Consider the following 121,896-nt stretch of genomic DNA (forward strand, 5'->3'; position numbering starts at 1 on the left):
AAAATTTTAATTGAAACTTTACACTGTTAGGTGAGAAGAGATGTTAGTGGTAATTGAATCCCAGTCAATTCCCTGGCGCCGAGACCTGTAAACATAATTACCCCAGAGTCTCATAACGTGGACGAGACTCTCGACAACGAAACCAACACTAATTACTTGGTAATTGACAATGATAGTAAATGTGCCCTGGATATTAACTAAAATTGTGTCAAGAGAAATAGGTAGAGTAAACTATATTTTAAAAACGTAGTCGAGTTTTCATTGTTGTATATATGTGTATACATTAATTACTCTAATTGCATTTTACAATGGTGCAGTTTTAATAGATCTACGGCGTGAATCTAAATGGTAAGTAAAATTGAGTTTTAAGTATAACTCAATCACTCAATCACAACTTTATGTATTTTCAATCCAGGAAATGTTCATCGAAATATTAATGATTGAATGCTTATTATTGTATACAGTACTTTATTATAAACAAGAGGTCGTTCTGTGGTAAAACTCTCGACCAAAAATATTTAATGACACTCAACGCTGTAAATAAAACATGTGATCGTAATTTGTTTTGATTTTCTGTTTATCTTTAGTTGTTATTTCGTTACCCTTAAGGCCCATGAAAATTTTATTTTTATTTCAAATTTATTTTATTTTTTGACCCTATTTTTATTTATGAAGGGATTCTGAACATCTACAAGAAAATATCTTTCTAACAGTATGTGTAAATTTTCCCTGCGATGCACAAGAGCCGAGAAAAAAGGTTTTAAAGAAACATCCTTGCCTATTAATGTATAGATATGATTATATTATTAAGATATCGAAAACTACTCTATTTATGTCTTTGTTTAACAACCGGTTTATAAATGTCCGTTCTCGTGTTCAACAGCAAAATTGCTGTGGTAAAACCCTCAATGTGACAACTATTGAGACTGACTGTGGAGTAACAAATGGCAGCGATTTGTCTCACTGCATGTTACATTGGGACAATTTGGGGTTTTTGATAGAAATATTTTCATTGTCAAGAACTTCATTTGAACTGCACTAAAAACCTAATAGCTTTGTGCGAGTATAGAAAATCTTGGAAATATTACTGATCCTTCATAAAAATGAATTGACTTGTTCGCTAAGCCTAATCGTTCAATTAAAAGAACACAGTTATAACAAGTTAATCAACACATCGCATTATACACAATCGAATTTAGTATTTTTATTATTTACTACAGGTTGTTTTAGAAAATTGAATTGATAGTTTCGATGGTATATATATTACAACTGAAATCCCTTACACAGAGAAAGTCAAAGTTAACTTCATCATTATTATTTTCATATATTAATAAAATATCCTCGGTGGCCTCAACGGAGGGGTTTGCAGGCATGTTTTAAATACTTCGGAATTTTATTGGGACTCACAGTCAACTCAAAAGTTAATGGTAGCATATCCTGAAACACCCTGTGATATTTCGATAGTATCTTACCATAGTTCCATTATTATAATATAGTATTATATAGTTTTGTGTGTGCATATATTGCATTCGGTAAAATATAGTAAAATATCCAACAGTTTTTTTGTATTTTGTAAAAGTTTTAACATTCAATTTACACAAAGCGTGGACCTTAACACAAAGCCAGTTAATATTCATGTTCTACTTACCATCTCCGTCAATTACCAAGTAATTAGTGTTGGTTTCGTAGAGAGTCTCGTTCCACGTTAGGAGACTCTGGGGTAATTATGTTTACAGGACTTGGCACCCGAGAATAAACTTGGATTAACAGTAACAACTTTTAAAACTTAATAACGTAAAGTTTATGTGAGTATGTTATTAATTTTTTTATACACACTTTTGTTAGGAATTAATTTATTGCAACTTTTGGGGTTTTTAACTATAAAATATCATATTTACTTATACGGCTTATCCGTGATAACGGTTGTGGACAAGCTTATGGGAAAAATGTATTTGTTAGAATGCTGTTACCGTTTATTTAGTTTTTATTATTCTTTTTCGACCACTGGAACACCCTATAACCCAAATGCAATTTAATTAATTTTCTGGGATAGTCATTCCTCTATGGGTTGATGTGTCACCTGAATTGTAAAGCAACTTATATTTTCCGCAATGACTTACTAGTGACTAGTCATTCCCGGAAGTGTTATTTTTAGGACTGGGAACGTAATAACTCTACATAATTGTAGTCTAAGGGAATTATATAATTTGAAAACTCAGTTATACTAATATTTATGTGTATATACTATTTTACAAAGAACTTAAATTGCAAAAAAAAACCTCTTGCGCTAAAATTATTAAAACGAATATGGATTTTCCCTATGTATAAATAATTTATAAGACTACTTTATATCCTTAGACAGCTTAATTTAATACAAATTTAATTTATGTAATCTAAGAAAATAGTTTTGTTTAAATAAAAAGTGTGTGTTAAGCTACATTCCATTAAATGTTTGAGTACCTAAGTAGCTTTATAATTTTTAGAAAATTAAGAACCGAATCCATTTGATTCCTAACCATAATCACTCTAAGATTAAGAAAAAGAACTGAACCGATTCACACACATATCTTATGTTTATTGAAATTATTCGATCAATAAATGTTACCTCAAACTGGAATAAATTAAACTGATATCATTCTTAAAATATTTGTATCGAACATTAAATAATTAGCCTATTCAACATGAGCGTAAAATATTAATTACCTGAATATCCAAGTGATAATAACAGCGCTCCTATATGAATCTGATGGTTAATGGCTGTTAATGGTGCTAATTAATACAAAGCCGTCATAGATTTAAATAAGATAATTGCTTTGACCGTTCCCTTACAAAAAACCCCTTTATAATACCATCAGTTTTCGTTGATAAAACACAAAAATAATACTAAGAATTGGTGTAAATACCTGCATTTATGCGATCAAATGTATTGACATAATGCAACCGGATTCGATTCACATTATCGTCAGGCTGTGGCCGGTTGAAATTTAGCAACGAATTTTATCGCATAAATGCAGTTATTTACATAAATTCTTAGTATTTAAATGCGATAAGGAGGCTAAATCTCATAACATTACAAAAATAATAAAACAAGACATAAATTAAAATAGTCATTTAAGTCAATTTCGATTTGATTATGGGAGGAATTTGCTAACCCTCCAGAAACTTGGTGTATTTTTTAACACAAGACACGTTGAAAAAGTCCAACGTAATAATAGTAACAGTAAAAACTCGCAAGTTCTCACTTATATTCATATTGTTTTTATGATTAATTTTGTATCTGTCTTATGATTTTACTGCTAAAACCTGGTACTTGAACTGGTATTCAACTAAGATAGGTTCAAGGGTTGAAGGGCGCTTACAAACATTTATACTGTTATATCGAAACATATTTGTTGGTAGTTTTTAAAATAAAACTACCGCTCTCCAAAACGTCCCACTAAACTATTTCGGTTGAATTAATCCTATGTGGACAGATGAAAATAACGTAGCTCCTCGACATTTCAGCGAGCTATGTAAACAATGTAACGATACATTGCAATGTTGATGTTTCATGCATTGATGCCTCCACACTACAGTCCGATGTTTTACTTTATTTGCTACGTGGTTTACCGTGCCCTTTTTATATAATGGTAGCTATTTTACGTTGTTCAGTCGAGTCGTCTTTGTGTTTTTGTATTAATTTAACTCTCTTTGTTTCTAAACAACAGAATAGTCTATATGTAATTCCCATCTTATGATCATTAAACCTCCATTGTTGCTTTCATTAATCGCGAATCACCTTTCAAAAATCATATCATTAGTTTTTTTCGTAATACACCACTTTAATATCATAACCCTCGATTTTCCTCTCTTAAAATTACCTACACCACAAGTACGTTGTACCGACTCAGTAGGCCTAATCCTTTGACTATAATTTTGTATCATTGTCTCTAAATATATTTCTCGGATTAAACTTAAGTTAGATTGATTAGCCCCTATTTTATACAACTAAAAGTAGTTAGGTTTATACTAATAGTATGAATCTGATTCTAACTGTGGTATGAACGATAACGATAACGATTCGTATTAAATCCAACACAGATTTACCTAGCCATTCGTGTACTTAATGTTTAACAAACATGTAGGTTATAAACTTTAGATAAACTTGTACCCAACTAAAATCAAATGGACGGTCATTATATTATATTCACACTTAGATATTTATACAATATATGGGAAATTATAAGTTCTATATGTTTAAGTTGTTATTGTGTTCTGGTTACAAATCTTTTTTATGACGTTTTCATCTGTTATAAGTACGAGGCCTTATCAAACGCCTCTATGGTTAAAAGAGTGTTTATTCCATTACATATTTTTTATATCCAGTTTATACATTGAATTTGTATGCAGGTTATTACGGACTATTTCCACTGTAAATACCTCAGTTGGTTTTATTCAGTCCTAAAGCAAAGACGATTGACAGAAGACGCATAAGTGGGACCACGAAAATATTTCTGCTTACTAATAATAACATTGCAAATTAAATAAAATATTTTATAAATGGAATTTGGTGAGTGGTAAAATAATGGTTTCTATTAAGAGACATACTGTTGAGCTACGTTAATTCATGTATTGTCAGCAGATTTATTTTCATAAATACAATATTAACTAGTGTTTCTTGATGTTTCAGCTTATAATTTTCTGCACTTACCAGCCATCGTGTGAAGAACTAAGGCCCCTTGCAAGGTTTTAAATGTCAGACCAATGAAATTTGTATATAATAAGTCCATTGATTTTTTTTACAGTTTGCAGTGATGAAATATGTCAATTTGAGATCAATAAATCAACAAAAATCAATATTAATAAAGATTAATTATTTACTAATACTCTTCATGGAAGTACCACGCACAAAAATCAATTACGCTCCGATTTGATGTCATCCGTTCAAATTACAGACCTAATAATACAAATTGAAGTATATTGTATGTGTTAAACCTATCACGCAATATAAAAAATAGTATGTAAAATTAAGTTTTAACTATATCTCAATCACAAATATCGATATTTTTAACCCAGGAAATGTCCATCGAAATATTAATCATTGTATGCTTATTATTGTATACTTTATTATAAACAGGAGGTCGTCCTGTGGTAAAAAAACTCCACCAAAAATATATAATGTACAGATTACTCTATTTCCTCTCCCGCTGTCATTAATCATGTGATTGGAATTTCTTCAATTTGTTTTGATTTTCTGTTTATCTTTAGTTGTTATTTCGTTACCAGCATGGCAACCCTTAAGGCCCATGGCAATTTTATTTTTATTAGAAATTTATTTTTGTGCTTATTTTTTAGCCTATTTTAATTTATGATCGGATTCTGGACATCTACAAGAAAATATCTTTCTAACAGTATGCGTAGATTTTCCCTGCGATGCACAAGAGCTGAGAAAAAAGTTTTTAAAGAAACATGCTTGCCTATTAATATATAGATATGATTATATTATTAAGATATCGAAAACTACTCGATTTATGTCTTTGTTTAACAACCGGTTTATAAATGTCCGTTCTCGTGTTCAACAGCAAAATTGCGGTGGTAAAACCCCCAATGTGACAACTATTGAGACTGACTGTGGAGTAACAAATGGCAGCGATTTGTCTCACTGCATGTTACATTGGGACAATTTGGGGTTTTTGATAGAAATATTTTCATTGTCAAGAATTTCATTTAAACTGCACTAAAAACCTAATAGCTTTGTGCGAGTATAGAAAATCTTGGAAATATTACTGATCCTTTATAACAATAAATTTACCTACAATTTTCCTTTTTGCTAAGCCTAATTCGTACCACAGTTCACGAGCTGATCTAAAAATCACATTATTTATCTGAGTAGACAAACGAATTTAGTATGATCATAAATAGTGCTTAATATAATACGGGAATTGTCAGAATGGCAAGTTTCAATGGTATTTATTACAACTGAATAAAACTGAAAACCCTTACACAACGAAAGTCAATATAGGTTATTATTGTCAAGAAGATATACTTTTAATACTTTTCATTGGAAGGCGACCATACAAAGTAGGTATTTTAAGCCAAGTATAAATGGAGATGAGTGTTGGATGAATGGCGCCTTTGCATACCTTTGCAATAACTTTATCAAGTAACAGGTCTAGCAAAATGATTAATTTTGGAGTTGAGTGTTAATACTAGTCGAATATTACTTTGAAACTTACATACCACATCATCGTAAAGCCTTTACTGAGAAGCAAACTCAATATCTTATATATCAAAATATGAAACAGGATTAAAATCCTGATAAGTTTTTTTATAATTCCCTTTTCCTTCGAATATGTAATTCCTAAGGAACGAAAATACAACTATCACGTGCTTTGTACATTGAGATAAAATTAAGCTGCAAGACTATTTATGCTGTAACATCAAAGCGAATTTCAATCAGCTTATGACACGTGGCTGTTTCTTACGCTACGAGTTGTTTGAGTCATTGAATATTAGCTTGAATTGTTTTATGTCAGAAAAGAGGCAACTAAATGTTAGTGTTTCGGAAAATTATGAATACTCAGAGCTGGGTAAATAAAACACACTACATATATGTACATAGCTTTGTTTGTCCATGTAACTAGAAGCTTACACATGCTTCCATGAAGTCTATTAAATAAAATGTATCCCATTATAGATGGCTGACCTTAAAAGATATAAATTATCAATTATCGATTATCAATTATTTAAGATGGCAACGCCACTATGTGCGTATTTTAACCCAAATATGAGTGAAGGATGAGTGTAGGATAAGTGGCGTGATCTTGTAGTCTAGTTAGTGACTAAGGCCGACATGTTCCTTAGACACAGCTGTTAATTAATAGCCCATACAACTAATGGCAACTAAGGGACCTACAGTTTATGGTGGAATCCGAACCACATTATTTTCCTTGTAATTTAGGAATTTGTCTAATTATCAGGATAGTACTGCAGATAGTGTAGTACTCACTAGCGCGGACGTTAATCCACACCAGGGAGCATCGAATCCACAGTGCATCCCTATAAATATCCACAATTCGTGACCTCCTAGTAGCTGGATTACAGGACGACGCCACCCGTCCCAGTCTTAAGATAAAGGTTATTATATCTATTTTATATTTTTTTTTTATATTAATTGATGGATATTACTGTCCAACATCATATGTTTATAATTAATATTGCTTAATGTATGAAATCACATGTTAAAAACACTTTATTTACAATTGTTTGTTTTGTTTAGGTTTTGTATTAAAATAGACTTTATGATTCTGCTTTATTCTGAATTTACTAATTTCTTACATATTTAACAATGGCGACGAGGATAATAGAAACAATTGAACAAATAAAAGAGAAGAATGAGAGGATAATCAAGTACAAAAACCTCAGAAGATCCTTGAAAGCTCAGCTTACAAATATCACAAAACTTTTGAAAGAGCACAAAGTGTCTACAGATGCTTCAGTTAGACTACATCATTTAAATGAATTGCACACGAAATTTGGTATAATACAGGACCACATTGAATTAATGATTAATGAAGATGATATTGAAGATGAACTCGCTTACAGACAAGAATTTGAAAATACCACAATTGATACCAAGGTAATGTTACAAAACCTAATTGATACATCAGGTGTCGATTGTTCAAATGATCAGATTCAGCATGCTGCTACAACAAATGTGACAACCTCAAATCTAAACTTTGTGCCATACGATGAAAGGGAAAGTTTCCGAAATTTTACAAAACGTTTGGATACTTTTATGAAACTAAAATGTATAAAGGACCAAAATCAGAAAACATTGACATTCTTACATGCTCTCACACCATTAATTCATCAAAAGCTATACGACATTTGCTCACCAGATGATCCAAGTAACAAAACATACGAAGAACTAGTACATTTATTACAACAGTACTTAGATCCTCAAGCAAGTACACTAGCGTTACAACACAAATTTGTACTTAGAGAACAACAGAATGGAGAATCAGTAACAGATTTTTCAACAGACCTTAAAAGGTTATCTACAAACTGTGAGTTCAACTGTGCATGTGGAAAGTCTGTTTGTGATATATTTTTGCGATTACAGTTTGTCAGAGGACTAAATGACCCAGAAATAAGAACAAGACTCTTACAAGAACGTGAATTGAGAACATTTCCTGAGTTAGTTAGGACAGCAACCGGAATAGAGCTATAAAAAACAGAAAGTGCAATGATTACTGAGCAACATTTTGCTAGACATGTGAATCAAGTCAAATACAAAAGTCAGCAAGTACCAGTACCAACAAATAAAGATGTAAGAAATACAAGGTATTCCATGAAATCTACTGCGAAACTTGATAAAACTACCTTGAGTTTTGATTCTTTGAGAGGAAAGTGTTATCGTTGTGGTAATGAATCACATACGGCTAATAAATGTAAATTCAAAGAAGAAACATGTCATACTTGCAATAAAACTGGTCATATTGCTCGTGTATGCATGAGTAAAGGTAAGTTACAAAAATCAGTTCACTATGCTGAAGAAGAGGATGGAAACGACTTACATAACATACATTTACTTTCAAATTCAAAAGACAGAGGTAAATTCAATGCAAAATTATCAGTGGATGGCAAGGAGATGTTATTCGAATTAGACACAGGCGCAACATTGAGCTCCATTTCCCTAAAAGACTTTCAACACAATTTTCCGAACAAAAAGCTTCTATCAACTGCAGTTGAACTACGCACATACACAGGAGAAATAATAAAACCGTGTGGCGTAGCTTTTGTGAAATGCAACTACAAGGGACAAAGATTCATTGGAAAGCTATACGTAATAGATCACCAAGTTGATGCTATATTTGGACGTGAGTGGATGAGAGAGGTGAAACTTGATTGGGCAGACATGAGGGCAGTTGAAGAAACAAATGGATCTCAGCTGACATCCTTACTTGAAGAATATGAAGATATTTTCAAGACAGAGATTGGAGAGATTCCTGACTTCAAAGCTAAATTTCAGGTGATGGAAAACACTACACCTATTTACATAAAGCCTAGACAAGTACCGTACGCAATAAAAGGTAAGGTCGAGAGGGAGATTGAACGATTGGAACGTGAACACATCATTACTAAGGTAGAAAACTCTGCTTGGGGAACCCCTGTGGTTCCAGTAATAAAACCAAATGGCAATGTGAGATTATGTGCCGACTACAAGGTTACACTCAATAAAGTAATTGAAGAGGTAAACTATCCCATACCAAGAATAGAAGACATTTTCTCAAACATGAGTGGAGGGAAGTACTTTTGTACACTTGACATAAGTAATGCGTACTTACATATGGTAATGGACGATGAAAGTGCTAAAATGCAAACCTTAAGCACACACAAAGGACTTTTTAAGGTAAATCGCCTTATGTTTGGAGTGAAGGTCGCTCCATCTCTCTGGCAAAGATTCATGGACTCAACATTACAAGGTCTGGATGGAGTACAGTGTTTCTTTGACGACATACTCGTACAAGGATCTACGTTTGATGAAACTTTACAAAGATTAAAACAAGTACTGAATGTGTTACGTAGCAAGAATCTACGATTGAACAGAGAGAAATGCAAATTCTTCCAGAAGAGCATAAAATATTTGGGACACGTGATTGATAACAATGGTTTACACAAGAGTACTGAAAAAGTTGAAGCAATAACTAACGCAAAACGACCTTCGAACATCAATGAACTACGATCATTCCTGGGTTTGGTGACTTACTACAGTAAGTTTATTTCATGCTTCTCTGATATAGTTTATCCTTTGAACAATTTGCTAAAGAAGAACAAACCATTTAAGTGGACATCAGCTTGTGAACAAAGCTTCAAGAAAGTGAAAGAAGAAATTGCAAATGAACGGACATTAGCTCATTTTGATCCTTCGCTACCGTTGGTTCTTGCTACAGATGCTTCTCCAGTAGGACTAGGGGCTGTCCTATCACATAGAATGAAAGATGGCAGTGAAAGACCAATAGCTTTTGCCTCCCGAACATTGACAAGGAGTGAACAAAAATACAGCCAAATAGATAAGGAAGCAACTGCAATATACTGGGGATTGAAAAGATTCTTCTCTTACTGTTATGGTCGTAAGTTTCTACTGATTACAGATCACAAGCCTTTAGTATCTATTTTCGATCCACATAGAACTTTACCGACAATGACAGCTACAAGGATCTTTAACTATGCACACTTCCTTTCAGGATTTAACTACACTGTTGAATTTCGCAGAACACAAGACCATTCGAATGCTGATTTTCTTTCCCGATTTCCAGTTGAGAACACACCTGATGATTTCATGGATGATAATGCTGTGTTTCAATTAAGTCAGTTGGAAACAATGCCAGTCACTAAAGAAGAGATTGCAAGAGAATCTTACAATGACAGCACTACAAAAGAAATTATTAAATTACTTAAAGAAGGAAAGAGTATCAAAAGAATTGGTTTACATGATCATGAATTTACTCTACAGAATGATTGCTTGTTTAAAGGAAACAGAATAGTTATTCCAACTAGTTTGCAGAGTAAAGTCCTACAGGAACTTCACATTGGACATTTAGGCATTGTAAAGATGAAGGGGTTAGCTAGAAGTTATTGTTACTGGAAGGGCATAGATAACGACATAGAGAATTTGGCAAAAACATGCAAAGAGTGTTGTCAAAAACGGAATCGACCAAGCTTAGTGACTCTACACCCTTGGGAAAGTGCTGAACAGCCATGGCAGAGAATTCACATAGATTTTGCTGGACCATATGCTGGAAATCAATACTTTTTCATTATTGTTGATTCATTTTCTAAATGGGTTGAAGTTATTCCAACAAAGATAACAACCTCGGAATGGTGCATAAAGACACTTCGGAATTTGTTTTCGACTTTTGGTATTCCTCCCGTACTAGTATCTGACAATGGACCACAATTCACATCATTTACATTCAAAAGTTTCTTAAAGATAAACAGAGTCATCCACAAGACATGTGCTCCATTTAACCCTTCGTCAAATGGGCAAGCAGAAAGATTTGTTCAGACAATAAAGAAGGGCTTAAGTGCAATGAAAAGTGAGGGAGGAGACATAAGTACAAAACTACCAATGTTTCTAACGCAACTAAGAAAGTCTGTAAACTCAACGGGTAAAGATGCGTACTCCCTTATGTTCGGTCGAAATATAAGAACTCGTCTTGACTTCATGCTGGAAACAAACAAACTAGAAACAGCAAATGAGAATGAAACTTCAAATAAAAGATGTCGCAATTTTAACATAGGAGAAAGGGTTCAAGCTTTATGCTACAACCAAAAAGGGAAAAAGTGGAGTTTTGGAAGAGTAACAGCTAAAGAAGGAAAAGTGATGTATGTTTTGGGAATGGATGACGGCTGCAACTGGAGAAGACATGTCAACCAGATGCTACCTTGCCGATTAAAGGGGGAGGATTGATGGATATTACTGTCCAACATCATGTTTATAATTAATATTGCTTAATGTATGAAATCACATGTTAAAAACACGTTATTTACAATTGTTTGTTTTGTTTAGGTTTTGTATTAAAATAGACTTTATGATTCTGCTTTATTCTGAATTTACTAATTTCTTACATATTTAACATTAATTATATAGGTAATTATGTATAATTAACGATAACAAATATAATAGAAATCTGAAGCAAGGCATCAATTGAGTGTTTTATTGACATCAGTCGTTGTGCATCAGTGCAAAATTTTTAAAACTAATATTGTTTAGCTCAATATCTATATCACACAATAACCCTATTGTATTTTGTAATTTATAAATTTATATAAACTTTCCTGTATACGATATTATTGAAGAGTCTTAAAGATGTACATAGCTTTGTTTGTCCAGTACTGCTACTTCAAAAAAGCAAGCTCTTAGAAGTACGTTTGGAGGTTAGAAACCTCATATAAAATATATTTACTTAAAAATGGTTTTTTTTTTCTTAGGGAGAGGAGGGAAAATGCTTTTACGCACACAGGTAGCCAGCCTGTAGTGTGAGACTCCTGAAAATTATCAGACTACTCACTAAAAAACCCCCTCTACTCTGTTGGACACAGACCTGGAATTGTTTGTCACATTACTTCAAGTCAGGCCAACATGTGACCTAAGCCCTCAGGGCTCGCACCGTTTCTGGCATTTAGATACTTAATGACCTACACCGCATCCCGGTCAAGGTCGATCTTCTTGGCGCGGAGAATACCCTGGATATAATGTGACACACAGGTCCAATTGTCCTCACCCTCCGTCATAATCGGTATGACCGTGTCCACCGACAGCAGTCCTACTAACTGTTGAGCCTCCAGGCGGGGCCTTTCCCAGCGCTGGCAGTGGAAAAATGTATGTTCCACGTCATCGAGAATGCCTGGGCAGTATATGCAGTCGGGTGACACGGCTTTGCCCATCCCGAACAGGTACGACCGGAAAAAGCCGTGTCCCGTCAGAAATTGGGTGAGGTAGAAGTCCACCTCTCCGTGCCACCGATCCACCCAAGGTTGGACTTGCTGTATCAGTCGCCTGGTCCAGAGTCCCCGTGTCTCCTGTTCCCAGCCCTCCTGCCACAGCTGGTAGGTGCGGGTGCGTTCCTCTGTTCGTGCCTCGTCCTGCCCACGGCGCCGGTAAATTGCCTTTCTCTCCGCCGCCGAAAGTTTGACGGGGATGACTCCAGCAATCACCACGACGGCGGGCTCGGACACTGTTCGGTAGGCAGATGCTACCCTCAGTGCTGCCTGACGCTGCACTCGGGCGAGCCGCATCCTGTATGCCTCCTTATTTAGTGCGTCTGACTACACCTCCGCACCGTACAAGAGTACGGACTGGACCGAAGACATTAACAGCCTTCTATGACTGGACCGAGGCCCTCCGACATTGGCCATCAACCGGCTAAGAGAAGAAACCACCCTAGCGGCCTTGTCCGCTGTACGGAAGATCTGATCCCGCTAGCTAAGCTTTCTGTCTACCATGACCCCAAGATACTTGGCAGAACGAACAGTTTGAACCTCGACGGCTCCCACCCTCAACGGCACGATGGTGTCAATCCGTTTTTTTGTCAAAATTACGATCTCGGTTTTGCTCAGAGCAAGCGAGAGACCGTGGTCTGCCATCCATGCGTTTATGGTACGCATAACTCGGTTTAGCTTTAGCTGAGCCAGCTCAACGCTACGTGCAGCTATCAAAGCTGCAACGTCGTCTGCGTACCCAACCAAACCCGTTTCCTCAGGCATTTCAGACCTCAGAAGGCTGTCATAAGCGACGTTCCAGAGGTCTGGGCCGAGTATGAAACCTTGGGCAGCACCAGAAGTGACACTCGTCGTCCGCGGGCCCTCCGCAGTGTCATACGTTAGGAGGCGAAACCGGAGATAATCCTCTATGATGCGCATGAGGTATGCCGGCACGTGGAAGGTGTTCTCCAGAGCGTCCAGCATGTCGCACCACCTCGCAGAATTAAATGCATTTCGCACATCGAGCGTTACGAGCAGCACAACCCTGCGAGAGTAGTGGTTAAAATCCTCAGCTCTCGTCACGGCTTGCTTCACCTCCTCAATCGCATCAATCGTTGATCGCCCCATCCTGAATCCATACTGACGAGGGGAGTGGTCCCCCGCAGCGACAACGGCTGAATTTAGCCGGTAACGGATCAATTTCTCGAGGACTTTGCCAGCCGTATCCAACATACACAGAGGTCTGTAAGAGGATGGCAGATCTGGGTCTCCCTTGCCCTTCCCAACAAGCACAAGCCTAGCTGTCTTCCAGCACAAGGGGAAAACCCCTTCAACCAGGCAGGCGTTGTACATGCTCAAAAGGATCAAGGGGTTGGTAGTCAAAACCTTCTTGAGTACTTCACCGGGTACCCCATCGGGACCAGGAGCCTTGTTGTTCTTCAGGGATATGACGGCCGCCACCAGCTCTTCAGGGCTGAAAAGTAGGACGTCGTCCACCCTTCCAAAATCCCGCAGTGGGCGCAACGCGTGAGCCGGGAAAAGGGACTCGACCATCCTCTCCATAGTGACCCTGTCCATGACGGAAGGTTAAAATGGGTTAAAATAAAGTGTTACGTTAAAATTGAAATTAAAGTGAAAAATAGCAGTAGATAGAAGTTTTTTCAACCCATTTATGTTCAACACTGTCATTAAACAAAGGAACCTTATGATGAGGAGAGGTCAGTCCCCAGCAGGACAACTTTATCCCTTGTAAACGAGGGTTTAGTGGTTTACATGAATGTGTTCTTCTAGTCAGTAACAGCTGTTTTACGACAAATAATGACCAAACTTTTAAAAGGTTTTGGTTTTTAATGTTTTGTAGGTTAAACGACAAAGGCTCTTTCACTAATGCATTTTTCATACTTAAAACCCCGTTTTTACCGCCAGTGCTTCATCACATATATTATAGTTTTATGTTTTAATTTTTTAATATCAACTGAATGTTATTGGTTCTATAGTTTAGCCAAGTCAGTAGTCTCTACAGTAATACAGTAATACGCAGCTTGATTCAAGCCAGCTATATCTCGCTTTTGGTCCCAAGACGTGACTATTGAGCTATAATTGGTAGTTCAGTGTTAATTAGTAATTCGTTTAGTTAGGTTTAACAACCCAATTATATAGTTCGATGTTCATAATTGGTTTAAAACTAGCTATATATTTTATACAGTAAACGAGTATTGTTTAAAGTTTAGTGCTTTACACTAAAACAGCACGACCCTCGTAAAGCAAGGTGAGTACAATAGAGCTCACACAAGTTTCACCAGCACAAGGATATAAGTTTGAACTGTCTCGCACAACTACATGACGAAATCTGCTGTGCCATTGTGAAGCAAAGGTATTGTCTCACAAGCATATGTTTATGTACGATTATTTCAACACATAATTACATTTAAAACGTTCAGTCATGGTAAGTAGAATAAGGATAAACTGTTAGGCTAACACAAATTGAATTAGTTTTTTGTCAATATTACTAGTTCAAAGGTAAAAGTGAATTTTTGTCTGGCCGTATGGATTGCTTTGTATTTAAATAAATATGAATATAAGGGTTTTTGGTTTAATGTGCGTTTATTTATTATGAACATAGGTAGTGCCACGATTAGATATTGTGTGACCGGTGGCGTAACCGGGATCGAGTTAAATAATAAGAATACTTTAGTGAGAGGTAAAACCACTTTTAATCACTATTCAAATACCTATTGGCTTTGTTAACGAATTGAGTAACACGGCAATTAGAAATACAAAGAGTAATAAAATGAGATATAAAATGGATAAAACGGCAAAAACGTGATCTAAAGTGAATTATATTTTTGGTGTTTTCAAAGAAGGTTTTCGTATAAAAAAATGTATTCGTGTAAGGGTTGTGGTGTTTAAATTTATTACGACTAAGGTATAATAGGTAAAAGCAAAAAAATATGAGTTTTGAATGGAAACCAGAGCTATTAACCCATTAATCTAAAATCTTAAGGTCCTTGTTATTTTTTAATGTTTCTTTTCTGAATAAGCCTTTTGTAGTTGAATTTTTGATAATAATATAATAATAATAATAATAATAATATAATAATAATAAACCTTTTGATAATTTTTCAGCCAAAACTTTGCGTCAAGTATTGTGGTTACTTAAATGCCACACAGAAAAAAATCCTTTTTAATAACATGGACGAATTTTAATTTAATAAAAAAGAGCAAACCTGTACCTTTACGTGTTAAAAACTTACCACACTAGGAAAATGTAGCATGAAAACGGTATACAGTAGATTTATGTTTTCCACTTCATAAACGTTTCCGATAAAAGACACTTTAGGGTTTCCCAGGTTGATATCGAAGTGCAGCCACCAATAAATCATTTACGAATGAAAACACTTTAAAAAATATATTGGTCAATTGAAACAAAAAACTATGAATCCATTATAACAATATAGAGTGCACCCATAAATATGTATTTGTTCAATCACATGTTAACTTCGTATCAGTACAGTAGTTTTATAGCTGTTTATACTTCATTTATGTGTTTTGAGTAGAATTATTGAGATACAATTGTGTTAAAAATAGTTGTTTTATATAAATGAAATGTTTTCCTATATTCAAACCTTTTAGCTCTTCATTGTTATAAACCTTATATACTAACAAGTCGTAATTAAGTAATGATAAAAAATTGTTTTTCCTTGTAACTGTGACTTAAATTGAATGCTATTTAATATGGAATGTATTTATATCAATTTCGATAGTTCATACCTAAATTTGTTAATTTTCAAAGGTGAATGTTTTAAGCACTATGTTTGCATCAGCATTGCCAACAGCGTTGCGAACAGTTGTTCGGTATTTTCATTCGCCCATAGATTTATGCACTTCTTTGCGTTTTAAAAAAATAGCTTAATTATTTATTAAATATAAATTTGCTAATTAAAATACAAGTCTTGCTCAATTTTAGATATAAATCATAGTTACTCATGTACAACTGTAACTAACCACAAGCTTAAGATTCCCCAAGTTTGCACGTAATACTATTAACAATTGTCTCAGCTGGTAACAAATCTCCTGCACGTGAGCTAGACGTATAATTAGAAAGTTGATTAAGGAGAAAGTAAACTTATAATTTTAAATAAACTTAAAGTGTGAATGCTTAAATTGTCAAGAAACAAGTTGTGATAAGTAACATCGATAAAAAATCTGGCATCAATAAAATAAACAATATATATGAATTTTCAATAAAATAACGGATTTGTTTCTTAAAAATCTGAATAAATAAACGAACTTTTAGATAGGAGTTATATTACAAAAACAAACACTGATTCCAATTTACCGATCTTATTGCGTGAAAAAGAGCTATACTATTCCAACTAAGAATAAATTATTAATGTACAACGTAAACAAAATATATTACATCCAGATTATTTACCTTAAATACTACGGTTTACTGAATAATTTAATTTTCTGCTAAAGTAACACTAGAAGAACAAATATTGTTATATTGTGCGTTTGTTTTAGGTTAATATACAACAATGAATTTAAACAATTTCGCAGTTTTTTTATTCAATCAATTAGTTTAATTACCTAATCAGTGAAATTGTTTTTATCCAAAAGTCTTACGTCGTGGGTCTTTTTCCCCCATGATGGGTTAGCGATAGTTGCACAAATATCGTTCACATATAAAAGGATAATGCAATTTCTTTAGATGTATAAATCTGATCATAATCACTTTACACACAAAGTTAACCTTGACGCATATCTTATTTAGTTTATAACAAATTATCGTCTCCGTAAATTTGCAAGTAATTATTTGAATGTCTTCGTTTTTAAACTGTGGGTTTTTCTTGATCGTAGCCCAATCTTACTAAAAACTGTTATGCAAAAAAAAAAATAAAAACAGGGTCTTGTTCGTAATGCAATGCTATTGCTGGTTTCTGTAAGTCGTCTTGATAAGGACCATTTCCTTCTTCATTATTAATAAATGAGGAGGACAACGTAAATTGCTTTTATAAAATGGTTGTATATTTCTAGAAACAAACATCTAACGTGAGAAAAAGTTGTTACAGAAAATCATTACGGGTTCTATATATCTGTAAAGAAACATACCTAACATTTATCTTAAAACATCACATTAATTCATCACTAGCCATCCAAAAATATTATTATAAAAATATTTTCAATAGGGTAAAAAATAACCAATATATAAGTTAAGTTTAAGTGTCTGTTGTGATAAAAAAAATATTAGTTCATACTTTGATCAAACAAATTCGTTCTTCCTAATTTGTAAATCACACTAAACCATGACGCACAACGACAGAGCTTTGTCAAATGTTACAAACAAATGTAATAATACATAAATAATACATATCGAGCATTTAAATGTATTCATTTATAATTTTTCGCCGAAATTATAATTCAATAATATTTATTGAAAGTTTGCTACCAAGAGATCATTTTACTTTTACTGTTTTAACTGGTTCTGTAGACAAAGTCAAAAAACGTTATTGTAACTATATTCCTGTTTATGTTGCTACAAAATGGATACATAAATATATTAAAATTAGTTCATATTTGTTTACCTTTATATTCTTATTTTATCCTAGAAGTACTATGTACACTTTTTTCTTATCGATAATGGAATATATAGTCATTTCTTTCAGGTAATATAATACGTAGCGTATTTGAAAAATCCTACAAATAAGTAAGTTTTCGTAGGTACGATGAGACAGTTTCAGACACAACTTTGTAACTTCCCTGTCGAAACTTTCAACAAGTCTTAGTTGTAATCCCTGGCGAATCCTGTGCAGAAGTCGTGCTAGAAATTCAAATAAACCATTGTCTCCGTATATTACAGCATCGTGTTAATTTACCCTTTCAGCTGTTAAGTATTGTCGTATAGAGTTTGATAGCAGTCACTTGTATTCTTAAAAAAATACATTATTTAAAATAAATTAAGTAAAATAAAAGTTAAGTTCTTGGAGGTACATATAACCTCAAGGGATGTTTATTGGATTACACTGCATCACGATTTAAGAAAATATTTCAGTCACACTGCAGGGGAGAAATTCACTATAAGATAGTTTGTAATTACTTGAACCATTGACTAGTTAACTAAAAAAAACGTAAACAAAAAGCAATAGATTGTGTAGAAATGAATATTCATAGACACTCAGGTGAAAACTGTAATATATGATGACTCCACCAATATACTTACCATAATATATGATTCTAACCAGTAATACGGATGAAAGGAATGTGGTAAGGATGTGTCTTTAGATAAGACTAAGATAAAATCATAATTATCGGAAATATTATTTTTTGTGATTTTCCAATCTCCTTGGCATTGTAGGATTTATTTTAATTTAATATGTGTGTAAATGAGTGTATTTATAGCAGAACATTCCTATATGAATAATAATTAATATTTAGGTTCGTAATAAACATAAAGAAACACTACTTTGGATCTGTTAAATTAATTAGGCTGGATGGTTTTGCGATAGGGACCGGGTATGGACATGTTAAACGAGGAAGATTATAACGAATTTCCAATTAAAGAATGTAATGTTTACTCCGATATAAGTACTCTTAATTCTTGTTTTGATTTATCTCAAAGTAATTTCGGGTCAAGGTTTAGAATAATCCATCAGAATATAAGGAGCTACAATAAAAATTTAGACGAATTTTGTGCGTTTCTCCAAGGAATACAAACCCATTTTAATTGCATAGTACTAACAGAGGCATGGTTAAAAACAGATTCTATTTTAGAAAGTATTCCGGGTTATAATATTTTTAGTTCAAGCAACAATCTTAATCAAAGCGATGGTGTAGTTGTATATCTAGATAACTCTTTATCTGCAACCTGTAATCAGCTGTTGATCGGCGGCGTGGCCACTGCCTTATCTCTGACCTTCGACTGGGACGGTCAACCTTGTGAATTACTAGCCGTTTACAGGAGCCCTAATTCTAACCTTCAATTGTTTCTTGATGGTGTTTATAACTATTATAATTCCACTTCCCATTCAGAGTATGTTCGTATTTTCTCTGGTGATATAAATTTCAATATTTTAAACCCATCACTTAACTCAGCTGAAGAAAAATATGTTGACATCCTTAGTGATTTTGATTTAATACAATGCATTGACAAAGTAACTCGCCCTGAAAGTAACGCATGTCTTGACCACTTCTTTTTGAAATTAAAATCATTTCATTTAGCATATCCGGCGGTTATTGAAACTAACATAACGGACCACTATCCTATTGTTCTAGAAATTTCTAAACCTAGTAAACAACATCCAATCTCGAAAGATTCATTTAAAATAAAAATTGATTGGAATAAAATTGATGAAAAACTAAAAGAATCTGATTGGCAGAATATTACCAATTGTAGAGAAATTAATACCTGTAGTTCTAATCTAATTGAAACTATCCAAACTATTATTCATGATGCATCCAAGGAAGTCAAAGTAAACGCAAAAAGTAGAAAACTTAAACCTTGGATTACGGCAGGATTGCTGACATCAATAAGGAAACGGGATATGCTCTTTAATACAGTAAAAAAGAATCCATACAACAGGCAATTAAAAAATAGATATAACCAATATCGCAACATGCTGCATTCACTAATTAAACGCACCAAATTCAATTATTACAAGAATAAAATCGAGGAAGCAGCCGGAGATGCTAGGAAATTTTGGACAACTATCAAAGAGGTGTCAGGTAGACCACACATTCCCGCACCGTTCCCGGTGGAGGCCTTCTGTGACGGAAGCACTGCTACTCCTGACATAAAAAATATCAGCCAACAATTCAATGACTACTTTGCTAATGTAGGCTACAACCTAGCTAGCGCTATTAATCCGGTGGGGCCACCCGAGGTGGAGGACCATCACCATGCCTGTCATTCTGTATTTGAGCTGAAGCCGATCAATCAAGATCAACTAATAAATATAATTAATAGTATAAAAGGATGCTCTGCTCCAGGATGGGATAACATCCCTGCAAAACTTGTTAAGACCTTCTCAAATTATCTTGTTCAACCCCTTTTACATTTGATAAACCTAAGTATCCGTTCAGGAGAGTTTCCTGACCTATTCAAAATTGCAAAAGTCATCCCTATCTACAAATCTGGTGCCAAAGCTGAAATGAGTAATTTTAGACCAATATCTTTACTAACCACCATAGATAAAATTCTAGAAAAATGTGTAAAGATCCAATTAACTAATTAAGTTGAAACAAATACAATTTTATCTGAATCACAATATGGATTTAGGAAAGGGAAAAATACTTCCGATGTTTTATTTGACTTAACCAAATTAGTAAATGAGAAAATCAATGGAAAAAATAAAATCATTTTAACTTTCCTAGACTTAGCAAAGGCATTTGATTCTGTAAATAGATCAAAATTATTACAAAAACTTGAATTAATAGGGGCAAAAAATAACACACTAAACTGGTTTTCTTCCTATTTCAAAAATCTTAAACAATATATTTTTGTATTAAGGGAATAAATTGTGACCCAACGATTGTTGACTATGGCGTGGTTCAAGGAAGTACACTTGGACCTCTGCTATTTCTGGTATACATTAACAACATATCCAAATTAAATATAAATGGAAGCATATTTCTGTTTGCTGACGACACGGCTTTGGTATCATACGGAAGCACCTGGGATGAGGTTTACAATAAGGCATCCTCTGACCTCATCAAAATAAAAAACTGGTTTGATCACAATCTACTTTCTGTTAACGTACAAAAAACTAAAAGTTTGCCAATTATCCTTAGAGATAATTATGGTCCAGGACAAAGGATCCTAAGAATGCACTCTTGTGGCGATCCGGAGTCCGTCAACTGTGGATGCGAAATCATTGAAAAGGGTTTAACTTATAAATATCTAGGTGTAGTCATAAATCAAAAATTATCATGGGTGCCACACATACAGTACTTAAAACAAAAATTAAGAAAAATTATTTATGCTTTTGGGCAGTTGAGCCACGTGCTCACTCCGGATAACTGCAGGAGTGTGTACATCGCCTATGTGCAATCTATAATGCAATACGGGGTTCTGGCGTGGGGTGGTGCCTCCTCCGCCGTACTGGAGCCACTGGGGGTGACACAGCGCTCTATAATAAAAACCATTCTAAAAAAAGGACAAAGATATTCTACTGATCTGATATTCCACGATTTTCCTGTACTTAATATCAGACAATTATTTATTAAAACCCTTCTAATCTACATTAAAGACAACAAACACAAAATTTTCACACAGCCAACTCACACATATATAACAAGAAACCGATTAAACTTTGGATACACAATACCCAGAGTAGGTTACAGAATAGAGCTTTCTAATCCATTTTATATTGCACATCAATTATACCGAAATCTTCCAAATAATATCATTCAGGCAGAGAGTAGCAGTGCAGCCGTTTTCGGGAGAATAGTTGGAGAGTGGCTGTTACACGTCGGCCCCACGGCTGCTGAAAATTTAATTCATTCACCATACGTTTGAATAAAAAAAATAATAAAAAATCTATTAAATCTCCAACTTATCAGCCAAGTTGGGCTATATCAGGCATGGGCTATGTCAAAATTTTTAAACCGGATTGATTTTTGTTTTTAAATTGTAAGAATTATTTTATTTTATTTTGAGGGGTATCTTTAATTTTTTAAATTTTAATTTGCTTTAACTTAACAAGTGTTTGGAACTTATATTCTGATGGTTATATGTTGGCCAGGACTAAGATATTTTATTTTATTTTTAATTTTAATGAATAAGTTATATTATTGTTAACTAGAAAAGTTGTTTTATGTAAGTGTATATATTTTTTAAGAGTGACCAGCGAGTGCCATGGACTCTTCCTCACACACAGACGTGTAGTCTTGTGAGGAATATTTTTTCCTTTTATAAAATATGTCACTTTTTATTTATTGTACTTTATTGGAAAAAAAAATAATAAATACAAGCAAAGACGATGAGTTATAATTTAAAACGTTCGAGCAAAGCGTCCGTGTTATACTCTCACACCTTTAGTGTGAAGGAATTGAACCTCCCTTAGACTCTTGGTCCAACCACGAACAGGGTTTAGTTTTTTACCAGTAAATAAAGGAGACATCGTGCGGACTTTTAAGTATCATTACAGGAAATACAATACGAGTTCCAACATCAGCTTGAGGCAGACCCAATTACCCTTTGGTTAGATACCCCTGAGACATCTGACGTTAAAATTTTCCTCATTTAAATAACGAATTTTGTATGTATTATAAAAGAAATTCATTCAATTTAAAACCTACTGACAAACCTTACCAGTTGTCATTTTTATGTATAATTGGAAATTTGACAGCAGGCATTAAACAAATTGCGTTTAAAACTTTTGCCCCTGGGGACTTAGATCTTCTTTATATGAAGGTTACGATTAAAACTCCTTACATACTTCTTTATTCACGTGTCACTCTCAGTTATTTCACAGTTGACCATTGTATACACATTTACTTAGCTATGCATGCTACTTGTCAACGAATTGGGTCCGTCGCTCGTTGGAGGTGATACATTTGTACTTAGCATCAAAGAGTCGTTAGAATTCCTCCGTTGCATAGTGTTTGTTCATGAACCCTTTGCAAAAGAAATATGTTTAGTGGTTGAAAATAAATGCAAAGAGAAAATGTTTACGTATATTATAATTACTCAGAACCTAGTAAAAATTCTTATCCGATTACATCAATAAGTGTAAATGCTAGATACGCGTATTGCACTGGCTTAAGCAAGTGTATTTTTATGATAAGTCTTGGACGTTTTACTCAAACGTCCAACGTCCGTCTTATAGATATTGGGATGAAAATCTATAAAAAACATTTGGTCTTATCTCCTTTTCTTATGATGTGTATGGAATAATCTCCACAACGAGTTAAAACGCACGCCCTACATACTTATGCACTTTTATCAATCAAAGTTTACATTACAAAATTAAAAGTTACTAACAAATAAATTCTACATGAATATAAATGTTAGATAAAACAAATAATTCACATGTTACTTTATTAACTCATCATTACAATTATTGATGTGTTTCTGAACTTATGGTCTTTATTTTTAACTGAAAAAAGAACTTGAAATAAAAAAACTTTATGTATGAAGGTAAAATCTCAATTTAAAGTTTAAAAGGCATTCAGCGCTCATATATGTTTACGGCTACAATATTATGAATAGAGATGTTGCAGGGTGGCCCGAGGGATAAGGAATTATTAAAGTATTATGTTACCATGTTTACCGACCTCCCTTATGGATTGTTGGTTCTCATGTTATAACATTTTATGATGAGGAAATATTTTGAAAATATATCGGTTTTTAGGTTGGATGTAAATACTATACAAGCCGTCAAATAAATTTTCCCTCATTAAAAGCACAATATTCTGAAAACTAATTTCTTTTGTTTTATTTCCACATTAAAAATCTGTTTCACAACATTTCATATGCCAATAATTTTTAAAAAATCATTTTTCGCCCTTCCTTGAACATCTCATAATTTGTGCAAAGAAGGATGTAGGTCCAAATATTGACGCAAGGTTCATTAAATATCCAAATCTAAATTCTGAAGAAATTTCACCATGTTTCCGAATTTCACGAATTATTTGATTTATTATTAGGAATGGTTTATATATACAACATTCTTTTAACCTTAGTCAATAGTTTTGTTTTACTAATTCAAAGGGTTCATATCACTAATATGAATGTATATTATCAGATTTAGAAACCTTTCCTTTGTACATTTATCTATGTGAGTTTATCATGTATAAAACAGTTATATGAAAAGTCCAGAAAAGGTCAGCCAGTGTTCTCAGACTCCAAAATGCACTTCCCTAAGTATTCGCTTTTGACATTCTTTCTCAAAGCAGAGGTAAAACTTTTAAGAATTCTGGATAAAAACGACTCAGTCTCGTACATTCCTTTCCTGTTCACGAATTATTTGATTTATTATCTGGAATGGTTTATATATACAACATTCTTTTAACCTTAGTCAATAGTTTTGTTTTACTAATTCAAAGGGTTCATATCACTAATATAAATGTATATTATCAGATTTAGAAACCTTTCCTTTGTACATTTATCTAGGTGAGTTTATCATGTATAATACAGTTATATGAAAAGTTCAGGAAAGGTTAGCCAGTGTTCTCAGACTCCACAATGCACTTCCTTAAGTATTCGCTTTTAACATTCTTTCTCAAAGCAGAGGTAAAACTTTCAAGAATTCTGGATAAAAACGACTCAGTCTCGTACATTCCTTTGCTAACTTACTTCAAATATACCCTTTTACTACATTATTGATGTGCGTTGTTTTGCATATTGAGGTTAATTTCTAAAGTTAAAAAGGTTAAGGTACCAAAATGATTGATCGTAAATTGTAGTTTTAACAAATATCATTTTTATGTACAGAAATATCAGTTGATAGGGTAATGAGGAATAAATAAACAATTTCTAAAGGCATTACAGGTTCTGATGGTTAATATTTATCAAAATGCATTGCAAATGACTATTTTGATAATATATCAGTGGTTATATCATACTTTTAGCTAAAACCTAAATACCATTAACATATTTGGTGCAGTTAAGGACAAAACAGTTTATGGGGTTTTATGGATAAAACGCCCTCTAATAAAGCATCAACCATAATAAAACACCCTCCACAGCAAACCTGCAGAATAAGTGAATTTCCATTTGTTTATGCTATTCGAATAATAACTATACACCCATTAAAAACTCTTAGGGTTTTTCAAACAAAAACTAATGAAAATCTAAAAAAAAAATAGAAAAATTCTACTAAAACTAAGGAGGTGGTTGCAGTTGACAATCATAACTTCGACTTGCTTCCAGTGACGAGTTACTTTAAATTATGTGTTGTTTTGGTTTACATAATAATGAAAACCCAAGAGGTAACTTGCTTTATCATTGCAGATTTTGTCTTGCAGATTAAATAAATATAATTTATATTTTTATTTCAGACTCAAGCTGAATAAAACCATTATACAGAGAGCAAGTAATTAACCGTATTTCTACAAACAGTATCTTAAAGAGGATAAAACATTCATTAACTGGTATTTGATTTTGCAATCTTGAAAGTAATTAAAAATTAGTTAAAGAAACACAAGGAAAATTTGTTTAATTGCTCTTAAATGAGTATCGATGGTGATTACCTTTTAAAACAAGTTGTTGTAACAGCAGGGAAAATAATCTTATTCCATATTCCTTAAATCTTTAACCTCTGTTATTCCAAATTCTAAAATAATTTATAATATTATGTCGGCAAGGTATATACAAATACTAAGAAACACCGAACGTGTTTATGTTTTAATTGTTGTTATATACTAGATGTAGCAATAACAGTTTTGCGAAATACATTCATTTATTTAATGTGTTAATTTGACACTGTTGTATAGTTAAATAAACAAATTAACATTTCATATCCCCCTCTGAATTTTCAAGGACAAATATTTTATTTACGCTAATGTTACAATATTTCCGTCCATAAAGTTGATAACATTCATTGGATTAGTTCGTTTACACTGACTTTGGCTTCTGTAGTTATTTACTAAGTTGTTATGTCTTCAAACGTAAATAGTTTATGTCCTATAAACGATAGTTTTAATGAGTTTTTACCTGTACAATTTCCAAAGTTTAAACCTACAAGCATAAAAATAATGTTTAATGTTGTATAACTTCATCATTCTTTAACCATCTAATTTAACAGCAAGCCAATGTTACAACCGATGTGATTGATTTTTCAATGAATTAATTAAAAGGCAGAAAACTTCCCTCTTTAACATGATTCCACACGATCTTTGTATACATTTCATAAAATATCCAAAACGAAACAGTAAAAGAATCCTGGGAATCTCAGCTGCAGGTAATTAGATCTGTCTTCAAATCCTAATTAATCTTCTTTGTCCTCTGGATTGTGTTAAGCTGATCCTTCTCAGAAACTAGATCAGGTTAATGGGAATTGTGATCCATCCATCTGTAGCAAAGATGAGGTAACGAATTGTCTTGTTATGCAGTATTCGCATTCAGTGTAGGCCCTAATTAATTATTCTGGGTAAAAGTTAGATATTAATTTATATGGGTATTCTCAAAACACATGTGGTATCCAGGTTTTATTTAACTGTGTATGTTGAACGATATTTTGTATATCAAAAGAAAATATTTTCCTAAGTTGAAAATGCTGTGTAAAATACTTGCTCTTCGTAAATCACTTTGAATTGTAAATTATCCTCCAAACACAGAGTATAAAGTGTAGATTTAATAAAAACCATTATTTTAAAACAAACTATGTTTAAGGAGGGATGAATCAGGGTTTCGATCCTCAAGGATTTTTATCTCGTTTTGTTCTTCAAACACTTTGCTTTTATAAAATTATTTTAGTTTGTACTGTTATTGATACGTGAACTATCTAATAAACAATATAGACATTTTAATGAAATTAATATACATATAATTTAAAACTTGTAAAATAGTATGAGAGGTTTGAGACAGTATTGTGCTAAGCAGTTCTAAAGAACCTAATACGTCAATTTTGTTAAATCTTAAAAACTCTAACAAACAAATGTTCAATATAACACAAAGATAAGCAAATGGCAGAATAAAAAGCCATACCTTGCGTTGTTGGAATTAATTACAACACTAAATATTATTATGACTCATATCAGGCTCAGGAATCTAATATTTTTATGATATAACTATTTTTCAATTTGACAGGAAAAATAATCAACACAAAACAAACCACATCTTTGCATTTATTTTACCACTAGATTATAAAAATATTAACAGAATTTATAAATAATGTTAAATTGGTTTTCTTGATATTTCTATCATTACTTTTTTATTACTATACAGATATATACAATCCCCCAAAAACTTATGAACATTAGTTTTTACATTAAATACCAATAAAATATGTATTTTACATGTATTTTACCGTAATCGTCATTCGGGATGAAGTCTAATGTGCAACCTCAACCAAATATTTTTGTCTTTTGTTTATTTGGGATGTTTTTAAGAAGAGCAGTGAAATCTACTTTCCATAAGAAGCTTACCGAAGCACTCTAATTTATACGCCCAATTGGAAATCAAATTCAACCCTCCTAGCCTTTGTGGTATAATGTTTTATTCGATAAAACATCTGCATTATTTTTTTTTAATATTTAACTGTCCTGGGACTTTTTTACCACACTGTATAGGCCTAAGCTTTCTTATATACGATATTAATTAAGAGTCTTAAAAGATGTACATAGCTTTGTTCGTCAAATACAGCTATTTTAACAAAGCAAGCTCTTAGAAGTACATTTAGAGGGTAGAAACCTCATATAAAATATATTTACTTAAAAATGGGTTAAAAATGTTTTACGTTAAAATTAGAATTAAAGTGAAAAATAGAAGTAGGTAGATAGAAGTTTTTTCAACCAAGTTATGTTCAACACTGTCATTAAACAAAGGGACCCCATGATGAGGAGAGGTCAGTCCCCAGCAGGACAACTTTATCCCTTGTAAACGAGGGTTTAGTGGTTTACATGAATGTGTTCTTCTAGTCAGTAACACCTGTTTTACGACAAATAATGACCAAACTTTTAAAAGGTTTTGGTTTTTAATGTTTTGAAGGTTAAACGACAAAGGCTCTTTCACTAATGCATTTTTCATACTTTAAACCCCGTTTTTACTGCCAGTGCTTATCACAGAAATTATTATTTTATATTTTTTTCCTTTTTAATACTAACCGAAAGTTATTGGTGACCGCTTCGTTCTAAAGTGTATCCAAGTCAGTAATTTCTACAGTAATACAGTAATAAGCAGCTGGATTCAAGGCACCAATGTCTGGCTTTTCATCCCAACACGTAACTATTGAGTTATATTTAGTAGTTGAGTTGTAGTAAGTTTTTACAACCCAATTATATATAGTTCGTTGTTCATAATTGGTTCATAACTAGCTATATATTTTATACAGTAAACGAGTATTGTTTAAAGTTTAGTGCTTTACACTAAAACACCTCGACACTCGTAAAGCAAGGTGAGTACAATAGAGCTCACTCAAGTTTCACCAGCACAGGATATAAGTTTGAACTGTCTCGCACAAATGACGAAATCTGCTGTGCTGTTGTGAAGCAAAGGTATTGTCTCACAAGCACATGTTTATGTATTTTAACAATTATTTCAACACATAATTACAATTGAAATGTTCAGTAATGGTAAGTAGAATAAGGATAAACTGTTAGGCTAACACAAATTGAATTAGTTTTTTGTCAATATTACTAGTTCAAAGGTAAAAGTGAATTTTTGTCTGGCCGTATGGATTTCTTTGTATTTAAATAAATATGGATATAAGGGTTTTTGGTTTAATGTGCGTTTATTTATTATGAACATAGGTAGTGCCACGATTAGATATTGTGTGACCGGTGGCGTAACCGGGATCGAGTTAAATAATAAGAATACTTTAGTGAGAGGTAAAACCACTTTTAATCACTATTCAAATACCTATTGGCTTTGTTAACGAATTGAGTAACACGGCAATTAGAAATACAAAGAGTAATAAAATGAGATATAAAATGGATAAAACGGCAAAAACGTGATCTAAGGTGAATTATTTTTTTTTGTGTTTTCAAAGAATGTTTTCGTAATAAAAAATGTGTTTGCATAATGGTTGTGGTGTTTAACTTTACTTACGACTAAGGTATAATAGGTAAAAAGACAAAAAAAATAGTTTTGAAGGGAACCCAGAGCTATTAACCCATTAACCTAAAATCTTAAGGTTCTTGTTATTTTTAAAGTTTCGTTTCTGTATAAGCCTTTTGATAAGTTTTTCAGCCAAATCTTTGCGTTAAAGAATTTAGGTAACTTAAACGCTACACAGAAAACCCCCCTATTTACTAAGATGGATGAATCTACATTAAATAAAAAAAAAAACATAACTGTACCTTTACGTGTAAAAAAACTTACCAAACGAGGAAAATATAGCATAAAAACGCTACACAGTAGATTTATGTTTTCCACTTCATAAACGTTTCCGATAAAAGACACTGAAGGGTTTTCCAGGTTGATATCGAAGTGCAGCCAACGATAAATCATTTACGAATGAAAACACTTTAAAAAATATATTCTTCAATTGAACCCAAAAATTATGAATCAATTATAACAATATAGAGTGCACCCATAAATATGAATTTGGTCAACCACATGTTAACTTTGTAACAGTACAATAGTTTTATACCTGTTTATACATCATTTATGTGTTTTGAGCAGCATTATTGAGATACAATTGTTTTAAAAATAGTTTTTGTTCATATAAATGTATTTTTTTTCTATATTCAAACCTTTTAGCTCTTCATTGTTATAAACCCTATATACTAATACAAGTCATAATTAAGTTATGATAACAAACTATTTTTCCTTGTTATTGTGACTTTAATTAAATGCTACTTAATAAGGAATGTATTTATATCAATTTCGATTGGCAAACATACCTAAAATCTTTCATTTTCAAAAAGGTTAACGTTTTACGCATCAGCATTATCTTGTACAGATGTTCGGCATTTTAATGCACACATTTTGATTTATGCACTTCCTTGCGCTATAATTATTATAATAATTTTTACATAGCGCAAAAAAGTGCATAAATCATCAGAAATAAGTATTTCTTTCAAAAAAAATTTCACATTACAATTCAAGACATGGTTAATTTTAGATATAGCTCATAGTTAAATACTCATGTACAACTGTAACAAACCTCAAGATTCCCCACATTTGTATGTAATGTGATTAACTACATTCTCAACAGGTAGGTTGATTAAGGGGAAAGTAAACTGATTATTTTCAATAAACTTATATTATAGTTTGAATGCTTAAATTGTCAAGAAACAAGTTATGATAAGTCACATCAATTAAAATAAGTAAATATTTTACTTTAAGCCTTTTAAAATTATTTTTATTTATTTTATTACTTAGTGATTAAAACGGCTTATCTGACAACAACAAAAATTAACAAGCTAAATGAATTTCCAATGAAATCAGATTTGTTTTTTTAACAAATTTGAATAAATAAACAAACTTTGAGATAGGAGTTGTATTACAAAAACAAACACTGATTCCAATTTACCGATCTTATTGCGTGAATATGAGCTATACTTTTTCAACTAAGAATAAATTATTAATTTACAACGTAAACAAAATATATTACATCCAGATTATTTACCATAAAATACTACGGTTTACTGAATAATTTAATTTTCTGCTAAAGTAACACTCGAAGAACAAATATTGTTATATTGTGCGTTTGTTTTAGTTTAATATCCAACAATGTATTTAAACAATTTCACAGTTGTTTTTAACCAATCAATAAGTTTAATTTCCCAATCAATAAAATTGTTTTTATCCAAAAGTCTTACGTCATGTGTCTTTTTTCACCCCATGATGGGTTGGCGATGGTTGCACAAAAATCGTTGACATATAAAAAGATAATGCAATTTCTTTAAATGTATAAACCTTATCATAATCACTTAACACAAAATGTTAACCTTGACGCATATCTTATGTAGTATATAACAAATTATCATCTCCGTAAATTTGCAAGTAATTAATTTGAATGTCTTCGTTTTTAAACTGTGGGTTTTTCTTGATCGTAGGCCAATCTTACTAAAAACTGTTATGAAAAAAAAAAACAGGGTATTGTTCGTAATGCAATGCTATTGCTGGTTTCTGTAAGTCGTCTTGATAAGGACCATTTCCTTCTTCATAATTAATAAATAAGGCAAGACAACGTAAATTGCTTTTCTTAAATGGTTGTATATTTCTAGAAACAAACATCTAATGTGAGAAAAGGTTGTTACAGAAAACCATTACGGGTTCTTTCTATCTGTAAAGAAACATACCTAACATTTATCTTAAAACATCACATTAGTTCATCACTAGCCATCCAGAAATATTATTATCAAAATATTTTCAACAGGGTAAAAAATAGCCATTATATAAGTTAAGTTTAAGTGTCTGTTGTGATAACAAATATTAGTTTATACTTTGACGTTTATACATGACGCACAACGACATAGCTTTGTCAGATGCAAAAAAAATTAATAAAACATAAATATTACGTATCTAACATTCAAATGTATTCAATTGTTAAATTTTCGGTGATTTTCCTGAACCTATTCTGCGTAAACATAATTCATTAAAATTCTCGCATAATATTTATTGAAAAATTGCTCATAAGAGATGATTTTACTTTAATTTTTTTAGCTTGTTCTATAGGCAAAGTACAAAAAAAATATTCGTAACCCTACTCCTGTTTTAGTAGCTACAAAAAGTAACACAAATATCATTATTTAACATTATTTCATATTTGTTTTTCTTAATATACTTATTTTATCCTAGAAGTACTATGTAAACTTTTTTCTTATCAAAGATATAATATTTAAGTCATATCTTCCAGCTAAAATAATACATAGCGTATTTAAAATCCTACAAATAAGTAAGTTTTCTTAGGTACGATGAGACAGTTTCAGACACAACTTTGTAACTTCTCTGTCGAAACTTTCAACAAGTCTTAGTTGTAATCCCTGGCGAATCCTGTGCAGAAGTCGTGCTAGAAATTCAAATAAACCATTGTCTCCGTATATTACAACATCGTGTAATTTACCCTTTCAGCTGTTAAGTATTGTCGTATAGAGTTTGTTAACAGTCACTTGTATTCTTAAAAAAATACACAACTTTAAATAAATTAAGTAAAATAAAACTTAAGTTCTTGGTGGTACATATAACCTCAAGGGATGGTTATTGGATTACCCTGCGTCAAAATTTAAAAAAACCTGTCAGTCACAGTGCAGGGAAAATTAATGAAAAAATAGTTTGTTAATAAATGAACCATTGACGAGTTGAACATTAAAAATGTAAACAAAAATCGTTAGATTGTGTAGAAGTAAATCTTAATGATTACATTTCCTAGTATTCCCTTTTAGACATCGAGGTGTAAATTGGGATATATAATTACTCCACATACGTTAAAAATTAATACAAAAATATATTTTTATTATATATTCTGTTAGGTTTCAAAATATATTTCAAGTGATTTTAAAAGGCTCAGTACTTATATATTATGTGAAGAAAATGTATCAATAATACAAGCAAAGACGATGATTTATAATCTGAAACATTCGAGCAAAGTGTCCACGTTATACCCTCACACCTTCGCTGCGAAGGAACTGGACCTCTCTTGGACACCTAAAGGTCCAACCGCGAACAGGGTTTAGCTTTTTACCAGTAAATAAAGGAGACATAGTGTGAATTTTTAAGGATCATTACAGGAAATACAATACGAGCTCCAACATCAGCTTGAGGCAGACCCAATTACCCTTTGGTTAGATGCCCCTGAGACATCTGACGTTACAATTTTCCTCATTTTAATAACAGTACCTGGGGACCGAGCTTTGCTCGGGAAAAATCATTAGTTCACTCTGAAAGCAGTCTTAGTATTGGAGCTACATAAATCCATTCCCAAACTCCACACGGCTCGCCTTTACTACGTACTACAACATTTCCTACGTCATCGACCTGTTTCCCTCCGTTCCCATAACACTTTAGGATTGTAGATACCTTAATCTAATCGTTATTAACAGTTCCCACACCCCGGACAGCTCGCATTGACTACTTCCTTCACCACTTCCAACTTAGCGGACCTGTTTTCCTCCCTTCCCATAGCATTTTAAGATTGCAGATACCTTAATAGAATCCTCATAGACAGTTCCCACACTCCGGACGACTTGCCTTGACTACTTCCTTCACCACTTCCTACATCGAAAACCTGTTTCCCTCCTTTCCCATTGCATTTAAAGATTGCAGATACCTTAATCCTATTGTCATAAACAGATCCCAGACTTCGCACTGCTACCCTTGACTACAATGTATTGAGTAATCTTCAGTATAATCTTTGCTAGATATTAACAAGTGATGTTTTTACTTTTGTACTGTATTTGTAATTTGCTAGTATACTGTGGGTAGTTGGCTTATTATGAACACATGCTACAACTTCAACTCTGATGTTTACTTTTTCCTTGTTATTTAATTCAGCCAACATGGTTACCTAGCAACCCATAAGACTAATGTAAAAAAAAATGTGATTTTCAGTTTCATTTTTCTATGTAATTAGATTTTTGTTGGCAGTTCTAACTGCAGTAAACTCGTTTTTAGGCCAGAAATAAACTATTTACAACATTTGAAGAAAATCGTCGGAGCCGTTTTCGAGATCTTGGTGCAAGCATACATACATACATACATACAAGCAAACTTTGCTCGTATTAGAGTATAGGATATTTTGTATGTATTATAAAAGAAATTCACTCAATTTAAAATCTACTGACAAACCTTACCAGTTGTCAATTTTATGTATAATTGGAAATTTGACAGCAGGCATTAAACAAATTGCGTTTAAAACTTTTTCCCCTGGGGTCATAGATCTTCTTTTTATGAAGGTTACGATTAAAACTCCTTACATACTTCATTATTTACGTGTCACTCTCAGTTATTTCACAGGTGACCATTGTATACACATTTACTTAGCTACGTATGCTGCTTGTTGACTAATTGGGTTTGTCGCTCGTTGGAGGTGATGAATTCGTATTTAGCATCAAAGAGTCGTTAGAATTCTTCCGTTGCATAGAGTGTTTGTTCATGAACCCTTTGCAAAATAAATATGTTTAGTTGTTGAAATATAAACAAATATGTACGTATATAATTACTCAGAACCAATTAAACATGGTAATCCAGTGACATCAAAAAGTGTTAATGCTAGATAAACGCGCTTATGCAAGTGTATTATTATGGAAAATCTTGGACGTTTTACTAATATTTGGGATGACAATCTAAAAAATATGTCTCATCTCTTTTGTTGCGATATGTATGGAATAATCTCCACAACGAGTTAAAACGTACGCCCTACATACTTGTGCACTTTTAACAATCAAAGTTTACATTTAAAAATTTAAAGTTACTGACAAATAAATTCTACACCAATATAAATGTTAGATAAAACAAAGAATTCACATGTTACTTTATTAACTCATCATTACAATTATTGATGTGTTTCAATACTAGTATGGACAAAATCAGTAAACAAATTCTTTTAACTCTTTTATTATATTAACTTTTTTAAGAACTTTCAACTTCTGGTCTTTATTCTTAACTAAAAGGGATCTTGAAATAAAAAACTTTATGTATGAAGGGAAAATGTCAATTTAAAACTTAAAAGGCATTCAGCGCTCATATATGTTTACGGCTACAATATTATGAATAGAGATGTTGACTTTAGAGGGTCAGGGTGGCCCAAGGGAAAACGAATTATTAAAGTATTATGTTACCGTGTTTACCGACCTCCCTTATGGATTGTTGTTTCTCATGTTATAACATTTTATGATGAGGAAATATTTTGAAAATATATCGGTTTTTAGGTTGGATGTAAATACTATACAAGCCGTCAAATAAATTTTCCCTCATTAAAAGCACAATATTCTGAAAACTAATTTATTTTGTTAATTTCCACATGAAAAATCTGTGTCACAACATTTCATATGCCAATAATTTAAAAAAAATCATTTTCGCCCTTCCTTGAACATCTCATAATTTGTGCAAAGAAGGATGTAGGTCCAAATATTGACGCAAGGTTCATTAATATCCAAATCTAAATTCTGAAGAGATTTCACCATGTTTCCAAATTTCACGAATTATTTTATTTATTATCTGGAATGGTTTATATATACAACATTATTTTAACCTTAGTCAATAGTTTTGTTTTACTAATTCAAAGGGTTCATATCTCTAATATGAATGTATATTATCAGATTCATAAACCTTTCCTTATACATTTATCTAGGTGAGTTTATAATGTATTATACAGTTGTACGAAAAGTTCAGGAAAGGTTAGCCAGTGTTCTTAGACTCCACAATGCACTTCCTCAAGTATTCGCTTTTAACATTCTTTCTAAAAGCAGAGGTAAAACTTTCAAGAATTCTAGGTAAAAACGACTCAGTCTCGTACATTCCTTTGCTAACTTACTTCAAATATTCCCTTTTGCTACATTATTTATGTGCGTAGTTTCGCATATTGAAGGTAATTTCTAAAGTTAAAAAGGTTAAGATTCTAAAATGTGTTATTGTACATTGTAGTTTTAACAAATATCATCTTTATGTGCAGAATCATCAGTTGATAGGATAACGAGGAAGAAATTAACAATTTACCTGAAGGCATAACAGGTTCTGGTGGTTAATATTTAGTAAAATGCATTGCAAATGACTATTTTGATAATATATAAGTGGTTATAACATACTTTTAGCTAAAACCTAAATCCCATTATCATATTTGGTGTAGTTAAAGGCAAAACAGTTAAAGGGGGTTTATGGATAAAACGCCCTCTAATAAAGCATCAACCATAAAAAAACACCCTCCACAGCAAACCTGCAGAATAAGAGAATTTCAATTTTTGTATGCTATGCGAACAATAACTATACACCCATTAAAAACTCTTAGGGGGTTTACAAACAAAAACCAATGAAAATTCAAAAAATATAAAAATTCTACTAAAACAAAGGAGGTTGTTGCAGTTGACAATCATAACTTCGACTTGCTTCCAGTGACGAGTTACTTTAAATTATGTGTTGTTTTGGTTAAAATAATAATGAAAACCCAAGAGGTAACTTGCTTTATCATTGCAGATTTTGTCTTGCAGATTAAATAAATATATTTAATATTTTTATTTCAGACTCAAGTTACAGAGTTATACAGGTTACTTGGTTACAGTTACTAAAGGTTATACAGAGAGCAAGTAATTAACCGTATTTCTACAAACAGTATCTTAAAAAGGATAAAACATTCATTAACTGGTATTTGATTTTACAATCTTGAAAGTAATTAAAAATTAGTTAAAGAAACACAAGGTAAATGTGTTTAATTGCTCTTTAATGAGTATCGATCGTGATTACCTTTTTAAAAGAACTAGTTGTAACGGAGGAAAGATTATCTGAATTTGCCAATTATTACTTTAGTAAAATTTATTATTTTAAATCTTTAAACAATTTTAAATATTATGCTGGCAACCTATATAAAAATACTAAGAAACACTAAACGTCTTTATGTTTTAATTGTTGTAATATACTAGATGTAGCAATAACAGTTTTTCTAAATAAATTACATAATTTATTGTGTTAAATTGACACTGCTTACAGTTAAACAGTTAAACAAACAAATTAACATTTCATATCCCCCCCTCTACATTTTCATGGATAAATATTTTATTCATGCTGATGTTACAATGTTTCTGTTCATAAAGTTGTTAATATTCATTCGATCATTTCGTTGAACCTGACTGTTTGCTTTTGTAGTTATTTACTAAATTGTTATGTCGTCAAACTTAAATGGTTTATGTCCCATACGATAGTTTTATTGAATAATATTGATTATTGATTATACGAGTAGTTTTGCCTGAACAATTTTTAAATGTTCAACATATTAACATAAACATAATGTGTAATGTTGTATAACTATAATTCATCGGTTGATTATGTAGCGTTATTTTTATTACATGACTCATTTTAAATCACAAATTACTCAATAAATATATTTATAGAGGCAGTTTTTTACTAGAATTAAAGTAACTCATTTAAAAGAAAGATGAATTACGTTACGAATTAAATATTGAGATAAGGACACCACCTGGATGGGTTTTAAACATGCAACACGTCAAAAAGTACATTTTTAAAGCAGTTCTGTTTCTTCATCTTAGATTGATTATGGTTAGGAATCAAATGGATTCGGTCCTCAATTTTCTAAAAATTATAAAGCTACTTAGGTACTCAAACATTAATTGGAATGTAGTTTATCACACACACTTTTTATTTAAACAAAACTATTTTCTTAGATTACATAAATTAAATTTGTATTAAATTAGGCTGTCTAAGGATATAAATTAGTCTTATAAATTATTTATACATAGGGAAAATCCATATTCGTTTTAATAATTTAAGCGCAAGAGGGTTTTTTTGCAATATATTAAGTTCTTTGTAAAATAGTATATACACATAAATATTAGTATAACTGAGTTTTTCAAATTATATAATTCCCTTAGGCTACAATTATGTAGAGTTATTACGTTCCCAGTCCTAAAATAACAGTACCGATAATGACTAGTCATTAATAAGTCATTACTGAAAATATAAGTTGCTTTACAATTCAGTTGACACATCAACCCATAGAGGAATAATCATCCCAGAAAATGAATTATACTGCATTTGGATTATTGGGTGTTCCAGTGGTCAAAAAGAATAATAAAAACTTAAAAATGAATTTCAGAGAAAAATGCCAATGAAGGATAGGTTCCAGTCATAATTCTCCTTTATCGAGTACGAAATGCCTTACAGAAGTGTGTAGAAAAAGCTTAATAACATACTCATATAAACTTTACGTTATTAAGTTTTAAGAGTTGTTACTGTTAATCCAAGTTTATTCTCGGGTGCCAAGTCCTGTAAACATAATTACCCCAGAGTCTCCTAACGTGGAACGAGACTCTCTAGAACGAAACCACCACTAATTACTTGGTAATTGACGGAGATGGTAAGTAGAACATGAATATTAACTGGCGTTGTATTAAGGTCCACGCTTTGTGTAAATTTCACGTTAAAACTTTTACAAAACAAAGGAATATGTTGTATATTTAACGATTTTGTCACGTATACAATATATGCACACACAAAATTGCACAATTTTATATTATAATGTTGTAATAATAGTAAGATACTATCGAAATATCACAGGGTGTTCCAGGATATGCTACCAGTACGTTTTGAGCAGTCTGTGAGTCCCAAGAAAATACCGATGTATTTAAGACATTCCTGCAAACCCCTCCGTTGAGGCCACCGAAGATATTTTATTAATATTTATGAAAGAATGATGGTCTTATCTTCGACTTTCGTTGTGTAAGGGTTTTCAGTTTTATTCAGTTGTAATATATACAATTGAAACTTGCCATTCTGACAATTCCCGTATTATATTAAGCACTATTTATAATCATACTAAATTCTTTTGTCTACTCAGATAAATAATGTTATTTTTGGATCAGCTCGTGAACTGTGGAACGAATTAGGCTTAGCAAAAAGAAAAATTCTAGGTAAATTTATTGTTATAAAGGATCAGTAATATTTCCAAGATTTTCTATACTCGCACAAAGCTATTAGGTTTTTAGTGCAGTTCAAATGAAATTCTTGACAATGAAAATATTTCTATCAAAAACCCCAAATTGTCCCAATGTAACATTCAGGGAGACAAATCGCTGCCATTTGTTACTCCATAGTCAGTCTCAATAGTTGTCACATTGGGGGTTTTACCACCGCAATTTTGCTGTTAAACACGAGAACGGACATTTATAAACCGGTTGTTAAACAAAGATATAAATAGAGTAGTTTTATATAGTTTTAAATTTTAATAATATAATCATATCTATATATTAATAGGCAAGCATGTTTCTTAAAATCCTTTTTCTCAACTCTTGTGCATCGCAGGGAAAACCTACGCATACTGTTAGAAAGATTTTTTCTTGTAGATTTCCAGAATCCCATCATAAATTACAATACGCTAAAAAATAAGCACAAGAATAAATTTTAAATAAAAATAGAATTTACATTGGCCTTAAGGGTTGCCATTCTGGTGACAAAATATTAACGAAATATAAAAAAAAAAAAAAAAAAAAAATATGAAACTTCACTCCCACGATTAATGACAGCGTAAGGTAAAAATAGAGAATTCTGTACATTACATATTTTTGGTGGAGTTTTTACCACAGGACGACCTCTTGTTTATAATAAAGTATAAAATAATAAGCATACAATCATTAATATTTCGATGAACATTTCCTGGATTGAAAATATCGTTATTTGTGATTGAGTTATACTTAAAACTTAATTTTACATACCATTTAGATGCACCCCGTAGATCTATCAAAACTGCACCATTGTAAAATGCAATTAGAGTAATTAATGTATTGTAAAATGCAATTAGAGTAATTAATGTATGCACATATATACAACAATAAAAACTCGACAACGTTTTTCAAATGGATTTTGCTCAACCTGTTTCTCTTGACACAATTATAGTTAATATCCAGGGCACATTTACTATCATTGTCAATTACCAAGTAATTAGTGTTGGTTTCGTAGTCGAGAGTCTCGTCCACGTTATGAGACTCTGGGGTAATTATGTTTACAGGTCTCGGCGCCGGGGAATTGACTGGGATTCAATTACCACTAACATCTCTTCTCACCTAACAGTGTAAAGTTTCAATTAAAATTTTTATTGATTTTAGGCATACTGTTTACGAATGTATTATATTTAATATTACTTAAAAATAATTAACTTAATAACACTTATTAAAAATAATGTTTAAAAAAATATATATTTTTTCAATGTTACCATCCTAAGAATAAAAAATACCTATGTTTATACTTAAATGTATATTTTTATTCTAAAATAAGCATTGATATTGCACATGATGATAAAACTCGAGGTGAGATCTTTGAACTGCCTTGTGTCTAACTAAATTAACGATTTCAATAAATATATACATGCTATAAATCTATCTTACCATATATTTAATAATAAATAATATAACAAAAAGATGTATACAAAAGTATAAATACCCATACATTACAAAATTATTGGTATAGAAATAAACTATTAAATGATACTCATAAAATAAGTGTACAAGTGTTTGACCTTATCCGGAAACTTACATTTAGTTCTAATTAAATCTGAAAGTACAAATTAAATATAAAATACGCTTTCGATGATTGAAAAAACCTATTTATTTTATTGCAACGTAGGAATCAAAAATTTGATTTGAACCATTTGAACATAACGGAAGGTTACAGTAATGTTTCGTTTATATTAACTTTTCTTTTATCTCATTAAAACAACTGTACCAACTAAATTTGTATTTTCTTTCCAAACGGTTTACTTGCTATGTAATAAATCTTGACATAAAATATGAAACCGTTTAAAATTACAGTGCCTCGTAACGCCTCGTTATTGTTGGGTTCTGTAATTTGTTTTGCACAAGAATTCATTTTCCGCCTCATAAATAATGTATGAGGCATGATTGTGCAAAATTCATTTCACACATAGTTATGCATTTCTAAAAGGATTTGTGTTTAATATTTTTATCGTAACCTTGATATTTCTATATACAATGAGCAATGTATGTACTTAGGTTTTAATAGTAAGAGTGGTACAATTCATATACAGGTATTTAAGAAAAATATATATTTCTGTCTAAACAACGTAAATGATTTGTAAAAATAATATAAAGAGTGTTTCGTGTATCTTTTTCAACCTTATAAATGATAATTTCTGAGGTCATGCCGAATTCAAATATCACATTGGAGTCAATGATTACTCACACTGGCATTTTATATTTTTCAAAATTGATTGACTGCGACAGGTGGCGTCGTCCTGTAATCCAGCTACTAGGAGGTCACGAATTGTGGATATTTATAGGGATGCACTGTGGATGCGATGCTCCCTGGTGTAGATTAACGTCCGCACTAGGGAGTACTACGACTATCCGCAGTACTATCCTGATAATTATATCAATTCGTAAATTACGAGGAAGAAATGTGGTTCGGATTCCACTATAAACTGTAGGTCCCTTGGTTGCCATTAGCTGTAAGGGCTATTAATTAACAGCTGTGTCTAAGGGACATGTCGACCTTTGTCACTAAACAAGACTACAAGATCGTGCCACTCATCCTACACTCATCCTTCACTCATATTTGGGTTAAAATACGCACATAGTGGCGTCCCCATCTTAAATAATTGATGATTGATAATTGATAATTGATTTTCTCCTCGATAACCAAACACTTAGAACTTTTAAATTTTACATAAATCTTAAAACTGTTGTCGATAACTTACGTAATGTGACCATTTTATTTTTTTATATAAACCCAGGATCTTATGAAAACACTCTCGAATTTAATTTATTGTAAATCTTAAGAAAGACAAAATGTCATCTCAATACTGAGATTCCAATAACAAATAACCAAAAGATGAAATTTGTTAAGGTACACGTCTATTTTGTAAAACATATTAAATTTGTTAGGTAGTTGTTACGTAGTTGCAAACGATGAGTCCGCGTTCAAAGATTAAAAAAAAAATATGTGCGCACCATCAATAAGTTTATCTTTTTTTTGATGAATTTTCAACGTTTGGGTCTCCTTAAGTTTGTCTAAACATTTCAAATAAAATGGGACTTTTTGTGTTGTAAACAAATTCTTGGCGTTACAGTTATCTGTGTTAACAAAATTAAAATGGTCATTATTTTACATTTTTACATTAGAAGATTTTAATATTTTCACTGGAGTTAGTGTCTTTAGTATTAATATTCATGAAACATTTAAACTCCTAAGTATCACTGTAAGAAAGCACAATTCTTACACAATGTTCTTCCAAGTGGGACTTTGAATTATCGTTTTCGATTATGGTAAATATTTTTGCTAGTGTTTACAGATTTTGGGATACAACTTTTGGAATGTAACTAGAGTTACGATTAATCCTCGTTGTACCAACAGTAAATTCCGCAATAAAACAATAACAACGTAAACATTAAGTATGGTATTGTTCATTGACACATGTTATCAAAAATAGTAGTTAAATTCGAATGATCATGCTTGTTATATAATTGAATAACTTTATATTCTAAATACTTAATATAGAATATTTGCTGAAAGTTGGTGCATTTACAGTTGTGTATTTCTAGGCTAACACCACCGTTGCAAACGTAATGTTAGTTTATTTCTTAGCTTTATTGTCAGCTTCCTTCATATTCGTGGCAATATGGGTTCTTAAACGACATCATGAACTACGAGAATTGTGTTGGTCTAGAATATGTTTACATTTTTGCTGCGATATTTTGCTTCATTATTAAACTAGTATTATTAAATTACGGACATTATTTCCAGAGATATTTATTTTTAACTTTATTAAATTCAGCTAACATTATTACATATTTCTTAATAGGATGCCATATTGTACAAATATTTTTACCATTAGTACATAGTGATTATACACCATTGTAATTATAACGGGTCGATATAATCTTTAAATTTAGTGTAATATTTGTTAGTTTGTTTTTGTATATGTTTAAGAGTCTGCAATAACCGCTACCTAATATATTAAGGTAGACCATACATTATCATTGAGTACATTAGAAAACAATAATTTTAAGGTAATAATTTTGTATTATTCCAACTCAGCTTTAACCAACCACAAACTCAAGATTATCCAAGTTTGCACGTAATGTAATTAACAATGTTCTCAGCTGGCTACAAATCTTCACTTCGTGAGATGAAGGTTTAGTTAGCAAGTGATCAATGGTGGGTAAATTGAATAATACTAATGAACTTAACAATTTAAACTTCTTTCACTGAAGGAAAAATAGGTGTAAAGAATAAAACATTACAAATGCTGTACTTATAGTTTGCTATAAGTGGCTTTAAACACATTAGAATAATGGTATATTTGTATATCATATAACTTTATTATATTCAGTACCTCATTACAGGAATGGCGTTAAGAAGTATTTAATAAAAATAAAATAATCATAATTATCATGCACGACGTAACATACCATTAACAATAATAGCTTTCCAACTCAAATGAAATAAATCATACAGTGCAATATCAATATTTATACATAAAAATACAAAAAATAATTATAAATCAATTATTTTAAAACCAAATATACAAAATATTTCGTAAGCTAGTTAGGCTTTTCATAGCACAAGGGCCAATTACCTTATCAATGTATATATATAAATACAGGTGATGAATAATGATATCCACACACCAATTCGTTAAAATAAAATCTTTAAAAACAAATAATCAATATAAATATCAATTGACTCTGTATTATAGTGTAATTTTATATTAAAAAAATTTAGCTTCATGCAAACTTACTTAAGGTCAGACATCGCCATAAAGAATAAATATTTTTAAATAATCAAATATTTTATACACATTCTTTAGCTGCTCATTGTTTACTGTAAAAATTTAATTACCGACAATGGAATCATGTCTATAAAAACAGTAAGTTTTTAACAATAAATTGAGAATAATCGCTGCAATTTGTCTCTTCTCAGTCATTCCCAATTGTTGTCACATTAAAGGTCATACCCACCACAACTTGTAACCAAGACGATATACAGTCATAAACCTATTGTAAATTTGAGTATTAACGAGAGCTCTGCCCGTGGTCGAAAAATTGACCAAAAGGATGTATTGTGCAGAATTCTCTACTTTCACCCCATGCTGTAAATAAAACTTGTGATTGGAATTTCTTTCTTTTGTTTTGATTTTCCGTTTGTATTTTGTTGTTATTTCGTTACCAACCATAAGATTTATATAATAATTTTTTATTTGAAATTTCTTTTTGTGCTTATTTTTGAGCCTATTCAAATGTATTATTAGATTCTGCACATCTAAATAAAACATCTTTCAATTGGTACCAACCGCGGGTAATTCGGACCAGTAGTTAAATTTTTACAGAAAATTATGGTCAGGCTAGCTGTCAAATGTTTGCAAAAGTTTTTTAGTATATAAGATATATCTATAATTTTAGTAGGAATTAAAATTTAAACTCGATGTAAAATACCTCTCTGTTTACTTATATACACATTTTATTCTGACTCGCTCTGTTGATTAATGTATTGATTCTAATACTTATTTAATTAAATACTTAATTAAATAATTAAATTTAATTAATTAATTTAATTAATTAAATTTAATTAAATAAGTATTTAATTCTTATTAATTCTTCTCAAGGTTAAAATACAGTAGAACCTCGATAAGAAGACCCTCGATAACAAGTCTTTTTTTGTGATCCCTGTGAGAGTCTTGTTATCAAGGTTCTACTGTAGTTATCATTGGGAACATTCGATGAACCAATAGATAAAGTATAATTCTTAAAATATACTTATAAAAAAGGTGGGGGGATAGGGAGTATATGAACCATGCAATTTGTATATCTAATACTTGAAATGTGTTAGACTGGGAAATTATGGCTCCCTTAGCTTGTATAATCCCACTGATAACTCCCTGTCTGTAAAATAAAAAAAATAAATATATGTATATGTATATATATATACTTTACTAATGATGATCATTTATTACGTTGACATTATTGTTTTCAAAACTATTTGTTGGTTTTCAGTTGGATTTTATTATATTTTGCTGTTTTAAAGGATAAGAATGATGTTTAAGTTTAACATAAATAATTGTTAATCTTACTAAAAGACTTTGTTATTTTTCGTATAAAAAAGATATGTATGTATTTATTAAATATTAAAAAGATTAGATTATGAATTAGATAAAATATTTTTCAAGCCTACTGACAAGTTTTATATTGACACTACCATATGACAAAATAAAAAAAAACACACTTTTCATGTGTCTATTAACGAAACAACCAGCTAGATATTTTTAATACTGACAAAACTTTGGAAATAAGACTTTACTTTGGACTCAAATAAAATATAAAATGTTGAAGTTGGTTAGGAATTTACAAAAAGCAAGCTCAGGTATTCGGAATAGCATTCCTACAAATGTGTGTAAAAGCGCATATAAATTTAACATTTATATACATTGAAGCGCATAACGTAAAGCTGAATCTTATGAAAAATAATACCATAACTGCACGAGCACGTGTTGTTATAACGCTATTAAACTCATAGAGTAACATTAGTGATAAAATGTTAACAATAATCTCTGACAGCGTGAATATAAAAGCCGAGAACGCTATTGAAACATCAGTGATGAGTGTAAAACATCACACACAAATAAAACACCCTCGGGTCAGGGACTACATCAACACTTTCATGTTTTATTTTCTATTTTTGTTCCAGGAGTTTTTACTGACGAATAACATAGCGGAACTGGTTTTATGCTAGTTGTTATCAGGTTAGAAACAAGTTAGTTTTATCAATCTTGGATAAAAAAAACTATTTGTAAGAAAGGAAATAGCTTAGATTTCACGGCATATGCAGTTTATTGTAATAGCTTGTTTTACCTAAAAATGTACTGAGAATGTTTGAAACAGCAAAGAATTATTACGAAAAAATCATACTAAGAAATTAGAAAACAGATTTCGGAATTTCTATCTCATAATATTTGTTGTCACAGAAACTAAAACTCAGTTTTAGTTAAAGTTAACAGAGTTAACCTATTTTTTCTTTTTCATTTTTATCCATGTGTGCCTCCTGGATTGAATAATAATAATAATAATAGGATAAATACCTTGTTTACGTCCGTTTTAAAAGACGGCTTGGATTGAGGATGTAAACTCATATTTAAAGTTATACGGAATTCTTGTGTGAGGAAGTGCGTGACTTAGTTAAAAGACTTTTAGAATTATGTTTCACTTCTTAATAAAGCCAAAGTACACGTATTACACTAAATTATACTTTTAAAAACGTTGCACTAAAATTTACCTTTATTCATTTACTTTATAAATAATCCTGATATATTCAGCAATATTCATCAGATAAACATTCCTGAAACACAATTTGTAACTACAATTTCAAGACACTACAACACTTAATATTTAATATTTCACGAGGGAGGTGTGAAAAGCAGTTAAAACTTCAATAACATCTCGGCCATAAACTATGCTGAAGGACTCTTGGACACAATTAGTTGGCGTTGATGCTACGATTCCATATACATTTATGAAACACGTAACGTCTCTTTAAGATTAAGATTAAGATTAAGAGTCACTGTGAACTTAAAGAATCGCAAATAATTACTTGGTAAAATATAATATTATTTTATACCACGACATAATCCATTTTATATCAATTGGTACTTTAAATTTATTACGTGCCTCACCAAATATGATAATAACCTATTGAGAACATCAAAAACCAGCGGTAGTTTTATCTTTAACAAATTAATTTTTTTGTCAAATACAATCTTCTGAGATTTCTTCTCAGACTAATGTTTACTTTCATTAGTTATTTAGGTTAATTAGGAATATAATTAAATTATAAGGCTGAAAGTTTCTTGATTATGACGTTACATCTAATCTTAAGAGTTTTGTGAATGTAATTACTGAATGTTTCATCCCTGATTAATGAGCATTAAATATCCTTATTCTGATTCCTTCGTTCGATTGATGCAATAAACCAATACGCAGTTCCATTTATTTCAAAACCACGTCCTGTGCCCTTTTCCTTACGCAAAGCTGTGGAAGACGAACTGCAGCGGTTAGTTGAAAACCAAGTCTTGGCGCCAGTGAATACGAGTGAGGAGCCTGTTACATGGTCTTCACCTATAGTGATTGTTGTAAAACCTTCTGGAGCAATACGCATATGTGCTGACTTTAAAAACACGATCAACCAGTATATGATTTCAGACAACTATCCTATGCCCAGATTTGAAGAAATTACAGTGAAACTTACTGGAGGACAAGAGTTCACAGTCATCGATCTCAAGGATGCTTACTTACAGATGGAAGTTGACACTTGCGTACAAAAATATTTAATTTTTTCCACACACAAAGGGTTTTTCAGATATTCCCATCTTCCTTTTAGGATTAAAATCGCTTCAGGGGCATTTCAGTGTAAAATGGATCAAGTACTGGCGGACATGGAAGGAGTTGCATATCTTCTCGACGATGTAATAATCACAGCTCCCACACGAGAGGAATATATACGTCGAGTTAGAGAGGTGCTAACACGTTCTACAGATATGGGTATCCGCGCACAAATGTCAAAATGCAGATGGTTACAGAATTCAGTCAAATACTTGGGTCACATGATTGACAAAACTGGCATACATCCCACAAATGAGCACTTAGAAGGGATGAAAAACATGCCGTCCCCTAAAAATGTCAAAGAATTGAGATCGTTTCTGGGGTCAATCAACTACTATGGTAAATTTGTTCCACATTTGCAGTCATTGTGTGTTCCCTTACATGGTCTATTAAAGAAAGGAGAGAAATGGCAATGGACAGATAAACGCGAGAAAATAGCAACAAAACTGAAACACTTGACTGAACACTATGACGAATCGTTACCGCTGATACTAGCCACTGACGCAAGCGAGGTTGGTCTGGGTGCTGCTCTCTTCCACAGATATTCGGACGGGACTGAGAGGCCGGTGATGTTCGCTTCAAAGACGACTCGACTCTCCTGAAACCCGTTATTTGTGATAGAAAAAGAAGCTCTAGGATTAGTTTTTGGAGTAACACGTTTTGAGCAGTATCTCTATGGCAGACATTTTGAAATACGGACAGACCATAAAGCCTTAATCAAGCTTTTTGGAGAACATGATCCGATCCCTAAGGTTGTTTCAAACCGAATCGCAAGGTGGGCTCTAACATTGAGTTCCTAGGACTATTCCATAACCTACCAAAAAGGAAAGGAAAACACAACTGCAGACTTGCTCTCAAAATTTCCTCTTGAATCAAAAATCAAATCAAACGAAGAACGCCTAGGAGATTGCAACGGATCTCATCTATTTCATCTCAGGTCTCAGGATTTACCATTGACCTCAAAGAGCTTGCAAGAAGCAACGAAACAAGACGCAATACTCGCTAAAGTAATAAACTACGTTAGAAGTGGATGGCCAGAACATGTTACCAAAAACAAAGAAGTTTTACCTTATTACAACAAGCGTGAAGAACTTTCTTTTGAAAACGGAATATTACTCTGGTTCGGTCGCATAGTAATACCTTCAAAACTGAGACCAAGAGTAATGGAAGTACTCCATGAGGGACATCCAGGAATAGTCGCTATGAAAGGTAAAGCGAGATTTCAAGTGTGGTGGCCCGGTATAGATAAAGGTCTGGAAGAACATACAAAACATTGTGTTGGTTGTCAAGAGAACAGGCCTAAAGACATGGAGATGCCTCTCTTCTCGTGGACAGTCCCAACAGAAGTCTGGTCAAGAATCCACATAGACTTTGCGGGACCATTCTTAGGTAAAATGTGGTTGATTGTTGTAGACGCACGATCAAAATGGCTAGAAGTGATACCCATGTCGACAACAACTACAAAAGCCACTATCAATGCCTTAGAAGAATTGTTCTCAAGATTAGGCTATCCCAAAACTATCGTCAGTGACAACGGTCCTCAGTTGACATCTCATGAGTTCCAGACGTTCTGCAAAAACCTTAATATCAAGTACGCACGTATAACACCATATCACCCAAAAAGCAATGGGTTAGCAGAACGGTGTGTTCGAACATTTAAAGAACGTATGAGTGCATCACAGAACAATGTGGGAACCGTCCAAGAAAAGCTCAAAAGTTTCTTGTTCGCATACAGAACATCTCCAAAAAGGTCAACTGGAAAATCACCAGCTTTCATGATGTTTGGACGTGAACTACGAACAAAACTAGACCTACTAATCCCCGACGCAGATACTAAATTAAATAAAGAATTAGTTAGACAACGATTGGACAAACACGAATCAAAATTAAAAGTGTTTCAAGAGAATGACCACGTCTGGGTGTTAAATACGTCCGGATCAGGATTCAAGCGAGGCAATATAGTAAAAGTAAATGGACCCTATTCATATCGTGTAAACGTCGATGGTGTGAACCGGAGATGTCATGCAGATCATTTGCGAACGGCAGTCAGCTTTTAGAAGAAGGGGAGATATGTAGTGTACCAGCTGGTGTTATTGTCACACGTTTTAAGATGAATTAATTGTCGAAATGTTTACAGTTTAGTTGTTTTTTTACTCACTTAGAATACACATCATGTTTTCAAAATATGTCTAAATATTTTATTCTACTAATATAATAAACCACAACACTACACTCCTAAATTCTGGTCAGCTAAAGATTTCCCCCATTCCTAGTACAGTTCTCAGGCATCAGGTTAGTGTGTTACTGAATTTATTTTGTTTATTATCATTATTGGAAAATTTTTATTTTTTTCATTTTATTGTGCCGTAGTCGCGTGCACCCCGCACGCTTTTTCACGAATTGTTAAACATTGTTTAGTTTTTAAAGTTATTTTACAGTAAACAGATTGTATTATTAATGAAATTTCTGACTGAGCCAATGCATATATGGAAATCTGCCCAAATAACTGACTTATGATTTAAGAAGTTTTTCAAATAATGATTATGAAACATGATAACCTTGTTAACATAAACAAGGTCTAAATAAGAAAAATTTCCCAATTACAAATTTCAATTAGCGGCCATTAAAATTTGTATAACTTAAATAAAGTACACATTTATTTATTATTTAAAATCCCCTATCAAACGACGCCATTTTTTTATTTCTATAATCATTGGCAAAGTTTTAGAATAAATAATCTATTATAAAGTTTTAGATTAAATAAACCTACCACATACATTTCTTTGGTTCATCTGTCTGAAACTGTGAAATAAGCAATTTTGCATTTCGTATTGTTAACATTTAAATGACAAAGCATTAAAATGTAAAAATTGTGAGTGTTCTTATTGCAGCCATGGAGACCAATCGACATTTACTTTTAAATCCTCTCCTCAGAACTTTTAAAGCCAAAGGGGTAGAGCCCATGGTCAGTATCAAAGTGTACCATCATATCTGTCATATTACCATTCTGTGTATGGTAGCTAAATTTTTGTAAAATTTAGCCCGGTCGGTTCAGTAGTTTTTCGCCTATTAGTAATACACGTATAAACACATATCATTAGATTTTTATATAATAGTACAGTAGTGATATTTTAAATATTCTACTTTTTGATTGATGTGATCTGATTGAGGTATTAAATAACTTTTAACAGTATGGATCTGAAATCAACACTTGTATTGCAAATTAGTAGTTGTATTCACTTAATTACTGTTTCTGTACTGACAAACTTAGTTTTGAAAGGGTTAAAGGGTATTGCATTGGATTCATTTTGCCTCGGGAACAAGTTTGGACCATATTAAATTGCGCAATTCGTGAACGGGTCCTCTCGTAGTAATAATCCCTACAAAGATATTGTCTCAATTTAAAGTGATAGGTAAAAATAATAATGAACTTTGATAGTCAATGACAAAATAAAATTTTGCCTATATAGAAAACTCCACTCATATTTATAGGACGCCTGTGTGAACACCACATCGTCTGTTCAAAAATTTACCTAAGGTAAGAGCGGGCCAATAAGCTAGTCTTTTTCCAAACAGCAAATCATTATTTTATAGTTTACGTATTCTTTAAAAACCTTACTGGTATTTCTTAAACGATGTATGTAAAACCTAAAAGAAAATTATATCTACTATCCCCCCAAAACTGGATTTTGAATACTGGTTATTTGATATTCAAATAAGTTAGGCCATATTTTGGTACCTAACTAAAGGCATTTGGACCAATTTAGTTTATCCATTTAAAGAAATTAATCTTGATCAGTGCTCTAATTTTCCCTGATTAGGCTGTTGCATGCAATCAGGCAGACGGGGATTGAAATAAGTTTCGTTACGGCTTTTCAAAGTCATGTAAATACAGTATATTTGTTATTTAGGGATTAAGAAAATGTAAAGTAACAATTTAAGAACGATTAACTTTTATTTTAATCCAAAGGTTTTTGGAGCGACTCATTCCTCTCTTAATGGAATGGACATTTATCCCAGGTATGTTCCCATTTTCCAGCAGCTTTGCTTAAGTAAAATATTCCATTCAGCTGAAAATTAAGAAATGAATTGATCAAACAAATTTCTTGGTCTTCGGTAAATATCAAGAAACATTCTAAAATATGTATAGTAAGTAAAACAACTTCAAGAATCCTGTTCTTTAAACAGTTTAACTTAACTAGTGTAGTTGTTGTCAAAATTTGACTAGTGACAGGTATCAATAATGTTACAGTATTAAAAAATACATCAGGTTGATATTTATAATTTGCTTTACTAAACTTGTAAAGATTGAGGAAGAAATGGAAATATTCAATAAAAGCTTAATAAACGACATAACCTTGATCTTTATTGACGTAGCAAACAATCTGGAGCTACTTATTGAGTTCTTTGTGTATTGTCTTTCAGCACTTTGTCTGATAAATAAAAATTTACTTTGGTGTCAGAATATATTACTTACTTGAAGAACCAGCCAAAACCTTAGGCCTAAAACTCTTTGCTGACTTAGCCCAGTCAATAAAGGTTTTGTGCCGTAATAAATTAGAGACTGGCAAAACTATATACCACTTTCTAGTACACAAAAAGATGTACACTTTATACAAAGTCCCCTAAAATCCCTTTGGTGCTTCTCCCCCCTCCATGCAACTCAACGTTAGGAATTGCAAGGTTTAACTAAATCACACTTATATCCAATATGGTTTATTCGATTACCATATTTAATGAATTTACCATATGGGGAAAAGCTATTACCGTAGTACTCATGGTAGTCCCTGGACCCGGGATCGATTTACTTTTTCGTTTTGAGGTCCCTAGAGGCCAAAAACACAATCCATAAAATTCATATACAGAGTGATCAACTCAAGGAGGCCACCGTTGGGATATCGGAAACGGTTAGGGTTAGGGCCTAAGCCTACAAAAAATATTAATTCAGCTATTGAGTTTCCTTTCCATCCATCCCAAAAAATGTGGTGCTACTAATTTGAATTTGCCGCCAAGATACAGCTGATACTCAACGCTACCCCCTCCCTCAAGGACAGGACGACGCCACTTGCACTCGGACTCCTGCAGTGACTGGCCGCCCCCACCTACACGCTAGTGCCCACCGGCACTATGATTTGTCATTACCTATGTACTAAATATATGTTTTAATATACACGTTTACATAACAATCTAGCCTATTACATTTCCCCGGCATCTTTGCCCTCACGCTGACCCAGAACGAGACGCCGGATCCACGCTCCACGCTGCTACCAAGGATCCCCGCTCATCTTGAAGACATCTGTAGAAGGTAGCACCACACCAAACCTATCTAAATAAATAATTTTTAATTCCACCCCCAAATTGTTTTTGCATTTTGCATTTTGTTTGTGTCGAAAGAACCGAAGCCCCTCAACTGCAACCCGGTAACTATAATAAACATACCCGGGTCCCATGGTGTAGGCCGGAGCATACGCACCAACCTTGGCACACCATGGGCGGATGACTTAAGGTCCTCAGGCTCACTGGCTGCCGAAGCAACCCTTCGGAAAGAGGGTTGCCCCTCAATCGTAACGAGGGATACCGGCTACTTGGTTAAGCGTCACTCCACCTGGAACCAGCAGGTACAAAACCTGAAGTCCCATAATGAAATGCCCTGACTCATTTAGTGCAAGCAACACTCGGGACCTATCCAATCCCTGACAGGCCAAAACCCGCCATAAAAGCGAGGAGGAAAGGGACCGCCAGCGAGCTGATGGGGGAACCCCAACCCCCATTTCCACCACTACCCGATCGCGGCCTTACCCAGTTGCTGGGAAACCAGAGGTGACCAGGGCGATAAATCCCCGAAAATCCCCAGCTGGCTTGAACCCAGCACCCGATCTACTTCGTTTGCCCATCTAGCCCAACATCACTGCCAGGCCATCAGGGTTTCCCAAAAGGAGGCAGGAATAGAAGTTGGTCTTACCCGGATGAACCTATCCACCAAAGGTGGCGACACCCTTAACTCAATTGAGGTTCCAGGGAGAACCCTCCACACTCTAGATAACCATACCTTTCGGGCTAAGAGACAAGGATTGGCTGATGGAGTGCTCCCAGCCGTTGCCCTCACACTGCGGAAAGTTCTGTTCCCCTAGAGTGTCCCCGTGAGCTTACGGGTACTCACCCGATTTCACCTCCAGGAAAGGCTACTTCTAAAGTCGAGGATTTGCCACACAATATGTTGCTCGCACACAGGAAGCGGGCCGAAACCCATAGAACCATAGTCACAGGTGGATGGGAGATTGATGACGCACTTCCACCTCTCCGAGAGCTAAACACCCCGCCAACCTGGATGGAGGAATGTCACTGGGAACTCTACCCTAAGGGGCTGGCTTGTCCAATCGTCCATAACTATGGCCTACTTGCAATGCCGATTCCAACACCGAGCAGTTACCTCCCCTTCGGAAGCTCCACCCCCAACAGATAGAATTAGAGAAAACTTTAAATGTGACACATTCCTAAATTTGTTGTGACAATTAAAAATGTGAATTAGTTTTTTTTATTCAGCCACCATTTTACAATATGTTGGCCAACATTAAAACTTCTTATGGAACACCCTATATTTTATTATGTTTTCAGATAGAACATGCAATTTAAAAAACTGTTTATTCATGACATTTTTTCCATAAACTCACTCTTTATGAGTTACAGCCAATGAAAAAATGACTTCCGGTGTACATTTTACATGATGTAGTCCCTAAACGAGTAAGTTTAGAGCAAACATGCGAAGTGTAAATAAGTCTTAAAATTGCATCTACATTCCTAAAAGACCATAAAATACACAGTTTTCCACTTTTAACGTGTTTTACCATTTTGGAAAATAGCCGCCGTTTTTGAAATAATAGAATCACAATTTTTTTACATATTTAATGGTATTTTCGGAATGTGAAGCAGAATGCAAAGTCTTATACATATGTCTACTAGAATCAATAAACTTCCTTTTAATAATATATATTTACTAGTTAAACCTCTTACCTTCTGATTTTAAGTCGAACTAGCTCTCATAAAAATTAAATAAAATAATAAAATAAAATTGTTGACAAGGGATTTTAAGTATTGGGACACCTATTGACATTTGAATTTTTCTATTCCATACCATTTTACCCAGCAAACTAATTGGTTGGTTGAAACATTCAAAATTAAACTACATTAAAGTGATTACTGGCGTCTAATTTTCACAGATACCCATTTGAGAAAATATCAACTTTCGGAATGCCTTCATCACATTTGATTATCTACTCTGGACCTCTTCTAGCTATAATAGTGGGAGAGTATTAGGAAAGTTGACCTAGCGGACTAATTGGAAATTACATAATGAGAAAATATGTCGTTATAACCATGTTTATGAACATAGAACTGTCTATGGCACTGGAAACAATTCACATCCATTAAATTATTAAAACTAATGTATATGACACAACTAAGTGATTTAACATAAAGCATCCTATCAGTATGTACCATTTAGTCAATCTCTTACTCTCTTAGGTTGAGAACAATTATTATCGCCCCTGGTAATCTACTTTTTTCCCTGATGAAGTACTACTCCTCACCAGTGAGCAGAATACAAATTTAGGTCAAGCCCTCTATAAAAAAGAATGCAACTGGACATGGAAAGCTTTTTAGATGGGAAAGTTTAGTTAATAAGTTATCAAAAAATAACAAGTGCGTAACACTTTAGTTTATCAATTAAAATATCAATGTTGTTCTGTCCAACAAGTCCATCAAAAGTAGGCTCATCATTATAGACAATGGGATCAGGACCCTCCAAACAGTTATGTGGATGTTCCTATTGGGTATAGGCCGGTGAAAATGTTTCAAACAAAAAGTTCAGGTATTGTGGGTGAACATTATGGCCTAATAGTCCTCTTAATTGCTAAATCTGATGAGCATAAGGACACAATTTTTTATCAAGCCTGGGTATAAAAAGAAGCTAAGAGACTCCTTTTTTGCCCTATGAATTATCTCAACCAGGATTAGAGGATATTTTTTGACGCATTTACAGAATGTGACAACATTTTTTCAGCATTTTAAAAAAGCAGTTGCTTTAACAAGCTTTCATTTAGAACAGGACTGTAATTTCGCATGGTTTCAGTTGAGTTTTTCCAATGATTCGTAAATTATTAAGATTATACAGATCGAATTGTAAGTCCTTGGATGAGCTACGGTATCGGTTCAAAAACTTAGGAAGCGTTGAGTGCATAATTTACCCATAGAAAAACAACAAATGAATCATTAAGACCACATTTCCAACTTAAAATCCACTCTTTAGGTCACAATCATACTCAAGTTTGGAGTTATAGGTTCAACACTTACTCTTGTGTCGGCTTCATAGTACACCACAGGGTATTCCTTTGGCTCCCCCTTTGCTTCGCATATTTTCTTAAAGAACTCAGTGTCACCTTTAAGAACAGATGACGTTCGTACTTTGAGCAATACCATTTTGTTGTACGTCTCACTAACAGTCACAAATTGATCTCTCTGAAAAATGTCAAAAAAATATAGGACAGCAATTTTTAATGACATTGGCAACTAGATAGACAAACAGATTAACTGCATTTCTAGACTTTGCTTGGATTGATTTTATTTTGGCTGACAATAAGGCTTATAGGTTCTACTTCCTTTGAATGGAGAAAGGTAAATGTTTTTGATATTGTTAAACTGATAAATCAATTTAGATCCTCCATAAGCAGAGACTACAACGAAATGTTTCTGGACATCCTTAAGGGAGTTAGTCATATAATTGCACTAATTCTTACATTTCTTATAAATAAGTGTCTGAGTAGTGGGATTTTCCTTGAGTTTCTTAAGATATCCAGAACCGTGCCGGTGTTCAAAAAGGGTCCAAGAAATAACAGCCGGTATCTAGTTACCGGCCCATATCTCTCACACCTGATTTTGCAAAGATTCTTAAATCAGTATTGTTGAAGCAGCTGTGTGAATATTTCGAGACTTGCCGTCTCTAAATTCGGGCTCAGTACGGCTTTAGGAGGGGCAGGTCCATTATTTCGGCAGTGGACTCCCTCCTCTAGGTCGTGTTGGGTTCCTTTTAGCAGAAGTGTTCCACAGCGGTTCTCCTATGTGATCTTTAACGCGCATTTGACTGCGTTTCTCATAAAATGTTGGCCGAAAAGCTTAAGATATATGAAATCAGAGGCACTGCCTTGAATCTATTAAAATCTTATTTGTGTCAAAGAAAGCAGGTGGTAGATTGGAATCGTTGTTTTTCATTCCCTTTGAATCTGCGATGCTTTGATTCATGGAGTGCCTCAAGGGTCAATACTAGGTCCTTTCTTGTTCATTGTAGCCATAAATGATCTGTACTAGAACGTATCAGGCAATGTTCTATTTTATGCTGATGGTACAACTCTTTTTTCAAGTCATTCAGACTGGGGAACAGCTAAGTCCTCTGTTCGTAGCCTGCTAGATACTACTTCAGCATGGTTTCGAAAAAACAAATCGTCCCTTAATGAATCTAAAACTCAGGAGATTGTTTTTAGTTCATGTACAAACTTATATGGAAATGAGCCTGTAAAGCTGTTGGGTTTCACACTGGACCCTCAGCTTACTTGGGTGAATCATATAGACAATCTGTGTATGAAGCTCAGTAGAGTCAAACACCTCTGAGACGCCTAAAATTGGACACTCCTTCTGAGTTTGTTAGGCTAGCATTTTTCGCCTTTTTCCAGACGCACATACTCTACGGCACTAAGCTGTGGGGTCACTCACAAAGGGTGTATAAAGTTCTGCTGTTGCAAAAGCGAGCGCTCAGCGTGCTGTGTGGATTTCATCATGTTGCACACTGCAGGCCTCTATTTAAGGCTTGTCAGATTCTGACTGTATACAATGTATTTATATTTTAGTGTCTTGTAGCGATTAAATCAAATGAGCATGTTTATATTCTCAACTCAGATGTGCACAGCTATTTCACTAGAACTTGTGGCAATTTGCATGTATCTAAATGCAGGCTTGATAAAGTACTGAAATTTTTTCCTGTTGTAGGTATCAGATTTTACGATAGAATACCAATTCAGGTAAGACGGCTGCCAAGTCAAAAATTTGCTAAGATCATTGAAAACTGGCTCCTAGAAACCCCTTTCTATAGCCTAAGTGAGTATAATGAAGCAGATTTCTCACCAATGACAATTGGACTTGAATAAAGTTATTATATAGCAGCCTGTTCTTTCATGGCATGTTTGGTATCAATCTTTTTTACTTATTTTATATATACTGTAGTGTTTTCTGCATGGTGTTTGTGCATGTTGTTATTATTATTATTGTTATGGACTGACTATTGTACGTCAAGAGGACTCAAGAGGATTGTAGTTTGTTTATTTATGATTTATTATTAATTTATTATTAATTAAGTAATTTTATAAATACTCACCATAAATTTCCTTAGAGGTTCCCACAGATATTTGCCATCATCGCCAACACGGACAAAATCATCACCGTCGTAGTAGAGAGTATATATGATTGAACCTTTGTATTGTTCATGTCTCCTCTCCAATTCGTCCTACAATCCCCAAAGAGATATACAACAGTTGAATTAACTGTGGTTAGGCTCTAATTTCAGATGAATATTAATATGGTACTCCAGGTTCGCTATCATGAGAATTTTTAAGAGTCACCAAATACCATGCTTCTATATTTTCTGGAGTTTATGTAGGTTTCCAGGCCTAACCGTTAAAAATATCCTGTTAAAAAAAAGTTAAGATCAACATTCACTGTAAGGTTACTTTTTTCTAAAAAAAAAAAAAACTTTAGAAGCACAAACCATTCATCTTAATTAAGTCCATCCTCTCTTTAATAGTTTGCATTTCTTGTGATTCACTTAATTACATGAGTCAATTAAGTACCGCCTTCCTTCCACCCCAGTTCATATTTTATATGTTAACTGCGAAACTATTGTAATGATACCTAATGGGATTTAAAAAATATTAAATTAATTATTTATGTTAATTTAGTTTTACATTTACTTATTTTATTTTAGTTTATAAAATAAATAAAAAACGAAAATTGAAGTCCAGCACCCATTGTCAATTTAATTAAAAGAAAATAACAGTTGACGTTTAGAACTTTCTACAATACTAAATATAAATATACTAGTGGGGTAGGACACGGCTAAAGAAAATTTGGTTCTAATAATTTACGGTATGTTATAGTATAGGAGATGTACTATAGCCATAGTGTTCTACCACTGCACCTAAACAACAAAAAAGTGAAATTCTCATTTTTCACAGCTTTTTGTTGCTAGTTGGTTCAAATTAGATCCTAATTTAAAAAAAAGTAGTGCTACACCCTGTTGGTAAACCTTATAACTTTTTACATGGTATTTAATATTATAGAACCAACTTGTGTAGTTGACACAGCTGACGAAATTCTGTTATTCCTTTAAAATATGAAAGTAAGGTTAACATGGGAAACTTCAGAGCCACTGGGGTAAAGGCCGAAAGAATATTTGAGATAAGAATGCCTCTATATTTTAATCGGGAATGTGAGCTATCATTACACCAAATTTCAACCCAGTCCAACCAGTATTTTTCGCGTTTACTTGTCACAAACATCCATCCATACATCCAAACTTTCTCACTTATAATTTACTAGCTGTTGTACCCGTGCTTTGCAACGGGAAGAGGACACAAAATGCAAAAAAGTTAATTGTACTACACCCTGTTGGTAAACCTTATAACTTTTTAATGCTATTTAATATCATAGAACCAACTTGTGTAGTTGAAACAGCTGACAAAATTATTTTATTCCTTTTAAATATGATTACTCATAAGGTTGACATGGGAAACTCCAGGGCCACTGAGGCGGAGCCCGAAAGGACTTTTGAGATAAGAATGCGTCTATATGTTAATCGGGAATGTGAACTATCATCACACCAAATTTCAGCCCGATCCGACAAGTATTTTTCGCGTTTACTTGTCACAAACATACATCCATACATCCAAACTTTCTCATTTATAATATTAGTAGGATTAAGTACGACATTTTTTATTTTATTTTATTTCAACGGACATTCCATTTTGTTTGATGTGGTGCTATTTTTTACAAACTTATCAATATAATAGTAATGCAATGTACAGTTCAGGATGGCTAATATTAAATTACAACTAAACATTTGATACTTAGACATAAGCAACAAAAACAAATAACAATAATATGGTAATTAACAACAATAACCAATAGCAAAAACAATAAAAATGACGATCGCCCTATATACTAATCATAGATAACAAAAAAACAGGCATGTTCAACAAAATAAATCAATATATTTTTATATATTTTGTTTTTTTATGAATAAATAAATATAAATATAAATTATAAATGTAATATAAATCTATACTATTATAAAGAAGAGGTGCTGTCTGTATGTCTGAGCTTTTGTATGAGCTAAACTAAAAGACTACTGAATCGACTGGGCTCATTTGGACAAACATAAAGCTACAGCTCCGAGGATACATGAAGAACTATTCCCGCCTCGGTATTGACCTAGGACTCTGCCCTATGGGCTTTGAAACTTCTGAGGTGAAAATTTTAAAAGTAAATTGATTGGTAACGAATAGCAAACTCGTAATGTTAAAAAGTAAATAAGCAGAATAGTTATCTGCATTTGATTTCACAATTCTACACAGTTATTTTAAACAAATTTATACAGCATTTCATATCGAATAAGTGTTTGATAATGTAAATTGGTGAAATTAGTTATATTCCAATACCGTTGCCGTATCTACCTTGGATGTTATCCTAAGTTTAATTTTTTAAGTAATAAAATACTCCCACCACAACAAACCTACAGGCAAAGTGAACTTCCGCTTTCCTGATTACATTTTCACTAAAATGTATCCTTAAAAATGTAAGAATATTACACTTTTGACAGGTTTGGAACTAGTGTGACAGCTTCTCGTAAACAGTAAAGAGTACTCAACGTGTTATTTTACTATACCTTAAGCATCTATCATTGATTTTGGATCATAGGTAGCCTCAATAATTGTTTACAGTCTGAGTTAACAATAACTTACTATTATTAATTTAAGTAATACAGTTCAATTTCGTTTCTAGAGTAAATGGTGGGTGCGAACCCTTTTTTTCAGTATTTTCTAAAATCAGCATTGCTTCTTTTGCATACTGACCCCGTTTAAAGGCACGGATATAGCGGCTAGTTATACAATACCAATATTATTATTATACTAAAATGTAAATCCTATGTATTAATTAGCAAGCAATTTAAATTTAAATCTTAAAGTTTTAAAGCCAATACCTGTTTAATTTAAATAAACAAAAACTATTGTAGGTACATACACCAATCTCCTTCAAATCAAATTACAACAGTGTCCATTCGCCACTCACAATTATTCATTCAAAACTCAAACTTTAGCTGATATATATTATAGATATGTTGTTTTGCCTTATCAATAGTGTTTTGAAATATATTGAAGAAACAATATACACTATTTCAAATTTGAAATTATTAATTTACCTCGTATAAGGAATGACTAGTGTACACGTTGCTCGAAATCGAGCAATTGCAAAGAAGTAAAGTAGTTATTTAAAAACAAATAAAAGTCATTATAATATCAGATGAGTTTAAAAGACCCAGTTCATAGATTACGTACCTAACAGTTCCATATAATCAACATTTCTTGTAAATATTTTATCATTTTTCAAAAGCTGATCCGGTTTTTTAAATGTGTCCTACTTATAGCCGTATTAGGTTATCCATGTTGATCTTCGTCAATGATAATGTAGTCTGCATAGTACCACCCATTGTCGCCAGTACTTTTACAAATTTCAGTAATTTTTTAGCGATAACATTTTGTTTACATGACTAAGAATTACCCGATTTCCTGCATAACCCCTCTGTCGCAATTTTATTTGCATCAATTGGCATTCATTTGGCTAGTTACTGTTATATCGTAAATTATACATACCTGAAAAAATGCAGAATTGAAAGGCCTAATGTCGTTCAGATGTTTTTTCCCCTTAAATGTAAATAATAACGTGAATAATGAGAATCCTTCAATGAAAGTTTTATTATGTTTTCTTGGATCACATTCTTTTAAAATCACTTGACTTTTATGAAAGCATGTTATTTAAATTATTAATTAAGTAATTTTATAAATACTCACCATAAATTTCCTTAGAGGTTCCCACAGAAATTTGCCATCATCGTCAACACGGACAAAATAATCACCATTAAATTAATTCATTTTATTCATCATTGCCTCCAGGATTGATTATAGACAATATAAATAGGTTACATACATTACGTCGTCAATCCTAAAATAAATCTATGGCGACTAGTTTCGAAACATCAAGGTTTCATTGTCGAGCCTCTTGCCTCTTAAAAATCGTCTTACCTCTTCAGTTGCATAGTGTCCGTCACCGCGGTACTTATGGCCGGCCGCGCATTCATTTTTGTAAATAGTATGTGTCCGTGTTCGTGTGTTTATGTTAAATGTACTGTGTATAATGACGACGACAAGATGTCACAATGTTTTTAAGAGGCAAGATGCTCGACAATGAAACCTTGATGTTTCGAAACTAGTCGCCATAGACTTATTTTAGGATTGACGACGTAAGGTATGTAACCTATTTATATTGACCATTAAATTAAATTAAATAATTAATGATTAATGTCCTTGTCGTACCAGTTTAATTCAGACTTTTCCTTTGCCAATCATCATAAAATTTAGTCCATGTTTCCAAAAAAATAGTAGCTCTTCGGCTAACATCCTTGTTCATTGTTTGTGAGAATCTTCATATTGTGGCTGTAGGTGTTCTTCATAATATAGCTTGATAACGATAGTAAATTTTTTTAAATCTCTATTTCTACTACTTGGTGGCGTTCTATGACTTTGCTATGTTTCTATGGTTAACAAATTGGGTCTTTCAATGATTTCTCAAGAAATATAGTACTATGTATATTCATTATTCTTATATGGTAAAATATATTAAATTGTCCAGGCTTTCTAGATTTTTTACATTGTAATATGTACGAATGTAAATTACAATTAATAGTAAATATTTAATTTCAACTACTTTCATCGTTGTATATCTGGTATATATTATTAATCATATTATTAATTTATTATAAATTTACAAATGAAATTGAGCATTGAAGACAACAAACAAAACAAATATGATTACGTTGCCCAGGCACAATTCACACTCGCGTTTGCTATTCTCTTCCCTCCCCTAATTCTATAGAACGAATCTAGGGATGTGTTTGCTACTCAACACAATGGTAAGGGCTATTTTATTTTTATATGTAAAAGATATGTAATTTTTTATGTTTTTGTTTTGTTTGTCGTTTTCAATGATCAATTTCATTTGTTAATTATTAATATGTACCAGAGATACAGAGATGAGAGTTTTCTTATTTTTTTTAATTTTAAAATTAATCCTGATTGGCATTATTACTTATACGAAGTAAATTAACAATTTCAAATTTTTAATAGTAAATATTGTTTCTACAATATATTAAAAAACACTGTTGATAAGGCAAATTAACTTACTTATAGTTTGTATCAGCTAATGTTTGGGTTTTAATGATTTATTGTGAGTGAAGAATGGACAATGAAGGATTTGTAATTTGATTTAAAGGATATTGGTGTGTGTACGTATAATAATGTTTATTTTTTAAATTAAACAGCTATAAGCTTTGAAACTTAAAGATTTAAATTAAAAATTTGGAAAATAAAGAAAAAAGAAAAAAGTAAATGAGGGAGATGAAGGGGATTCAAGTTTATGAAAATTATATTGAGAATTGTTGCAAGATTAAAAATAAATCCAACTAAAATTACGATTTTCACTACTTATCTGATTTAAAGGCCACAAACATTCATCAAACGAGACGGTTCAGTTGGATATTTTTTCTTTAAGAGTCGCGGATTTGTCAGTGTACTATACAAAAGATGTATATATAAGAATATGTCTATTTCGCCCCCTCTTCCGGTTGCAAACCACGGGTTCAACAGCTAGTTTAAACTTACCACGAAGCAAATAATCTTTGTGTTTGGGTTAACACCCCTATACACCAAATATTTTATGTAGGAAATAATATCATTGTTGCTTTGATTTTGGTAGTTAAAAAAAGTTTATTAGACTACTCTTATAGTTTTTATTCCGCTAAATACACTAAACATATAATTGTTTGTAAGTAAATACTGGTTTAAGGTGGCTTTGATCTTGTTTTTAATTGTAATGAAAATTATTTCTGATAAAACTTTTAGAAACCTTTTACGCGAAAAATGAAAATGCATAAGGGTCTGTTGAGACGAGCTTCGTTCTTGGTAAAAACCATTAAATTTTTTCACTTCACTGAACTACTATAGTTCCTGAATTGGCTGCAAGGATGATATATAACGGATGCCCACAACATACGTTTCAGAGAACTCCACAAGGGACCGAAGTGATCACACCGATTCTCCTGGGCGTCACCACTAGGTGGTCTTGATGGAAGCGGCGGCCGCTGGTGCATTTTCGCAACTTCATTGGATGTAGATCATCCATCTGAAAGTCGGTCTGATTAGGTAATGGGAGAAGGTAGTGGGGTTTCTATTGGTCGGCTGGTAAGGATTTTGTTTGCAAAACGTGCCACAACGCCGAAGGAAAGTTCCAAACGCCCTATAGAGCCGAAGCTTGGATTTGGTAGTGCAGGATTTATTTTGCTTTGAGAGCTATAGTGATGATTCTAAATTCGGTACTGACAAATATTTTTAGTTTTCGTTCGATGGTGTTGGATTTTTTTAAAAAAATATTACGGTTCTGTAACGCAAACATTTTTTATGCGCTCTAGGAATAAAAATACTACAACTACGAACGTGATATTCGGTATGGACTCAAACATGATTCGGCACTATAGAAATCGGTGCTATGGCTGATTCTCTCTCAAATGCACTAAAATTAATTTTCACTTCTCTACCAAACGCATAGTTTACAAACTGAGAAAATATCTATATACTCACCTTATCAGCAACATCGATAACTTGGAACTGTAAACAAGCGATTAAAAAATAATTGACTTAATTATAATATTAATATAAATAATTATGAAACTAAACTGTAGGCATGATAGTATAAGTTTGAATAGCCCTATTTTAATTTTTGTTTGCGGTACCATAGTAATTTGGAGTATTTTTCTCAAATCTAATCAAATCCATTTATTACAATCAACATTAAATACATGTATAGCAACGTAATACAGTTGTCATCACAATATTTTCATTAACCTACTTGATATGTTCTACAAATCATTTGTAGGGAACTCTCTAATATTATTTTTAGCATACAAGATATTAACTTTCCTTAACTATATCTATATTATAGGGATAAATTTGGCCAAAATAAGATTTTATCAAATATATAAATGTAGCAAGTCAATGTTAAGATGTGACAGTGAATTTCAAATTTCCCGCTAGATAAGTACATCTAAGATCTGTCGTAGAGTCCGTCAGGCGCCACCGTCAGATAGATAACCCCCGCCATAACCTTTAGAGTGGAAGGAGCTCTAGGAAGTAATCACAGGACATTCAGTGCCGTACATACACATACACAAATTTTTACACGAAAAAATTAATATCCAGGCCAGCCTACACAAACTACTTCGCACCGACCGGTACACTGACTGACTGACTGATAAAAGTTAGCCGATACCCTGGAGACGTTGACCTTGGCCTCGGGGAGGGGGGAATCAGACAGAGGAGATCTTGAAGATCAAACAGAATGATTCCATGAATTTTTTTGGATCTGACGTTATTAAAAGACAATAGCAGCTACAAATACAAAATATATTGGAAACCGACGGCCACTGATCACACGATACAAGCCACGTCAAACCATCCCCATTCCCACAAAATGGCTGCCTACAATAGTTTTGTAAACTGGCTATTGAAGGTTCCTTTAACAAAATAAACGGTATCAGCATTCTGACACATACTTTCTTCCATAAGTTTGTCAACAACCTTTATCATGTGTAAGCGGTGAGAGTAAATTTACGAAAATGGGATTTGTACAATTTTGTTCAGTATTTAAAGGAAATACAAAAATTTTATCAAAATCGTTCGCCATTTTTGGAAAAACCCGATTTTCCCGTTATTTTATGGGGTTTTTAGGGGAAAATAACATAATTTACAATAACTTTTGAACCGTAATTTTTACAGAAATGGGATTTGTACCATTTTGTTCCGAATATAAAGGACTATCACATACTAAGTTTTCATCAAAATCGTTTTGGCCATTTTTGGGAAAATCCTATTTTTCATTATTTTATAGGGTTTTTATAGGAAAATAACATAATTTACAATAACTTTTGAATCGTAATTTTTACAGAAATGGGATTAGTACCATTTTGTTCACAATTTAAAGGGCTACAACATACTAATTTTTATTAAAATCGTTCGGGCCATTTTTTAGAAAATCCGGTTTTTCCGGTTTTTTCATCGGTTTTTATGGGAAAATCCCCATTAAAAATCAAAATTTAAAAAAAATTAAAAAACGCCTGGAGATACCATGGATTAGAACCTACATACCAAATTTCATCAAAATCGCACTATAGGTGTTGTCCCTAGCTCTGTACACATCCAGACACACACACACACACACACACACACACAGATATCACTTCGAAAACCACTTTTTTTGGTCCAGGGGGACCCAAATCGAATATATCCACTCAAAACTCAAACTGGAAAATTTTGATGAAAACAATACTTTCTCCATATACAACAATATACAATACTTTCTCCGTATAGGGGGAGAAAGTAAAAATGATTACAAGAATGAATATTTAATCCTAAAACATATTGCAGTTAAAAATGGTTATCCTAGCACCATCATAGATACAATACCCAGGAAACAGAAATCCAGAACCGTTAAACAAACAATTGATAGGCAAAATGGTCTGATAACAAGTTCGTATCTATTGAGTACGGCCGTGGATAACATGTCATGTTACGCGTAATATTCCGCGTGGGGCGTATCTCGCGTGGTGATATCACCGTAGTTTGAGTCATTTTCTTTGAGCGTATCTGTCCGAGTAGGCGTTTAGTCGTAAGTTTGAGCTATTTTCCTCTGTGTTTTGTTTTAGAAGTGCGGTGGTCTATTGGATACTTTGTTCGTTTTAATCCGCGTAAGGCACATATCTCACATGTCGATAATATATCAATCATATATCGGGTCAATTTAAACCTGTCTTTAGATTAATTCACGTATCGAGTCGTAAGGGGCAATTGCCTCGTACGATGTAGTTTGTAAATATGATTGTATAGAATATCGAGAAGGGCATCTGTCTCATTACCCGTGACTTCCAGTTTATCATTCATTCTGCAAAGGTAACAATTCATCACGCAACTTGAAATATCACGTGAATTAAAGTGCTACGATTCGTCCATGATGTTTGAAGTGCGAATGTGTAAAATTCGGTGCGAGAAAGGTGCACATTTTAATAACCTGTAAAACATTGTAATTAAGTCCCGTTAACCATTTCAATGCATGTATTGCCACAGGAGTAATGGTCATGTAATAAATATCGATTGATTACTAGATGTGGTTTGGGAGTTATGACATTGTTCAGCCAGTACGTCTTAAACAGTGCTGTACACATAAAGAAAAACTTAAACGAATTTAGCTCAAGGGGTGACCTTCATAGTTGCAATACTCGTAACCGTAGCCAACTTGACCTTCCATCCCATCGGCTCAGTAAGACTGCAAACAGTTTCCCCACTATGGCCATAAAGCTGTATAATAGTCTCAGTGTTGAGATCAGAGGCCGCCAGTGAAAGCGTTCGTAGCGCACATGTCTAGGGAGTTGAAGACTAGGCCCCTTTACTCTATCAGGGCATTTTTTGAAACCCCTGACTCAGTTTGGACATCATGATCCACCGCTTTGTATATAGTGTATATAGACAAAGTTTTAAAGTTTTATTTTTTTCATTTAACGCAATCTATCCAGGTATGGCTGGGCAACGATGAAGAACCGGTGGGTTTATCCGATTTAAATATAATTTATTTTTTAATGTGGGAATAATTAACTAATTAATAAACTATACTCTATATACCGCTGTTACAAGGTTGTAAAGAGTTTTCTATGTGATAATTTCATAATAGTTAACCTTTAATTCAAATCCCACTAATGCAGACTTTATTTTTGTAGATCGTTTTTTGTCAGATACATTTTTAAAGATTTGTTCGTGCAATAACGTCTATAGACAAGAACCATTATTTTTTACTTACGTTTTCATGTAAAACAGCTTAAAGGCGTCACATAGAATTTACAAATAAATTAGGTTGATGTATTTTAATACCATAGGAAAAGTAATACAGATTTCTTCAATAATTACTATTATATAAGTTGTGGTAAACTAACTTTGTTTCAGCGTAGGGGGGTTCTACTATTATCCAGTATATCAGATTGTTCTTGAAGGGGATTTGGTTGCTTTCTTGATTTACTTTTCTGGAAGGAGGTTTTCTTTTAGGCTAGACATAAGGGTTGTGGCATTATCTATTAGATAAAATCCATTGGTTATCTGGTGGGATTTAAACTCCGGACCTCAGGGACCAAAGGTCTGGCTCTACCACTAGAACGACTCGCTCCCCCGAGATGGATTCCTCATAGATAGTGGAAGGATGTTAAAATGTACAGCTAATTTATACTATGGGTTAAATTCTGCGTTCCCCTAGATACAGGTATGATCGAGTTTGATGCAGTCTGTTATGTAAAGTGTAGGTCTGGCTCGGTGTGATGCTATTGTTGTATAAGGATTTGAATGTTTTGCGAATATGGAGTGATACTACGGTCAGCATTTTTGTTCCAAAAACAGTAGTCGTCTTATCGCGCTCAGTCAACTAGGGAACTATTTGTTGGATAAGAACGCGTTTAATTTGATTGCGATGGTTTCCCACCTTTAGACCCTTTCTAAACAGTTATTACTATTGGAATACATATGCTGCATAAGCAGTATGTAGTTCCGCGTCAAAAATCCTATTTAGACTATGCAGTTTTGTTGTTAAGAGGTTCCATTGGACAATGCTTTGTTATTCACAAAGCAGACCTCCCTGGATGAAGATCACTTCTTAGTCTTAATGTTTATAACTTTTTAGAGAATTTTATTGCATAAAATATGGATAAGGCACAGAATGATGAATTAATTAAACAGAAAGTATAACAACAATGTTGTTGTGGACTAAAAATTTCTGTGAGGATGGATTTTGCTTAGTATTCATTGGTTTTTCATACTTACGGTTTCCCAACCTTGTCAGTTGAGTGAGAGACATGAGTAGGGAATGTTTTCAAGAGCTGTTAATCTAAGTATACAATCAACGCTAAAGATGAGCTGATGCTGATCACACAGCTGATGTGTTCAAAGTATAATGAATTGTATATTTTAAACATCATATACCACATACACACAAAGTCGTTGGATTTGTCTTAGTTGCGAGAATTGTATGCTTCAACTCTATTAAAGCTATGGTAGTAAAAAACCGGACATACCTTATTTTCCATTTCAAAATAAAAAAAGCGTCCTTCCTCTCTATCAAAGATTTCTTTTGTCATGGGATCCATTTGAAAATCAAAAATGAGGCCATTATATAGAGATAAAACAATGCCATTGTGTACGTTTTGTCTGGCAAATTCTGCTGCAGTCTTAATCTGTAAAAAAGTCATAAATGATTTTGAGGTAAACGTGATGCCAAGTGAAACTGTAGGATAATAGTCCAGGAAAATTAGACCAAAAATAGATCGTGCTTCCCAGAAAATCGTCTAAAACTAAAAAGTATTTAATACCTTTTGGGGGTCCAAAATAAGAGTTGAGTTTGCAAAAGATTTTGACGTGTGATTACGTTTTGGGAGTAGAAAAACTGCGAACGTTTTGCACTTATTTGAGGTTTTTCGCTTATTAACCTCAAATGCCACATTTCATGGTAATTTTATTAGTCAGTTCTTCAAGCGCAATAAATTATGTGTGACTGATATAAAATATGTCAAAGTTTGCTGAGCAGTTTAGTCGCAGTAGTTTATCTAAGATGTGTTACTTTAACTAGCATTACCAAAAATGTTATACCTTTTTACAGTTTTTGTCTTACGATTCCTTATAAAATAATATTATATATTGATGGGTATCTTTGGGGTATAGTGCTCAAACAGTAATCTAGAGGTCGCCGGTTTGTTCCTGAGAAAAGTGTGTTGTTTTTTGATGGTTCGAAACTGGACCCAGCTGTACTTGATCATTGGGCTTTCAATAAAATGGTCGTGACTTATGATACAGCTGATCTTGGTCAGTAACAAAACTACACAAGGCATCTCACTCCATTCTACAGTCATCCTTCACTCCGCATTTGGGTTAAAATACGCACTTAGGAGGCGGTACCATCTTAAATGGCAATGGTGATAATAATAAAGTAAACGATGACAGACAATAGTTCTAGACGATTTTTTGGTATGTATTATTATGTCTAATTTGCCTAAGCTGTAAACGCCGTGTTTTTTCCCCCTTTTTTTTCCTTATGTTGCAATTTTCAACATAGCCAAAGCTATTTATACAATGAGTTTTACCAAACGAAAGTAGCTATAACAATTATTAAGTATCATCGTATGAAAGATTTGGTAAATCTAGGACTAATAATATTGCTTATTAAAAACTATAAAACTACTCATTAAAATTGTTTTAAATGTATACGAGTTGTCGGCCCGTCCTACATACGGGAATGGAGTAGTCCATTAAAACTGTATATATAATTCAAGCACAGTTTAAGCAGTTCAAAATCTATTGTAAAGAAAAAGCTGCCAAGATGAATTAATGAAATAATGAATGAAATAATGAAATAATGAGTTTATTCCTTCAAAACAAATAAATACAAAATAATAAATTCACTTGGAACTACGTTGCCACATTTTCCAGTAATCGTGGCAAACGTAAAACAAACAAAAAAATTAAACAATTATATTTACAACTTAGTGAGTCCAGTCTCTTTACTTGAAAAATACAAGTTGCCGCTCTCTGTGGCGTCTTAAGTATAGCAATATAAAATTAGAGCTTAAAAAAATTAAATCCTAAAGTTTACAGAAATACTGTTATAACTAAAAATTTATTACCTTTTCGTGAAATGGAAAACAAATCGGAAATTACAAAAATAGCGAAACTTAACGGATTTATTTGAAGAAAAAAATAAAAAATAAATATTCTTTGAGTGGTTGATGTAAATTGTCATATTATAATATTATTAAGAAAATATACGTCCGGATAACTTAAAAGACAATGTTTTAATTTTGAAGAAAATTTATCTAAGGTCAAACAAAATCTGATATCTCCCGGCAGTTGGTTGAAGTATTTGGGACCATTATACTGATAAGAATGTCTGAACAATGACTTGTTTACTTTAGGTAAACGGAAAATGCCTTGATTGTTTTGTCTAGTATTATACAAAAGGTTGCTTGTCCCAGTATTTCCATTGCGTACATAGAAGAGTTTTAGAACCTTAAAAATATATAAGTGCTGAACTGGGAGTATTATTAATTGAGAAAATAACGGGAAAGAGCTTTCACGCTTATTAGTTTTAGTTATTATCCTTAAAAAATGATTTTGTGTAAACCTTAATTTTTTCAATATAACTTTTAAAAGTTCCGCCCCAGCATTGAATTGCATACTGGAGTCTTGATTGGACAAGAGCAAAATAAAGAGTTCGAAGTAAGATGGTATTACAAATGTTTTTTATAAAATAGAAAACTCTTATAGTATGTTTAATTGTTGTATGTAGTGTGGAAATATGTCTGTCCCAGTTTAGATTTTCATCCAAAACTACTCCGAGATATCGAAAATGCATGACCTTTTCAATTGTTTTGCAAATGCATGAAATTAAATTACAATTTGAAGAATGATAAACTAGATTGTTTGGAAAGTTAAAACTATTTATTAGACTGAAATTTATGTATTTTGTCTTATCAACATTAACCTGCATTTTATTTGCTTTACACCAATCACTCAAAAGCTGAAGATCTTCTTGGATGTAACCGTAAAGAGTGAAAATATCTTTTTTGGGAATAAAAAAACGCAATGTCGTCAGCAAAAGCACATACGTGTCCATGGAACGGAAGCTTGAGAAGGTCATTAATAAATATGAGGAAGAGGGTTGCAGAGGTAACTGATCCCTGGGGAACACCTGTCCTGACATGTAGAGGAGAACTTAGTTGGTCTAAGATCTTTGTTTGCTGTATTCTGTTTGAGAGAAAACTAGAAAACCACTTATTAGCTACACCTTTAACACCAGCAGCATCTAATTTAGATAATAAAATATTATGGTCAACTAGATCAAATGCTTTTTTAAAATCAACAAATAAACCTGTTGCTTTGTTTTTGCTATTTAAACTTTGATAAATTTTATCTGTGACTGTAATTAGGGCATCTTCTGTCGACTTTCCTTTCCTAAAACCAAATTGAGAGTTGCTGAAAAAATTTAAACCATCCAAAAATGTTGTAAGTCTGACTTTCATTAATTTCTCAAAAACTTTAGAAAAAACTGAGAGCAAACTAATAGGTCTGAGATTGTCTAATTTTTTTGACGAGCCTTTTTTATGAATGGGCACTATGATGCTTTGTTTTAGTTTTTCTGGAAATGTACCACATGCAAAACTAAGATTAATCATGTGGACTAAAACAGGTGCTAGGATTTTAGAGACAGTTTTTAAAAGTTGAACAGATATTTGATCAAAACCTGTTAATTTTTTATTTTTCAACCCATTTATGGTAGCCAAAACTTCGGGAATGGTAGTTGGAGCAACAAAGAAGGAGTGGGGACAACAATGCAAGGGTCGAGGCTGGGGAGGGGGAGGCCCGTTGCAGCTTTGACCTTGACATTGGACAGAGATAAAATACTTGTTAATCTCTTCGGCAACTTGTTTGTGATCATTTAAAATTGTTTTGTTTTCCAATTCAACTTCAGTTACATTTTTCTTATCAGCTGTACCTAACACATTATTTAAAACCTTCCAATATTGAGAAGAATCCCCATGACAATTATTAATTTTGTTAGCTAAAAATTGGTTTTTAGCAAAATCAATATCTTCTCTTAATTTGACACAGAACTCGTTAAAATACTTGCCAAAATGTAAATCAAAAGGCCTTTTCCTATACAACAAGTACAACTTCTTTCTTTTCGATATCCTTTTGTATAAATTAGTATTTATCCATGGACTTAACGATTTAGATTTTTGAAATTTATTGTACTTAAAAGCTAACTTAGATTTGTTTATTACAGTACATAGTTTTTTATAAAATATATTATAACAATAATTAACATCATTTGAAAGCAAAATATCTTCCCATTTTTCATTTTCTAACTTTTCTTTGAATAAAATAAAATCAATTTTATCTTTTTGTTTGAGTAAGCTAGAATCATCTATTATTTTACCTTTACACATTAAATCAAAAGTCAACCCCAATAAACAATGATCTGTTAGACCAATATCAAAAATAACACTTTTAAAAACAGTTATGTTTGGATGTCTTACAAAAATATGGTCTACGAGTGTTTTCGACAGATTAGTTATGCAGATTAGTTATTAACGCATGGGATCATTGTTATTTCCCAACCTTACCTCGAAAATTTGAGTGGCAATAGTTATTTGTGTAACTAGTGGGGAAAGTGGCACTTTGCTGCTCGCCTGCGGCTCGTGCGTAAACATTGCTCTCGTGTTCAGCAAAGGCCTTTTGCACTCGTGTTACACATTATATTTTTCCTACGGTCACTATAAAGCATATAAATAATTAGTCTTTCAAACACTATAAAACACGTTTTTAGGTTCAGCTGGCAACACAAATAGATGCCCTAGAGAAAGTAGTTCCCGGTCCGTATCACTCCGCTTTTTTCCTGGGCAAGAAATGTGCTCCGTGACTTGAGAGTATAGTTCAGTATTTTTTTTGTAATTTGAAGTGGTTTCCGGGCCTATAAAAATGCTTTAAAGGTATTTTCTTGATTATTAAGATCGTAGGAATGTTTTAAAAAACATTTAAAAGAAGAGTCCACAAAGTTCAGAAATACCGAAACTATAAACACGAAATGACAGGTTAAATCGTATTTATAATAGTCAATCAGCTGCTCATAGTATTATTATCTTTAAGTGTTGCCAATTTATTTCCAAGCGTACACGGATTACGTGCATAATAGAACCACGCTGTTTTGTTTTGTTTCGTTGGAATCCTGATGTGCGCCAAAGTATAAACCGTATGACAAAGTATAAACCGTACGACAAAGTATAAATATGCAGCAATTAGCAGCTTTATGTACTCTAGACAGTACAAGGAAGCCAACTTTGTCGGGTGACTGTAGGAAAAATATATTTTCATAAGCTTTCTTTTGAAAGCTCGTGAGCTTCGATTCGTATACAGCAATGGTTATAGAATCTTACTTATTTCCTATAATCAATGACAAAATCACAGAGTAAATAAAATCACCTCATAGTTCTATAGAATATGGAATATTTTTATATTCAACCAGCTGTTAGTTATAACAAATTATATTGAACTAAAACAAACTAATGATTTTAAAGACTGCTCAAAAAAATTAATGAGATGATTTAGTATTTTACTATGTATATTTTAATAATCTGTCATCCTCTTACCGAATAAATGAAGGTATAAATGATTATAGCTTTACACATAGTATAAATAAGTCAAAACTACGTATGCAATTTCATTTTATCCAAATACTGATTTTGTGTTGCGAACGCTGAATGTTTACAGCTGTTACGTTAAGCAAATGATATTATAGTAAAAGATAGTCTAGAATGTCTACGTCGGCTGCTAGAGTAAAAAAAAAAACTAAAACTTAATTTCTTAAAAACTTATACCCTAAACTAAAATTATGGCTTTGACATTCCCTAGTTCTAAAAACTATCTTTCTTTCACCACAAAAAATCGTGAAAATCCGTCAAGTAATTGATTCAGAACCGTGAGATATAAAAAAACTTGTCACGTTTTAATATATATAAAATGATGATGATGATAGTAATAAATGCGTCGGTTTGTCCGTTGCATGATAAGGAGTAATTTTTAGTCAGGTTTTGAGAAATTTAGCACGAATGTGTAGGGTTGCATCAACGTGGGTGAGTTTGCACGGATCACAAACAAGGGGTTATGGGGTTTAGAAAGTTTTAGATGTTTTTAATTGTTTATCCTTAAGACATAAAAGTGCCTATTTTAACTACAACCATCTTGTAGAGCTAGAAAACTAACCAATTTTCATACTAAAGCATTATTGTACTAATGAAGGCTATGGAAAAAAAAAACTGTTTGTCTAGAAGTCTCATGTAATCTATTCTCAAAAAGAATAATTTATTTTTGTAAAAAAACAACTTAAAATGCAAAAAAAAGAAAAATGAAAATAAACGGTATCAGCATTCTGACACATACTCTCTCCCATAAGTTTGTCAACAACCTTTATCATGTGTAAGCGGTGAGAGTAAATATACGGAAATGGGATTTGTACAACTTTGTTCAAAATTTAAATGACTGCAACATACTACATTTTTGGGGAAATCCGATTTTCCGTTACTTGATGGGGGTTTTACGGGAAAATGACATAATTTACAATAACTTTTGAACCGTAATTTTTACAGAAATGGGATCTGTACTTTTTTGTTCAGAATTTAAAGGGCTACAACATACTAAATTTTTATCAAAATCGATCGTTTTTTTTTTAGAAAGTCAGATTTTTCCGGTTTGTATGGGAAAATCCCCATTAAAAATCAAAATTTCAAAAAAATGAAAAAAATACCTGAAGATACCACGGATTAGAACCTGCAAACTAAATTTCATCGAAATCGGACCACAGGTCCCTAGCTCTGTACATATCCAGACACACAGACACACACACACAAACACACACACGCACACACCCACACAGACATCACTTCGAAAACCACTTTTTTAGGTCCAGGGGGGCCAAAAACGAATACATCCACTCAAAACTCAAACTCGAAAATGTTGACGAAAACAATACTTTCCCCATATACTATGGTATAGGGGCAGAAAGTAAAAATATAAATAATGTACACTTTTTTCATAATAAACCTCACGAATTTCAAGTTGGCTACACAACAAACTGAACATTTAAAGAGGATGTCCACATTGCAGGAGATTAACTACCACTAAAGGTGTCAATCATTATGTTTTCCAGAGTTATGCGTTGGGTGTTATTTTATCATTGTAACCTATCATCGGCACATACCTTCAAAAAGTAATTTTTTACACGATAATAAATTATAATCTTATGATGGTATTAACAAATTTCTTTTAAAAATGATGCATTAAAATGTTTTTAATTTAGAAAAAGAACTTTTTAATACTAAATCAGCTTCTCCTGCCTATCACAATATCAAAATTTTTTTCCATATTCAAATAGAAAGTTTGTGTGTGTTTGTTTTATTATGCATTCATTCAGAAGTAAACATAAAATAAAAGTAAATACTTCCTTTGATATCCAACAAAACAGTTCATATGTTTTTTTTATATATATATTTATGTCATCCAGCTATATTTTATTGATTTTCAAAATACCCTCCCTATCACTTATTTTATTCATAGTTGCAATGTGAAAGCCACGCCAACTTAGAATAAGTGAGTTTGAATGTAACAAACGTTTATTTTATTAAAATTATTCCATTTTTTTAGAACGTTTTAAGTCGGTTGTGTTTTTTTTTATTATTTCATGATATTTAGTGAATGTTTAATTTTTTATATATTTACTATTACTTAGTATACAGAGGGGTGCAAAAGTAGGTATACAGTAAGAAACTGTTTATAGAAAAAATATATTCATTTATACAAAATCCAAACTTTTTCAATTTATTTTTAAAGTATTAAGACTAATAAATTAACTCTTAAAAATGTTATACCATGCAAAAACACTCACTTCCTCGTGTGTTCAAACCTTTTGCCTATTCGTACTGTATACCTACTTTTACAACCCTCTGTAAATGAGCCAAATTGTTTGGACCGATCAAAAACGTCACAGAGCAATTATTATTTAAAAACTGCTTGAGTCACCTGTTCAGGTTACATAATCAATGGTTATAAAAATGAGCGTTTAAATGTTTTGGTAAATATATCGTATTTACTAAATGCATACTACTTTTTATTTACAAACAAATGACTTAAAACCCGATTAAAATTGATTCAATGACAAAAACATTAGTGAAGTTAAGTCTCAATAGTTCTTTTTTTAATTTCAAAATTATACAATTTATTGCCACAATTAATTGTAAGTCTAGGAACATATTAGGGACATTTTAGGACATAAGGGAAATCGGTCTTCGGCAAAAGTTGCACAAAATAATACTGTTCAAAAACACATAGGAAACATGTGTTTACAATTTTATCGTATTGAAATATTTTTGTCATAAATAAATTGTTTGATTCGTAAATATTATGTTTTTTTCATAAGCTATTCTAAACCTTTCATTTGGTACTCCAACTGAACAAATATATAACTTCAGTTAAGTTAGCTGTATGAAGCATATTTTGTTACTAAAATGACAAATCTTATATATAAAAAATGGGTTTTCCTATCCGAGTTCGTTTGGCTCTGCTGAGCGACCGATTTTCATGATAGAGGTATAAAATTGAAGATATGCACGCACAGATTTGCCATCAAGCATCGGCATATATTTAAATACTGTATTACTCGACCAAAAAACATAATTTGATTCGTTTTTGAATTCTCACATTAATTTAAGATGCATTTCACACGCAAAAATTATATAATCCTATATTTTCGTCTAAGAACTTTCATAATGTTGAGATTGTAGCACAACGGATTGAGTTATCAAATAATTAAATAACTTACGTCATCAATCCATAAATTGCTGTGGAGTACGCGTTTCAACCATCAGGTCATCCTCAGCTCCACTGTCAGCTGTGTGTATTGTGCTGAGGATGACCTGATGGTTGAAACGCGTACTCCACAGCAATTTATGGATTGATGACGTAAGTTATTTAATTAAGAACTTTCAGTTAAATTTCACAAAAGCAATTAGTTATTCTAATTGGACGAGTTTCAAGCAAACGCAAGCTGAAGAACCAACATAAAAACCATTTTTCATGAGGTTTTTTATTATTAAAATTCAATAGCTCCAGTATTGTTCATGATTTTTATATGTTTTGGACTCAAAATAATCCGTAAAGTGTAGGCTTTCATTTGAGATATTGATCGTTTGAATCAGTTAAGCTCATGATATTGTAATTGATTATTTCTAGGATTTAACATTTATTTTTACGCTGCGGAGCAGCATGGGTCCTCTCATACATGTTAAATTAATAAAAAACATAACATTAAACATTAAAAACATAAGTTTGTAAGCTAAATTAAATAATCATTAGCAATGATAACAGCTTTATCGTTAATTTAAAAAGTGGCAGCAACAAACCGTATTTAGTAGATTTAAGTATTGAATTTAATCTAAAAATAGTTATTTTAATATAAAACATATACCATAATCTCCGCAATTTCATGCAGATTACAACTGTGCAAATGTATTGATAATCGAGCCAGTATGAACAGAGATAAAGCGTATTTTGTGAGCGCAAACACGGAAACGCCATAAGACGTAATGAGTAAGAGAGAGACAGCTCAGACGTTAATAAACAAGCACACTACAACAGTTTACTTATTCTCCATAAGAATAACATGGGAATTTTTAATTAACAATTTTTTGGAATTTTCTCCGTAACCATTAGGCGCATTATAACGCTTCAATATACTAAATTATTTGTTTTTTTAAGCTCTACAAAATAGTTTGGAAAGAAATTTCAAAATTTTATGTTTTTAGGGTCAAAAATAGGAAAAACCCATTTTTACCCCATAAAAGCCCCGATAAACCCCTGTTCCCATGGTCCGATCATGCAGGTTCGCGATCTCGTTCGAATAAACGTAGGTTTACACGTTTGTACCAAATTTCATCAAAATCGGATCATTTTTGCTCGTGTTATCGCGCTAACGGACATATATATATATATATATATATAAATATATATATTATTTTCTTGTATTTTTAGGGCTACTAATATAATAAAATTAAAACATATATAACAAAGTACCCTTTTAGTAATTATTTTATTTTTCATGACGACATGTTTCGGAACTAAGTCCATTGTCAAGTCATTTTTACTATAACCTCATTCTTTAAACTAACAAAATTAAAAATATAATCATATGTAAAAATAATAAAATATGTTAACTAAATCTTAATACATTTTGGTATTAATTTATTCATTATACTATATGAATGTTTTTCTTTCTTTCCTTAGTTTTCCAATTTTATCGTAGATAGCTTGGTTTAATTTTGGAATCATTGTGTTGAGTATGTTGTTGGGGTCCTTTTTGTTGTGTATATAAATATTTAGCTCTTCTTTTACATTAAGTTTCTCACGTTCTTTTTCAAATTCTAAAATTGCTAGATTTTCTTTCATGTTCTTATAACTGTGGTCTGTGTTCATTATTTGGTCGGCGAAGTTCGACTTCATTGATGTTTGATTTTTTGATTTCAATGCTTGTAGATGTTCCTTGAATCTTGTTTTAAAACTTCGAGATGTTTGACCTATATAATAATTGCTACAGTCACTACAGTTTATCTTATAGATTCCTGATTTGTTGTACTTTTCGTCTTCATTATCTTCTGTGTGTTTGATTTTTTTATTGATTAATTGGAATATATTGTTCTTAGTTCTGTAACTTACCCTTATATCCGAATTTTTAAATGTATTTCTTACTGCTTTAGTCATATATTTGTTATAAGGTATACATATATATTTCTTTTTCTCTTCATTTTCCGTTGTTTTATTTTGCTATACTATTCCAATCATCCTTGGAGTCATAAAATCGCTACTTTCCATTCACTTATCCACAGACTTATTAATATTCCCTTGAATAAAGAAAATTTCAAAAAAGAGAAAAATACCATTAAATACTTAGCAGAGAAAAATGGCTACAGGGCAAAAATGATAGACAATTTGATAAAAAAGAAATTGAAAAACAAAATACAAAAGCAAAATAAAACAACAATTTTAGAATTTGAAAAAGAACGTGAGAAACTTAATATAAAAGAAGAGCTAAATATTTATATACACAACAAAAAGGACCCCAACAACATACTCAACACAATGATTCCAAAATTAAACCAACCTATCTACGATAAAATTGAAAAACTAAGGAAAGAAAGAAAAACATTCATATAGTATAATGAAAAAAAATAATACCAAAATGTATTAAATTTTGTTAACATATTTTATTATTTTTACATATGATTATATTTTTAATTTTGTTAGTTTAAAGAATGAGGTTATGATAAAAATGACTTGACAATGGACTTAGTTCCGAAACATGTCATCATGAAAAGTAAAATAATTACTAAAAGGGTACTTTGTTATATATGTTTTAATTTTATTTAAATATATATATATATATGAATTTGAACGGATGGTGTTTTTGGCCTCTAGGGACCTCAAAACGAAAAAAAAATCGGTCCCGGGTCCAGGTCTTACCATGAGTACTACGGTAATAGCTTATTCCCTATATGGGAAATTCGCTAAAAGAAACTCCAGAGAAAAAAGAAAGTTGACAAAACATAATTAGGTCACGCCTGCAAAATGATTTGCCACATGTAAGAGCTAATCCACTTGGTCTAATAAGACAAAGGCTAGAGATAATGAATCAATAGAGGAAGGAGAGCGCCGCTTAGTTCTTATACGGGAAAGACTAAACAATGAAAAACTTAAAGAAAGATACTACAGGATGAGCGTGAATCGTCAGCGATTGGAACAAGAATCTCCAGAACAATACTCTGAAAGAATTGAAGAAATTAAGATTTATCATCATGGACGAACCAGAAATGATTATCATTTCATAAGAACAGAAAGACTGGCAAACAAACTAAGTGATGCACGAAGATCTCGTGGATTAGTTTTTTTTCTTTAAAATCAGTAAATTCGCTGATACCCCATGTGAGATTAGCCAAAAACAGTTGTATCAAAAACAGAGAGTTGTCCATATTTTATTAGGCCGAATGAAAAACTAAATGTCTTTACCTAAGACATCGCAATGTCAGACACCATCTTTTCCTGCAATCGAGGTTCTTCTACGCTAAAAAGAAATAAAGTACCGTCTCAAGCCTTTTGGAATGATATGAAAGTTATTTCTCAGTCACCGGCACTAACAAATCTCTTAGAAGTAGAACAAAGGTTGTTTTATAACAAAAGCTTTAGTAGCATCATTTGAATGGTTTCAGCCAACAGCTTTAGGAATATTATTGTTATTTATTCTCTTTTCTGCACAAATATAAGCAAAATAAAAGTTGGTTATTTGAAGTTTTCAGAATTTTTTATGCAACAAATATTACTCTTAAACATAATGTTATACAAAATACCAAAGGGAAACTCGCCTAGTCATTTTGGTGACGGAACCACGTTGATCGGTAAAAGAATCACAGAGAAATTGGTGAACATCCGTATAAAAAAAATACATTGCCACAAACGAATTGAGAACCTCCTCCTTTTGTTGATAGTAGGGACAAGTTGGTTAAAAAGAGAACTCTCGTAGTTAGTTTGTTATGGATACATGTTTTTACAATTTTATTACTTTATTTATTTCATTTAGTAAAATTATAAATTAATAAAACACACTTTTCCCTGTTCACGTAGCAATCCTACGGTTGGATTCTTGGCATTGACCGTCAAGTCAGAGATATGACAGTGGATAAGATTGAGGGGTGACGAGACTTGGGATTCGCGGACTCGATGAAGGAAAAATGAGAGAAGACCGCGAACTGAAGAGGTTTAGGGAATACATGTGCTTTGATGGACCATTACATTCTTTATGTAATATAAAGAAATATATAACTAAATTTATAAAAATTTAAAATCAAGTTATTTTGTTAATTTAAATTTTCTACTATTTCAATTAAACTTGGACTTTCTAAATTATTGCATAGAGTGTTTTTTTTTCCAACGTTCTTATTTGGTGATGCGAATTTTTTTTATTTATCTTTATCACCATTACACTGTTAATCACACCTTAGCAAATAGAATTTTTCGGTCTCTTTCACCATTAAAACAACCAAACGAGTGTAACCTTATTTCAAGAGAGGAGACATGCGATTCGCATGTTATTTGTATCAATTTGAACTATTTTAGTGTTTTTGGGCTCTGGAGACATGACAATGAAACAACAAGTCGGTCCTGACATGAGACCTACAATAATAGCTTATTCCATAAATGGGATAAATGGTAACACAATTTAAGACTGCAAATACTGTTCTTACCATTATTTCTTCGTGTGCATCTATTTCTTTTTTTATGTTCCAGAAACCCTTATCAATATAAAGTGCAACTGCATAGCCCTTGTAGATTTCCTTTCGATTGAGAAATTGTTCCTATAACACAATTATTGTTAAACATTTCCAGTATTGCAATTTACATATTTACATATTTCAATAGAATACATGTTTTCATGTTTTGCGAGATAGTTACATTATGAGTTGTCAATCAGAGGTAACGGAACAAAACATTTTACACTTTACGAAAACGTGGTATTTAATAAGATTGAGATCAGATGGTGCTGATATTTTTAGTCAGCTGCACTCCACGAATGTTAAGTTCCACCAGACCCCAACCGTTTGTTGTATTTAAAGGGCCGAAAGGGAGTTCATGTGCATGTGAAGATGCCTAATTAGGTTATGTACCAATGACTCTCAAAGGTTTTATGTTCTTAAACAATGCCATGAAACAGCTGTCAGCTTAACTGCAGTGTACATGGATTGCTTACAAGCCACCATATCCAAGCTTCGCAACGGGAAGAGAATGCTAAAGAGAATAATTTGTTCTATGAATATGATGTATAACAAGTAAATAACTCATAAATAAAAGTCCACAATGTTGGTAAAGCATGAACGAAATCATTTTTAAACACGTATTAATCAATTTGGATATTATAATATTAAGTGTACTCATAAAATACCATTAAAACTTTACAAGCCGTCAGGGTAGTGTCCTACGAATTTTCCTAGTATTAAAATAAAAAAATACTCTGTCCCATAATCCTGTTGTATATTGGCCCTATTCATGGAAAAATTATTGACATACTCCAAACTTTCACATCTACAATATTAGTTCTTTCCATTTAAGTCATTAAATTGATCATTAATGTACCAAAAGTTAGCCTATTCAGTGTATTTTGTAGTATTCAGTGCCACATTCCCAAAATATCGCATATCATGTAAGAGATAAAAAAAACATATCTATAAACCATCATACTTAGACAGTTCTCAATTTGTATCACAGCTTTTTGTTGCTGGTGAGTTAGCTGTTGTCATAAGGTCAAACAAACAATAAATAAATATATAAATTGAGCCGTGACTAATTCCACCGGGCGAATGTCACGACTCATATTCAATGGTTCAAGTGTATTTTTTTATAGTGGGCTAGTTTAGTGTGTCGTTTTGTTACTTCCACGACCCCGAACAAGGCTGTGGGGTTTTGTTCCTTTTACTCTTTCCGCCAGCAACTCATAGGTTCAGCGACGTCAGAGCCGTTTGCCTCGCAGAGGATTTTCAGAACAAAGTATTCTTTTACATCTGTCCCTATGCTTTACCTTTTGCAAAGCAGTTTTGTTGATTGTTCATTCCTTTTGTTCTGCTACGCAATGGAGTAAATTTTAGTACGCCCTGCGCGCCTTTTGGGGCCCGTGAGGAGGACATGAAGCAGACCCGAGCTATTTTGGCATAGAGGAAGTTTGTTTCGCCTTGCTGTCTCTGGGATTATGGCCTACCTCTCCGTTCTGCTCGTTTTCCCCTCCCGTGCTGCTCGCCTAGGAGATGGACCTTCAACTGGTAGCAGAGAAGCTTTTCCTACTTGGGGCCAATCTTTTGGACTTTGGGATGCCCCCTCTCTGCCCAGTTTCATCGCTCCTCCACCTAGTGACTGAGATGCCCTAGACAGTTACCGCCTAGTTACCGCAAGTTACTACTGTTGTTATTTAGTGTCATTTATTGTTGATTAATTTTTAGATTTTTATATCAAGATTTAAAGCCTATTTATTGTTATTTTTTGAGAAAAATTTATTCTATAGTTTTTAGTAATTCATTTATAAAAAAAGAAATTTTTCAAGAGCATTTATTTTTGGGGCCCCTAAATGTTAAATTGTTGCCAGTTATTTAAAGGAAGAGTTTTTTTTATATATCCATTGTTGCAATTTTACAAATTTTATTTTATTAAGGTTAAAACTGATTAAATTTTACTTTGACTAAAATTAGCCTATTTGAATTTTTTAAATTAATGTTTGTAAGTTAGTAGGTCAGAGTGGTATCTAAATTCCTTTAAAGTTTTTGAGAGTATTTAATTCATGTATTGTTGTTGATTTTGTTGTTATGTTTATTTAAATGATTAATTACAGCTCGTTTCTCTCAAATGGCGTGTTGTTCTTGAACCTCCATCCATGGTTCTCATTTTGTTAAGTAAAGTTTTGTGAGCCGCTCCTCGGGCCTGCGCATGGATCACGCTTCCATTTCGTTAGTCTGGGTGCAGGCACGAGGGCATGGTTCATCTGGTAGCAGAGCGTGGTTATGTTGGCTGCGTCCTGGGTGCCTTGTCGTGAAACTTGGTTTCACGACTCGGATACTTAGAGATGCGATCACCGTCCGCGTTCTTTTTTTTTTTTTTTTGAAGGACCGTGGATGGATTGGTTTCTTGGAAAGTTCTGGCCTGGCAGTTTTGGGAAAAGGTCTTGTCGTTGTTGTGGTGGGGCGTAAACACATTTTATTAGGAGCTCGCCCTTTGGCCGAGGCACCGGGTGGAATTGGTAGTAATGACTTGCATCCTTAGGGAGCAAGGGAGTCTAAAGCATGGTCATGTGTCAAAGATTTGTGTGTACACCCCATCACACAAGTGTTAGGTGTTGTCTAGTGTATGTATCGGTGTGTGTTTGTGTGTGTGTACGTTCGTGGGTCATTTGTTGTTTTTTTTTTGCGATACTTGCGGTATGAATGGGCAGGTTCTTCTTTTGGGCCCCATCAGGTGCGTAGGCATCAACGTCCAGAAGCCTTAGGAATTAAATTTCTGTGTTTTGTTTTGTAAAAAAAAAATTTTGTTGTCTGTTGTTTTGAGTCAAGTACTGGTTGAGACTCGGTATGGCGTCAATTGTGCCAGAATATTTGAGGAAGCCGGAGCTGGTGTACGAGGTGCGGTCCCGGGGGGAGACTCCTGGAACTGATGTACGCACTTTGCGTACTCAGTTCAGACAAATTGCTAGCATGCCTCAAGCTTGGGTTGAGTCTCTCAGTTTGAATGAGGAACTGGAGGCATGTAAAGAGAGGATGGAAGAGCTAAGTGGGGAAATTAATAGTTGGAGTAGTTTGCCTATGGGCTCAGCTAAGGGTTCGGCCATGACACAGCTGACGCACTGGCGTAAGCGTCTACTCTTGGTTTCAGGGCAACCTGAAATCCAGGATGAAGACAAGAGTTGGGTGGAGGCCCTAATTCTTGAGCTGGAAGGAATTTTGGAGAGTATTAAGGCAGGAAAGTCTGTCAAAGAGAAAGTTGAAATTTTTGAAGACAACCGTTCTTCGGAAATTTCAAACGAAGTTCCGGGAAAGTCAGTTGATGATGTGACTCCAGTGGGTACCCCCCAGGCTCCGCCTACGCCAAGTACACTGCTCCAGTTGCCTGCAAATGTTCAGATGTCAAATGCAAATGTCACACCATCCCCCTCTCACACGTCCACCTTGGCTGCGGCTACGCTGAATGTCCAGTCCCCATCTCCCTTCTCTTCTCAAGTCCATAGTTCCCCTTCCATCTCTAACTCCTTTGGCAAACTTCCCCATCCCCTTGCCTCTGTCCTGAGTGGTTTCCAGCCGGTGGACGGGTTAGATGTGAATGGTCTTTGTTTTTTTCTGGAGAGTGTTTTGCGCATGCGTGAATACACTGACATGTCAGACGCCACTTTGATGGAACTCATTGCTCCATACTGTCTGAAACCGTTGGGGGACAGATTGCTTGATTGCTTGCGCAGAGGCGTCAGCTTTGATGTTTTTCATAAAGAGGTTTTGGAGCTTTTCATGCCCCGTCGGGTCATGGAAAAGCTGAAAGTTGAGAGAGTTTTTCGTCCTCAGCAGCCAGCCGAGTCTCTCAGCCAGTACGTGGGGGACATTCGCACGGTGGAAAGGGTCTTGCGTTTGGGGATCAGTGAGCTTGAGCTCATTGACATTGTGCTTCAGGGGTTGAAGCCTGAGGAACGCTCCCGTCTGGTTTTTGCGCCACGACCTTCATCTTTTGCGGATCTGGACAGACTCTCCATCCTTTCGAGATCTGTACAGGACGCTGATTTCCAGAGAGACCAGGCAGCGGGGCATCTTCCCCTAGCTAGTCATCATGCTGTCGTAGCACCCGTGGGGTTGGGTCCCGAACCGCCGCAGTGGCAGAGGCAGCCCGTTGTTTGTTTTGGTTGTGGGCAACCAGGTCACATTCGGCGGCATTGCCGTCAAGGTGGAAATTTTGGACGTGGTCCAAAAACTAGTTTGCTCACAGGAGGAAAATCTGCCCAATCCTTCCTGTGAGGTTGTTGGTGTTAAAGTAAAGGGCAATAATTTGAAAGTTTTCTCAAGTAAGTCAAAGTCAAAGCCTATTTACGTTTCTGTTGCCTCCCCTTCTGGGAGTGTTGTGCCTGTGACTGAGCCTCTGCTGCGGGGGATTGCGGGCCTTGCTTCCATGGGCGTGAAAGCGGCGCGCTCAACTTGCCCATGTCTCAACATCTTCATAGGTTCCACGGTGCAGAAGGCCCTAGTGGATTCTGGGTCATCCCGTTGCCTCATTTCCCTGTCCCTTTTTGAAAAACTTGAATCGTCTGGGCTTATCAAGCAAGTTGAGCGAAAAACTCCTATCTGCTGGACTGCGTCAAATTCACCCCTTCCCATCATCTATGAAGCCCGTTTCAAGTTCAAAATTGAACATTTTTCTTGGGTTTGGAGTTTTTGGGTGGCGAAGGACCTATGTTTCCCTGTCATTTTGGGAGCGGATTTTATCAAGCACACTGGCCTAATTTTAGATTTAGGCAGAGGTCAGTGTTTTTTCCGATTTGCGAGACGGGTATTGATATCTTTTGCTGATGAAATTGGTGGCGGTGCTGCGGTAGTTGAGCCTGAGATACCCAGCAAGCCAACAATTGATCCGTTAGGGCATCTGACTACTTGCGAGGCTGAAGCCATCAGAACCTTGTGTTCTCGTTTCCCAGATGTGCTGACGCCAAAGCTCGGAGTCACTAACCTGTTAGAGTACGAGATTCGTCTCACAGATACCCGTCCCGTTCGCTCTCACCCATACAAATTAGCTCCACCCAAAATGGAAACACTCAGAAAAATCATTGACGAACTTCTGGAAAATGGTGTCATTGAACCTTCCCGTTCGAGCTACGCTAGTCCAGCTTTTCTCGTCCCAAAACCCAATGGCAAGTCCCGAATGGTTCTGGACTTTCGCAAACTGAACGCGCAAATTGAAATCGACTCTGTGCCTCTCCCCGATTTGCATTCTGCGTTTGATTGGTTCGGTAAGGCCAAGTATTTTACTGTTTTTGATCTGAATCAGGCCTATCATCAGATTCCTTTGAAACCTGAGTCTCGACCTCTCACTGCTTTCTGCGTCCCGTGGAATTTGTATCAGTTCACAAGAGTTCCGATGGGTCTTGCTGTGGGGGCCCAGACTCTCACCAGACTCCTTGATTCCATCTTTCATGATGTCAAGTTCAAGTTTGTGTTCAATTACCTCGACGATCTCTTGGTGTACAGTGAGAGTTTCGAAGATCACCTGATTCATCTCGAAGAAGTCATGAGTAGATTGAATAGGGCTGGCCTTACCGTGAATCCTGACAAGGTTAGTTTTGCAAAGCCGGAAATTTCGTTCCTTGGTCATCTTATCTCTCATAGAGGCGTCTGCATCGACCCCGCTAGAACCCAGGCTATCAGGGAGTTTCCTCCTCCCAGAGATGTCAAGGGTATTGCTAGGTTCATCGGCATGGTAGGTTTTTACCGACGCTTCATCCCCAATGTTGCTGAATTGGCGGCTCCCCTCAATGAGCTTCGGAAGAAGGGCACCAAGTTTGTCTGGGGTGAAGCGCAGCAGACGTCTTTTGACCTTCTCAAGGAGGCTATCATGCAGCCCCCTGTTTTGGCGATGCCGGATTTCAATCAAAACTTTGTCCTGCAAACAGATGCTTCCTCCGTCGCAATTGCGGCTGTGTTGTCACAAGACGTGGATGGTGTTAGGCAGCCAATTGCGTACGCCTCACGCACTTTGAGTCCCTGCGAAAAGAAAAGCTCTTCTGTGTATGAACTCGAGTGTTTGGCTGTCGTGTTTGGAGTCAATAAATTCAGACGCTTTTTGGAGCACAAAGAGTTTTTATTGGAAACCGACAACCAGGCACTCTCGTGGCTTCTCGCACATCCACGCCAGCTTGGGAAAATTGGTCGTTGGGTTGTCCAAATATCGTCCCTTAAGTTCCAAGTGCAACACGTTCGAGGCACTCAGAATGTGATTGCGGACACACTATCTAGGATGTACCATTCACCCGACGATCATCCTTCTGACCAAGAGAAACCGGGTTGTGCCGTGCTCTTGGAGTTTCCACTCGCCTTTTCTGATTTCATTCCCCATCAGCTGAAGGATCCTGAGCTGGCAAAGATCATTGGTGAGCTTCAAAATGGGGGAGCCCACCCCCCATATTTTCTGTCCCAGGGTGCCCTTTGCTGTCACGCTCGACAGCGAGGGAAACCTAAAGTTGTGCTGCCTAGTCTTCTTATTCCTATGGTCTTTGAGTATTTTCATTCTTCTCCTGTGGGTGGGCATCTAGGTATCCACAAGACCATTGCGAAGGTTAGGGAAATGTTCATCTGGAAGGGTATGGATCGGGACCTTGCTGCTAGGGTGCGTTCCTGTCAAACGTGCTCACTGAGCAAGCCCGCTCAAAACACCAAGTTTGGTTTGTTGTCATCTGAGGTGGCGGAAAGACCTTTGGAGAAGGTTTTCATTGACTATGTAGGGCCTCTCCCGCGTAGCAAGTCAGGAAATAAGTTCCTACTTGTTTGTGTGGATGCCTTCTCCAAGTTTTGTTGGCTTTTTCCCTTAAGGAATGCCACTGCACAGCTCACCGTGCAGGTACTTCGAACTCACCTCTTCCAACATTTTGGAATACCCGCCACCATTGTTTCCGACAACGGAACACAGTTTGTTTCCCATCTGTTCAAAAGAATGTGCTTTGGGCACGGAATCCGCCATGTGACTACTTCCCCTTACTATCCACAGCCTTTTCATGCTGAAAGGTTCAATCGCAATCTTCGCTCCGCTCTCATAGCTTTCCATGCTGACAAGCAGACCACCTGGGATCAGGAACTCCCTTGGCTTCAGTTTGCTTTCAATACTGCTCACCATGAGAGTCACAAGGCGGTCCCTTTCGAGCTGTTTCTAGGCTATCCGCCTAACAACCCGTTAGCGAATGTGTGGGGAATTGGCGACCTTCTGCCACCTCCTGGTGCGGCTAATGTCAAGGCAACTTGGCAAGCGGCCAGGAGAAATTTGATCAGAGCTAGGGAATTGGTCCGGAGGAAGCACAATCGTGGTAGAATAGACAACCCTTTCCAGGTGGGGGATTTGGTGTTTTGTAAAGCTCATCCGGCCAGTTCGGCTGTGGACAAGAGAGCTGCCAAGTTGTGTCATCGGTGGTCAGGTCCCCACCGCATCCTGAGGTTTTTGACGCCTGTCACGGTGGAGCTTGGAGATCCGCGGTCTGGAAAAGTGTTCCGGAGGGCGCACATTTCTCATCTCAAGCCCTTCCGCGGAACTCTTCCGTAGGCAATTTTCTTTCCTCTTGTGTCTGGGTGGGAAGTGCACTGGGCCAAAGAACCTGATCACTTCTCCTGTCCCCTGTGTTCTGCGAAGGAATTTCCCTCACAAAATTTTCCAGAGCAAACCCTGGGGGTGAGTTTTCCCCTCAGTTTGGAAGTCCCTTGGCGTTCCCCCACCACAGACACTTGAGTTGTCTTTCAGGTCAATCTCTTTTCAGGAAGTGGGGGAGAGGCTTGTTTGTTTGTCCCTTTTGGAGAGGAGTGTCCTCTTTTGGGGAGGGAGGTTGAGCCGTGACTAATTCCACCGGGCGAATGTCACGACTCATATTCAATGGTTCAAGTGTATTTTTTTATAGTAGGCTAGTTTAGTGTGTCGTTTTGTTACTTCAACGACCCCGAACAAGGCTGTGGGGTTTTGTTCCTTTTACTCTTTCCGCCAGCAACTCATAGGTTCAGCGACGTCAGAGCCGTTTGCCTCGCAGAGGATTTTCAGAACAAAGTATTCTTTTACATCTGTCCCTATGCTTTACCTTTTGCAAAGCAGTTTTGTTGATTGTTCATTCCTTTTGTTCTGCTACGCAATGGAGTAAATTTTAGTACGCCCTGCGCGCCTTTTGGGGCCCGTGAGGAGGACATGAAGCAGACCCGAGCTATTTTGGCGGAGAGGAAGTTTGTTTCGCCTTGCTGTCTCTGGGATTATGGCCTACCTCTCCGTTCTGCTCGTTTTCCCCTCCCGTGCTGCTCGCCTAGGAGATGGACCTTCAACTGGTAGCAGAGAAGCTTTTCCTACTTGGGGCCAATCTTTTGGACTTTGGGATGCCCCCTCTCTGCCCAGTTTCATCGCCCCTCCACCTAGTGACTGAGATGCCCTAGACAGTTACCGCCTAGTTACGGCAAGTTACTACTGTTGTTATTTAGTGTCATTTATTGTTGATTAATTTTTAGATTTTTATATCAAGATTTAAAGCCTATTTATTGTTATTTTTTGAGAAAAATTTATTCTATAGTTTTTAGTAATTCATTTATAAAAAAAAGAAATTTTTCAAGAGCATTTATTTTTGGGGCCCCTAAATGTTAAATTGTTGCCAGTTATTTAAAGGAAGAGTTTTTTTTTATATATCCATTGTTGCAATTTTACAAATTTTATTTTATTAAGGTTAAAACTGATTAAATTTTACTTTAACTGAAATTAGCCTATTTGAATTTTTTAAATTAATGTTTGTAAGTTAGTAGGTCAGAGTGGTATCTAAATTCCTTTAAAGTTTTTGAGAGTATTTAATTCATGTATTGTTGTTGATTTTGTTGTTATGTTTATTTAAATGATTAATTACAGCTCGTTTCTCTCAAATGGCGTGTTGTTCTTGAACCTCCATCCATGGTTCTCATTTTGTTAAGTAAAGTTTTGTGAGCCGCTCCTCGGGCCTGCGTATGGATCACGCTTCCATTTCGTTAGTCTGGGTGCAGGCACGAGGGCATGGTTCAAAATAATAAATAAAAATACCTTTATGTACAAGCAAGTTTCATATTATATTATTTTCAAACTAACTCAAGTCAAAAACTAAATCTAAACTAGCCTAATATTTACACATATATACAAAAATTACCATGGAAAAACATGAACAATTTAAAATTAACGTTTGTTTTTTCTTCATTGCGGCCCTGAATGAACCATAGGATTTGGAGGTCTTTATGTCTTGAGGGAGGCCATTACACAACTGCGGGCCGAAATAAAAAAAAGACTTTCTTCCAATCTCAACCCTCACTTTAGTAAAGTGAGGCCTGCGGTCGGAACGAGTACCAAGCAGACAGATCTCCCCCTTGTAATTAAGCATCCCGCTGAGGTACCGAGGCTCTCCCAGCCTGAGCTCTTTGTGGACGAGGCAGCAGGTAAACTTCCTGCACATGTCATCCTTTGGGACACGTGGTCAAAGTTATTATGGCCAAAAATGAACCTTAAGGCAGAATTTTGAATTCTTTGAACTCTTGCCATATCCTCCTTAGAGATGCTGTTTCCATGCAGGGAAGCAATATGTGAATGCTGGAAGGACCAAGGATCGCATGAGTTTCATTTTGACACATTCTGGCAGTAGAGTTTTAAATCTGTTAATACCTCTCAGTCTACCCACTGCACCTTTAACTGCAGATGTGATATGGTCAGAAAAAGAGAGGTCTTTGTCAAGTACAGAACCAACTGTGTTGACAGTGTTGCAAAGAGACAATCTCATGCCATCAAGGGTGACTTCTATAGCAGATTTAATCAATTCCTTTATCAGACTGTGTGGTCCAGTATGCATGACAACACACTTGTCAACATTCAATCCGAGCCCATTCGTGAACGACCACTGAAAAATGCTGTGCAAATCAGTATTGATGAGCCGAATTGCTTCTGATGCCATGTCTGGCCTGTACGACAAGTGAAGTTGGCAGTCGACATCATAAAAGTGTGCTGCACAAAATACCACACTTCTGAGCAAGTCAACCGTGTACAAGTTGAACAGCACCGGGCCTAAACAGCTACCTTGAGTAACACCACGCAGTTTGCAAAGCGGATCTGACGTCTCACTCCCACTTTTTATAACCTGCAGTCGGGACTCCAAATATGACCGGAACCAACAAACATCTTTTTTACTGCAACCGTAGCACTTCATTTTGGCCAACAATTCATGATCAATAGAGTCAAATGCTTGAGAATAATCGAGAATAGCTAATGTGCTGTAGTAGAGTCCTTTATCTTTGCCCCCAGTACACTCTCGCCGAGACGCTCGCCGAGGTGCCTCGCCGAGGCACTCGCCGAGTAATTCGGGCGAGAGCTTATGCGAGGTAACCGTGTACACTCTCGCATTTTCTCGCAGTCGAAATGGAACAAACTTCGATGTGGAAGTAGCGCTCGCCACTCGTGCAGTCTCGGGTCCTTTGACTCGTGTCAAAAAACCGACTCCAGGTGGAGCGCCGGCGAGCACGAGGCAAGGCGAGGCGAGGCGACCCGAGTCAAGGCGAGAGAAGACGAGCGCACCGAGTACACTCTCGCACTCGCCAACGCTCGCCTTGCCTCGGCGAGAGTGTACTGGGGGCACAGACAGCTCCCCCACCACAGTCCGGTCATGCCTGCCGTGCCGCCATTTAATGCAATGTTATCGTACGCTTATTATAACACCTAAACTTAATGTGATTGCATTGTTTTATAAGCATTAAATGTATGTAACAGCATTTACCTTTTATTTTGTAGATTGGATTTATTTGTTGCGAAATAATGGCTATTTTATTTAAAACCTCGATATTGTAAAGCAGTTATTTTTGAACGATATTGGCAATAAAACAAGAGTGTACTAGTTCCAAGTAGTTCCAAAAAGTACTTAAGTATAAAAACATAAGAAAAAGTAAGGTACTAGAGAATTCTATGAAATTAAACTTAAATTAAAACATAACACTAAATGATTAAAACAAACCTTAATGATTACTTAACAAAACAAAATCATAAATACACAACTGCAAAACCTGTTTCAATAATGTTATAGCAATAGTATATTGTAGAGAGTAAGTCATTACATGTTTTTTAGAATATTACGAAAGACTAATTATTTCAAAATGCATTGAAATATTAATTTAAGAAGCTAAGAATTTAAAACTAGTAGAACTTTTTTGGTTAGGCCTTGTGTTTAAAGTACAAATTCACGTAATTTGAACCGTTTTGGTTGTTGAAAATTAAAACAGTTGATGAAAAAATAACAAATGTGTGTTTGCTTATGTAGGAAAAATCATAAACAAAGATAATACACATTACTTTCGCATAATAAACATTCTTCTTGCGTAGGAAAACGATGTAGTCTAATAATAAATCCTTGCAGGTGATAAACATAAACTAATCCCCCTACGTATAGAATTACAAACAATTCAATGGAATACTGACCGCTGATTTTATCCTGTGATATGCCACCTGGAAAAATTTCGAACAAAATTAAAACAAATAAAAAAATTAATAAACATTATCAGCAATCTGACACATACTTTCTCCCAGTAACTTTCAACAACCGATATCGTGGTTAAGCGATGAGAGTAACTATCAAATAAGTAAAAATCACAAAGATTTCATTATTTTTTTAACCTTTATTTTTAAAGGCTTTTCTGGGGTTGCACTATTTGTTTAAAATAATTGTAAGGACCATAACAAAACAATTTTAATCAGAATCGGTTTGTTTAAGTCCATTTTCCGTTTTTTTCATGGGTTTTATGGGAAAATAACATAAGTTACAATAAGTTTTGAACAGTAATTGTTACAGAAATGGGGGATCCACTATGTTTTTAAGAATTATAAGATCCATGACATACTAATATCAATCGAAACAGTTTTTTTTATCCAATTATTCTCTTATTTTTTGTTTTTATTTGACAATAACATAAGCTACAATAACCTTTGAACTGTATTTTTTACAGGAATAGGAGCTCTACTATTTTATTCAGAATTTAAAGGGCTACAGCATACTAAATATTTATCAAAATCGTGTGGGCTATTTTTCAGAAAATTTGAATTATGCGTTATTTTATGGGTTTTTATAAAAAAAATCACAATCATAAATGCAAATAAAAATAAATAAAAGTCCTGAAGTAACCGTGGCCTTTCAACTACATTCAAATTTCTTCAAAATCAGACCACAGGTGTGGTCTGGAGCTCTGATTATATCCACACATACAAACAGACAAACAGACACACACACACAGACTCAGACACACATACTACACTATACCGATACTTGTGTGGACGTGGGTTTTTAACCAAATTATGTGGACCTCAAGGCACATGGTTGAAAAAACATCATAGGTTCTTTCTAACCTCAAATTGAAGATGAATATGTAGTAATGATGAATATGTTTATTGGTCTAAATAAAGTAAAAAATAAATCATGAAAATTGTGTGGATGTCCCCACAGTTAATGCAAGAGTTGGTCATATCCCTACAGGTAATAGAAAAGCCTATGTCCGCAGAATTAATGTAAATGTTGATACAATCGAGTGTTTTTTCCATTGAGGGTGTTTAGGTCCATAGAGTTTGGGAATTTCACTAGTCGGATTTTGACAGTATATTTGTTAGGTTGTCTCCGATCCTGTTAATAAATTAATCGTTGTATATTTGTCACATCTAAACTGCTATTTAGCATATTAAATAAAACTATCTATGAGTTAATTAATTGTAAAAAATTACAAGTACCATATGTACAATATAATAAAAAATAATGCTTCTCGTTTGATAATAACATAATACTAGTGTACCGGTTGCTTGAATTCGAGTAATTGCTAAGTAGGCCTATTAGAGGCGTTATTTTAAAACGAATAACAGTCATAATTGCTGATGACTAAGATTCGACTCAAAGATTATGGAAATAATCAAGATGTACGTACCAGATCGATATAGGCCTAATCAAAATTTTTTGTAAATATCTTATCATTTTTTCAAAAGCTGATCATGTTTTTTAGTGTTTTCTATAAATAGCCTTACTCTTATCCGCATTAGGTTGTCCATAATAACGATTATAATTTCAAAAAAAAAATCATGATTTCTATTTCTTCTACTTGGTGGTGTTCTATGACTTTCCTATGTTTCCATAGTTTGCAAATCGGCTCTTTCAATGATAACTAAGAAATGCAGCACAGTATTAATAAAGTTTTCTTTTTAGTATATAAAATTATCCAGGCTCTCAAACTTTTTTCCATTGTAATATTTACGCCAACCCAAATTCAAGGGGTAAATATTTCATTTCAACCAAGTCAGTAAATGTTTCTAGTATACTGTTAAATTAGCTTATTGACGGTTTACGATCAACATATGTCCTTCTTCTCACTTTTAATTTCTGACAACAGCTGGTATTTCATAACAATTTTTGTTTCCCATGTTAATCTTATGGAGAAATACGAAACTTTAAAGGGCCCCAGGACCTCACTCTCTTATTATTTTCCAAAAAAAGAATGTTTCCTGCACAATTTCACGTTATGCAATTTCCAATGACACCAAAAACATGTCAATCGGTTCAGTAGTTTCGGAGGAGTAATTTTCACAAAAAAACATGCTTGCCTATTAATATATAGATAGATTGGCCTTATGTCAAAAATAAATTGCTGGAGAGCTATCAAGATTTTTCAGTAATACAATCTATATTGTTCGATATTCGAAATATTATATGATTTAAAACAAATTGTTGTGATCTCCAGAATTTTTTTAAAAACTGAAACATTTTGTATTTTTAACACTTATTATTTTGCGTATCAATATTGTCTCTATCAACCAACAAATTTGTATTGCAACATTATTCATCAATTGAAATCGTATGCAGGTAATAATATAGGGAGACGACGCAAACACATCGACGTTTTGAAAATATCTACGTTTGAAAAAAAAACAACAAACATTTGAAAAATTACTGAAAGACTACCAACAGAGTGTGTTTTTAAAAATAAAAATAAAAAGCAAATTAAAATTGATCATTTCAAAAAAAAATTAATTTGCCAAATATGTAGTATTTTATACATTATTAATGAAAATATTTACTTGATTTTTTACCGATCTTTATACAACTCGACATGTAGACTATTTTCAACTAAATGAAACCCATCCTAGAAAAAAGTATTAACTGTATCCAATTTTAAATTTCAAATTAAAAGTCTTTAGAAATATTCGCAATTATTTTCATACAATAGCGAAACTGGATAAAAGTTTTACATAGTATTGCATTAACGCACTTTTTATGTGAATTCAATAACACTTTATTTACAAAAACAATAATTGATTCAATAGAGGAAATAAATAAAGGAAATGAAGTTATGGGAGATAGAGCAATCTAGAGATTTTGACAGTATCTCACACAGAACACTGTTGAATAATATTAAGTCTTAGTTAACACAAGTTATCTTTGTATTATTTTGGATCTTATATTATTAATAGACAAAACAATGTTTAAATTTCATACTCTAAAGATAATATCATTACCAAATAGTGATAACTAAAATTTTTTAAAAAGTATGCTTTATCAGTTATTAGATTATTTTGAAAAAAAAAGTATGTTAGACCATGGTTATAGGATAGATAAGTCCACCATTGATATCTTTTATTGAAGATATTTAAGAAAATTTGGTTGAAGACAACTGTATTATTGGTGTTTTTTTTTATTTTTTTTTTAGGTGGATTGTGTGTCTGACCCTAAGCGATGAAATATGTAATAAATAAAAGTATATGTAAATGTATATAAATTAAAATAAAATTATTTTTTATTATATGTAAATAAAAGGTTGGTCCGTCTGACGCAGCTAACAGCTGATTACAGGGACAAGGCTCCAAAGAAACTCACACGATTTATAGCATTAGGATGACGTGTAACAGCTATCGCTAACCACTGTAGCAAACATACATCCTAAGACTCTTTTCTCATTAACTAGCGTCCTAGCCCAATGGCTACAGCATCCAACCAACATACAGGAGACCGGAGCTCAAAACTCGACCAAGCCACAAACTTTTTAACCATAATTAAAATATTAAAATTTATATTATAAGGTATGCATAACATTCAAAAGTACTATGTATAAGGTTACGTACCAGCTGTCAGCTGATTAACCTTAACCTCTGACAATCGGGGAGGGATGTCTACTACTTCTAACAATTAATTTACCCCAGAACCGACATCATTTAGAGCAAATATGAACAACAAACGTTTAAGAAATAATGTGAAAATCTTTTTAGTCAAAGAAAGATGTTCCTCTTTAGAAGATAATTTTAAGAAAAAATATGAAGAGTGATATATAATAGCACAGTTTTGACCCAGTTAATCATGAAAATTAGTTGATATATATTACCTTTTGTATGGAAGTTTTGATATTTTATGACACTTTTCTTGTATGTGTGTACAAAATAATAAATAGATTTTGATATAATATGTTTAGACCAGCTCTCTCACTCCCCTCATTGCCAGTTCCATTTAAATATAAACAAAATATGTTTATATTTTGATAAATGATGGCCAGTAACGTCATTTATTAATGCTTACGATCCATACCGTTTCAGTTTCAATAAACCTATTTAATAACCATTAAATATTAAACAACTATTTTCGTATACAGAGCGATGCAAAAGTATTTACGCATATTTTTGGGAACAAATAAATGTGCAACGCAATGCTTTGCGGTGGCCATCGCATTTGTGGTAATAATATTAATTTAAAGATTTTCTTATTTCAGTAAAAGACCATTGAAAATTTATAACTAAAATGAAAAAATGTAACGCAAAGATATAACGAAGATTATAGAATATCCAAACAAATATTTTTATGTGGTTTTAATAGTAAAAAGAAACTTAACGGAAACAGTTGAAGTAAACTTCCTAACTTTCTTATGAAAATGTACTTTGTAAGATTACAAATATTTCACTCACCTCCCAAGTCAATTTTCCTCTAGCATACTCCTAAAAAAAAATACCTTATATAATACATTTGTTTACAATAGCATTCACTTTCTATTATCCTAAGACCATGAATCTTAAATATGTATATATATATATATTTATATATATATATATTAATTACATTTTTATTCCACTTGACTTTAAGTAAAAGCTAAGACTATGTAGATACAAAACTATTTATCACACTGGGAGATTAACGAGGCAAGGATGTAGTGTATATCAAATTATTGCTTGCCAAAAGTAAAAAAATCTATCGCCTAATATTTTTTTTCACCTATTATATATAAATAAAGTTTTAAGATAATAGAACTGGGATCCAAAATATTTTTGAAAAGGAGTGTATTCGGAATGTTGCCCGGACAGGGTGAGAGTGCAGACTGATTTTCGGCATAACCCGGCCCCTACAAAACCGGTTCAGAGCCACTCTAACCACCTACCCCCAGGCTTCACCAGGACACGTAAAATCAAGTAAAACAATATTTTCGACTCTAATATTTACGTCTCTTTCCAAATTCCATAACTTAATTTAACTTTAAGCCAATATTGCAAATTTATGTTTTGAAGGCTATAAGGCAGTTAACGTCTGACGCCACTGGTTCTGACAGAATCCCAATTTCTTGAATTATACGTGTCTTGTTTGCTCTCCTCCCAGAATTAACTTCCATATTTGATATTTTACTAACATCAGGTATTTTCTCAGAAAAGTGGAAGTCTGCGCTTGTCCGTCCCTAGAATAAAATCTCGTCCACATCGCTTCCGCAAGACTACAGACCAATTAGCATTCTTTCCGCCTTTTCTAAAGCCCTAGAAAGAGTCATTCAATCCCAAGTTTATGATTTCTTTGCACAAAATAACATGCTCAATAGCTTTCAATAAGTTTTTCCTAAAATATTCAGCACTGAAACAGCAATGTTTCATGTAACTGATGACATACGATTTGCTATGGATCGTAGCCAATGTACTATCTTAACATTATTTGACTTCAAGTAAAACCTTCGATACCGTAAACCATAGCATTCTTCTAGCCAAACTCCAACTTTTAGGTTCCTCTGACGATTCACTAATATGGATGAGATCATATCTTCAGAGCTGAAAGCAGTGTGTGTGTGTCATGACAACTTGACGTCCGACTGGAGACAAGTTCCCTGCGGAGTTCCTCAGGGTTCAATTCTTAGTCCTCTGCTTTAACCATTTACATCAATGACATCAATACAGTTCTACATCATGTAAAGTTTCATTTGCACGCTGATTAATTGCAAATATATTCTCAATTTAAAGTGAGCGATGCAAATGAAACTATCAACTTGATGAATCACGAAATCAACAGAATTGTTCAATGGGCAGAAAGGAACGGACTTAGACTCAATCCTGACAAAATAAAGCCAATCATCATAGGTCATTCACGGTTACTCAACAAATTGGACTTAGACTATTTACCGAAAATGACTGTAAACGGTACCACTTTGCAATACGTCAAGGACAAAGTAAAAAGTCTTGGTTTGACTTTAAACCGTGCTTTGGATTGGACTGACGCGTTGGTAAGCACTGGTAACAGAGTGTTTGCCACTGTTCGACCCTTTAAGAAGATTCAACGACTTTTGCCTTTTCACATTAAACTTTTACTGGTCAAATCACTCATGTTTCCACACTTCAACTACTGCATCTTTGTGGTTAATGATATGACTGTGGCTTGGGCAAAAAAATTACGAGTAGAAAATAATTTTGTTTAATTCTTGTCCAATCTTAGGCGTGATGACCATGTCACAACCTATTACATTAATGAATCAATTTTTAAATTAGAGGACATAAAAAAATACGAAAACTTTTTATTACCAATAAAAACCTGTTGCGTTTCATTCGACCATCAATTTTGGTATTCCAAATTATCTTTAAAGAATTTTAAATTATTGCATGAAAGAGGTGCAAGGGATACCCGCTCTGTCTCGTCCACGCTTCGCATTCCTCATCACAGAACAACTGGTTATAACAAATCATTTTTAGTAACAGCATGCCACCTATGGAACTCCATAGCCCTAACTTTTCACATTAAATCCATAGAAAAGAAAACCTATCACGACTGATGGGGGCGCTGAAGGGATATTCCTTTGACCGGATGGCCGTGGCTTGGCGGGATGGTGTGCGTTAGGCCTAGATGCAGCAGATGGTGTATGTGTGTGTCACTGTATGTTAGGGAAGATGAAATAAATTATGCTATTTTATAACTTGTTATGTTAAAACTGCATTGTATTTTTTTGTTAGTAATTTAATGTAATTTTTAGAGGTTATATATATATGTTTGTCGTATTTAACTATCGTAGGTTTTATAATTGTAGACTATTTTAGCACTTTTATTTATATCATTTCTTGGATTTAAAGCAGCTATACCACCAACAAAAGCATTTATTGTCAATATTTTTTTTATGTTTTGATTTAATACTTTCTGGTGTGGGGATGTGTGACTTTGGAGTTAGGGGCTTATCGTAAGTATAATTATTACAAGGCTTGTAAACATGCAGCTACCAATATTTGGTGTGGTCATATATCGACCCACTGCCTTGAGCTTGGTACTTGTGCATGGACGGGTCAATCATTAAAAGAGCATATTCAATTTGAGAGTTTAAATCTGTTTTCTCAATGATTAAGGTCATAAGGCTTCTAAAATCTGAACACATTCTTTTTCACTTATTCATTTTATATTTTGATCTGAGCTTTCACAGAGTTGTACATTTACACCTTACAAGAGATAAAGATGGAATAAACTTATCCCAACATAATTCAGCATTTTATTGAAAAAAAAACAACCCACATAGGATCTAAGTTTTCAAATAATTGACCGACATCACTTAGAGCAAATATGAACAACAAACGTTTAAAAAATAATATGAAAACAATGTGAACACATTTTTTTTCACTTATTCATTTTATATTTTGATTTGTTGTGTGATCAAAAGTTTATTTTATTTGCAAAGGACAAGACTGAAGAGTGTTTTTAAGTTCAGTTTTAATCGATTTACCCATAAATTTTATCATTGTTTATGGAATGTATTTATTTTATACTAAGCTAAATTGTACTTTAAATTATTATTACCATTATTCTAGTTATTACTACTACATTATTACCCTACCTGTAGCAGAAAACCTAGGTACTCGTTTTACATAATGTTATTTAAATATATTTAATTGAAAAGCTCATCAGGCAAATGAAAATTTCCTTCGCTACACGTATTTTTTATACTTAGCTTTATTCGCATTGTATATGGACAATATATTTAGATTTTATTTAAATAGACAATTTAAAGAGGTAAAGCTTTAAATTATCAAGAGTAATACCATAGTTCGATTTACAGTATTACGATCAAAGATGTAGTGTAAAACATCTTTTACAAATTAAACATAATTTTATCATAAACTATCTAGTGTTGTATTCAAATATTTATTTTTTATGTAAGTCAACAGACAACTACTAAAATGTGAAAAGATTATTTGATTTTTTAAATCGGTGAAGCAATTGAAATGTAAAAGAGTAAAAGTGAAAAGGTTAGCTGGTAAAGAATAGGATACTTGAAGTGGGCTCAGTTTGTTGTTAGATCAATTACTGGACTGCAACAGGAGTCAAAAGAAAAAAAATATCTGCTTTAAACAATTCCAATATGAAATTATGTAGGAAAATTAAATATGAGTTTGGTTATACCATGGGGTCAAACATTTTAAAAAGAACCGTGAATTACAGATAAACAATAACGTTTTGTCTATGGGGATAAGAATCTAACATAGAGATATAAATAAATAGCAATAAGTTTTATATCGTCGAAAATCTCATTTTACTGGTTTCGAAATTGAATATGGTTATGAAACATGGAATGTTATGGGAAGTTATACAAGCTATAGCTTAAATACTATAACTATAAACTAATGAACTAATAATAAACAAATGAACTAAAGCTATATAGAGATGTAGATCCCTCCTTAATATTTTTTTCCTGGTGACATTTTAGAAAGGTGATTAATGTATGTAGTTTTGTGAAATTAATAAAAAATAAGTCGGGTGAATAAATTATATATAGTGGAAATTGAATGACCAGACTCACTCGCCAAGTGCCAAGTTCAGGTGCGTAGGGATGCATTAGAGTCTGAAAAAACAAAACTTAATAGTTATTTTAATAGTTTTTAATTACTTATAAAAACTAAAAGTTACAGATTATACATAGGTGTATTGATTTATAATTGTTATCATGTTGGTGTAGGAAGATTTATATCAAAACATGGGAATGTTAACGCCCTCACTCAGGTAAAAAAAAATACGCCTACTATTTTTAATTTGAACATTTGTTACTAAAAATTATCAAACTTACTTTTTAAAAGGCAGGTTTTAAACAACTTACGTCCGGTATTTGAACAGTTTCCAACTGTAAACAAAAAAAACACATGTAAATAACATTATATCTCCGATGAAAAATTGCAACTTATCTATTCACTATCATTTGGTATTTGGGTTGATGTTAAGATTATGAACCACAAAGTCTGGGACTTAGACTTAGCTTAAGGGGATACATTCATTTCTGTTAAGTTATAATACTATACGCAACGATTGCATGATTATGTTTACATAATCATATAAAAATAGTACATGACTATCTAAACATGAACATGATATATAAATATGAAACATGACGGTATCTTATACCGTCATTTTGATGGGCTAACAACGCGAGTTGCTTACACTACTTTACCTACGATGGTTTGTAAACTACGTTTATAAAACATAATGTCCTATATTCTTTCTGTTTGATTTTTAGATAATATTTACTGCTAGCAGGATTATTACAAGTATTATTTTAGGACAACTAGACAAATATTACACAATTTGTATCAATAATGGATGTATTGAAACGGTTTGCTAACAAAATTTATGTCAAAACAAACGAAATTAAAGTATCTCTAAATTTGTATTATTATCAATGAAGGGTCATCAATAAAAGGTTTTGCACACGAATATTGTTTTATAGTAACATTTCTGTAATTAAGGTAGAACAATATTTTACAAACTGTTTGATCGCTTACCTCTATGTCGAAAAGTTCACAGTAAGGTATCGTCTTACAGTGTAACGCAAAGGGTATTAATACGTAAATTTTACGTACATAAGAATGGCATAGTAAGGTATCGTCTTATAGTGTAACGCTAAGGTCGTTAATACATAAATTTGACGTACATAAGAATTGCATTGTAAGGTATCGTCTTACAGTGTAACGCTAAGGTCGTTAATACATAAATTTGACGAACATAAGAATTGCATGGTAAGGTATCGTCTTACAGTGTAACGCTAAGGTCGTTAATACATAAATTTGACGAACATAAGAATTGCATAGTAAGGTATCGTCATACAATGTGACGCAAAGTGTATCAATACGTGAATTTTACGTACATAAGAATTACATAGTAAGGTATCATCTTACAGTGTAACGCAAAGGGTGTCAGTCCTTGATGTTTTATTAACCATATTATTTTTTATGTTGTCGTCTTTAAAGCTCAAGTTCGTTTGTAAAGATACGTACTAAAGATACAAAGACGAATGTGTTATTTATAATAATTTAAAAAATTAATTCTTATTTGCATTAATACTTATTTGCATTATATAATTAATAATTTCTAATTTTATAGTATACAAGCAGAGTACCCGTCCTTCGTACGGGGTTGGCATATAAGTATATTATGCTCAATGCAGTTTTGCTCAAGCGTTGCGTTTGTAATGGGAGAGGAAACAGTTTGATAAAATTTGCGTATTTAAATTTACGGTATATTCTACGGTTTATTGTATTACACATCTACCATAGCCATAATGTTCTACCACTTCGCCTATACAAAAAGTAAAAAAAATCTTAACAATTTGAAAAATATATCACAGATTATTCATGAAATTAAAAACATAAACATAACTGTAAACAATCCTACTTTGACAGTTCTCATTGCGTATCACAGTTGAAATTAGCTGTTTTCATAAATGAAAAAAGTGCAGCACCCTGTTAGTAAATCTTATAACTTTTAAGCGTTTGCATATCATAGAACCAACTTTTTTACTTGAAACAGCTGACTAAATTCTTCAAATACTTATGAGATAACAATATGCCTATATGTTAATCGGGAGTGTGAGCTATCATTATGCCAAATTTCAGCCTTATCCGTCCAGTAGTTAAAGCGTTATTGAACTTCAAACAAACAACTAAACAAATTTTCACATTTAATATTAGTAAGATATATTTTTCTTTAATATTTTTAGAAAATCTTTTTAAAGATTATGAAAGCTGATATTTGTGTTGAAATTTATTGTCAGTAGAGTTTAAGGGATTTGTGATCCCATTTGTAGGGGATCGATGTACCTATTACTTATTCATTTTATTAAAAAAAAAAAATAGTAATTTTGTAACAACAAGATTGAAATTGAAAGTTTCAAAAGTAAAGAAAAAAGATAAGTAAATAAGAGATAGAAGGTGAAACAAGTATACGAACATGTTATAGGAAAACTTGATTAGATATGTTCATATTAGTCTTTACAGGTTTTAGAATTAAGCAAATCCTAAATGGCGGTTTCCTCTATTTACCTAAATTAAAGGCCATACACGTTCACTAAATAACGTGAACGGTTGAATTTAGCTTTCAAAAGCGTTGACGGATGTGTAATTATTTTACACAATACAAATACAAATACAAATACAAATATATTTATTATGAAAATTACAACAGCTTGGCCTCACCAAGTTTATAAAACTTGTCGGTGAGGTCCAATTTATACAATATAAGGCTAACAAACAAATAATTTATATTTTTTTTCTTTTTTTGAACAAAGATTTCTTAATGTCCTATATTTCTAATAGATGTAAAGATCAAAAATTCTTTATATTTTCACCCTTTTCCTGTTACAAAGCACCGTCATAATAAACTCCCAGTAACACTGAACCTTGTAAATAGTAATGCACCAACGCTAAATGAGATCATCAGTAATGAGGTAAGAAGCAGGACTGCCATCTCATAAGTTTCTATTTCAGTTATATCAGTGATCATATTGTTTTACTTGTAGCTTGGGATTGGGTAAAAGAAACCACATTGTATTTTACAAAACAGTACAAAATATAACCGTAGATTAAACCAGGTCTTTGTGGAGTAGTCAGAGGGAGTAGATTGTGGAATACTTTTCTCTGCAAGAAGACCAGGTTATTGGGGCTAGTGGAAATACTGACTTCAGATTTTCCTTGCAGCAACTCATGTTATGTTTTAGCTACAAATCCACAATTGTAACCAAGTAAAAAGGAATTTAGTTGAATTGCAATACATTTGAAACCACGGTCAGTATTTCCATCAGTTGAACGACACAGTCGTCTCCCGTAGACCATGATACACCCATAATTGAGTCATAACCCTACTATCGTCAATACTATTTATTACAGAATTACTAATATATTGTAGAAATGTTGATAAAAACATTCTTTAAATTGCGTAATAGAATATTGTAATATATACCCGTATAACTGCATTTTCTTCTCCTAGTATTTCTGCAACAGTCTCCCATTGTAGCAATGCCTTAAATAAATAAAATATGTAATTAGTACAATTGAGATTTCCTTGTATAATCCAAGTGTGTGACTATTTTTACAGAAGATATTTTACATTGTTTCTTTAGTAATAAAGATTCTCTTACTAAGAACCAAAGGAAGAACAAAGGTATTCTTCTAAGTATATACCCTTATAACTTAGTATTACAACTAAGTATTCTTCGCCGTTGCGAAACATGGGCAGAACAACTACTATTAATAATAATAATTATAGATTACTCTCAATATGGGTATGCTAGTAACAAAATGTTTTAAAGGTGTTTAAACCATAAAAATTTCGAAATTCGCATTACACACATAAAAATATGTTTTTAAAGAACACATTATATCACTGCTTCGACCCTACTTTGGTTTATAGTATCCTAAAGTATCATGTAGTATCATGTATCCTAAAAGTACAAAAAAAGTTTTATTCGTCTTTAATCCTACATGGAATAGTTGAGGGGCCGTATTGTTCATCACAAAATATACACATTCACAATCAACCCATCATATCCTACAAGTAGAATAACCCATAAAATACATATAAGACGAACGAAAAAAAAACCATATGTATCAAACGAACTTTTACAATTTCAATTCAATCATACAATCAATCTAACCCTTCATACAAGCCCTATAAAAAAAATCATACCTTCACATTTACATATCAGATGGACACAAAATCATGCATGAAATACGTTAATTAATTATGCAAAACATGTCAGACGAACATTTACAATTTCAATATCATACCAATAAAAAAAAAATGTTTATCTTAACTACCATCATATCCTATCATTACTGTTTTTTTGTCTGGCAATATACTTTCTAAAAAGTTGAAAAATTTTCTGTTTGTGGTATTTATTATTTAATGTTGATAAAACTCAATAGTTAGGTGGTTCGGGCGAGGCTCAGTCCCTTATGTTTTCATTTGAGTACTACCTAATAGAAAAATAAATTAGAAATATTATTTTTTCCTAATTTCCTTATTCGTATCCTAACTAGAATTTATGTTACCCTATATCATTAACGTTCCATACCTGAACTTGTGCAATAATCTAAGAAAATTACAAAACATATTGGTAAAGTGGATAAAAGAATATGGATAAGACTTACCAACACGTACACCCCAAGAACATAATGGAAGGGCTTCATGTTGGGACGATGCGATTGAACTAACATTCACACCAACTTATACTAGGCAAAATAATTATTTTTCAATTATTAAATGCGTCATTCGCGCACGTGGAATGTGTGCGTCATTCACTAATGATTCAATTAATCCCTAGCAGTTGTGGCCCCGTTACACGACAGGGAATAAAGTATTCGGTTACAACTGTTTATATGATACAACTGAAGGATAAGAATCATTTTATTTGTTAACGCATTGACATTCCTTATTTATATTTTATATATATTTATATAGGTATCTTATATTTTCTTAGGCGAAAAGCCTATTACAAGTTACATCAGCTGAGTAACGATTTTACTCAAAATCGAACCAGCAAATTTCTAATTTAAAGGTGATAACTATAAGCACTCAGCTACCTAGAAAATAAAGTCCGACCTTTTGAAAGCTACAAACGAAAAAATGAAATGACACTTGAATTAACCTACATGAAGAAAGATTTTAAAATGTTTAACGTAGTGAATAGAGGTCATCTGGCAACCTATTTTTATCCAATCGTATACATTTTAGTTCCAATAAGTTTAAAAAGAAGAAAAAGATTGGACTTTTTGTTTAAATAAATCCATTTAGTTAGTAATCAATATAAGGCATTAAGTGAGAAACGTCTTATAGTAAAGCTAAAACTTACTGCTAAAAACTTCTAAACAATAGTTGGAATTTACCATGGTTATCATTATCTTTTATTACAATCCTTGTCACATTTTTTGGAAGGTTTGTCTTGATGGAACGCAGACTTTGGATATTTTAAGCGTGACTTTTGTAATTTACTTTGAGTGTAAGTTTTGTATATTGTATATAGAAAAAATGTAGGTAAAGTGTATCTTTTTAGTCTTAAAAGTACGGGTAAAGACGGTAGAAGGCATAGGTAGGAAAAAAACATTGCTGTTCTTGACTCAGCTCTTATCCACATTTGTGATCAGTGTTGTATTTTATACAATCATTCTAATTTTATTCAATTTTATTGGTTATGTCTGTTCTTGTCGTAGCATTACCAATGCGACGTTTTCAAGATCAGGACAAATCAGAGGATTGGCTGAGAATAATCGTCACTGATAACTGAATCCATTCATCAGTAAACTCGATGTAGTACCTTTTCGAGTCGGGATTTTTTATTTCGAAACTCTTTCCGTTTTTAATAGCCTCAGAATAGTACTTTTATAGATAACAGTGTTATTATTTTTTAAAGGCTTTCCTTAAATATATATCATAGACAGATGATTAGTTCATAAAAACTATAAACATAACACAGATTCAGATTCTTTGTAGCTACTGTGAACCACGCCCTCGCACCTGCGCCTAGTCGAACACATTGGAAGCTACCATGTGCAGAGACGAGGAGCGGCTCACAGCTGTACCTAACAACAAGAAAAAACTTGGAGGAAATGCTCAAGAACAACTCACCGTTTTAGAGGAACAAAACTTTTAATCACAACAACAAAATACATGCAATTCAAAAGTTTTCAAAAATTCAAAATTTTGTGTTCTCACCTATCCTACTTCGTAGCTCACAGCCATTACTTAAGTTATAACAAATTTCAGTTCAGATTAAATTTACTGGAATTAACTTTCAAAATTCCTTCTAAACAAATTACTTGAATTAAAGCAATAACAACAAACGTTATTTTTATTAAATACATTTTTAAGCTTTGTAAAAGTTAACCTTTTAGGGGCCCCCCAATTGATTTATTAACAATAAATAATTAATAAGTTAAATACTTTGCAAGGAAATTTACACTAAATTAATAACAATTAAATAAAGTTGTTCAGTCTATAGCAGCAACAATTATTAAAAGAATAGACAAACTAATAATATAACAATGGACAGTAAACAATGGGCACAAATAACTTGCGATAGACGGATAGTTTGACAGGCCAGTCGCACAGGAGGGTGTTGAAGCTGGGCGAAGAGAGGACCAGACACCCAGAGTCCAAATGGTGGTAAGGATGGGTGATATCTCTCCCAGGTGGCTCTCCTCCGGGGCCCCAGCAGGCAATAATGGCGAGTGAATTCACACATCACCATAAATAATATCACATTAAATGTTTACTAGTGTACCTGTTGACCCGCAGGGGGCCCACGCTTGCGTGGGCACGTGGCCTAGCGACCACGCGGACCCTAGCTAGCCCCCAGAGAGGAGGTAACTGTCCGGTGTTGGAATCGGCATTTCAAGGAGGCCACAGGCATGGACGACTGGGCATTGGGTCCCAGTGACATTCCTTCATCCAGGATAGGGGGGGTGTTTAGCTCTAGGAGAGATGGAAGTGCATCATAATCTCTAACCTACCTGTGTCTGTGGTTCTTTGGGCTTCGGCCTGCTTGTTGTGTGCGACCAGCATTCAGTGTGGCATATCCTCGACTCTGGAAGTAGCCTTTCCTGGAGGTGAAAACGGGCAAGAACCCGCAGCTCATGGGGACACTCAAGGGAAACGTAACTTTCCGCAGTGTGAGGGCAACGGTTTGTAGGCACTTATGCAAACCAATCCCTGTCTCTGATCACGGACGGTATGGTTATCTTGAGTGTGGGGGGTTCTTCCCAGACCTCAATTGAGTTAAGGGTGTCGCCACCTTTGATGGATAGGTTCATCCGGGTGGGTCCCACTTCTATACCCGCCTCCTTTTGGGAAACCTTGATGGCCTGGCAGTGATGTTGGGTCTGACGGGCAAACGAAGTAGATCGGGTGCTGGGTCCGAGCCCGCCAGGGGTATTTGGGGATCTATCGCTCTGGATATCTCTGGTTTCCCAGCAACTGGGTAAGGCCTCGATCGGGTAGTGGTGTAAATGGGAGGTTGGGGTTCCCCCGTTAGTTCGCTGACGGTCCCCTTCCTCCTGGCTATGATGGCGGGTCTTGCCTGTCAGGGATTAGATAGGTCCCGAGTGTCACTTGCACTAAATGCGTCGGGGCGCTCCAGTATGGTCCTCCAGGGTGCCGTACCTGGTGGAACCCAACTGGATTGACGCTTAAACAAGTAGCCGGAATCCCTGGTTAGGATTGAGGGGCAACCCTCTTTCCGAAGGGTCTGCTTCGGCAGCCGGTGAGCTTGATGACCTTAAGTCATCCGCCCATGATGTGCTAAAGGTTGATGCGTAAGCTTCGGCCTACATCATGGGGCCCGGGTATGTCACACGATAGGTACCGGGTATGTAGTCAGGGGGCTTCGGCTCTCATGACAAAGAAATGTAATGTAATGTAGTGTACCTGTTGCTCGAATTCGAGCAATTGGTAAGTATTACAGGCGTTATTTAAAAATGAAAAACAGTCATAATTAATTTCTGATTACTTTAACAGAGTCACCTCAAAGATTATGGAAATACTCACGATGTACATAACAGTTCGATATAATCAACATTTCTTGTAAATATCTTATCACTTTTCAAAAGCTGATGATCATGTTTTTAAGTGTCTTCTACAAATGTTTCCCACTCATAGCCGCTTTAGGTTGTCCATAATAATGATTATTAATTCTAAAAAAAAACACATTATTTCTATTTCTTCTACTTGGTGGTGTTCTATGACTTTCCCATGTTTTCATAGTTTGCAAATTGGCTCTTTAAATGATTGATCAAGAAATGCAGCACAGTGTTGGTCCAGTTTTATTTTTACTATTTCATTGTAATGTTTAGGCCAACCATAATTCAAATAGTAGGCAATATTTCTTTGTCGTCAGGTCCTTGGAATGTTTAAATGAAAATAAAATGTAAAACTTTTCTCTCAACGTGTCCTATTAGGTAATATTTCTTTGCCGGGTTCTAATTAGTAAAAAAAACCATGCAAACTGTTTACATTTCAATTCCAAACAAAACAGCTGGGATTTATTTTTTATACAAAACTAATGTATTGACATCTTTTTCAGAATGTAATAACATTCAAATCAATCACAATGTTATCCTTATGGAAGGAACTTTGAGGGCAATCCACGCCCTTAAAAAGATATATTTCGAAAATCTAAAGCCAGTTTGCACATCTACACATCTAGACGAACATTTTGGTATATAATATGTGGGGTGAAATCTTAAAACAAAAAAGCCTTATTGTTCACAAAGTTTCATGTCGCGTATTAAATATATAGATTACAGCTTGTTCCTCTCAAACGGTAAATTGATCTTGAACCCTTCCTCCACGGTTGTTCTTGTTGTTTAGGTAGGGCTGTGAGCTGACAATTCCTCTGCCAAGGGGGTCGTGATTCCAATTTGGTTCACTTGGGTGCCGGGTGCAGGTGAGAGGGAGTTCACAACAATTGAATTATTCGTAATCCACTGATACGTTGGAAATTGAATCATTACAATTTTACAACTTTTCTCTCAATCCTTGTGCCTCATTGGTCCATTAATAGTGCTGTTAAGAAAAAAATACATGCGTTAAATTGAAGCTTTTCCATGCTAAGAACTGAATCGAAAAGGCTTTTTGTAAACGGTCGTAGGGAAAATATTTTTGGCCCAAAATATTACCTACAATTTTATCATACTGTATTATCCTTATTTTTTTAGAAAATCTAAATTAATGTTGTATTTGGTTGATGAGGAAAAGTTAGCTCTTGAAATTGACTTCTATCTTGTGCTACTCAGCCAAACAGCTGTAACTGACGCACTCATATAATTAGCTAAACAGCTGTATCTGATGTACTCTTCTGATTGGCTTGTTCTGGTAGCTTACACAAATTTAACTGTGTCACTTATCCAGTACTAGCCAATATAATAAAATATTCAAGTTTAAATTCATGATATGTATTTCAATTCTTATTAGTCAAAATATCAATAAGGAACATTTGATGTAGTAAATATACAATGTGACAAGTCGATAAAGATAAATAAATTAAAATAACGTTATCATATACTAAAATACAAGCTAAGTCTGTTAGTCTGTCTGTAATTTATGTATCGAAATCTAGCGGAAGAATGTTTACTACATTTTGGAATTAGGTACTTAGTCATAAAAACATGATTGGTGAATGCCACTACCTTAGGAAAATTTGTACTTCGCTACACAATTCATATGACCTTCACTTCCAGATTAGGTACTTGTCCTCCTGTAACCTTAAATAATGTCCAAATTCCTCAATCCCACGAAGCAAAATATCTCGGCATGACAACTGACAAAAGATTAACATGGAAAAACCACATCTGGAACAAAAGAATGTATGTAAATTTAAAATTTAAAAATCTTTCCTGGCTCCTAAATTGTAAATCAAAATTGATCATTGCAAATAAATTATTACTATACAAAGTAATCCTGAAGCCAATTTGGACTTATGGAATCCAACTGTGGGGAACATCCAGTATGTCGAACATAAACATCATCCAACGATTTCGGTCAAAAGTTTTAAGGTTCATCCTGCAAGCCCCGTGGTATATGTTAATAACAATATCCTTCACAAGGACAGTGGAATTCCGACGGTTGAAGAGGAAATAACCAAATTTAGTACAAAATATCTAAAGAAGCTTTAAACTCACCCCAATCACACCTGGCTCTAAACCTTTTGGACAACAGTAAAAGCATATGCAGGCTGAAAAGGATTCATGTTTTAGACCTAAGCTCACGTTTTGTTTGAACAATTTAATTTTCTCTTGTTTATTTACTTATTGATTTTTTCATTGAAATATTTTTAAATTAGATCTGTCAATGGACAGAGACTAACTAACGTTTTATTAATAGTTGTTATTGTATTTGCTGAATGTTCGAAAAATGAAACGAATAAAAAAGAATTGTGATAAAAAAAAGAAAATTTGAAAATTTAAAAATTTAACAATGGCTTTATGGGTTGATAAGTAACTATTTTGGTTGAACAAAAGAACAAGGAGAAGTAAAAAAAAAATACTTGAAACATGTGATTACAACAAACCATCCACAGGAAACTAACAAATTACGAATTACAGTACAAAAGGAGAACATCAGTTGTAACTATTTACAAAGATTAAACTAAAGATTACTAGACATTGGGGAAAACTATTTCATATTGGTGACGTTTAAGTGCACTGGCGTCAACACAATGTTTTACTGTTATTTACGGGTAGATTTTACAATTTGTATTCACTCTTTTGTAGATTACATAATTTGTAAAGCCGTATTCAGTTGAATTAGTATTAAAGTTAATTGTATTACAATAATCTTTATGGTAATATCTGTCTTCAGCTAATCTATTATATGATAGTATCTTAGAGAGTGTGGTCATGCAGAATTTTTACTTATATTCAAAGAAAGATTTAATTTAGTACCAAGAAGTTAATCACACCCCTTACATACGCTTTACTATGCTGTATTAATGCTATTGTAGCTGATTTCTACTGTATTAATCCTGAGATAGCATATTATTTCCTACTATAGGAACTAATATAAAAAATACTACTTTATTTATTTATTTTTTATTTATTTAAAACGTTAGAAATGTGTAAAATTAAAATAAATAATGTGTTGGATTGCCAAGTTGAAATTTCCATCGTAGTAAATTGAAATTACACTGAAACATAAATAATAATAGCCGAAATTATTTATAGAGAAAACGCAAGTTTCCTTTACATTGCTTTTAATATTGAAAAAAAACATTCCGAGCCTTGGCTCGGTCCCTCAATACTAAGACCTTAGGTATGTTTCCATTAGTTTCCACTTTAATATAATCAGTTGTTTAAAATATTATTGTAAATTTCTAAGTAGAAAATAATTTATAAACATGTTGAGAGAACAAATACTTGTAAGTATTGAAACGAAAAACGTGGGGTGCATGCAACAGATAATAATAGTTAAATAGGTGAAGATAATAATTGTAATTTAGTTATTGCGTGAACCCCTACGTTTTCGTTTTAAATCTTAGAAGTATTTATTCTCTCCACATTTTAAAAATTGTTTTCTACTTTTTGGTTCGTTTAAAAAGGTGGTATTTTACCAAAGTTTTTTAATAATTATTTTCTACTTTTTAGTCTTAATGTGCAAATATATCAAATGTTTAGTCTTTAATGTGTAAATATATAAAATCTATTTTATATGGCCTGTTGACACATAACCAAGGTCTTTTTAACTGTAATCAAATGTTGTTGCTACTGTATTATAATGTTATATTCACATATTATCATATGTTAAATGTATCATATGTTAGTTGGAGGTAAACAATATCAGTCATGTTTATGTTTCAGTCTTGAGTTAAATTGTGAATAAACTTCTGAACTTTAAATGTTAAAGCTTCTAATTTTATTTATATTTTCTAACTAAAACATGGTGTCAGGTGTATTTTGAAACCTAGAAGAAATAATGGAAGTACCTGGATTGTTTAGGTTGCCTGAACCTATGAGTTTTGAAGGAAATGTGAGTGAACCTGACAATATGATTAGAGATAGAATTGTCTTAGGAATAAGAGATAAAAGTACTCAAGAGCGTCTATTAAGAGATACAAAACTTGACTTGAAAAAAGCTATTGATTTCTGTATGATTGTAGAGAGTATCAAGGATCAATGTACGACTATTGTAGAGCACAATGAAACCAAGCTTTCGGGGACTAAGTCGGATCCATACAGTGTATGTGTTGTTAATAATGTACCAAATCAAGAACTTTCGCGGAGTATTGCAAAAGAAAAACAGAATGATCTATGTAGCTTTTGCGGCTACAAACATGTTCGGGGCAAATGTCCTGCATATGGCAAAACATGCTCGAAATGTGATGGTAAAAATCATTTTGCAAAGGTTTGTAGGAGTAAAACTATAAAATCTAATGCTGTTACAAACGAGGAACAACACGATGAAGACTGTTGTGTGAGCGATGTTAGTTTAGGCTAGGTAAGCTTAAACATTAGTGGAGTGAAAGTTCAAAGTGAAAAATCGTGGACGGAAAACTTGATTGTTGGTGGTACACAAGTTAAATTTAAACTAGATACAGGTGCAGAGATCAGTATTTTACCTGCTAGTTATGTACGGAAAATGAACATTACACACGTAAATCGTAGTTCTTATGTACTCTCAGCCTGGGGAGATGAACAATTCAAAATCAAACCACTAGGTTTTGTGATGTTACAATGTAAAACAATTACAGGTGTAACTGTAGATGTGAATTTTGCTGTAGTGAATGTCATGAACATGAACTGCCAATTTTAGGACTGAACGATTGTGTCAATTTAGGACTCATTAAGAGAGTGTCATCGATATGTTTGAATTTTAAGGATAAGGACGAGGTTTTAACCGGCTACAAGACAGCTTTTGAAGGATTGGGACAGTTTCCAAGCACTCATCATATTCAGCTTAAGGAGGGTGCTATCCCACAAATTCGACAATCACGGAGAGTACCTTACAGTTTACAGGAAAGTAAAGGAAAAGTTGGACCAACTTGAGGAAACTGGGGTGATTCGAAAAGTTGACAAACTTACAGCATGGGTCAATCCTCTGGTGATCGTGGAAAACCCCGATAAGTCTTTGAGAATCTGCATAGATCTGATGCCATTGAACAAGGTGGTCATGAGAGAGCACTTTCTAATGCCACACCCTGATGATATTATGGTAACATTGAGTGGTTACAAATATTTTACTGTTTTGGATCTTAAGGATGGGTTTTTTTTTATTGTTTTAGATGAGGAGAGTCGTGAACTGTGCACAGTCAGTACCCCATTTGGGAGATACCAATTTTGTAGATTTCCTTGGACTTCTTATGGACCGTAGAGCATGAAGATGCTCTGAAGATTATCAAGACATTAATTTCCAGTGAACCAGTTTTGGTATACTTTGACTCTCGAAATACAAACAGACGCTTCTCAAGATGGCCTAGGATGTTGTTTGTTGCAGAGTGGGCAGCCAGTGGCTTTCATGTCCCGTTCATTGACTGATACAGAGAAGAGATATTCTCAAATCGAAAAGGAAACTCTAGCTATAGTTTTTGCTGTTGAGAAGTTTCACAGGTTTATTTATGGCTATAAAGTAACAATTCAGACTGACCACAAGCCGCTTGTAAATATTTTTCAACAAGATTTGCACGTGGTACCAGCTCGGCTACAGAAAATGAGACTAAGGTGTTTGAATAATGATCTGGAAGTAAAGTACTTACCTGGTAGTAGCCAACTTATTGCTGATACGTTGTCAAGAGCAGCATTAAAATGCACAGAAATGACAGTGTCTTCAGAATTTCAAGTACACAGTTTAACAAGTTCATTGCCTATGACTGAAGAGAAGAAGAAATTATTCCAGCGTTACACTGAAGAGGACCAAGAAACTGCTATTGTGAAGAGATACTGCAAAGAAGTTTGGCCAGAGAGGAAGCAAGACACCCCAGAGATAGTACGCCACTATTGGAACCAAAGACATATGGTATCTGAAGAAGATGGTTTATTGTTTTTAAATCACAAACTGATTGTGCCATGACAGGTACGACAGGACATGCTTCAGTGAATCCATATTGCGCATGGAGGAATTGAAAAGTGCAAAGCTAGGGCTCGACAGATACTTTATTGGCCACGAATGGCTACAGGCATTGAAAGTTTTGTGGCTCGTTGCAGGATATGTGAAAGGTTTTCCAGGAGTAATGCAAAGGAAACCCTTATGCCGTATCCTATACCTACTAGACCATGGGAGCGTATCGGATGTGACATATTTTCATGTGGAGGAAATGTGTACTTAGTCATGATGGATGCTTACTCAAACTGGTTGGAGCTGGTTAAAATGCCATGTAAATCAGCAACGTCTGTAATATCAGCATGCAAAGACATCTTCAGTAGATTTGGTCCTCCTGATATAATGGTAGCGGATAATGTCCCTTACAACAGTGCCCAAATGAAGGAATTTGCCCGTGAATGGAATTTTGAAATTGTGACACGCAGTCCAGGCTATGCACAATCCAATGGGCTTGCTGAAAGGGCAGTTGGAATGGCCAAAGAATTGATAAGGAAAGTACAGTATGACAATAAGGATTTGAAAATGGCTTTATTGGAGCTTAGGAACATGCCCGTTAGGCATCTGGGATATTCTCCAGCTCAGCTGATGTTTCAACGCAGGTGTAAGACAACGATCCCTGTTACCGAGGAACTGCTGAAACCAACACTGAATGATGGAGTACAAGACAGGTTAAATACAAGACAACAGCTGCAGAACTGCTATTACAGAAGCTATTACAACTACGCGTATCGTATACGTCCACTAACCTGTTACTCATTTGCTAGACTGCTTGTCTCCGACGTCGGGCTGTGACGTCAGCTGTTGTCGTCATCGGTGGTCAGTGTAGCCAATTCATAAACTTAAATTACTCTTGCTACTTTACTTTAGTAATATACTACACTCGCCCCAACTTAAAATCAAGCTCTTCCTTTAATAGGCCTAAGTAATAGTCCTAGGCCTAATACCAAAAATCCTTAACCAATTTCAAAGTCCATAGTTCATTGCATTTAACTTAAAACTTTTCTTCAAATAACTCAAAATAAAAATTACTTCTTCAGTTACACAGTCGACTGTTTACTTAAAGATCAAGCCTCCTCGGCTTACGAACGGCCCGTTGAGACCGTCTAAGAAGTTGCGGGCTTGACTGCACTTCATGTCTTTCTTCAAGTCTTGGTAGAGGGCTAGATGCTTCTGGCAGGCTTCGCCTCTGATGTGAGGGCGTTATCGCCGCTGGCTGAGGGCTAGGTATCTTCACTGGTGAAATAGGCCTAACCGGAGGTGATGCCTTGACTGGTGATGGCTGTGGAATTCGCCTATCCACCAAAGTCTCCTCTTCGTCTCCCAGAAGAATGGAACGCAGATGGTCCGCGTGACAGAACCGGACCTTGCCTAACACACTTACAACATAAGTCGCAGGGCTTCTTTGCTCCATCACTTTTCCCGGAACCGAGGACACATGCTCCCCTCTTACCGTCACTCACACCTTATCTCCTTTGCCAAAATATCTAGCACCACCTCGGATGCTGTTTGCAGCTGAACGTTGCTGTTCCTTCTTTTTATCAATCACTGACAACAAATTAGGCTTAAGTAGGGTTAATTTTGTTCTGGGTTTCCATTGGAGAAACAACTCGGCTGGTGAGAGTCCAATTACTGTGCTGGGTGTGTTCCGGTACACAAACAGGAAGTTGTCTAATTTATGCTGTAAGGTAACACCTTCCAATTGACTTTCTATCACTTGCCTCTGCAGATTTTTCTTTACCTCTTGCACACATCTTTCGGCTGCGCCATTGGACGCAGGGAGGGTGATAGGGGGGTGACAAGGTGAATTTTATACCATTCCTACTCAGAAACTCCCTGAACTCGGCAGGTGCATTGTCACTTACCAGTTCTTCCGGCAACCCATAAGTAGCAAACAAGGTTCGTAATCTTTCAATGGTTTTGAACGATGTAGTTGATTTCATAAGAAATACTTCAAGCCATTTTGAAAAACTGTCAACTATAACTAACAGTTGTTGTCTAGTTTGCGGATCTTCCGCATAGTCAATATGAATTCTCTGTCACCTGTTGGTAGTTCTAGGCCATTGATACAGTGGCACCTTAACGGCAGCATTTCTAGTGCACTGACAAACAGTGCAGGTAGACACTGTTTCCTCTATATTTTTCTCAAGACCAGGCCACCAGGCGTGGCTCCTGGCTAACATTTTCATTCGCGATATTCCTGGATGCTGGAAGTAAATAGTATTAGAAAACAGCCATAGTATAAAATACCCCCGCCGCAGCAAACCTGCCGACTAAGCGAATTTCCATTTGTCTGAATTGATTTTCAGTTAAATATATTTTAATAACATTAGGTTTAACGAGTACCTAGGTTAACTGCTACAAGGAAACTAATAAAGTGTGTTTTTGAGTAAAATATTGATAGCTTAGTACAAAATAAATAAATTTGCCAAGTTTGATCAAAATATATCCATAAACAAGCGAACTACAACATTTGACAATATTCTCCATAAGAATAACATGGGAATTTTAAATTTACAATTTTTTTAATTTTCTCCGTTACTAATAATTGAACAAAAATACTTTTATATACTAAATTATTTGTTTTTTTAAGCTCTTTAAAAAGGTCTAAAGAGAAATCGGGAAATTTTGTGTTTTGAGGGTCAAAAGTGAGAAAAACCAATTTTTACCCCATAAAACCCCCCGTAAAGCCCCGTTCCCATGGTCCGATTGTGCTGGTTCGCGAACTCATTCAAGTTTATCCCGCTTTACACCTTTAAACCAAATTTCATCAAAATCGGACAAAAATTACTCAAGTTATCGCGTTCACGGACGTATATATATATATATATGTCTATATATATATATATACATATATAAAAATTTGAACGAATGGTGTTTTTGGCCTCTGGGGACATCAAAATGAAAAAGTAAATCGGTCCCGGGTCTAGGTCTTACCGTGCCACCTACGGTAATAGCTACTTCCCTATAGGGAAATTCGCTAAAACAGCATTGAATTAGTCGAACAGCTAAAAAATCATGTAATAAAAGGAAACCAAAAATTAGTTTCATTTGACATAGTTAACCTTGACACCAACGTACCAGTTCAAGAAACAATAGACATCTTACATAAAAACCTACAAAAAAACTCAAAACTTTCGAAAAACGCAATAGATTAACTCATTAACCTCACAAGAATTGTATTAAAACAAAACTATTTCAGATTCCAAAATGTCTTCTATGTCCAAAAAGATGGCTTAGCAATGGGTTCACCCCTCTCCAGTATATTATCAAAAATATTTTTGAACCATATCTAAAATGAACATCTAGTTTCTGATACCAACCGCTTTCGAGAGAAAATAACATTTTATTATAGATACGTTGACGACACTATCGTACCTTCCTTTTAGCTGGCTTTTTGCGGCAGTTTCGCCTTTAGATTTGCACGCCTTGCTAAGATGGCCTACTCTTCTACACAAATTACACCTATAATTACTATAAGGACACATATTAGCCTTATGATCCCAACTTGTGCAACGATAACATTTTATCTTGCTATCATTATTTTTCTCTTCAAAAGATTTGAACTTGTACCCAGCAGGATTCCCACTTTTCACAGGACCACGTGCACACTTTTTCGCACTAAATTTGGAAATATCTTGCACAGGATGATTCCCGAATAAGCCTGTTTGCCTTTCAGCCTGTTCTAGCATGAGCGCTTGAGCAAAAGTTTTGCTCAAATCTAATTCTTCGGAAAGCAACTTTTGCCTTATTCCATCATTACTAATGCCTGATATTAGTTTGTCCCTCAAAGCATCATTTAAGAATGTACCGAAATTACAAGTACTGGCTAAATGTTTGATAGCGACCATAAATTCCGCTATTGACTCTGCCGGTTTTTGACAACGACTATAAACGTATATCGTTCCGCAACAACGAGCCTTTTAGGAGCAAAATGTTCTTCCAATGTTTTACTTAGGCTTTCGTATGTTTCATCGTCAATCTTCTTAGGGGATATTAAGTCCATTAACACTGCCAAAATCTTAGGCCCAATCACTGTTATCAAGATGGAGACATGATTCGTAGACTTGACATCGTTGGCCTTGAAGTAATGATTGAGTCGTAATAAATACGAACTGATGTCCTCTTCGTGGGGATTAAATTCCGAGACTCTACCGATACTTGACATTTCGCACTTTTGCGGTTTTAAAGAACGCACTTTACAAAACTTTCACCAGTTTTACTGCGACAAAACCAATATTTAATCCGGCGACTGCGCCATTATTACAACTACGCGTATCGTATACGTAGCTTAGAACATTTTCATTTCAATATAACATTTTTAAATTGTTTGTTGATACTGAACAATATTTACTTATCGTAGTTGTCAGCTGACATCTCGTTCATTATCGGATCAAAAATAGAATATCGATATATCGAAAGATATCAGATCGATAATAATGAATGTTCCCTTTAACAGGAAAGTACCGAAAATTTTTTCCTATATTCAAACCTTTTAGCTCTTCATTGTTATAAACCCTATAAACTAATACAAGTCATAATTAAGTAATGACAAAAGAATTGTTTTTCCTTGTAACTGTGAATTTAATTAAATGTTAATTAATATGGAATGTATTTATATCAATTTCGATAGTTCATACCTAAAATCGTTCATTTTCAAAGGTGAATGTTTTACGCAATATGTTTGTATCAGCATTGCCAACAGCATTGCGAACAGTTGTTCGGTTTTTTTAATGCACCTATAGAGTTATGCACTTCTTTGCGTAAAAAAAATATCTCAATTATTAATTAAATATAAATTTGCACATTACAAAATTCAAGACCTGGTCAATTTCAGATAGAACTCATAGTTAAATACTCATGTATAACTGCAACTAACCACAAACTCAAGCTTCTCCAAGTTTGCACGAAATGTGATCAACAACGATCTCAGCTGGTAACAAATCTCTTGCACGTGAGCTGGAGGTATAATTAGTTGGTTGATTAAGAGGAAAGTAAACTGATTATTTTCAATAAACTTATATCATAGTTTGAATGTTAAAAATTTCAAGAAACAAGTTGTGATAAGTAACATCAATAAAAATAAGTAAATATTTAACTTTAAGCATTTTAAAATTATTTTAATTTATTATATTGCTTAGTGTTTAATCAGCTTATCTGGCAACAATAAAATAAACAAGCCATACGAACTTTCAATGAGATAACGGATTTTTTTCAAAAAAAATCTGAATACATAAACGATCTTTGAGATAGGAGTTATATTACGCAAACACTGATTCCAATTTACCGATCTTATTGCGTGAATAAGAGTTATACTATTTAAATATACAATAAATTATTCAATGTACAAGGTAAACTAAATATATTACATACAGAATATTTACTTTAAAATACATTGGTTTACTGATAAATGAAATTTTATGCTAAAATAACACTGGAAGAATAAATATTGTGATATTGTGCGTTTGTTTTAGTTTAAAATTTAACAATATATTTAAACAATTTCACAGTTGTTTTTAACCAATCAATTAGTTTAATTTCCCAATTAATGAAATTGTTTTTATCAAAAAGTCTTACGTCATGGGTCTTTTTCCCCCAAGATGGGTTGGCGATGGTTGAACAAAAACCGTTGACATATAAAAGGATAATGCAATTTCATTAGATGTATAAACCTTATCATAATCACTTTACACAAAAAGATAACCTTGACGCATATCTTATATAGTTTATAACAAATTATCATCTCCGTAAATTTCCAAGTAATTAATTGAATGTTTTCGTTTTCAAACTGTGGATTTCTCTTGATCGTAGGCCAATCTTACTAAAAATTGTTATGGAAAAAAAAAAATAAAAACAGAGTATTGTTCGTAATGCAATGCTATTGCTGGTTTCTGTAAGTCGTCTTGATAAGGACCATTTCCTTCTTCATAATTAATAAATGAGGAGGACAACGTAAATTGCTTTTCTTAAATGGTTGTATATTTCTAGAAACAAAGATCTAACTTGAGAAAATGTTGTTACAGAAAACCATTACGGGTTCTATTTATCTGTAAAGAAACATACCTAACATTTATCTTAAAACATCACATTAATTCATCACTAGCCATCCAGAAATATTATTATAAAAATATTTTCAATAGGGTAAAAAATAACCATTATATAAGTTAAGTTTAAGTGTCTGTTGTGATAAAAAATATTAGTTTATACATTCAAAATGAATGAACCAGTTTTAACACTTTATAACTTTTATACTACTAAACTTACCCCTATAAAATACACATCAAACGA

At 33.7% G+C, this 121,896-nt stretch overlaps 1 protein-coding gene across 1 annotated transcript; it reads right to left on the reverse strand.

Annotated features, from left to right (window-relative positions):
- Window positions 1–51,041: 51,041 nt before the first annotated feature.
- LOC128992247 (uncharacterized) lies at window positions 51,042–106,259 on the reverse strand. The gene is made up of 12 exons (XM_054415723.1): window positions 106,179–106,259; window positions 104,989–105,048; window positions 101,858–101,881; window positions 101,564–101,605; window positions 97,446–97,475; window positions 92,943–92,969; window positions 81,473–81,583; window positions 68,657–68,815; window positions 64,134–64,160; window positions 57,545–57,673; window positions 55,474–55,638; window positions 51,042–51,194 (listed from the first exon to the last, which is right to left on the reverse strand). The coding sequence occupies exons 1-12, from the start codon at window positions 106,242–106,244 to the stop codon at window positions 51,120–51,122; spliced, it is 915 nt and encodes a 304-aa protein (XP_054271698.1). The 5' UTR covers window positions 106,245–106,259; the 3' UTR covers window positions 51,042–51,119.
- Window positions 106,260–121,896: the final 15,637 nt, after the last annotated feature.

This window comes from Macrosteles quadrilineatus, unplaced genomic scaffold (assembly GCF_028750875.1).
Source record: "Macrosteles quadrilineatus isolate MER2022 unplaced genomic scaffold, UCM_ALF_1.0 Scaffold_4__1_contigs__length_99947679, whole genome shotgun sequence".
In the NCBI taxonomy this organism is placed as follows: Eukaryota; Metazoa; Arthropoda; class Insecta; order Hemiptera; family Cicadellidae; genus Macrosteles; species Macrosteles quadrilineatus.

What these genes read in the sequence shown, in the direction of transcription:
- LOC128992247 (XM_054415723.1), bottom strand. Translation starts at nt 106,244, where the DNA reads ATGTTAGTTCAATCGCATCGTCCCAACATGAAGCCCTTCCATTATGTT. An exon ending in CTGAACTTGGCACTTGGCGA is followed by an intron (nt 97,476 to 101,563) that starts GTGAGTCTGGTC and finishes ATTTTTTTTTAG; the next exon opens with GAGTATGCTAGAGGAAAATT. An exon ending in ATGCACACGAAGAAATAATG is followed by an intron (nt 68,816 to 81,472) that starts GTAAGAACAGTA and finishes ACTTTTTTACAG; the next exon opens with ATTAAGACTGCAGCAGAATT.